Here is a 144,179-nt window from a genome sequence, read left to right as displayed (position 1 = left end):
GTAGGGTTTTCAAAATAATTTACGTATATACAAGTTTGTAGACATAACATTTAAATATAAAGAACTATGTCCTCAGAACTAGATAAAAGAGATAAATTACTATCTATTATTATATGATTTTTTTTAATGAAAAGCGCATTGTTTAAAAGAATAAAATGACAAAATTCATGCATCATAAGGCAGTAAAAATTTAGTGTTTGGCCATTCATTCGAGAATATGTTCTGTATTGATAACAGTGATCAAGTTTATAAAACGTTGTTGACTGCATTTCCCCTATTTTTGAAATGTTTACCTATTATGTCAGTTTTATGAAAAAATTGTGTGTGAGGTTTTTTGTGAGATGCTTATTGTGGGTTTTTGTAAATGTTTGTTTGTTTAGAGATTGTAACACAGTGATGACTGCTGTAACAATATTTTGAATATTTTACCGATTATGCCTGTTTTGTTCAAGCATCGTTGTAAAAATAACGGAATTTGATGCGACTGTCATACGAGTGAGAGGTTTAGCGCTATAAAACCAGGTTTAATCCACCTTTTTCTACATTTGAAAATGCCTGTACCAAGTCAAGGTTATCACAGTTGTTGTTCATTCGTTTGATGTGTTTTATCATTTGATTTTGACATTTGATTAGGACTTTCCGCTTAGAATTTTCCTTGGAGTTCAGTATTTTTGTGATTTTACTTTTTAGTTAGCTATAAAGCTATCTACAATGCAGGTACCAAGTCAGAAATATTTCAGTTTTAATTCATTCGTTTGCTGTATTTAAGCTTTAGAATTTGCAATTTGGTTAGGGACTTTCCGTTTGAAATTCCCCCGGGGTTCTGTATTTTTGTAATTTTACTTTTGAACAAATGAAAACGTATCGCCCTATCAGTTGTCCGACCACGTACATAAACACAACAAGGATCGTATTGATATTGTTTTTAAGTGTAATACCACCAAAATATAGTACGTCACATCTGGTTCATGCTTAAAAAAGAGAGGTGAAATTTACCAGAGCAAACAAAAAGAAGATAAACGACGACAAAATAAACAAAAGTAAACAAGACGCAACAAAATAATAAAAGACTGAGCAACACGAGCCCCATCAAAACCCATGAGTGTTCCCGAAAAAGAAGACCCTGCTCAACAGGTAATACCCGCCATGTTGTTCATGTAAGTACAAATATAAAATATTCGTACAGTGTAGGAAAGTATAAAATATATTTAACGAACTTTAGAAACCGAGAAAAAAAATCGAGGATTTTGTGAAATTGCCGGGGAAGTCAACATCTGTTATTAAAATACCACAGGTTTTATAGGTATTGGCTTTACATCACAAAATGGGACAGTGTTGTTAAGATAGTCAACATCGCTGCAACCAAGTATTTTAATCAGTCGCTTTTTGACTATAGTATAAGCCAAAAAATAAGAACAACATGAAACGAATTATTCTAAACCTTCCAATTTATATAATACATTAAAAGGGCACTAGCTACAAGATAGATAAAAAAAATTTATAACAGGATGTTTTTTCTTCAATCATTAATAAAAGTGAAATAGTGAAATAATAATCAGCTTTTAGCATATATTTATATCTATATTTATGTTTATAACGTTTATATAATCATCGGAGGTCTTCGGATGTCAACTCGATAGTTAATTAGATGGCGTCGAGACTAAAATACAAACGAAACAAAGCTACATATTATCTTTGCCCTGTAAATTGTTTATTTTAGACTTTTTCATAATTTGGTTAAATGTTTTACATGGTTATAAATCAAATATGAGAATTTGAGTAAAATCTGTGAACATGAAATTGACAGCTAGTGCTCCTTTAACTATAAGGTATAACAGATAAGATTGGATGAAATTTAAAAAAATTGTTAGTGATAAAAGTAATAAATGTTATGTTTGGTATTCCAATCTCTAACGTAAACATGCGTATAATACTCTTATTAAACGTTACTATAGTATCTACCAAACATTTGCATTTATGACTGTCGGCAGTTTAATAGGTCTATCAAGAAATTTTAAAATATATGTTTTCACATCTCTTGTTCGATTGCAGATATCAAAAGTCATTCCGAGTCTATGCAATGCTTTTGTTTGTAATTTGTTGAAAATATTCTGATTATCGTGATCAAAATCAATGATCATCATGTCTTTCAAATATCCGGAGGTAAAATAACTCCAAGCATAACTATATTCAACGCGCCTATTCTTTTGTTCAATGGCTTCTAAATCACCACCCTTATTGCTAATTGATTTCAATTTACTTTTTTCAAAACCATACACCGACTTTGAATGTACCATCAACACTGTTTTACTTATTTTCATATTATTTATTATATTTTTTTCCTCTGGATCTCCACCAATCGAATCTCGACAAGGCACATACATCCGATAATTATGCGTACTCTCAAGGAACGGGATTAGCTCAAGAATAACAAACTTGCGTATACATTCGTTTTGTACATCGAAAGAAATATATGTATCATACTTCCATTCTTTTTGTGCATTTTTGCGAACTCCTTTTATTCTTCTATGAAGAATCATCAGCTCGTATCTGAAATATGAGAGTATTAACGGTAATGATATCAAAACAGCGACACCTATAACAGTGTAAATTATGAAATAATGGTTAAAGGCATTTTCCTCACCACAATCTTTGATGACGTAAAAAATGTCTTCGAACGTTTTGTTGACGTAATTGCTACAATAGAGTTTCCAATTATCGGATGCATTTTTATAAATTCTCCATTCACTAATCCATAGGTTATCACAATGGCAAGGAATCCCATTTTTTCCAAATCTAAAAATATTTGGATCAAGTAGTTGTATTGTTTTCGGTAAATGTTTTAAGGAGTGGTCCTGTATTGTCATTTCTTTCAGATTTCCCATTTGATTGAAATTGTCTTCTAAAACTGATATTGGATTAAAGTTTAAGTCCAGGACTGACATTCTACGGAAATAATCTTTAAAATCCATAGTCGTTATATTGTTTCTTGATAAATTTAAAACCAAATCGTAGTTGTATCTGAAATCTGGAACAACATCGGGAAAACGTGTACAGCTTTGATTTGAACAATCTACAATGATCCGTTTTTGACTTGATTGTATCGTACATTGACAATGACAGCTCCTTGTTTTGGTACAGTTATCTATAACATCACATGTCATCATATTCCGTAAAGACTCGTTTACCCATACTTCCTCGATACCCATGTTTAACAAAGGCTCCGGTGAATTACAGATATTTTCATTATTTCCTTTTTTGTATATACGTTTAATAACATCCAGACTAGAATCCAATAAGTGACCGAAATGACAGTCACAGTCGTAGGATGAGCCTTGGAACAAATATTGTCCACATGGCAAATATCTTCCTATTTCGTTCATTTCAATATGTTTTGTAATCAATAAAACAGGATAGCCAGACAGTGTCGAATTATTCATGAAAACACTTCCACACATCATTGTAGAACTGTTACTTAGTTGAAAATCCCCTTCGTTGGTTATTTCAATGTGATCGTTGTTTTGAGTTGAATATTTGTTATCACAAAATACTTTGTTTGGTATAAAAATATTTGTAACGTCAAGCTTCCGAAGACTATTGCTCTCAAAATCAATGTCGAGTACGTGAATACCACCGAACACATTGTTTTCTATTAACGTAATTACGTTTTCTGAGAGATCAACGACTCGAAGATTTTTAAGGCCGACGAAAGTAGCATTTGATACAAAATGTATTTTGTTTCTTTTCAAAATAAGAGTGTCTAACTTCTGAAGACAAGATATATTGCCAATTTCAAAAAATCTGTTGCCAGTGAAGTCTACAGAGACCATTCTAAAGTCACATATATTTTTTGGCATTTTTTTTAGAAGTCCATTTTGATGATTAACCCCAAAGTAGATGTAACCTTGGGGCAGAGTTTTTTGCGTAACAAGATTTGAATGTTTTCCTTGTACATCATCTATCTCTATATCCAACGATATATACGATATATTGGAAAATGTATCTGTTTTCTGCCATTGTGGAAAAGAGTGACAAGCGCAACATTCGTCTCTTTCCCCATCGTTGAAATCTTGCATGAAACATTTATTTGGACACCATAATTCTTTGATTGAATCTGGACTCCAAAATTTGTTAATCTCCTCCATTTTGTAAGCATCATGATTTATCAGTAAAATAAGAACATAATATAAAAAGGAATTTTTCATACTTCCATCCATTTCATCTATATCTAATTTTTTTAAAAGTTTTTAAATGCTGGTCTTTTATATTCATGACAAAATAGATAACCTTGGGTGACATACAATACAAGTTATTGTTTCTTCGATTACAGAAGTAAATAAACATCCATTTAATAAATTATTCTATCTACATAACGTTGCAGGGGATATAAATATATTAAAAATATCAAATCACAGAATGATTTGATTACTGATACTTTTATTCGTCAATATTTTTATGACGAAAATAATACACAAACCAGCGTCAGAAACACACCATCTCTTTGCAGAAATAGTTTTCTATCAGTTTAATGATTTTATCATCTTTGGAATTTTTTTTTTTATCTTTCTTGGGAATAATAAAAAATTGTTCGACAAAATCTTGATATCAAGTCATGTTATGGTCTGTAACGAGTTAAAAGTATCATTTGGAAAACTAGAGAAAAACTAAAAGGCAAGATTCGAAATGTTTTCAATGTTTCGAAAATTAGCTCTATTTTCCGAATATCGTATTATCTCATAAACGACATTATTGTATGAAATCAGAAACAAATTGTGCCATCAAGGATTGTCATATACATTTCCTATTGTTATAAGCCCTTATATCACGTTTCCACAATTTTATTAATACTGTGGATTCATTTATTTTCGTGGGTACCAATTTTCTTGGATTGAGGAAATTATCATACTCGTGAATATTTGATTTCGTGGTTTTTCCAAAGTCTGCATACATTTCTATATAACATTTGTATTTCGTTGTAGTTGAATTCCTGGTTCCCAAGTCACAGTGAAATCCACGAAAATTGGTATCCAACAAATAATAACGAATCCACAGTAATGGCTATTATATATTTTTTCTGTAAATTAGCTTGTAAGCTCTTTACCTTGTCTTTTCCTTTAGTGTTGCGTTTTTGTCTTTTTAGTTAACGCATCAATGTAAATATTACGGAATTTGATGAGACTGTCATCTAAGTGAGAGGGTTAGCGCTATAAAACCAGGTTTAATCAACCATTTTCTACATTTGAAAATGCCTGTACCAAGTCAGGAATATGACAGTTCTTGTCCATTCGTTTTTGATGCGTTTTGTTATTTGATTTTGCCATGTGATTATGGATTTTCCGAATTGATTTTCCTCTAAGTTCAGTATTTTTGTGATTTTACTTTTTACCTAATTGTGTAGTATGTTATGAAGTTTATCTTAAGGAAATATTTTTGACAAATTAAACTTATTTCTTTTTTAACGTATTCTCTTTTCTCATTGCTGAGAAATGTAACCCGCTTAAGTTAATGTGTATTTTTATCAATTTAAATAATTAAAAAAGATGAAATTAACTTGAGCACAAAAGCCATCCGATAGTTATCTTATTTTAAATTTGAGATAAACTTTACATGTCGAATCAAAGGTAAGTATCAAGCAGATAGTACGTGGCTTTTAAAAATGGGGAAACACACATACCTACATTTTATTTGGGGTAATGTGCTATTTAAAGGAGTCGCAAGTTCACAGTATAATAACATTTCAATAGTTTCTTATGGTTGTATATATGTTACAGGCATTTTTAGAATTTAGCAATTTTGTAAATTCCTAAACTTTAAACATATTGTAAAATGCCTCAATTTTCTGCATCTTTAAAATGCTTCCAAGATTCAGGTATTTTATATATTGTCTGAATTTTCAATCATATTACGAAATGCCTCAAATCAGTTTAAAGAATAATTAGTTATCAAAGGTACCAGGTTTATGATTTAGTACGCCAAACGCGCGTTTCGTCTACATACGACTCATCAGTGACGCTCATATCAAAATATTTATGAAGCTAAACAAGTACAATGATGAAGAGCATTGAGGATCCTAAATTCCAAAAAGTTGTGCCAATACGGCTAAGGTCATCTATGCCGGGTATAAGACAATCCTTAGTTTTTCCAAAAATTCAAAGTTTTGTTAGGAAATTTATGAAAATTACCACATTATTGATATTCATGTCAACACCGAATCGTTGACTACTGGGCTGGTGATACCGTCGAGGACGAAACGTCCACCAGCAGTGGCATCGACCCAGTGGTGTAAATAGTTATCAAAGGTACCAGGATTATAATTTAGTACGCCAGACGCGCGTTTCGTCTACAATAAAATGCTCACAGGAACCTATCCATCTATTCATTGTTGGTTGCTTTAACAGCCACTGATCAATAGAACAAAAGAGCAGCTTTACCTATGATATTTAGTGAATTTTAACGCTTGAATTTTTAGAGTTTCGATTATGAAAAATAAATTTTCTACTTAATTAGTTAAAATTCACACAAGCTTTTAACTCAATAATCGTTTTTAACTGGACACGTGTTTTTTTAATGGTGAAACCAATGCTATAGGTAGGAATCAGTTTGTCTCTGCATGATTTATAAGTTGCATTTTTGTTATGGATGGGGACATTACATCTGATGCTAAGTGTAAACAGAGTGTACAGCTCTGCACGTTAAGAACTCTTTGTTCTTTCAGCGATGACAAATGTAGACATAAGTAACTGTCAAACCAACATGGAATTTTATGGCATTTACGACAAAAGCATGTTTATGACCGAAAGACAGTATACTCATTTTAAACATTTTTAATTTCATTTCATTTGTCCGTATTTTACTAATAAATAGTATTCAATTACTTTGTCAAACATTCATAACTTTTTGAAACTTTTGCTGAAGCTTTTTTTCTAATATAGTTAAGGGATAATGACAGGAACAAACTTTTGAAAATTTATTTCAATTTTCTGAATTTTCTTATAGACAAAGACTGATTAAGCTTTTATACAGTTCACTTTTAGATTCAGTCTTAAGTTTGAGTTTTTTGGTCATAAATGACTGTGTCAAATTTCCTGGAATTTTATGAAATTTAGACGTCACCTTGTATATGACCTAAAAACAGTACAGAACAAGAAATTGAAAAATTGCCATATTTGACTGATAAAAGGACTTCAATTACATTGTCATACTGCATAGAATAGTATGAAACTTTTGGCAGAAGCTTTTTTTTTTTATTATTAAATAAGACATAATGTATGAGGTACCGTTTCAGCTTTTTTTACTGAAAGATTGCCTTTTATTTATACTATATAATGCCTTTTTCTAAGACATAATGGCTACATTTAAAAAATGTATGTACTTTAAATTTCTAGCCATTTCCTGCGTATAAATGTTAGCAGAAAATTATTTAGTGACCAGTAAATATAAAAAAAGAAGATATGGTATGATTGACAATGAGACAACTCTCAACAATAGACCAAAATGACACAGAAATTAACACATATAGGTCACCGTACGGCCTTCAACAATGAATGAAGCCCATACCGCATAGTCATCTATAAAAGGCCCCGAAATGACAATGTAAAACAATTCAAACGAGAAAACCAACGGCCTTATTTATGTGCAAAAAATGAAAGAAAAGCAAATATGTAACATAAACAAACGACACCCACTGATTTACAGGCTCCTGAAGTATAGTTTATCATCATTTTGAACAAAAGTATCTAATTTATCATTATTTTTAACAATATAATCTAATTTATTTTAATTAGCAAAGTTTCAAATTTCGTTATTTAAAAAAACCAGAAATACCAGTATCTCAGTTCAAACATCATTGCTTGTACGGCATCTACTCAAAATATAACGATCGCTCTTTGTCCTTTAATGACCTAATATCATTTTCAAATTATTCATTCAAGTCGGGTTGTTTAAACTTGCATCTCGAATTATCTATTGATATCTTTTCATTGTTGAATATGTGTTCATAATCGTAAAAATGTATAAAATATCTTGCACCATATCAGATGACATTCTAATAACCATTTGAAAGTTTTCAAAATATCGAAAGTTTTAGTTTTTCGATTCATCTCTTTGTCATTAGTTTCTCAAAATTAAGCTATAAGTAAAATCTTATGAAATAACAAAGAACAGCATTTTAAGCAGTTGGCTAACCAGTTTGATTTATTAACATCTTAACAAGCTGTTATGCCGTGAAATATGTATTAGCTGTCAATTCATATTTAAAATTTTTTGGTTTGATTTGAACCGTATATTCAAACTACAAAAAAAAAAACCCATTATCAATGCTAAACGCACAATAATGTAATACTATTTCGTGCGTAATAAGTACACACGACATCTACTCGCACATTAAGATGACCTCCGAAGACTGCAGACGGTCACCTTACCTGATATCAACGTTGAAATAAATATAAATAGACAGACAATCACGTACAATCGTATAATGCATTGATATGTTTGAGTTCATGTTATATATCAAAATATATCGTCGTTTTCCTGTTTGAAAATTATATTTTTGGGACAGATAAGTCAACGAAATGGTTAATACTGATGTATCTCTTAATTGGTTCATTGATCAATTTTGACATTCTTTTTTTTAATGAAAGAACACGTGGTAACCACATCTACAACAAGGTCATATCAAATATTTAATGAACACAGATTCCAATTAGAGTGAATAATTTACTTTAAATGAAGCCATGCAACAGCAATGTTTTTCTGTTAGCTTATTTGGACGAAATGTTACCAAACTGACCACTTATAGCGACACTGTATTTCTAAATTCCGCGTTTACAAATGTTTGACACTTAAAAATATAATATTCCAAATGATGCTTAATACGCTATCAGTATCTTTGCTGCAACCTCATTGGTCAGAGTAAAACAAAGACGGATTTGAATATTTTGTTTAAGCCCTTTTGGTTTCGACTGATAAAATAAATGAATGGTTTGCTCAACACTGTTCTCTAGAAAGGTTAATTTCAAATAAAAAATATCTCTGAAATAGAAAAGTATTTGCATTCAAATAAAAAAATGTTTGTTTCTTTGAAAGATGACAAATACTGCAAGAATATTTCAGTGGCAATTATCTGCTATCTTTCATGAAAGTTATAGAATGATCATATATTCAAGAATTGCTTTCATCTAAAAATGCCAATTTCAGTATGAAATATAAATGCTCAGTTAGACAGTTGAAACGAGAGGGTTCACAACAATAGAAATTTCCCTCCAAAAAGAAGATGTGACCAAAATCACTATCCATAAAGACATATAGCCTTAATTAAAATTCTAAACGCCGTGTGTAAATTAGGCATCGTGCAAGCATTCGTTATTTTTTAGGATTAATTTAGACTTTGAACCCCACATTGTAAATATATAACAACGACCGATTTAAATCATTCTCATAAACCCTTTCATAATCAGCAAAATCGAGTTTATTTAAAATACCAAGAATACATAATAATAATTATTGTATATAAGATACTTTAATTTAATTTAATGAGACAACTAGTGCATGTCCTTTTTTTAATATAATGTGTTTGTATAATATGGTAAAGTGTCTGATTACGCTGTCAACAATTTTCCTGGTATCGGACAAAGCTTTGGTACGTTTCTGTTTTTTTTAGACACGTTCTTTCAGCTCTTAAATGTGTAAAGCGCATTAAACGTCCTAACTCGTTGTACTGTAACTTGTTTAACTGCATGTATATTATAACTTTTTGAATAACAAGAAAGAAAATATTTAACAAAACTTTTTTTGAAACGTCATACTGCGGAATTATTCAGCTTGTGCATTTTTCATTATTGTTGGTACATTATAATTACTGGAGACTAATTTCTTTTGTTTTCTTACCCGGCGTTGACAACTGCTAACAAATATGCCAGAAGAACAGAAAAATCGAGCAAGAGAGAAAACGAGTCTTGGAATAGGACATGGCAGTAAAAAACGAAGCATGGCTGATCCACAGAAACACATGACAGAAAACAATAACAGATCTGGTGAGTCAGTTATTGATTTAAGGAATATTCAAGGACCTTTATCCGAAAGGTCGAACAAATTTGATATTCACAGAACCGTCATAGCCTTGAAAAAGTATTTTTAATCAGATTGGGTGTTATATAGCATGAAACGAAAGGAGAACATTTTGAAGTCTTTTAATTTTTTCTCAATCAGATGAACATTTCGACAATAAATGTCTCTTCAGTGAAACTCGGAGCAAAATATTTGATAATCCAAGCCTTATTCAAAATATAAAGAGCTTATAAACCAAAAATGACAAAAGAAAAATATCGAAATTTGTTATAGGAGACAAATGTATATTGCATTTTTACAATGTCGCATAATCTTAAGTATTCACACTTGGACAAGAGCTTTTATGAAATATATGAGTGTTTTGCTTAAAAAACAGGACCAGAGTTCCTTGAGCAGGCAATGTAAAAGCAAACGAGAGATAATAATTTCGGACACAACAAAAACAGAGACAAGGAACTGATGATGAGCTATTCGGACTGTGCATCGCACAAAGAGCTCAATCATCATAATAAACCAAGACTAGTGGTAGTTTACATAATAACAGTAATGCGATATCCAGGTTAAACTAATGAAGATAAAGCGTGTCTAAGAACCAAAAGTGACCGCTTCTTTCCTTTTTTTCATTTTTTAATTAGGCCAATCCAAACTTGACAAATCATCCAATTCAGTTTGGCTACAGCGGGGAATGGAGACGGTCATTTTAGGGTATTTCATTATTTATCTTATCCCGAAAATACATCCATAATTTTTTTAAATGGACTTAATCACGTCAGATAGTATTTTTAAAAGCACTTTCAGACAGTTCTTTTTAAGTTTTGGTATATATTTCAGGGATAGATTAACTCATAGGTAACAAAACGTGGTTTATAAATTATCATTTCATTTCCAGAAGTATTACCTGTGTTGGATACTTTTGATAACTATTGGTTATCTATTATCGTATAGGGGTCAAATTACATTCAAGAAGTTTTAATACTGGCAATTCAAGTAAAGGTTGCATGACCTGATTGTGAAATTAGTACACACTGTAATGTTACCTAGTTCTTCTTCATTCGACCTGAATATGGAAAAGTAAAATAACAACAATCTTAAAAGCCGATGAAATTCATCAACAGAAAGCTCAAACACATCAACCAAAAGAATAACAACTGTCATATTTCTGACTTGATACAGGATTTTTGTAATTTAGAAATGGCGGATTAAACAGCTAGCTAAACCTCTCATTTTTATGACAGTCACATACAATTAAGTTTTGGTATATATTTCAGGGATAGATTAACTCATAGGAAACAAAACGTGGTTTATAAATTATCATTTCATTTCCAGAAGTATTACCTGTGTTGGATACTTTTGATAACTATTGGTTATCTATTATCGTATAGGGGTCAAATTACATTCAAGAAGTTTTAATACTGGCAATTCAAGTAAAGGTTGCATGACCTGATTGTGAAATTAGTACACACTGTAATGTTACCTAGTTCTTCTTCATTCGACCTGAATATGGAAAAGTAAAATAACAACAATCTTAAAAGCCGATGAAATTCATCAACAGAAAGCTTAAACACATCAACCGAAAGAATAACAACTGTCATATTGCTGACTTGATACAGGATTTTTGTAATTTAGAAATGGCGGATTAAACAGCTAGCTAAACCTCTCATTTTTATGACAGTCACATACAATTCTATTAATATTGACAACGTTGTGTGAGCAAAACAAACAGACATAATAGGAATGAAGTATTTGCAATCGGACTTTCAACATATAAATCGATATATATATATATGTATTTCTTAATTCAAATCAAGGGGATAGACTATTTAAGTTCTTTTATTTTTTATATATCATTAAGAAATGACGATATATTTCTTGATCTATATTTGACTATTATACTTTTATTTGTGTTGATTGACATCTGATCATAATATATTTCTTATTTAAATTATCAGATTAAGGTTTTCGTAGAACTTCTTTTCGTGGTAGTTTCATGATAGCCAAATGATAGCTAATGTTATAGATAAAACTGTTTGAACAGTAAAATTATGTTATTTAAACTATACAATAGTTTGTATTGAATTTCTTTAAAGCCTAAGATATAGTGTGCACATATTTTTGATTTTTTACATACCATTGATCAGCTGTGTAAAAGGTGATATCTGAAATATGTACCATGTAGTGAAAACAAAAGTAGTTTCATAAAAAGGGAAATTTTAGAAGAGAAATTTATTGAAGGGATTAAGACAGATACGATGAGTGAAAAGGAAGGTATTCTTAATTTATTTAGAACAAAAAACGCCAATTATATATTACACTTCCTGGTTTTGGAATCAACATGATTTTTTGAAACACAAAATATATAACAAAGACTTTGATTTGAAGAAGTATTGATTTCTGTTTGTGATGATTGATTCCTCTAAACTCTTTGACAACTTATAGCTTACTTTGTTCATTCTTTGACACATGTAGGGTTACTTAATTGTAAAAGCATTTTTTGATAAAGTTTTGAGAAAGTGCTAATGAAAGCAAATGTTTCTCTCATTCTCATGTTTTATGTTGCTAATGCTCTCTGTCATTATTGTTGCATGTAAGCGTTTCTTTTATTTAAAGTAAACTAGACCAACATGTTACGGAATTTGTTGAACTGATCAGGTGTTTAAACTATTTTCAATAATATTGTGAAATTGAATTGAATCTTACAATTGCCTTAAGAGCATGAGAGCATAAACCATCACATGTACACTTAGGTTTACGTTGCTTATAATGTCTTGGATAGAGAACCGCTGCTTAAATGGAAGCTATCGAAGGAAGAGTTCCAAGCGTTTCAGTTGCAAAGTTAAGTTGGAATCATCTCTTCGCAAGTTTATAGGACGCCAGCATGATTGTAATGTAATATCATTTCTCTAATTTTTGTTCTATTTTCACATTTCCTGACGGGTGTGAGAAAAATATTTCTCTTCACTAGTGAAAAATCTGTTCTCGGCAAATGATTGGTTGAAATTTAATTGTGACGTTGAATTTTTTGTTTTCTTCTGAATTTTCCTATTGTGACGTCATGAAAAAAGGCGACCATGCCTGATGACGATACATCAAAAGTACACAATGTCCCTCAAATCTTTGAAAAGGAAGGATAAAAATCATAAGAGAAACAGATTCCATCACTGTAACTCGTGTATTACGATATGTCTCCTCTATCAACAGTTAAATTTTAATATTTATAAAGCTCGGCAAGCCTCGCGCTTTAAATATTAAAATTTAACTGTCTCGAGTGGAGAAATACCGTAATACACTTTTTGCAGTTGGGGAATCTATATATAACCATGGATATATTCCGTATTATCCATTGTCCTCAATTGTAATTTTGGGTTTAGACTTATGACCAATGACATGATGATTAAATATTTTGTAAGCAAATGTTTTCTTTTTGTCTTTTTTCTAGGGTTTTGTCTGTAATTATTTGACTGATATATTATGGTTCTCCTTTCTGCATCTTTCTCCTTTTTCAGATGTAGTAGTAAAGAAGAAAAATCAGTTTGAACCGATAGATGTTACTTGTCCATCATGCAGTTCAAAAATAACAACAGAAGTGACCTATGAACCTGGATTATCATCATGGATGGCTTGTTTAGTTTGTTCTTATTTGGGGTATGTTGCATGATACTTAAATTTAAGAACAAGAAAATTGAAAACAACACTTTAAAAATTCATGTGCCAGAGGCGCTTTTCTAGATTTATCTTCATTCGGAGTTTGAAAGCCGAATATTTGAAAGCCAAGGCTCTATAAGATTGACATAGTCGAAGAGGAATATGGCAAAACAAGGACCTGAATAACTAGCCAAATCCATGTATTGTAAACCTAACATGAGAAGTTTTAAAATAATCTATAAATCCATATACGGACAATTCACGAAAGGTTTGTTATAACCCATATCAGTATTATCCATCACTGATAGTCCCCAAGTAGCGGTATCGACCCAGCGCTGTTACTGTAAATAACGCTATCATCAAGGACATGGATAAGCTACACAAAAATAATTCAAACAATGTTTTTGCAGCAGTTACAAATATAAACATACAAATGCTGTTGTTTTAGGGGAGTGTGGGAATCTTTGAGTATGACATTTATAAACAAACACATGTAACAAAAGAAGCAGAAATCGCATGCGTTTTATGTGTAATGTCATTAACACTATTGTTAGTACACTATTCAATTTGTCTTCAAACATTGATTGTGATAAATTAGGATTATAAACACCCAAACAGAATACAGGCGTAATACATTTTTTGACATGAACAAGATTATTGTACCATTTCTTTTTTTATCAAAATATCTTTTTTCTTTGACTGCATAACTAGTTAAAATTGTACATGTTTTATGGAACAGCGTTCTTATTTGTACGTACTTTTTTTTAATTTTGTTTTACTATGCTTTCATACAACATCGCAAACAACTTTATTTCCACTCCATTTGAAAAAGACTTTATAATGTTTATAAAATGAAATAATAAATACATTGCAATATTAAAAAAATATAATTTCAGGTTGGTTCTTGGATGTTGCCTGATTCCGTTTCTACACAAACGATTTAAAGATTGTGTACATACATGCCCAAACTGTAAACAAATAGTCAAGAGATGTAGCAGGCTAAAGAGCAAGAAATAGTGTGAAGAAGTAAAAAAATACATTGATTTCAAAGTGCTGGAAATAATGTTTCTATTATACATTTTGGTAAAATAATTGTTTTAATGTATTGAATTATTTAAATTACATACCTTATATGAATAGTAAATGTTGAATAAACGTTTTTATTAAGAACCATAACGGCACTTTCTTGAAAATGTGAAAAAAAAACAAAAAAAATAAAAGACAAATTTTAAACAAGAACACAAAATCATTCCAAAAACCTCTCCAGTATCGTTGTAGCAATACTTAGTATGATATCATTTATTGTTTACAATTACTCTCCATATATCATTCATTTTCTTTCTGAAATATGTTAGAATATAAAACTGTGGAAACTTGGTATAGGTTTATCATAAACGTTATCTCGTAGTTTCAACTGGAAAAGATAAATAACACACGTTTTTTTCAATGATAAAATGATTAATATATAAAGGCAGCAGTAGTTACCGGTTTTCAAAAATGACAACAATTATTGAGAAAAAAACCCGAAATCAGGGTTACAAACCAAAACCGAAGTAAACACATCAATTATAGAACTAACAATGAAACAACAGGTACAAGAGGAAAATCGAAGTGCAACAAAAACAAACGCCACCACACATAGAAATGAACTATTTGATAACAACTACAATATTCCTGATTGGTAAAGGACATTTAATGACAAAAATGGTGGGATCGATAAACCTGGTTTTATGACATGTCAAACCTCCCGCTTTATGACAATGTTAAAACACTATAACAACATATAGAAAAAAACATATTTTGACTGAAAATTAAGATAAAATTTGATGGTTCCGTTTAATAAACTTTGTTATTTTTGTTTCAGCAGAAAAGGAAAACAGGGTTGTATAAACTGCTGTATATTAAAATTAAATATAATTTTCTAAATTAAAAGGTGATATTGGTCATAAAAGAAGGGGTTCAATGCAAAATTTACATAGAAATAAACCCTTTTCATTTTAAAATTTAAGAATTGTTAATAAGACTATAATGATCCAAAATTGTGACAGTTATGCGTCATTTGATACCTTAATTATAATTAATCAACCATATACTTACGCGTAGTTTTCATTGTATTTTATTAAAGTTAAGATCAGAAGTCGAAATACATTTGAGGTCTGCTCTGTAATAATGACATTATTCTTGAAAAAACTTCGAGTTACCTTTCTTTGATCAGGATATTTTGGCTTTTGAAATGATGTTATACTTCCATGACAGCAGTTATAATTCCGTTGACTTTAAATGACAAATTCAATAAGTTTGCTTTTATGTTCCAACTTACTGAATTTCAAATTCCACAAAGATAGCTGTTTAACATTTGAATCTTAACTATCAGATTAGACTTTATGATTTTATAAAATTAAGTTAGTGCATGGTGATTTTATACATTTTAAGATCATTTGGTCTAATATTTCCGAGTGAGTTTTTGTCGTCATTCTCATCCTCCGTTACCCGTTGACTTTAACAAAGTTGTCCTCTGAAACAAATAGGTAAATTGGAACCAAACGTGGTATCAATTATTTTTGGGGTACATTGTATCTTGTTTACGAAATGGATAATATGGTCCCCTCTGTCAACCAACATGGCAGCAAAGTGAACATACAAGTATTTTCAATTACCTTCAAACCTGTTAAACACAAATATAGACAATCTGACGGAAGCAAGTAAACATGTCAAACTGTCTGTTTAAAAAACTTGCTAGACGACTCCCAAATCGGACCCTTTGCCTTAAATGACGTTATTTTTCCATTTTTGTTAATTTTGTTCTAATACCATAATATAAAATATAGATACTGAGCGAATTGCAAAAATTATCTACAAGAAAAGATCGGCAAACCAGTTAACATTTGGGATATTTTCGGTCGATTCCTTATGAGAGTTATGGCTCCTTAATGACGATTGCTAACATATTTAGAATTTTTGGCGAAAACTATAGCAGATAAAATAAAAATGGTACCAGCTGAAATGATAAGCATAACAAAATCAAGAAAAACAAAATTTAAGTTATTAATTATATTGTAGTCAATAATGTTGGAGAGTCCATTGCTGAAGATATACATATATTCAGGTGAACATTGTACACTGTTTTTGTTAGATGTATTTCTACTTGTATCCATTTGATGAGTTACGCCTTTTCCCACTGACTGTTATAGTTCCTTCTTTTGTTGAACTGTTACATTAATGTCCCAGGTTAGGGGAGAGTTTGGATCCTGCTAACATGTTTAACCCCGCCGCATTCTGTGTTTATGTGACTTTCCCAAGTCAGGAGCCTGCAATTTAGGGGTTGTCGTTTGTTGCTTTGTTACGTTCATTGTTTCTCGTTTATTTTTTGTACATAAATTAGGCCTTGAGATTTCCCGCTTTAATTGTTTTACATTTGTCGTTTCGAGGCCTTTTATAGTTGACAATGCGGTATGGGCTTTTGTCATTGTTGAAGGCCGTACGGTGCCCTATAGTTGTTAATTTTTATGTGATTCGGTCTCTTGTGAAGAGTTGTTCTATTGGCAATCATATAACATCTTCTTTCTGTTTAATATAAGTCATGATCTTTATAGCCGCCAGTTCTGTTGGTCTAGACTAGATAATGTTTTATCTGTCAGTTTAGTTATTCATGTCTTCCAAAGTATTTTTAATTGTTTACTTAATCCCTTTTTGATAAACGATTTTTAGACTTAATAAGCAACGATCAAATAATAAAGAGGCAGGATATTCCTTGGAAATTAAACTCAATGCAAGGCAATCCACAGACAATATCATGCACTCTCTATACATTAACAATGAATAACTTATTTTAACCCGTTTAGTTTTGTATATTTCCTTATTGTCGTCAAAATATGTTCTTGGAAAGAATGCATAAAAAGGTATGATTGACAGAATTTCATTAAAATTTCAATAATGCCACCCCCATGCTAACGCTTTGGTATATGCAAATAAGAATACTAGTAGGTCCGATATGACTGTTTGTTATAGAAAACCGTTTTAGCCCTTCTGTAGTAATTCACTAACAAAGATCATGAATATAACTATGTATCATTTTTCTTTCATTGTACTTATTTACATTTATTCTATTTAAGGTCATGTTGACTTAATTATTGATACTAATTTTATCGAATTCCTATTTGAGCTACTTAACACTGTAACACTGTAATACTAGTCATACAATTGGAATAGCAAGACTGTTGCTATATATACAGAGGGAATTAGTGCCAATGCCTTAGATATCATTCCATTTGGAGTCCATTATTTGTGCTCTCTACTGTTGTGTTTAGTGCTGTATGGACATTGGATAAATCATTATGAATTGCATTGCTATACTTTATGAATAAATAATTTAAAAAAAAATTGATTCACTTAATTATGACTTTTCAAGATACCAGGTTTTTTTCTCTGTTTGATTTGTGAAGTTGAATATTTATAGTATCGTGTTTTTGCTACTACTATTTACTTTCGTCTCTTATTGGTTGGCATGCATTCATATGTCCTCTGATTTACAAGTCTTCTGTCAATGAAATCTTATTGCCCTCTTTGAACTTTTTTATTTTTTAAACATGAATATATTTGAAAATGTAACAAGCAAAAGTCTTCGACGTTGTAGGTAGCATAATAAATACTGATAATGGATGATAACCTACAATTATCCCGATCATCTCACCGATTATAGGATTCTCTGACCCTTATAATGTTTACAAAAAACTATATCTGTTTCTATATTCTTTTTCTTATTAGGATGGCTCATCTTACGTGTCATTGCTTTATCATGGGTCAGTCAAGTACACATAAAACTTAATAATTCTACCTTTAAAATTCTAGTCAGCTAAATAATAGGATATCTCAATTATTTTTAGATAATTCATCGTTTCTGTTCTACAACAGAAATGGTCGAGAAAGGCATATGCACTCATTATTGTGCAATCCCACCAGTTTCCTTTTATGCCTATATAACTATTTGTACTCATTATTTCAAAAATAATTTTGTTATGATTGTAGTGAGAAAACTATCAGCTAGCCAGTGAAGGCACAAATTATGAATTACTAACAATATGTATATGTATCTTTTTAGTTTTATAGAATTTACCAACGGAACTCTCATCTATACAACACCATAAAAAACTAACTTTTCACTATTCGTGTACTAGCTTAACAATAAAACATCATTTTTGTTTTTAGACTTGAAGAAATAAGTTTGGAATAATAAATTCAAATAACAAAATAAAAATCCATCCAATAATTCTAATATTTTGTGGCATATCACATTCAAACATTTTTAGTTGACTTTATTTGATCACAATTTTGGAATAAAAATAACGTAAGGTCAATACAAGCAAAGATATACATTCAAGTTAAAATTTAGCTTGACTCAACCTGTTAATCTACATGGCCAAAAATCCATCGTACCAAACCATGTGTAGTTTCATATTTTGTGTCTTTTATTGTATATATATAAAGGAAGATGTGGAATTATTTCCAATGAGACAACTCATCACAAGAGACCAAAATGGCACAGAAATTAACATCAACAGGTCACAGTACGGCCTTCAACAATGAGCAAAGCCCATACCAAATTCTTAGATAAAGATTTTTATGCATCAGGGCGAGTTTATATGTTGGTGGTTGTGTAGCGATTTTAGTTGTTTCTATATGATTTTAGGTAGTTTCAAAATATGGAACACTTATTGGATCTTTATGAGTTGTAAAATAATTTAAATATAGAAAACCGAGAGCCAAAACTGAATGGTAGGAAAGTTTTATGTCGGTGTTAGGCTAAACAAATCTTTCGTAAAAAAATACAAATAAATGTACAAATGCCAAATTAACAATCATTACCAGTACAGAAATCACTGTAACATGACTGATAGTAATAGATATAGGAAGATGTGATATGAGTGCCAATGAGACAACTCTACATCAAATAACAATTTATAAAAGTAAACCATTATAGGTCATTATATGGCTCACACCGAACAGCAAGATATAAAGGGCCACAAACATTACTCGTGTTAAACCATTCAAACGGGAAAATCAACGGTATAATCTATATAAAAAAGAGAAACACGTACGAACTACATAAACAGGCGACAACTACTGTACATCAGATTCCTGACTAAGGACAGGTGCAAATATTTGCAGCGGGATTGAACTTTGAAAGGTTCAAAACCTTCTCCCTTTTCTGAAACAACTGTATAACATCACAACATAGAAAAACACAGTAGTAGCTGTCTACCAAAATATTAATAAGAGAGGATATATCTTATAAATCATTCTTATTTTATTTATAGAAACCACACTTATATATTTATTTAGTTACAAACATCATAAGCATGTGGAAGATATACAAAAGATACTATAGGAATCATAATCAAACTCACAAATTAAAAAACGTACTGAACATTCATTTACCTTATTTAATAAGAGCAAAAATAAATGAAAAAAACAAAATGTAGTCGAACATCATGAAAATGTCCAGTCATCAGCGGTCAAGCTGTTACCATTTGTTTTTTGTGGAGTTGTGCTCAGTCTTTAGTTTTCTATGCTGTGTCTTGTGTACTATTATTTGTCTGTTTGTCTTTTCCATTTTTAGCCATGGCGTTGTAAGTTTATTTTCGATTTATGAGTTTGACTGTTCCTCTGATATCTTTCGCCCCTCTTTTGTTGAAAACTTAATAGATATCATTTTTTTACAAGTTGCAGCTATTGATCAAATAAGTAAAAATATATCTAATTTAATTGTATAATATTTAAGATAAAAATTCAGAAAGTTGGTGAATCTTATTATTGCCAATTCATTTTATAAAGAACTAGGAAATTATATTGCGCGTATATCAGTTTAATTATATAAACAGTTCTCTTTCGATTGTGTACTGGTATCTATCCCCTGACCGTTGAACCATTTAATAAAATTTGAAGGTGTTTGAAAAATGTTTCATCCTTCCTAAATAAAAAGTATGATAAGAAAAATACCAAACTGCAAGGTAAATTCCTTATCAATAGCAAATCTTAAGCTAAACACATCAAACGAATGAAAAAGAAATGTCATTTTCCTCAATTGGTACAGACATTTCCGTAGGTAGAAAATGGTGGATTAAACTTGGTTTTACAGCTAGCTAAGTTTTACACTTGTATGAAAGTCGCATACAATTCCAAAGTATTACAAGTTTTTTTATTCGATTGTCACTGATAAGTCTTATGTAGACGACAAGATCGTCCTGCATATTAGATTTAAGCTTATTATTTTTTAGGAGTACTAGAACACACCCGTATTAATGCGGGTCCGTGACGACTGAATTAAAGTATATAACTATGCGTAAGCCTTATTTTAGTATTGATATTGTCATCTGATAAAGTCATGCCGATTAAAAGATACACAGTTTTCTCTGCTTTCAAATCTTTCTGTTTGAACCGCTCGACCTGGAACTTATCAATTATTGGTACTATTAATTATTTGGAAAACAAAAGGTCCTGGAATGGAGTATTTTTAACCAACAGCAATGTCCTATATTAGTTATAAATAAAGTGAATTCTTTGATTCGCTGTTTTACGTCATGCCCGCTAACAAAGTGAAAACTGTACCTATACGCCTTACTTATAGTCCAGATTTTTAGTATTCGTATTGTTACCTAAGATAGTCTTACTGATTAGAATACTACAATAGGGAACAATTTGACCATGATTTAATTTAGTAGTGACAACCCTGTGATTATGACCCGTGTATATAGCAAAATCCTAATTACACCGGTGGCCTGTCAGATGTGGAACGTACAGATAAGGTAATAGGTAACAAGTGAATATACTATGGGTATCGGTATCAGATTCGACCCGGAACTTGTTAATTGTTGGCAATATTAATTATGTGGAAAACAAAAGGGTCTGGAGTGGTGTAATTTTTAATCTACACCATTGTCCTATATTAGCTATATATAAAGTTGAATTCTTTGAATTTTCGTTTTTACCACATAACGGCTGACAAATTGGACCTCGTTATTTTAGTATTATAGATTGTTATTTAAACGATGGCACAAACATAACATGTTATAAAACTTCAACTAAAATAAAGAAAACAGAAAAATATATTCGTTAGAAGTAGTTTTCTCAATTTCTTTATCAGGAATGCTCAAAGCCAAGAATGTATTAGAAACAAAACTAATAGTTTTAGAACCGGACAGCACGTATTTAATTATCATGTTTTGAAAAATTATTTTGATTTTAGTTATTTGTTTAAATATTTTAACATCCTGTAACATATTTAGTTTCCATATCTAATTGAATGAAATATTTTATTAAAACTATGACGTCATCACAATAACCAATAAAACATCACGGCTTTTTAGTCAAATAAACGACATGCTATATAACCATATTAAATATTAACACAAATTCTCTTTCCTTTCCTCTTAACATCAATCAAAGACGTTACTTTCCTACAACGTTTGTATTTGGACAGATATATCATATGCCTAGCGTATCATCTAATTTCCAGACAACAAATTATTCCCATTAAAAGAGAAATAAACCGATTCCGCATCGTCAAGCGTCACAAATCTAATTCCGAGCTAGTACAAATGAAACTAATAATCTTGGTATTTTGGATATTGTTTTTCTATTAATAAGACATTATTTTTGATATAATATCTAATCATTTGAATTCCGATAGATTTAGCTACGAACACAAATAATATAGATAAATAAGTGGTACAACAGTTAAGTTTGTATATTTGCTTTTTAGGAAACAATTTTGAATAACGTGCATCAAGCAAATTAATTAATAACATACGGAAACAGTAGTTTACCGCGGTTCGAATCTAAAAGTGCGACACGTGTTTCTATAATAACCGTCACCAAAACAAATTCGTGAACCAAACGTCTGTGGAGTCAGTAACTGAAAACTTTGCTGGGCTATAGAATAAAAGATACCTATACATAACTTCCAACAACGGTGTTGACATGAATATCAATTATATGGTCATTTTTTATAAATTTCCTGTTGCAAAACTTTGAATTATGACAAGAACACAAAAGTGTATTAAAGCACAATAACACAACACAATGATGGGATGTATAAGTAAAGAGCCACGTCATATGCCATAAAAACTAGGTGCAACAAACCATTTTTCTTAAAATGTCCTGTACCAAGTCAGGAAAATGGCTGTTGTTCTCTTATAGTTCGTTTCTGAGTGTGTTACATTGTAGTTAAGTTTTTTGTTGCACTTAAATAGTGTTTCTGTTGTTTTCCCTCGGTTTTAGTTTGTAGCCCGGATTTGTTTTCTCTCAATCGGTTAATGACTTTCGAACAGCGGTATACTACTGTTGCCTTTATTTATATGTATCAAAGAAACGAAAATAAGTCAAAGACAAAGCACAATAGCATTTATGAAAGACAGGAAAACAACAATTATCGTAGAATTTAGATTTCACACAATTTCATAATCAATACTTAATTTTGGCAACGATAAAAAATTGATTCATGTTGATATCCAAACACAGTTAACGTTGAAGAAAGTACTTTCTGGTAATTGATGTCAACATGTAACATTATCAAAATAGTGGTTATGACAGTAAACTATAATTTCATTGCGGAAATACTTTCAGCATTCATGCTCGAAAACAGACGTATTAGAAACCAAGTACATACACGTATGTGAGTATGTCTCGGAGTATGTAGGAAAAATATAACAATCAAACAGCATGTAAAGCAGCATATACAAACGTCTACTTAGAAAAATATACTGATTATATTTTTTTTGTTTAATACTTTTGTTTTCGAGCATGAATGCTTAAAGTTATAACTGAAATTTTTTTTAGTAGTAACACATACTCATGTAATGAAGCACTATGTTGTCTAATCAATCAGAGAAAATGAAAGAAAGATAAACGAAAAAAACAGATATAGCAAAAATTAAACACATTAATTCATTTTAAGAATTATAGGAGTATAAACGAAAAGAAAATTAATGAAAGAAAATGTAATAACAAAATATAAATAATATTTGTGATTATAGAAATATTAAAAGATTAAAAAGATAATAAGAAATAATAATAAATTATATAAAACAAATAAACAAAGTTTATATAGATAAATGAAATTAAATACTTTATATGAATAGGTTATAAGGAGTAGGATCATTTTTCAGTTATTCAAGTACACACAGAAAAGGAAATAATTTACTTTACTATACATTTTGTTGGAAAATACAATAAGAGGGCCGAATTTAAGATAATTGAATAGCATTCCATTACAATGAAAACTTAAATTGAATTATTGTAAATAAAATTAAAAATGAGATAAAAATAGTAAAAGGTATTCTTGTTAAAAAGACAGAAAAGAAAAAAGAAATAATGAAGAATAATTCTCATATTTGTGTTTTTCAGTTACTTGCATCAGATTTTCTGTAATTTATTTATTGTAACAAATGTTTAATAGGAAGAAATACAATTTAGGCGTAAGGACATAAACACTGAATAGTTGATTAAGTAAGTTGATGAAAGGTGAGAAAATTTGACAAATCATCCCTTACCTTGTTATTATCATTAAATACAGCTGTGGACATTTTTGGGACATTGAAATATTACCATTTAATCTGGTAGCTTTGCTATTTTGTCAAATAACAATTTTTCTAGTTTTATTATCTCACAAATATGTCAGTGAAAACGTCAAAAAGTCAAGGCAAAATACATCTGTACAGTGTTGGCGACCGTTTTTCTATTATATATTCCTTTCCAAGTCAAATGAATTAATGTAATATGACATAAACTTTGACACCTAAGAAGATGTTTTAATCATGAATTACACAAAATGCTTTCTCTTTGACAACTGCTGTGACCTTAGCCAGGACAGAAACAGACCTTTTAGCGTAGATAGGATACACAAATGTCCTTCATCAAAGTCCACGATCGGGCACCCAATATATTTTATTGTTTTATTTTTGTTCTTGTTTCATAATAAGCTTAGCAACCTAAACTAGAAAGGAAATTACACAACGTATAGTGTAAACAGTTATTTTCCAAAAATCAATGTTTTCATGTTTATGCGGTCATTTTCAATATAATATCAGGTCTCATTTATTTTCTTAAGAACTCGAAACTAACCCTGCAGTGGCGGATCCAGCCATTTTAAAAAGGGGGGTTCCCAACCCAGAGTAAAAAGGGGGGGGTTCCAACTATATGCTCCCATTCAAATGCATTGATCGGCCAAAAAAAAGGGGGTTCCAAGCCCCGGAACCCCCCCTTTGATCCGCCACTGCCCTGTGTAGATGGTCTTTGCTATATTTGGCACAATTCTTGGGAAGTGTTTAGTCTTCAGTGCTATCAAACTCTTTTTTTTATTCTTACATATAACAGTTAAAGCGAGTCCAGTTATTAGCGCCTGAAAAGGATTGTTTGGTGGTATGTTTGAAATCTTTTTACAACCACTAAATCCGTTCCAATGTGATTGAATGTTTCATTTTGTTATAGTTGATGACTGATTTAACCTTTATGTGTTAACTGTAATTTTGGTAAATCATTATGCTATATGTCTGATCATGTTACTTAAATAGTTTGCCCGAATGTGGCTAAAATCTGCATATGAACGATTGTGGCAATTGTTCCAGTATTTCGCAAAAACTTGACAAAAGTATACTCTAGCCAAAGCAAAAATTCCATCGTAAATAAAGATATGTATTTTCTTTCAACTACAAATGTAATTACGTGTTGATGGATATCTTTGTATGAAAAGTCAGAAGACCATGTCATAGTAGAAGAATTATAACAAAATTGGAAATGGATAAAAACTACTAAGCAAATCTGTAAAGTAAAGCATGTTTGTCTTTTGGAATTATCAACTATTGTTTTTATGATTTTTCTTTTTTTAAACCAAACCTATTCGTAACCTTTTGGGTTAAGACGGAAAACAAATTCCGGCTAAAATTGGTTCTACCTGTTTTGTTCTATGACTACTCTTTAGGTGTTTTTTCCTTACGTGAACATTGATGTGTTTTGGTTTATTTAAGATAAGTTTGCCGGCTTTGTAACAACATGAGCAACACGACGGGTGCTACATGTGGAGCAGGATCTGCTTCCCATTGTGGAGCACGTGAAATCACAACTATTTTTGGTGGGGTCTGTGTTGTTTTTGTACCCCTATTTGTATCATTTTGTTCACACGTCAATATAATGGAAATTGATATAACGGTCGTTCGCGTGAGAGGTGTAGCCCTATAAAACCAGGTTAGATCCACCATTTTCTACATTTGAAAATGCCAGTACCAAGTCAGGAATATGACAGTTGATGATCATTCGTTTGATGTGTTTTATCATTTGATTTTGCCATTTGATTAGGGACTTTCCGTTTTAATCTTTCTTGGAGTTCAGTATTTTTGTGATTTTACTATTGAGTATTACTGACGTGAAATATAGAATTTCAAAATAGGCATGTTGTGCATAATTGATCATCGATCTCTAGTATTGAATATCTCTAGTCAAATAGTTCATTGCACTTAATATTTTATTCTAAGCTCAAAAGAAATCATCCAACGTCATCGTGAAGTATTTGGGTATGTCCATAGCACAGTCCTTCATCACAATTTTTGCATGATTTATCTCCCTTTACCTGTTACTTTATAAACTAAATCATTCATTTGTATTCCCTTGCTTGATGCTCTTGTTTGAAGTGCTTGCCATAACGTATATCAGGTATTAGGAAAACATGATTTTTTACAAATTTTAGAATATCAAGAATAAGAAATCATGTATATATATATATATATATATATATATATATATATATATATATATATATATAAGGCATTAAATAAATATGCAAACAAAGACATCCGATTGTTCGTTGTTAATATACTTGGACAATAATGTTAAGTCAAATTTAAAAGGGACAGTCCATAAATAGAGACAAAATCAAAATCCATCGAACAACATGAACAAGTTAAACAAGTGAAAAATAACTGTTATATTCCTCACCTTATTCGTGCATTAATGTCGGTGACTATAACCGGTTTTTAAAGCTAGCTAACCCTCAAACTTGTATGATAGCTGTTTATACTTCCGTTGAATTGACAAAATTGGGAAATCAATCCAAACACTCATAAATAGGTTTAAGTGACATGCAACACAACTGACTAAAAAAATGTTGAACATAATAATTTATCTTAATTAGACGCCAACAAAAAAGTTGTAGTTTAATAATAATTACTCATTATAGAGGCTACGATCAAAATTGTGTGCATCAGTCGCACGTCTCGTCTACATCAGTGACAAAAATACGCTAATGACGTAACAACAAAAACCCAGAAAAATTATGTCGTTAATAGTATACACAGTATATTACAGAGGAGCGAAAGATACCAGAGGGACAGTCAAATTCACTTTCTCGATAAATTACAAATTAAATAAATAGAAATGCAAGGGCAAATAAATACAAACAATACTGTAAAAACTCTTCGTGTTTGAATCACACCTCAGAACCGACCGAGAAATGCCCAAAGTTGTTACATTTCAAATGTTTGTCCTTGGTGTGCTATTGTTCTTACTGAATACCTTCAAACTTGAGTTAAAAAAGTTGACAGTAAGTTTCACAGTTTATTGGGATGCACTAATGAATATTCTGTAAACAAAACAGGTGTCTGGCTGGCTAGATGATGATATCAGTAACGATACCAATTGGTCTGCACCAGATGCACATTTCATCAACAAATATCTCTTCTATGAATTTCGATGAAAATACTTGAACATCTGTTTTAACAACCACTGATTAGATGTCTCTGATTATTGACGTTTCGTTCTAAAGGTAATCACAAGCTGAGTAGTGAGCACTTTTTTAGCACTAGGTCGATACCTCTGCTGGTAGGCTATAATTCCCAAGGTATCATAAGCTCTTAAGTGATGGCCGGACACGTGTTTCGTTTACAGAATATTTTGTCATGATTATTAGCAAAATTGTCGGTTTCATTTTTTTTTTAATGATAAAGAAACTAAATTTCTTAATGCAAAATTTGCCTAAAATGGATTTAGCTTTTTTAATACTCTTTTTGGTTACATAGCTCTTGAATTGTTTCCGTTCTTACAAATCCTTGACTTTCAAATGTTTGACTGTGTGCGTTCCTGATGAGGATACATCTAAAAAGCGCTTCGTACGCATGAAACTTATATGATGTGTTGCTCTGATTTTTTCCATAGATATAAAAAAAAAAAACATTCAAAATACAACGAATCGTCTAACCAGAGAATTGGATAACCGTCTAATATCCAACATTTTGGATATTAGTTTTCAAAGCTCTTCAAATTCGTAATTGGTTTAGTTTATAATCTGATTAGCGTGTCATATATGTGTTTGATGTAGACTAAAGTTTGTCGTACTTTATTGTCAGTCTTGTTTTTATGGTCAGTTTTTGAAATAGTCAAGATGAGATATAGAGCTTCTGTTCCACTCCGGATTTCTTTACAAAAGAGTTGCCATGGATATAAAACTCTGTATTCAATAGTCTTCATAATAAATTTGAAGTAATAGTTTCGAATGTGACCTTTGGTGATTTTTAACCGAGGCACACATAACTAAAATGTCTGTTTTTGTTGGTTCCTTTTTCATTCTTGTTCATGTCTAACCAATGTACTTGTCTTGTCAATAACAACACTGGTAGAAGATAAATATATACTAAAATGGTTGGGGTTTGCAGAACAAAATTATTAATAGTATAATTATTATGTAATACAGTAGTCAACATAAAAGGAATTATTTATTTATTTTTTATAAACACTTGTAGTTAAGACTAGGTGTTAATCTTTTAAACTTCTTAAATCGCATTGTAATTAATTCTGCTTCCTGTGTTAAGTTTAAATATTAAAGAGAAGTTGATTGAAAAGCAAACATATTAATCTTCAGATATATTTTGCGGTGTCATACATGCATATTATTAATTTTAATGCATGTGCTATTTAAATGGGTGTAATGATCTTACAAATCAGAGATGCACAAAATGAGAAGGAGGGGGAAATCCAAAAATGGAGGCGGAAGGGGATTCCCTGAATGGTTGAATGGTGGTCTGAGGACGCAATGCACTTGAATAATTGAAGGTTTTCTGTTTCACTAAAAAGTAAAATCATAAAAATACTGATCTCCGAGGAAAATTCAAAACGGAAAGTACCTAATCAAATTGCAAAATAAAATGATATAGCACATCAAACGAATAGCAAATACTATCATATTCCTGACTTGGTACAGGGATTTAACAATGTGGAAAATGGTGGATTGAACCTGGTTGAACTTGTATGCCATTCGCATCAAATGATACATTGTATTGAGTTAGTAAAATGCAAGAGTAGTTAAACATGTTGTAAAATTACATAAAATTATGACAGAAGAACAAGACATGCAATGCAAATCCCGAAATAGCCAAAATCATACAAAGGCATAAGAAAAAAAAAATCGGTTTATTTGTTTAATCTTAAAACAAAGTCGAAAGATACCAAAGGAATATTCAAACTAACATATTTCGAAAAATTTACAACATCAAGGCAACACAATCCAACAAAGTCAACAAAATCGGAGGGGATCTCAGGTCCCATAAAGATAAAATTAATAAGGGTGTGCTTTGTCTATCTACCATCGTAGAATAAATTACTTCATAGAATGGAAAACTTTTTATAGCGAATAAAGAATAGCACACTGAGAAAAGGTAAAACCAATAGCTCATAAATGCCATAAACGTTAGATTGCAATTAATCCACAGTCTAAAAAAATAGAACGTGACTTTGTAAAAAGTAAATGCACAAATTGTCAATATCAGACACCATTTTATAAGACAACATGCCCGTGAATAATCACGTTAATTAGTTCGAACCTTTTTTTCTTGTAGAGACACGACAAGTCATTATGGGATAATCAACAGTACATGTGTTGCACAATGGTCTACGTAAGATCATTATTGCTCGACATTGTTTAACTGTATGTGTAATTTTTGACAATCGTCTGTTTTTATGAAATTTGTGTTAAAATATTCGACTTAAGTTTTACTACAGCAAGTTTTACATTGCATTACATTATTAAGTATCTCGATCAAAGTAAACCGAAATATATCTGATTTTACAATACCAAAGTGCTATACCAGTATCGACGTACATTAGTCGTGCTATTGCACGTGTTGTTTTACATTTGTTTGATGTGTTCGAGCTTTTTGTTAAGCCATTTGAGGAAGACATTCAACATCGATACATTAACATGATTTATAAGCTGAAAAGTAAACTGTATCATGAAATAACGAGGTACAGAATACTGTCTGGAAGGATGGTTTGCCTCAGGGAATGTCTCTCCACCAGAAGTGGTAATTAATCACGAAAGAATGGTGCCAAAAGTTTGGAAGTTTGGAATTAATACTTTTCGTTGAACCCTGATGGTTGATATCTCTTGCAGCCGTTCGCTACACGAAATTTATCAATTGTTATATTCGTTTAGTCTCATGCAGACACCGACTGTTCCTTTGGGTTTCAAAGGTTCTTCACTTGGTTAATTATCTTGCAACATGTTACCAAGTTACTATCCATTGTCTGTCTATAATAATTTGGTTGGTTAAAGAGTTTTATTTGATATTTTGTTCCAGTATATCGTCAGCGTTGAAATGCTTAATGCTTCAGACCAATATTTACTATACTTTACTTAATCAATTTTTTCACAGACAAAAGTTGTGATTTCCCATTTTTTTTTCAAACAAAACAGCTTATCCAGACAACTGATCTGTTGACTTTTACTGTGGGTTTTTTTATGGAATCTTTTTTCTTTAAACCGCGAAAATGATTAAATATGATACTTCTCTGTATTTTATTTCCTTTTTCTTTGCTTCTCTGAAAAATGGAAACACATTTCGTGCTTCCAAAGCCTTGACTTCATCAGGAACGCTCAAAGCCGAATATTTGACAGCCAAGGATGCATAAGGATCGATTTTCTACATAAGAAAATGCCCGTATCAAGCCAGGAATATGACAGTTGTTATTCCTTCGTTTGATGTGTTTGAGCTTTTGGTTTAGCCATCTGATTACGAACTTTCCGTTTTGAATGTTCATCAAAGTTTGGTATTTTTTTTTCTGTACTCATGACACCATTATCGTGATGATATAATTATCTAAACGTTTCGAACATTGCTCCCAATGTTAATAGGAAAAGAACCAACATACTTCATTCCTATCAATAACCAAATGATAGCCATAGAATGATTTTTTTTCAAATAGATACGCAATTGCAATAATTTCAACATCATTGTCAGAATATATCACAAAATGTACTAAGAATTTTTTTAAAGGGCCAAAATTTTTATAAGCCAAGTCTAAAGAAGAATTCAAATCAAATACCTTGTTTTTGGTAAATCTTTTGCTGTATATTATATCAATTATTTTATCTTATGCTGGCAAATTTCCACAGCTCCAGTTTAAATGTGTTTGTTTGAATTATTTAATTTACTTATGTTGTATACCTATGATGCATGTTTAAACAGTTTTTGTTGTTGGATCTCAATTATTGTCACGTTAACCAATTATGTTTACATGATTTTGTAACAAAAAAACGGAACTATATATATACATCTCGGAGGCTTAGTTAGCTATAAATCAATTTTTCACTCACCTTTTTGTTCTTAAAATGCCTGTACGAAAAAGGGAATATAAAAGTCTTTTTTTTATGCATTTTTTCCGTCAGTTGATATAGCGGTTGTTTTTTTTTGTAGTCGTAGTTTGTTGATATAGCGTTTGGTTTTGTCAGTTTTCATGGACCACCTTTTAAATTTAGAATGGAGATCGTTTGTTTTGTTATTGTAATTCAGGAGTATAGCATTTGTTATCAAATAGTTGGTTTTTATGTATACGTTTTTTGTTTTGTCCACTTCAGTGTTCCTGTTGTTGCTATTACAGTTGATATGGTGCCCTCAGTTTTAGTGTGTTAGGGACGACATAAAAAAATCAATGAAGGATAAAAAACTTAATTCAAATAGTTTGGGGGTGGGGGGTCAAATTCCTGCAAGTTTTGTATAAATTGACATTGATTTTACATATATCTTTATTGGTCAATCAATCTTTCCCAAATTAGGTTAAGAGGGGGGTAGGGGTCAGTAAAAAAACTATATGAATTAAGTTTTTTTTATCCTTCATTGAACTTTTGTTGTCGTACCTTACCTTGATTTGTTTTCTCTCAATCGATTCAAAGTTTATGACTTTTGAACACCTGTTATACTACTGTTGCGTTTATTAAAGTAACAATTTACACAATAATTCAGAGGCATTTTGAAAAGATTCGAAAAAGTATGTTGATACTAGTAAGTAACAAAGGCAGTAAAGTTAGCTAGGTAGGCCATGGAATACCCGATGGACCACAATTATCCTACATTCTATTGGGCTTCTATCGCATTGAGTTCTATGTAGTAATCAGAGATATTTCATACTTTGCGTAATAGGAAATGTTGTGAAATAAGGATTTAAACTTACGCTGATTGGGTAAATTGTACACTGCGTAAATATAACACAGATAAAGATCAAACTCTTTAAATATACTGATGTGTATAGGAAAAAAATAATTCTACCGCACAAAAGGGACAATCCCGATCAATTAATCAAAACTATGACTGTCATGTGGAAAATATTATGATTATTTTCAAAAGGAATTTAACTTAAAAAACATAGCAATTTTTAGGATAGTACAAGAACATAAAAACATATGCTCGAATTGACATGATATCTGATTTTGTTGTTTTTCTTCAATGATATTTGATCTCTTTTTTTCAATTTTCATAGCACGTACATGTAATATTTTAAACAACTTTGAAAGCTTTATGCTGAAGTTCTCCAGTTTCTAAAGTGGTGTTGTTTCGGGAAATATCAATATATAAATTAAATGTAATGAGTTTCGGAAAGATTGATTTGAAAATAAACATACTGAGAGTATTTTATAATCTGATTTCGACACGGAATCTCCAAGATTGAGGTATACTTTCTACTCTATATATAAGTAATAAGTTTCCATAAATATGGTCTTACATGATATACTAAACATATATTGCGACTGTTTTCGGTTCATTTACATGTGTCCTAACTTGTCCCCTTATGTTGCTATCTTTTGTAATGTTAAATTCAGTTTGTAAATATTAAGATTAACATGAATCTGTTATTGAAGGCCGTATGGTGACCCGTAGTTGTTAATATCTGTGAAATTTGGTCTTTTGTGAAGAGTTGTCTCTTTGACAATCATACCGCATCTTCTTTCTTTTTCCGTTTCGTTGTTGGGATGTATAAGTACACGTTCGGTCTGTTTTGTTAGATGTATTTCTGTATCCACCAGCTGACAAGCTAAGCCTTTATCACCGGATCTATATAGGTTTTTCTTATGTTTTACTGTTACCACTGTCACGGGTTCTAGGATGGTTGGCGCCTTCAAACTACTTTAACCAACCATATTCTGTATTTGTCTGTCCTAGGTCCGCAGTCTGTAATTCAGTGGTTGTCTTTTGTTGCTGTACATCATATGTGTTGTTCGTTCATTATTTGTACATAAATGAGGCTGTTAGTTTTCCGTTTGAACTGTTTTACATTTGGCATTTCGGGACCTTTTATAGATGACATTGCGGTATGGGGTTTGCGCATAGTTGAATGCCGTGTCATTTGGCCGGTCTCTTGTGGATAGTTGTCGCCGTTTCTTGCGGAGAGTTGTCTCATTGGAAATTATACCACATTTTCTTATTTTTGTATATACTAGTTCACATTCGATTTGAACTTTTCCAACTATTTATTTCTATCTTTTGTAACGCAATCAACATAAAACTTCTTAAGACATTTAGAATTTTATGTTAATTTTATTGGAAGTTTTCGTTTTCTAATATTTGTGTAACTTCATCATATCAATATAAAATGTAATATTTCCGTGTATGAAATCACCCGTGTATGCTTTTACCTGAAATAAATTAAAACTTTACGGTTGACTGATTAGATAAACTTTGCAATCAAATATTAAATGCAAAATGCTAAATGTAATAAACTATATTGCAAATATCGAACAATTTCTCTTGAAATAAAGAGAATGTTATATGGGGGAAAGGTTGGTTTAATGAAATAACTATATTTCTTTAGGGAGAAAATTTAAGGTTTTGACAATGGGAACTACTGAATCGTAAATGTACAATTACGTTTAATACCGAATTAATAATGCTACTTGGAGTTAATATTTGTAAACGTGAAAATGATAATTGGAACATAAAAATAAATTTTGTTAAGAATTCAAAAATGATGTGAATAGAGAAAATGGTATTTTTATCATAAAGAAAGATGAATAATCGACACAAATATATATGCTGATTGAAAATGACATGTTAATATTTCTCTGATGCCTTTGTAAATAAACTGTGGGAAAGTTACCCCGTTCGGAATATACGATTATCATAAAATTGGTCAAAGATGCTATCAGAAACATTAAACATCGTAAACCAAAGGTTGAAAGAAACATCAATCACTTGTGAAATTTCAAAAGAACAAATAATAAAAGGAAATGCAGGCCACAAATTTGATTATTCATCTTGAAAGATCTTGGATAAATGGAGACCAAAATTACCTGACTCCATACGTATCTCCAGAATCTCGGTCCAGACTAGTCCTTTGATATTTGATTAGCTCCTCTTAATTGAAATGATATGAAAATACAACATCAAAAAGCTAGAAATAAAGCACATGCATACACAAACACACTTGCTTTGGTAAAATAAGGCCTAATTTTTTAGCTGTAATTCTAAATATAAAACTAAGTTGCAGAAAAGAAATTTGTTTGATCAAATTAATAACTCTAAATCAATGTTAATATCAAATCTCAAATTTAAAATGACTTTTATTCATAGGTAAATTTGTTATGAACATGCTTGTTTGTTTAATTTCGTGTGTACTTTAAGTAGATGGTCGAAACCATGTAAGTTCAGAAGGAAATTCATAAATATGAATTATACTTATTGTAATTAAAATTTACAGTATAACATTTTACAGTTACTAGTAATTCCAAATACAACTTTGTTGTTGTTGCCTAAAACAATCTTTTTCGATAGGAAAATCTTAATGTGTTTAAAAACACATACTAAAAATACTTTTAAGATGTTTGCATATTAGACCTGAGTCCCTATAACAATAACATACTAAAAATATTTGTTAATATCAACATTGTAAATCATGTCAGTGCTTTGCAGATGGCCCGAGAACACAGTTATTTCGTAGTGCATTACTTTTAGACAACAAATTCAAATTAAAAAATCGCACCTGCTCTTTCTCAAAAAGATTTTTACAGTGTAGTATACTACCAGTGAGACATACAATATCAAAATTATAGAAACTTCTACCAGCTTAAACTCTAAATATTGACAATTCTGTGTTAAGGGGGTGTAAAATTCAGTTTGACAGCTTCAGACGTGATAAAATTTGACCTTTTTGAACTGGACCAAATCACAACTTTACATAAAGATTCAGCACCCAAATTTTTTTAACATGTAATTACATCCCCCTACTTAATATTTCATGCATTTAATATCAAAAAATAAATTGGGAAAGTGTATCAAATAAAACATGCAAGTTATACACTGTTTACACTAGGGACTATATTCGTAGACAATTTTCTTGCACCAGATGCGCATTTCGACAATACATGTCTCTTCAGTGATGCTCGTGGCCAAAATATTTGAAATCCAAAGCTTATATAAAAGACCTGTGTCCTTGGACCAGATCGCATAACTTTTAGGCAATGTAAAGAATTACTATATCGTCTACCGAAAACCAAAGGACGATAACTGTGTCCTTGGACCAGATCGCATAACTTTTATTCAATATAAAGAATTTCTATATCGTCTACATGCAGACTAAATGGAACCAATCGAAATTTAGAAAGTTATTTATACTAAATTTTAAACAAAGTCAGTAATATGGCAGTCAGGAATATTGAAGTTGTTATCTAATTGTTCGATTCTATGTATGTTGCATTGTCGTTTTGTTTCTTTTGTTTCCCTCAGTTTAAGTGTAACCCGGATTTGTTTTATTTCAATCGATTTTTGACTTTTGAACAGCGGTATAATACTGTTACCTTTATTTGCGGTCACTCTTAGTCAGATCAATGTGTATTGTCAGGGTTTGCATGGTATGTGAAATCTCCAATTGCACAATACTGCTGACGATTCTCTCTATTGTTTGGTATTTCAAAAAAGTATGAATTTGATTTTATATTTCAGTGATTTTTCCTGAAATACAAACCTGTAATGCTTATTATATCAATACTGAATATTATGAGCGGTCTTTGCTTGTTGAATTTGAACACACATAGAATATGTTATTTCAACAAATCAGTTAAATGTCGCCAAAATATCAGCTCCCAAATATGTTTCATAAAAATGCAGAAAAATCGCATTATAAAGATACAAATTCATTTTACTTTACTTAATTATATATGCTGGTTTGCTTTACACAGCCGATGAATCCGAATAGAAGATGGTTTTTGAATTAACAAAAATGAATATTTCTTTCAATATGAATATTGACACGAATTCGATTTGCAAATTTACTGCATCCCTGAATAAATACAAAATTAACAGGACCGTGGAAGGAATTCGTTATTAGTTGCTGCTGAGGAACAACAAAACACGGGGAAATTATTTTTAATAAGAAACACTTTTCTTTCGACCTTTGAATTAAAAATATGTCAGTTGTCAAAGCATCAGCAGTAGATATATTGAAAGGTATAGAATAAAGAGATGACAGTTATAAAAAATGGTTGTATCTTCTACATGCAGACAAGACGGAACCTATTGAAATTTATAAAACTGTTCAAACTAAATTTTAAACAAAGCAGATTTTTTTTTGTCTATTATACTTTTTGGAATGTATTTATTGGAATTTGAAGTATCTACATACAAGATGAAAACAATAAAAAAGATACATTAGGGATAAATACTAAGATTACATATGCATTTTTTTTTACGTTCCGTGACGTAACGTCAAATTACTATCACTCGTGCATATTCATGATATATGTAAATAAGGCCGACATTATATTTAGCGTGTCCCAAAATTGGAACATTAACGAGTAACGATCCAGACAGAAAATGTCGACATTAATAATATTTATAATTTTAAGTAGAATCAAATGGAATGACTATCCATCGTATTTTACAATTGTCTATATAACAGTGTTTTACATTTTTTATGATTCATTTTTAAGTGTTCATTTTTGCCTTTAGTCTTTCTTAAAACTTATATTACCTTAACAAGTTTATCACACAATCTGGTTTTGAGAACACTTACTATAATAACTCTAATGTCTCTTTCCTGACACCAATCGACCAACACCCCTGTTGATAAGAAACACATTAAGCAAAAATGAAAACGTATGGCCGCGGTCGTGTCTCAGGTTTGGTGTTTTTTTTAAACATGATCAACACATTATTTCTCCTTCTACTTGTAGTCCAATTAAAGTATGTTTCTCGCCAAGCTTCCAATCGAAATGAACAAGTATCACACGATATATGTACTGTTTTAAAGAATACATTTAAGAATCCCTTTGACAACTCGTGTAACGGTTAACAGGAGACATTTCTAACAAACAGCCTCACCCATACACACACATATATATATATAGAGAGAGAATCATGATAATCATTTTCCAACTATTTATCCCCGTTGAACTACTAGCAGAAACTACTTTAATTCTAAAGTATAATACACCCCCATTTTTCTACAAATATGTTATGCAAGAAAATTTACCATTATGTCTGTTTGTTTTGTTCACACTTCGTTGTCAATATAACGGAATTGTATGCGACTGTCATACAAGTGAGAGGTTTAGCTATCTATTCAATTAGGTTTTAAACACCAATTTCTACATAAGAAAATGCCTGAAACAATTCAGGAATATGACAATTGTTATCCGTTTGTTTCGTGTGTTTAAGCTTTTGATTTTGCCATTTGTTTACGGAATTTCCTTTTTAATTTACATCAGACTTCGGTATTTTTGTTATTTTACTTTTCGCAACTGTTGCTAAATTAATCAGTTTTGGAATATAACAATTACATGTACCGCAGCTTTAAGTCTTGTTACATAAATACATATTACCATATGAGAAAAGCAGTTGTGTTGTTTATTATTTCAATCGATTGTGTGAAGATACCCTCACATTTTTATAAAATAAAGTCGCAGGAACTATCATAATACATATCATTTAGTTGTCTCTAGTTTGTAAACGCGAAATGGCCTTAACCGGCCACCATAAGTTACGCATTTTTTTTATGCCCCACCTACGATAGTAGAGGGGCATTATGTTTTCTGGTCTGTGCCTCCGTTCGTCCGTCCGTCCGTTCGTCCGTCCGCTTCAGGTTAAAGTTTTTGGTCAAGGTAGTTTTTGAAGAAGTTGAAGTCCAATCAACTTGAAACTTAGTACACATGTTCCCCATGATATTATCTTTCTAATTTTACTGCCAAATTATAGTTTGATCCCAATTGCATGGTCCACTTAATATAGAAAATGATAGTGCGAAGTTCAGGTTAAAGTTTTTGGTCAAGGTAGTTTTTGATGAAGTTAAAGTTACATCAACTTGAAACTTGGTACACATGTTCCCTATGATATGATCTTTCTAATTTTAATTCCAAATTAAAGTTTTGACCCCAATTTCACGGTCCACTGAACATAGAAAATGATAGTGCGAGTGGGGCATTCGTGTACTATGGACACATTCTTGTTTTAGATTACATTGTCTCTCAATCGTTTCTTCTGTGTGATAAAAACACAATGCTGTATCTAAATTCTCAAACCCTGTATTTATTAAAAATAAATATTGCAAAGGGTGAAATATGATTTTTTTTTCATTTCAGGAAATGCAATTGTTGGTTTATTTGTGAGATCAGACATCGCTGTCGGTAGAGAACCCGACCTAACTTATGTCGTCGTCTAAAGCCAAAGACAATCGACTTAAACTTCGATTCAACGAAACGGTATCGAGGGACACTACTCGGCTACTGTGATGTCATTTTTCGAAGACGATTCTACTTGACTGGTCTGTTGCCATTGTGCGAAAATCGGCGATACGACCCAACTTTACTACTGCCATAAATCTAAAATAACACGACCCGACGATAAACTATACTGTTGTATAAGGAGGCTACTGTTATAACATGTATGATGAATAAGACAACCCAACTATACATGTAACAGTCGGTATTACTCCGCGGCAGTTAGGACATTTGATATTAAATACTTAAGTAATTCCTGAATTTTAGCTACATTGGAGAAATCGAAAGTAAGCAAAGAGAATTATGTAATATCAAAGATAAAAATGATACATCAAAGTAAAAAAAAGTGCACACTATTTAGTGAAAAAAGTATCAAGTCTTTATAATAAATTGTTAAGTTGTACTTTAGCTTATAAAAGTGACAATCGTTATGTAAAGTAACTAGATTTCAAACATCTGTTTTAAATTAGTTTGATTTTTTTTTTTACGAAAATGATGTAATTTTGTTATTCTATATCTGTTTACTCTTTACAACAAATAAATTTGTAAAAGCTATAGTGTTGCATTGATATTGAATCAGATTGCAATTTTACTCCAGGCATTATAAACTGCAAAATTAAATTCATGGATTTTTAATTGTCAGTTCGTTTGAGATATATGAGGGACATATGATACGGAGAATTTTTACAATTGTGCACGTGGTTGCATTGTTATTAATTTTTTTTTTATTTTAATGTTCATTTCCTTTAGGTGGCACGGTAGTATTTGCATTCCAGAATTTAGGTTGCTCTTTTGTGTACCCTACTTAGGTAAATGTATCTAAACAGTGTGATTGGACACAAATACAGTATCAACTGAACATACTTTCCCAAACTGAGGTATGAATCAGGTGTAGAAAAATATGAAATAATTTTACATACAGATGAAAATGAATTTTTGAGAATTTTTTTAAATTTTGTATTCACTGCACCATAAAAGACCTAAAATTACTAGTGGCCTTAGGTTTCTAAAAATAGCAAAAAAAGTAAACGGTCATGATACATATTCAAATTCATTTCTGAATAGTAAAATGAAAGTACTTCAGTTAAGTGTGAATGTAGATTTTTTTGCAGTGTTAGAAAGTGGTGAAAATTCTAAAAAGGCTATCATTATCCCTATGGGCCAGGAAATACTACCGTGCCACCTTTAAAATTCAGTTTGTTTACTATTATTCACTATCCTCATTCCGTACAAAAAAATGAAAATAACACATTATAAATTGTATTCGTGTCCGAAGCACTTTTCGGAATTTATCATCACCAGAAAAAAGTAAAATCACAAAAATACTGAACTCAGAGGAAAATCTATTCGGAAAGTCCATAATCACATGGCAAAATCAAATAACAAAACGCATCAAAAACGAATGGACAAGAACTTTAAAAACTTTAAAAGAAACGCTTTAAAAAACTGTTAAAAAGCTAAGAATTCATAAGACTGAATATGTAAGAACCGCAACACATAAAGACCTTTATAACTAGGTACCTGGCAATAATTGCCAAATACATGTGGTTTTTCAATTACCAGTTTCGCAAGCCACGGTCACATTTACAGAATATTGAAAACCATGTTCTTACAACTTTCAGATATATATATTTAATCGTAACTCAAAAAGAAATTTAAAGGTAACATTCCCAAACTGGAAAACAGCTTTAGGCATTATATTTTGTTTAGTATCTAAATACTGAAAGCGTTAAAATGTTTGCCAATTTTGTTGTCATGCAAAACTGTACAGATTTCTCATTTGCAAATAGTTTCAATTGATGCGCCAATTTAGCCATCAAACAAAAAAGCGTATTTGTTAATATCGCTAAAATATCTACATTATTTTACAGTGTGCGTAAAAATATTTCAAAAAGAGTTTTATTTTAGGAGTTTTGTAGATTTCATGAAATCTGAGACGGTTTTGATAAATTCTGATGAGAGCCTGAGGTTAGGTGCAGAATCAGTTAAGTATATGCCATGAAAAGAAATGAAATAGGGATGCATTATTACTAAAACAACTGAAAAAGATTGCGAATACAATTAAGAGTGAACAGAAAGAACGAACACGCTAACTGACATGCTCCCAATCGCTATATATACCACCTGCTTCTAAAACGGATGAGGATGGTTGTAGGGGTGGAGGGTATACTAATAATTTTTACGAACTTTTTATGTAATATACTACGTGTAACCAGTACTGAAACACAGATCGCTTAACTATATGAGACGTTCGTCTAACAAAATGGTTTAGATGCATTGTATTTCGTAGGCCTATTAGAATTGGCAAATCCATATATTTTTGCATTGTTTTTATCCAGTAAGTAATTCATAAGATGACAGATGTTTTAAATGGAAAGTTTCTTTGTAGCGTGTGTTCTTTATATTTTGTTGTTATAGTATACCATTAGTGTGACGTCCATTTTCGCCGATTTAGTACCCACTTTTGTCTAGGGACAAACTGGAGCCCGCCTTCGGGTGCGAGATTTTCTCGCTGTGTTGAAGATCCATTGGTAGCAATTGGCTATTTTCTTAAATTGAGTCGGGTTGTTGTCGTTGTAACACCTTCCTCGATTCCATTTTCAAGTTTAATAATTTATTTCAATGTTGGTCAAACATTTAAATCATTACAAATAGATTCATCCAATTAAATTTTCTGTTTTCGTTTAAATAGGATGGAGTAAACAAACAAGATTAACAAATTATAAGAAGGTCTTAGATGTAAGCAGACATGATACTTGAGAATAAAGTCTGAAATCAATAAAAACCCCTAATAAATATTACAACCTTACTTTAAAATGTTTTTCTATCAATCTGAAATCAAAACGTCTTGTTCACCTATTGTCATAAAATAACGATTGATTTGATAATTACAAATTAAACTATATCTAAATTCCAATCGTACAATTCATAGATAGAAACATATCTGTAGGGCATTTATAGATCTTTACAATCAATATTACTTCACTTCAGATCGGACACGATTAAATCATTGTTTAAAGTTGTACTAGATGTAGATCACAAAGTGACTGAGGAACTGTTAATTCACCTCTCCATGTTCAAATAACCGCTCCCTAAGTCAAAGAATAATCTCCAAAACATAAAGAAGGTTGTAATGAACTAAGACAAGCGGAGACACTACACAAACAATGCTGAATCATTCAAATTTGAAAAATGTATATTATACTAACTTAAAATTTTAATTAATCATAGATATAAGCTTGAAAACAGAATATTGACTGGTGTGGTACCAGGATAAGACATTTTTAGATCAATATAAGTCAGTAAATGGTATATTTAGAACTTTATGAATCAGCTATTTCGAAACAGTAAGATCCAACTTTGCCTTAGATGGATCATATGGCTATTTTTATGTCCATTTTTTGTCATTAGCTCCTTACAAGGTTCTGTTGATTAGAAATTAATCTTAAAAATACTTTTATTATGTATCAAATTAAAATTCGATGGGTAGTCATATTGTCCTGTCAGTACTCGTGTAAAGATGAATTTTCTATTGAAGAGTTCAAGTTAAGTCCGGAAAAATATCGGTATCCGGAATTTGACTTGGGTTTTACTATAATTGTGCATTTCCTGTGTGGGAAAAATAAACAGCATGATACCACTGCAACGTGTACCCCTCTAGACTTCAAATGCAGCCCTTGTCACTACAAAGTAATTATAATTTATTAGTCAAATGCCAGTATATATTTCCGTAGACAATATAAAACATGCAATTTATACTTGTAACTGATATAAAACTCTGTATGGAGTCCCCCTCTAGAAGTACTTGTATGTTGTCATTTATTGCTTTATTATTACCTTTTTTACGATGCTACTTTTAAGTTTCTATCTTTATTTATTTGTGTTTCTTCTGTGATGTCACTTAATGGCAAAAAAAGTTGACATAATAAATTGGAGTTGGAATATATATGTACCCTTGATAATATGACATAAGATTTTATATATCTTTTTAGGAATTATAGTTAACCCGTACCAATGTAAACTCGTACCAATGTCAACTCGTACCACTAAAAAATAACTCGTACCAATGTAAACTCGTACCACTGCTAACTCGTACCAACTTATTTAAATGCATTTGATTGGTGTTTAATTATGAATATATACTGTTATTTTTCTCATTCTTTTCTCAAAAAATGTATATAATTTGAAAGTAAAATGACCAATCTGTAGCTAATGTTCCATGTGTATTAGACATGTTAGATATAGACAATACCTTGGCAGATTTGATTTGTTGTCTCCCTTGAATCAATCTTTTTAAACTTATACTGATAACCATTGGATTTAATTTTGAATCATTCCAAATCAGTTACATCTGAGACTACTATAACACATGTGTTATAGTAGTCTCAGGTTACATTGAATAGATTTGGGTACTTTTCTTTTGTTTCTTGAAGGAATTTAATTCACTGAAAGAATTAATTTAGTGTGTTTTAAAGGTTGTAAATTGTTTATGAACAACATGTTAAAAGTATTAAATTTTTTATATATAATATTTTGCACAAGGTATGATGATTACCGACCGAGCAAGGGTTGCATAGCCAGTGAAGGTTGTTTTTTTAGTTGTAATGATAAACGAACGAGGTAAGGGCAAAATAGCCAGTCACGATCGTTAAGTACTTCTATGTATTGTTATCAAAATATGACAACTTCTTTTAAGATTTTAAGTAATGTCATGTTCATTTAATGTGTGAGATATGCATTGCTTTGAAAAAGACTAGTGACACCTTCACAGGAAAGTAAATGAGACAGGAAAGTAAATGAGACCTGAAATCTGAAAACCTGTAAACAAGTTGATTAGTTAATAATCAACCAATAATCACACAATCAAAGGAATATCATATATTAATTAGCAGGGTATTAAGGTAATTAAGACAATTTATATTAGTATCTTAATTAAAAAAAAACGTATTTTTGTCCAAGTTTTCATTCTACATCTACATCTACATCAGACGACGATCCATCAGCACATTGATGACTATACAATCATTAAAATCCAGTATAAAATTACAGTAATTCAATTTTTTTTTTATTAATTTTAGAAAGAAAAAACACCACAAAACATTCGTATTTTTTAAAATATTTTTAATGGTACGACTTCCCAGTGGTATGACTTTAAGTTGGTACGAGTTAACTTTTTTGGTACGAGTTAACATGGTACGAGTTTCCGTTGGTACGAGTTAACTACTTGCTTCCCTTTTTAGCATTATGCATTGTGTGTTGTGGTGATACTAATTGCTTGAAATTTGAATTTGCATGGAATATAACAAATATTGCATGTCTCTTTAAGCATTTGAGTAACAGTAATGGTCAGTTACAAAACATTCCAGACACTTAATATACAGGATACCTTATTTTTTCTGTTAAGTCTTAGGAGTAGCATTAAAATATACATCACATGTACATGTAGGATGCTAATTAAGTTAATTAAATACATATTTTTAAGACTGTCAGACCCTGGTCTATTTTAAAAAATAAATTCTGATGATTGATAAAACCTTTTGACCATAATCTGATAATGTTATGAATGTAATGAGCGATTTTATATTTGTGCAACTAAATGTACATGTTATGATGTACTTTCACTGTTACAAAATTTTTCAAGTCAAATGTATTCACATTTTGCCTTCCAGATTATAGATTTTAGAAAATTAAGCAAGGCACTGAAAATGTATGCTATTCTGTATCTCTCAGTTTCATTTTAATCTATGGGACACGTTTATATGCATATTAACTTTTTATTGTACAATGAAAAATTTACTATACAAGGCTGACTGTTTTTGCCACTCTACCTACTTATTTTAAAAGTAAAATCAAGCTTACAATTGGTGCAATTTTGGGGGAAATTTTACTTTTTTTGGAGGATATTGTTATTGATCATGTTTATAGAAAACACAAAACAGTTATTTTTTCCCCCAAAATGAAAACAGTATACATTGTACAAATGTTGTAAGCATGATGATTGATTTTACTTAAGTAAATTGTTTACTTGACCGAATACCAGAATATCCTACCAGAGAGTGGTAAACATGTCAAAAAAATATAAATTTTAACTTATAAGTTAAAAGGTATAAACCTCTGCAAAGTCAAAAGTCTTTATAAAATTAAAACAGTCTTATTATCATTTGACAGTCATAACAATTGGATGTTAGTAATTCTACCTGTCATGCCTGTATTGCAATTTTCATCACAGATTCTCTTTTGAGGAAAAATGTGGCCACCTTATAGAAAATAATTTTATTCTAATTTGGCACTTATTCAGTCCTGTCAGATTTTTTTTTATGTTTTGACAGGATTTTACTTCAAGAAAAAATATGGACCAAGCAAAGTATATATGTAAGTTATCTTGAGGGATCAATAACATCTACACAAATAAAAGCTATAGCGAGTGTTTTCTTGTGTATTATTTTTCTCTCTTCATGCTGTTGCTGGCGTGCATTTTAGCTTTTTTAGATCATATCTGTACGAGTGCATGAATAATGTCTACTGCTTAGATCTGCTGAGCAGAGGCAAAGCTGTCTACATATAAACATCAATTATTTTAACATGTAAAAAAATTACATGGCCTCTAAAACTTAAATTAAGTATAACAGACACTGTTTTTTTTAAGAATGAAAACATGAGAATTTAAATAAAAGTAAACATTACATGATACATGTAGCATATTCCCGATTGGGAGTCAACAATGATCTAAAAAAGCAAGCAATGAAAAGAAAAAAATACTGATCCTCCTTTGGGCCTCTGGTTTGATTAGCTTGTTATATGATGGAATTAGCAGCATACATTATAGCAGCTGTATGGTGTGTGTGTGTGTGTGTATATATTGCAGTTTTTTACTATCTCATTGATGTATACCCTAAATGCTTTTGGATGGTGTTGTTATCTCTTGTAAATGTATCAATATTATTTGTATGTGACAAAAAGATTGGTAGCATATTATTTTCCCCCTGTCCTAGAGCTTTTAATTTACTCAGGGGCGGATCCAGCCATCTTGAAAATGGACAAAAGGAGGGGGTTCCAACCACATGTCCCCATTCAAATGCATTGATTGTCCTAAAAAAAAGGGGAATTCCAATTCCTGGACACCCCCTGGATCCGGCACTGTTACTGGTATGTAGAAGGTTTGTACATAAACTTATGGTGACAGTCTGTGCATATCATTTGAATTTTTAATATTTTAAATTATCAAAAAAATTACAGGATATTGAACTTTTTCAGTTTTGGTGAAATTATTTATTTATGGAATATGGTATGTCAGACTTTGCTGTGCTTCCTCTTTCAGTGTTTTCAAGCGAGAACTTTAATATAATCATGATTATGCAGTTTAAAGTGCATATTATTTCCAGTTCTTGATTTTCTTAAATTTTCCACTAAAATTTACAGAATGTTGAACTTTGTCAGTTTGTAATTCTTTATACAATTTATGCAAACAATAAAGTGCTGAGGTTGTCTGGGTTTCTCATACAGTTTCAACCTAAATTTTACGCAGCTTATTTGTTCATATATATACTAAAGGTGTGCATATATTAGGGATTAAGAGTTTCTTCCAATTGTCCACACTTGAGACATGTAGGATGTTTAACATTGTGTTATGTCACTGGGATGAAAAATCATTACATGATGAAGTGAAAATGTGTTTATATGATGTCTTTTCATGCAGTAAATGGAATTTCAAATTAATGCTAGTGCGGTTGCACTTATACCCAGACCATCTGATAACTTAATATTACATATAATCCATAACAGAATAATTAAGACGATTTGGTATGCTTGCCAATGAGACAACTAAACACTTGTGACCAAATGATGTTTAAGAAATAATAGGTCATCCTACACCATGTACACAGCCTTCAACAATGGGAAACAGGGTTTGTAAGCTATAAAAGGCCTCTAAATGACAAACGTAAAACAATGGAAATTAGAAAGACAAACTTAATTTAAATCTGATTAAATAATACACAAAAACAAAAAAGCAACAAACCCCAACCACTTATTTAAATACAAACTCAAAGCACTTTTTTCGCAAATATTTTTTACAAGTTTTTGAAACTATACAAAAATTAAAGTTTTTTAAAAATAGCCATTACATTTATGGCACAAATGGAGCAAAATCTGCTTACTTTTCCAGAGCAACTTAAATAACCTTTGCCTTTTGGTAAGGTTGGTTTAGGTTTGCATTATAAAGATGTATATATGTCACTATGTAATATTTTGTAGACTGTTGTTTGCCATGTCATTTTTTGTTGTTGTTGCCTTGCTTGTGTCGATCCCTCTTTGTTTTATGAATTTGCTTAGACTCCCTTTGATATCGGCCCCCTCTATAAATGCAGAAATTCTTGTGACTTTTTCCTTAAAAAAGTTGAAAATTGCAGTGAAAATGCAACTCTATTTTAAATTCTATTAGCATTATGTACATGATGTATGCAGCATTTACTGAAATTGCAAATATATTCCAAAATCCAAGAATAAATGCACACTAGAATTCCTGGATTAACATGCAGTAATGCAACCTTTCTTGACCTAAATTTTATGCTTGAGTGAACTTGAATTTCTAATTTAGGCTACTGAAAATACCTGTCAGGCCTGTTGTCTTACCTGTCCCCACATTGTACAGTATATATATTGAATAAATTGAAATACCATTGGTTTATTTATAGTTATGCAAATGTATATGCATTATTTCCATAATAAGATTGATGTTTTAATGCAGTTATAACTTTGAAGTGTGATCTCCATATAACAAATGTTTACTCTATAACCACTCAGACGGGGATATTTAACTTTTATTGCCAAGAATGTTTTATTTTTACATTATAAAATGATATTTACTTTTGTTTATCTGAATTACTGTGGTTAAACTCTTTATTTGTATTATTAGTGTGTTCTTGATATATATCAAAGAATACAATCAAGAATTGTTTTATTTATAAACTTTTAAGGACTCTCGGTGTATAAATTTCAAAATCAAACTTTTGAGAGTATAAATAAATTTTGAACATATTTAAGGTAATATTTTACTTCTTATATTAGTTGCCTGTTGGTTGCCCATTCTTTTTTTCATTTAAGGTGGTACCAAACACCTGGACTAAAATTTAATTTGGCTTGTTAAATTTTCATAAAATTTTGACAAAATAATTACTTTGACCATTTATTTGACAAAGATATAAAAAAAAATTCATTGAATATATAGCAGTTTGACAAACACTTATTTTTATCATTGAGCAGCTTAATTTTTCCAATAAAACTTGATTAAAATGTTCAGCTGACTATTTCAGAGTTATCTCCCTGTAGTGGTATGTACCATTTTAACAACTCCTTCTTCCTGGTATTTTGTAGCATCATTATGATGGTGGTGTTGCATTACTTATATTTTGAAGATGCTTTATATGGAGATTAAAAATGAGATATTATTTTTCAAGAAGAACCTAGGATTTCCAACCTTGACCTTGCTGGAGAGTTTTACTTAAATGAGAAATCAGATTGACCAATCAAAGTGACCAGTAATTTTTCAGTAATTGAAATACCTGAACAGTTTACTGTTAATTTTTTAATGTATTTCATAATATAATTAGTATTAAACCAATGCTATACTATGATACTAGTATTTGTGTTTTGCTTTTGAAATGGATTTTGTCCAACTTTGGACCAAAACTATGTCAGTCCCATAACAAATATGAAAATCTGCAAAGATCTGTTTCACCTGAAAATTTTTTTTTTCATATTATTTTTTTTTTCAAGATATTTTTGACTGTATAATTGATTGATTGATTGATTGTTGGTTGCTTAACGTCCAGAGGCAAATATTACATGCATGTTCAGGACAATTGACTGAATGAAACCAATCTGTAATTGTTGAATAAGGACAATAAATTTTTTTTCATCGAATATTCAATCTATAAAGAGATTTAACTGTATTTAAAAGTATGCAGCCCCATATAATATCCAAGTTTTGTACTAGAAGACCTTAAAGATTCCAGTCGATCTACAAATGAGGAGTGTTTAAACCATGATGGGAAAAAAATCATGCAATATATATGCATTTTAAAAAATATCTTTTATTTCTGAATAGCCTATGAATTGAATGTTGATTAAAACATGATTAAAAATGATGCAAATATACATTAAAAAACAAAATATCTTTTATTATTGAATGTATATAGCAGTGGAGTATATTAAAAATGTATGTTTATTTCTCAGTGCTTTTGATGCTTTTTTACCAGTTGTAATAATTACAAGTTGTGATACAGTTTGAACTGATACATATTTATAGTTATTGGTCCCTGGATACAGTCACAATTTTACTTTATTTTTGGCTGACATTTGTACTTATTTTAATAGATTTGTGATAAAGTTGAGGTGAAACAAAACAAAACATATAATAAAAAGATAAAAAAAGGTAATTGAGGAACCATGCTGTAAGAGGGCCTGGATGGGAGTCCTTTCTTTCTTTAAAAGTCATTTTTCTCTATACTATTTTTTATATATTTTAGCATCCCATTATACTCTTTTTTTATATTTTTTGTCCTTTTTTTCTCTTAACTATTTAGATTTTTTGTCCATTATTCTCTTTTATATAAACTCCTACAAAAGGCCTTCATGTAACAATATATTTAAGCATAATAATGAATCTATCGTTTAGCTTGATTTTTTATCCACAAATATGGAATATAGACAATTACCAACTAGATAAAATAGCAATATCTAGAGAACAATATCAGTTTAAATGAACAAATCTATTTCAGAATTGTAAACTAGTACATATTTTAAATTGGGAGCCTTTAATTTCCTGGCATATATTATATTCCAGAAATATGCACTTTTGAATGTACAAATAAAATTGAAGTTTCCCCTTCTTTTTGGCCTTATAATCTCCATGATGATATTTGAAAGGCCTTCTAGTTGAAACGTTTCAAATATTTGTTTAGCATTTTAATCATTTTAAACCAAAACCCATATTATTTTGTAATACTCCATTTTATAAGCTTATTAATTCTGTAACACACCTACTCCCTTTTTAATACAGCTTTTTAAAGGTTTTGCAACTGTTATTTTTGTTCTGAACTTTTGCATTCCATATTTTATTATATAACTTTTCAATAGATTATTTATATTGTTTGCAATGTCAGTAGACTTTGTGCATCATTTTGTTTTCATAATTTTACTTCTCTGACTAATAAACTGCTGTACATTCAGAAATTATTTAGTGATTTTATTATTGCAATTTTGGAATAATTGACAAAACTCTTGATATAGCAGGACAAGCAGACAAATAATTGATTCAAACTAAATGTATTAGAATTGGCAGAATTCAGAATACATGATAATATGACAGAATTCAGATAACATAATAACATGACAGGATTCAAAATACTTAATAAAATGACATTATTTAGAATACCTGATAACATGACAAAATTCAGAATACCTGATAACATGACAAAATTCAGAATACCTGATAACATGACAAAATTCAGAATACTTAACAACATGACAGAATTCAGAATACCCAATATTTGATCAGTATTTTGGTTATGATGATGATGTGATAAGTTCCAATAAATGCCCTAAAACTGTTTTCGTTTCCATTGATTACCAAATTCATCTTTCTTTTCTATATACAAAGACGGGTTAATCAGAGAAAAAACAATTTTTTGGAGGGGGAATTAGGGGGTCATGGACATAATTGAATATCATTCAAAAAGAAATTACTATCATTGCCCTCCAAAATGTGAAATGTTTTACAGCATTTTGATTTTTTTTACATTGCAAGTACTTTAAAATCTGATTTAACAAATATGGTTCTGTTTGCAGCACTAAGCTCTAATGTTAATGAAAAGATTTGTTTTGAGCCAACAAATTGCCTCATTTTCATTTTTATGATAAATAACTCAAAATTTACAAAATTGAACAAAATTATAAGTTTGGGCACATATTAATATAAAAGTGTTTCAACATTTTCTGTGTAAAATAAATACACATGGAATTGATCCTTCATATTTTATCCTTCAATGAATCACCGTTCCTACAAATTTACTTCTCCATCACTAAATACATATCTGATTCTCGATATATAAAGAAGGCATTGGAGCCTCTTGTTATGTTCACTACCGAGATTTTCTTCCATGCAGTTAATATATTTTCAGAATTGTTCTTTATTGTATCAGTGAGGTATTGATTCTAAATCCTTGTAAGACAAGAAAATCATGATGATTCAACTTATAATTTATTGAGAAAAAAAATAATGGTCGATTTTGCATCATTAATAATGCTTGATTTACTTAGAGAATGAAACATACAGCATGGCTTAATTTCTGTATTAGTTTTCTTAATATGTTTGAGAATGGATTGGCATGGGTTTAGTCAGATTGTTTGAGTACATGCAATCCCGTTTGTACAATATATTGAATTTACAACAAATTTACTTGTCCAACTGTATTTATTGTCTTTTGAAGTCAAAATGTGATTTTTTTTTACAAATAAGAAGCTAGTGAATCATATGCAGTTGTTACGCATGACATGTTTGGATATTCCTTTTAGAGTCGATAGAAATGTCTGATATGTGACATAGATATTTAACAAAATGAGTTACAAAGGATAGACTACCGTATACTGTAAAAACATGATTGCTCGATGGTGTTAGTTATTTCTGAAACACCGTGCATTTTGTTGTTGGTAAAGTAATCTATATAGTGATGAACTGTGTCAACACACAGGATTTCTACCAGTCGTCTCTCGTCTTCGCATTTATGTATTCGTTATTTAGACTTCAAATTTCACTAGATTTAATCAACCTATTAACCTTCGTGTTTTGCCAAATGACTGAGACAGATAAAACGTACATCGGTCGCATCTCTTAGCATTTCATTCCCTTTGGGCCAACTGATTTTGAAGTGAATGGAGAGTAACAATAGTGTCAACCGTGTTCCTCTCCCATACCCATGCTAAAAAGGATGCTCAACGGCTTGACTGTGCGGGATGTATAAATACGCAGCCACGTCCGGTAGGATTGGGAATGTTTAAAATTTACATGACTTTTGTTGGAAGAGTGTCATACTCTCTGCATGTTCCAAAATCGTTGCAAAAAGATATCGAGGGTCTGCATCATGTGCATGTACTAGGATTGTTGTAATGTTTTAGTCCTATCAATTGGTATCCCCATTGCTCATTTTCCGGCGATAGTCGAGTTCCATCCGATGACACTTTATTTCAAAGCTGTTTATAGATTTACATTTTTTGTTTTCCTGCAGAAATGAAATATTCGCCACTATATGTTACGCAAGCAACAATAAATTACATCATATTATTCCAGCATTAAATGTGACTTGGCTCTGTATAACCAAATACATTGATTGATCGATGTTTTGCGTCCAGCGGGTAATCATTTAACCATATCCAAGATTGATTGATTAGTTGTTGGTTGTTTAACGTTCAGTAGCAAATATTTTATTCCATATCCAAGACGTGAACAAGGTATTTGTGATGTTCATGTGTATTCTTCATGTAGAACACGAATATTAACCCTGCGTTAAACTAATAATGATTCAGATTGTGTAAACATGCTATTTCACAAGGTAGCTGTCTGTATTAAGACGTTATTCCTACTTGAACTCATTGCTCCAATCTTACTCTCCTGCCGAAAATAGTTGTGTCCAGTCTTTTTGGTTGATCGGAAGAGGATCGAACCAAAGATTTCATTAAATTTTTGGAAGTCTGAGAGTTAAAATTACTTTTTGACGCTAAGTGAAAACCACAACTCGCGCTTATAGTATTTTCCTATCTTTACATGTGTTTCGGTCTAAAGTAAAGACCTAGATCTCAGGTTAAACGGAATTACATTATTTGCCTGACCTTGCAAGGTCGTGTGACTGTCCAAAGTCAGGATATTCGCCAGAAGTTGTCTGTATTATATATTTATGTTTTTGGTTTTTAGGGAAGTATATCTAGTGTCATATTTTATAGTGAATTAAAATTTCCAGGCTCATTGAGATTTTCAGCTTGACGTTTTGTATAGAAATTTTTAAAACTACATTTATCCATGAGTGTCTCTAGTTTTTTGTGTCGTTGGTTTGCTGTCTCATTGACGAACACCAAACATCTCGTTTTATTTGTATTAATTCATAAATTGCATTTATATTACGAAGCCATGCGAATAGAAAGTTCTGAATATGGTATATACAAACTTGCATATTCGTCTACCGTCAAAAGGCTAGCGAAAGATATTCCGTCCCGCATCCGTCGTCGTTCATATGTTATTCTTTTTTCAAATCTTCTCTGAAGCACAATGAAAATCGGAACCAATTTTGACCACACGAATTCTTCGATTGTCCTGCAAAAGGATGGCATTGTAATTTGTTATATAAACTTGATAACTGACTGGACTTTTCCCGCCGGCAGTAATGTCCATGATGAAAAAGGGGCCAAGTGTTTTGCAATGCAGAATACATATTGATAAATGAAATCTTTCTTGAGATTCAGTTGTAAAACTAAACTTGTATTATCTACGGAACGCCTATCCTTTGCCAAGGAACGCTAAAACTTGAAACCTTATTTTAAAAACATTAGAGCTCATGATAGTTATTACTATATTACAGGGGGTATTTAACGACCTTGAATGCCCATGAAGGTCTCGCACGGAACTAGCTATTATACACACCATATTGCCGATTATATGTACAGCAATACAAAAGGATCAAGTTCCCGATTGCAATTAAAAAAAAACAATTCACAGTTTTGTTATCGTGTACAACAGCTTTTGTCTTGAGTTTCCTATTACCATTAAAATACAACGGATTTTGCAATCATGTACGGCATATTTTAACAGTGTTACCTATTGCATCTGCAGTATCGATAGCCAGTTATATAGGTTGTTTTAATTAAGGAAAAACATACATGTGTAATATTTTTTCTGCCGTCTATGAAGAAATACAATAAAAATGTGTTGCACACTGATGATAACCGGCGTAGTGTGCCTCACATTTTTGTCAAGTCTTAAACTTTAGTCGAAAAAGCGAGACATAGCGATCCTGCATTCCGTTGTCGTCGTCGGCAGCGGCGTCCACAAATATTGAATTTCACTCTGTGATTAAAGTTTTTGAAATTTTTAAAATAACTTTCTTAAACTATCATGGATCTCTACGAAACTTGGACAGACGCTTGTTTAGGATCATTAGATAGTATCTAAGTAAATTTTGTAAAAATAAAATTCCATTTTTCCTTATTTTACTTATTACTGGATTTAGTTTTTCTGTTGGGAAACATTACATTCACTCTGTGGTTAAAGTTTTTGAAATTTTAATAACTTTCTTAAACTAACCTGGATTTCTACAAAAGTTGGACAGAAGCATGTTTATGATCATAAGCTAGTATCTAGAAGGAAATTTTGTTAAAATTTTGTTAAAATTTTGTACCTGTTTATCTGTATTTCACTTGTATATATGGACTTGGTTTTTTTCCTTCAGTTAACAATGACATACAGTCTGCTGTTAAAGTTTTTAAACTGTTTATTAGATTCATAAACGTTCCTGGATTTTTTGCAAAAATGGACAGAAGCTTCTTTCAATCAAAATATAATATTAAGAGGAATATTTTTTATTTTTTTTTCTTCATTTTTGTTGAGTCTGCGATTAACAGCAAAAGTAGGGGAGACACTGGGTTCCGCGGAACCCTTACACATTTTTTTTATGTCATTTCGAATAGACAGGAAAATATTATAGTCATTCTTAATGATTTAATTCTAATTTGCATTTTAAGAGTAAATCATGATAAATAAAAATGTCGATAACGTCACTGTCGCATGGCAATATATCTATGAGCGGGTGTCAGCCAACCAGAAAACTCGTTAGATCCACAATTTAAATTATTTACATAATTTCTTAATGAACGACGGCTTGGTGTTGACTGCCAAAACCCAATTTAGTTAAATGTTTTTCTGTATAAACCTAGGCACTGTCTACCGATCAAAATCGTATGCAAAGGATCTAGTCACACAATTGTTTGGTACGCAAAACCACATTGCTACATATAATGAAAAAGGCTATTCAGACAAGACTCTGTAATGAAGACTGCGCTTTGACTTACAATGATGGTTTACGTTTATAAATTGTGACTTAGATGGAGAGTTGTCTCATTGGCACTCATACCACATCTTCTTATATCCATGTGAAATGAAAAGATATTCATTATACCAGAGATATATGATACAATCGCTTCCGATACCCACGTGATTTCATTTATCGTTACTTAGATTCTACTAGAATTGCGAATCTCTTGTATTATATGTCTCTGATTATACTATTTAATTTTCTGTCGTTTTAAGGTGTACAAAAAGAGGCGTAAGATACCATAGGGAAAATAAAAAAAAAAAAACACATTTCTCAGAGTATTTATATTTTCCTTTAAAAAGTTTTCTGTTTACTGTGGAGACTTCGTTTACCCCCTCCCCAACCCACAAAAAAAAAAAAAAAACAAAAAAAAAAACAAAGAAAAAACAACATTCAAAATATTATTTTTTTTAGTTTCATTTAATCTTTAGTTTACGGTTAAGAAATATGGTAATGATTTTAAGGAATAATGTAAAAAAGGGAAGATTTAAAAAAAATCGTGACAGGAATTTTTTCACAGATTTGTGAAGTTTACCTCAATTTAAATATACATCAGTACATATGTCTCTGAGTATAACTATACCGTTCTGACATAATATTTTTATATGTATTTTTATAATTTATTTTCTTTAATTGAAATTTTTAATTGAAAAATAAGGGATTTGTTCAAATTTCATTACAATTTCAATTACCGTTAATCCTTTGATTATATGGAAATTAAATTGACATATGAATAGAGATTTAATTTTGGTAGTCTTTTGTTGTTCGTCAAGTTTGCCATAGGGGTGTTTAAATAGACGCATTACAACTTGTTTCAATCCGGGTACTTTTCTACCTTGGGTGTCAAGCGCATTGAATACTAGGATTTGACTGGGGTTGAGTGAGTTTGAAAGCAGTTTGTATATTGGCTTTGGTCGTCATCGATGACTGCCTGACACGCATCAGTACCAAGGTTTGTCAACTTTATACTATTTCATATTGATTACTCTGCTTTCACACTTGATCGAGTGCTCTTAAGACCATTGCTTTATGCACTTTGTTTTGTTTTTTAAACGAACGGACAGTTGAAGTCGAAGTAAGGGCGTAGAGATCGGAGTCTCCGCTCGGTACTTGCTAGACATTAATTCGTTTTTGATGTTTATTACCATCTTTTTTCTTTCTCAACGATTCGTTATAGTGTTAAATTACCCATGGTGTAATAAAAAAGGGTATTTTAAAATTTAAATTATTTTTAAGAGTTTTCCGCAGTATAATTTGTATACAAATGTACTGATGATTTTTTTTTTTGCAAAGCCAATAATGATATTTTGTAAATATTTCTTACATGTGTTTTTTTTTTTATATTGTTATAAACTGTGAATATGGTCTTCGATTTTCTGTAAAGTACGCGAAAAACTTTCCAATTTTAATCTGTTGTCACAGAAGGGTTGTACTTAAAGTACTCGTACAAAAAAAAAAATCGATAGAAAAAGTTGTAATGTATTCAATCTCTTGAAATGTATTGGTATCACTCTCTCTTCTTTTAGATATGATTATTTCACGTAATGACAATGATACCACAACTCATTAATTCTATATGAAAGATGTTTACAGTTTTAATATTCGATAGACTATCATTAATAGTGTCATTTGTGGTTTTACAGTTTTTTCTTGTTATATTATCTTGTTTGGTTTCTGTCTTTATGACGTATACTACACATTTTGTTAAAGTCATTTAAACGAATTAAAAGTATCTTTTAGATTTTTTTGGGTCTGAAATAGAAGAAACGGAACTGTTGTATTTTCAAGCACAATCATTGAGAAACGTCATGTACTTATCCTTGCCGCTACCCCCAATTAACCAGGACGATTTTCAATAATTAAGCTTTATTATTGTGTACAACAATACTATTAAACCGTAGTTATTCAATACAAATAACTTGAGTATAACCTATACCCGTAGGAGTTCTTTAAAAAACAGAGCCGTCAATGAAAGCAGTTATTGTCTACTCCAGCTTAAGTCGATTTTTCTATAGGTGTGTTAATACAAGAAGAAATAAAACTTCTTTTGTACCTGTGTACCTATAGTTTGTTATAAGAATTTTTAAACTGTGTACAGCTTAACTACCCTCAACTATTTTCAATGGAAAAACGACTCCAGTAATAAAATAAGAGACGATTAGAGAAATTCTTAAAAAACTTTATTTCACAATTTTCCTGACCCTTTTTATGAAATATATATGTTAGTGGTTATCCTATTAAAAGTTTTAATTTGTAAGGAAACACGATTTTTTATGGAAATTTTGCCCATTTGTTTACTTGTCGAACGACATTATTTCTTTAACAGTCAATTTAAAAATATTTAAACCTAATATGGATTCTAAAGTTAGTCAACAAATACAGCGATCTTAATGTTCAACTGTGAGGACCTGTTGAAGGGTATTCTTTTCTTAACTTAGAAAAAGACTTGTACCCGAATATTTTTTCCCCAGCAGCATAACGGTGCATGACGTGGAATTTTTTTTTGGGGGGGGGGGGGGGGGAACAGAAATACTTTGTTGCATGTTCTGTTCAATCTTTGGTACAAGTATTGTTTTTTGGACTTGTTTGTATTTTTGTTTTTTCTTGCCATGGCCCCGGTTGTTCGTCTCTCTTAGACTTATGAGAGTTGAATGTCTCATTAATATATTCAGTCTCGTTTTTAATGATTAAAATGTTACCGAAGTGCAAATACAAAATTAAATATAAAAGATTTATTTTTAACTTAGATTTTTTTTTAAATAACCAGAGGGTTTCTTCCTGAGTTCTTGGTGCCCTTATTTATAGTTCTACGATCACAAGAAGTGTTTATATTTTTGGATACAATCGAGGATTGAGTGCCAATGTTCCGCAATCGTTGGTATCATAGGAAGCTAATGTTTTTTTTTATAGAATTGTTCTAATTTTTAATATATTCGTATATACCTGTAAGTCCCAGAATTTGTCGATCTACGATTTAAAACTATATCGTAAAATTCGAATGAAAAGTAATTTTTACTGTACTTTCATTTGAGAAAAGATACTTCTGCCGTTAACAGTCATTTTCTTTTATTGTTATACATTTTGCTTTATAAACAATGACCTGCTTTTAATCTTACTAAGTAACTTTAACTAGTCACAAAGTAATGTAAGAGAATCAGAAATTGGGTTATTATATCCGGGCCCGTTTTGGATATGATGCCCCAAAATGGGATAGCATTTTCTGTTCAAAACAAAGCTTTTATCGATTCAACAGAAACTATTGCAATGTGCAAACGATAACATAACAAGCGACAACTTTTGGTTTATAGAAAATTTCCTAATACGGATTGATTGTTTATAAGTATGATTCATTGGAAGATGCTGTTCTTCAGTGGGATCAAGCTATCAACTTGTTGATTTTCTGGAAAAGTTGCTATTCAAAACTGCAACTGTTGTTCTTAACTAATACACTTATCAACATTTTTGCTAAATTCAAAAATTAAAGATTTTTTTTGGACTGAAAATGATATATCCCTTTTGAGCTATCATACACCGAATGGTTATTATGACATAACCTGTAAAAGACCATTTTAAATATTTTAACTGTCAACACACAGCTTATTATTTTTTTTATATAAAAGAAAAGTGAATAAAAAGTAGTGCTTAGCATTTTAGATATTCTCCAAACCTTGTTGAACAGTTTGCTTAGTTTAAAAGATTTAAAGGAAGTATAATGAGATTAATTTTACAGTTTTATTCTCCACAAGTAGAAAAATTATACTATTATTCAATGTTAATCTATTCAAAGATGACCGTACTTATTACTTTGATTTTTTATGTTAAGATATTTTTTGCTGGAATTATAATTATTTATCGGTAATGAAACAACAATAAAAACATTTAATATTTACAATGACTTGAAACAAAGTAACATTTTCATGTTTCACTTTTCTTCATTTGGAAAGAAAGAAAACAACGCTTCAAATAAGTGTCAAGTTATTTTTTTTCAACCTTAAAACAAATATTTGAATTTGGGATCAGCTTGCAGACAATTGGATCGATAGTATATGTTAATTTACATATGTTTATTTGTGTAAAATGTCAACATTTTTGTGAATGAAATGTTCTATAATATTTAGAAAGATGACATTTTGTTACGTCATTAGTTTTGTTACATGTACACGTAGTTTTATGTACTTGTTTGGTGTTTTCCCCCCGAAGGAAGAACACACTATTTGACATATCTTTATTTGTTAATACAAGGTCCAAGTTACTTACAAGTGAAACAGTGATGTAAGTTGTGTATATTTACATTTACAACTAGGGAGAAAATGAACCATGCATGTAGACCAGGGAAATTTAAAACCATGCTAGAAACTTGCAACTCGTATATTTTAATTTCTGATTATCTGCTTTACATAAAAGTCTTGGAAATATTTATTTTACCATTCCTTTTTGAAAAAGAGAAGTTTTTAAAATAAATAAAAGGCACACTGATAGTCCTATTTGTAATGTAGTTTGCAGCTGACCGATAAAGCAAACGGGTGCGACATAGAAATGAAATTGAATCCGGGATCATAACGGCAGCCGGAAAGACTGTTAAAAAACTGCTTCATCACGATGTGGTAACTAATACAGTCTTCGCCATTAGACTTTCCTGCGTAACACTCAAGTTACAAGTAAAATATGTCCCGTAATTTTCTAAAGCAACCAATTTGTTTGCATACGTAAGCTTTGATTATCATATTAAAACACAAAACCACTATATTCCATTTAAAATATTGATCAACAAAATTGAAAAATACAATATTTCAGAATTTTCCTCAATACACAATTTGTTATTCATCTCTCAGGTATACAAGTATACCTGCATACAAAGTGTTTTCTCACGTAAATAAGGAATGTCACCTTCGGGCTGTGACGATAGCTTTTTAATGGCGGGAAAGCCATGGTCGACCAATCAGCACTCTTTCCGAACTTTAAATATGTATGATGGAAATTAGACACAATAAGTAGAATAGAAAGCGCTTCTTTTCGTCGTCCATAACTTTTGTGTATCCATTTCAATCAAACTGAAATATTTTTGTGCTTGTATTCCTCCGCGTTGTAGTTGCACACCTGGTTCGCAGGTAGACATTCATTTGTGGGCCTTGTCCTATCTACGGACGACTGGCTGGTATTGACAGGTAAGTTTTATACAGGTCTTCACGGTGCAATGCTCTCATTTACGTTTCACAGACCTCCATACCTGGATGGGCACTGTCAACATTTTACCATGTGTATATTCGGAAGTTTCGCATGAGACAATACTTATTTTTTTGTGAATGAAAATGTGGTTTATTGATTCCAAAGGTTTATTGTATAGAAACTATTTACAGATCAACCGTAGTAATTAAGAAGAGAGGATCTGAAGGGGTTTTAGCGGTTGGTCAGTCTTCCATACAGTTCAAAACAAGTGATACCGTATCGAAAAACAGCTGAAGCAAGTCCCAATGGAAGTGGAAACCAATCGGGAGCCCTCTCCAGAGAGCGTAACAGAAGAAGAACAACAGACCGTTACAGTGACAACAGAAATACATAATGTCAATGTAAACGAACAAGAAATTTTACATCCAACAGAGGCAGAAATTATACAAGTGGCAACAACAGATATCTTACAACAGGCAGCAACAACCATCTTATCCCAAGTCAACAACAATTATATTACGGTTCCTATCAGCATCAGCAACAACAACAATAACGAGGAACACGACAAAATCAAATCAGTGAAAGGTAAGCGGCCATGTGTCTATGTCAATTGAACCAGCACGATGTAAATAACACACTTGTTTTTAAAAAATTCACTGTATATTACACTAACCATATTTATTTAACTGTTAAAAAACCATTTATTGATGGTTTGTATTACTTTTATTTTGTATAATAATGGTTTTCTGAGCGGGAAATAAAATGCTACTTTTTTGCCGTCTCCCTGCATTACCCCATCGACAATATAATACCACGCAATTTGTCAAAATAAGATGACATTATATGTGTCCTCGTCATTTTATTATAACCACGAAAATGACTTAGAAATGACGATCACATCAAGTTGTTGGTCTGCACACCTTAAAGGCTTGTAGTACAAAAAAACACTCCATAAATTAACATTTTTTATTTAAAAGTATTAATTATATTTTTTTAAGAAAATAACCCGTGATCGATATCCGCCTCAAGTTATTTTTCTAATTGTCAATAAAAATAATTGTTGTCGAAGATAAACTATGGTTTTGTTCAAATTTTAACAAAAGAATTCTATGAGAAAATTGTTTGGATGCTATTTCCTTTATAAGCTCAAGGAAATTAAATCAAACCACTAAAATGAATAAGTACACGGCCTGTTTTTCTTTTACCAGTGTTGTGTTATTTCACGTGTTTTTAATCCTTCGTGTAAAGATTTTGGAACATTATATGGCCAAATAATAGGTTTAATAAAAACCGTAGAGGGACATAAAAGGATCCATGTTAACAATCCCTGTATTTATAAAAAGATGTTCAGTTAATTATATGACACAGGTGTTGTTACTGTCACAACTATAACACCTTACATGAGGGGTGAGGACAAGTAGGTCAAAGTGGTAACTTTAAAATCAGTATCTTCTCTGAAGCTCAAACCTTAAGTGGTAACGTTAAAATCAGTATCTTCTCTGAATCTTAATTCTTAGCTATAAAGAGTAGTAGGCCGAGATGGTACATTAACATCAATATCATCTCTGAATCTCTATTCTTAGTTGTGACTTCATGTAGTTGTTTGGGGTGGTAACTGTTTAAAAGGGAATCTTTTCTGCAGATCAATTCTAAATGTTATACTGGTATCTTGATTTAAGTAGTCATAATTTCTAATTTTAAACTCAATAAAACATTGTATTCATGGTAGTCAAACTGAGTTGATGGTAAGAGTATTTCTTCTTTATAGTGTCAATCAATGGAAGCTTTCTACTCTATTTGGCTTTGTTCTCTAGGTTTTCTTATATCTTGATGTACAACCCATCTCTTTTCTCTCTTCTAGTTGTTGATTGAACTTACCCATGATTAATTAAATGCATCACAACATGCAACATCACAACCAAAACCATCATCAACATCATTATCAACACCTATATGGTCAAGCTGACCGTAATTATGTATTTAGGAGTAAAAAAAAAGATGTTAAGTTAATCATATGACACATGTGTTTATATCTGTCACAACTGTAACACCTTACACAAGGATTAAGAATAGTAGGTCAAAGTGGTAACTCTAAATCAGTATCTTCTCTTGAACAGAGGGCTTTATAAAGAATATTAGGTCGAGATGGTAATTTAAAATTAGTATCTTCTCTGAGACTCAATCCTTAGTTAAGACTTGGCATGCTTGTAGGTCAAAATGGTAACTTAAAAATCAGTATCTTCTATGAAGCTTAATACTGAGTTAAGACTAGAAGGTTGAGATGGATACTCAAAAATCAGTATCTTCTCTGAAACTCAATACTGTGAACATAAAGACTAGTAAATTGAGATTGTCTATCAAAAATATTATCTTCTCTGAAGCTCAATCCTTAGTTGAGACAAGTAGATTGTTTTTGTTCTATTTGAGTTTGTTGTCTCGGTTATCTTATATCTTGATGTTCTTGATGACACCTCTTTTCTCTTCTGAGTTGTATAATTGAATTTCCCTTGTATGATACGATGCATCATCATCACAATTAACTACCACCATCAACAAACTAAGATTATCAACACAACCTTTATTGTTATGGTGACTTTAATCCATGTTAATTATGTATTTATTATGAGTATAAAAATATGTTCAGCTAAACATATGACACATGTGTTCTTACTGTCACAACTGTAACATTTTCCTTGAGTGTTAAGACAAGTAGGTCAAAATGGTAACTTTAAAATCTCAATTTTCTCTGAAGCTCAATCATTAGTTAAGACTAGTAGTCCAAAGTAGTAACTGTTTAAAAGAGAATCTTCATTGAAACTCAATCCTTACTTTAATACTGGTGTTTGATTAAAGTAGTCAACATTACTACTTAATAATGGCAATATAACTGTTTTCATGGTCAGTGTTTTTCTCTTTATGAAGTCATAAATGGAAACTGTTCGTTCTTATTAGGCTTTGTCCTCTCGATGTACTTTAAATATATTGATGTACAATTCATATCTTATCTCTGAAACTTGTTGGTTGGCCATTTTGAAATTCAGCATGAGCTCATTCATCATCATAACCACCACCATCATCATCACCTATGGTTAATGTTACTTTAATTATGTATTTAGGAGTTAACCGAACTCAAGACAGCAGGGTGATATATGTATGTGTACTCACTTTACTCATAAATTCCTTTTTTACATAATTTACATAATACTATATTGTAAGTGACATATTTGTTGCCATCCGTATACAATCATAGGGTATCAGATTTCACTTTGTCATTGTTAGGATGGAATTTACATGTGTTGCTTCAATTCTATGGGAAGAAAACGAACATTAAACAACTAGAACCTGATATGAGTCTTTTTTTGTACGGATTTTTTATGAATTTGTTTATGATGGTTTGTTTGTAAACCCATCTTCCCTAATTTTGCAAGGTAATTGTGTTTTATTCAGGGTCCTGTCTTAGTAAATTTGGCGTGCGTGTTCTTCGCTTAAAGTTACGGATTTAATTGTTTGAAATCTAGATTGTTTAGAATTTCAGTCTTGTGCAGGTATTTGGGATGGTTTGTTTGCATAGTCTTATCCTTTTGTTGAGTGTATGACCACATCTTGGTTAATATTGCGGTTATTCGCTAGTTTATTTTGCATGCATGCCTGTCTTGACCAGGGTGCATATGCACAATTTGTTTATTTACCTCAACTTCGTTTGTCTGGTCTTGAGCTGGACTTCAGAATGATGTACACATTTTCATATTGATGACTACACATTGATTGTAAAAAACGGAGCTAGTTTTAATTGTTATATTTTAATATACCCTGGCTATTGAAACTAGATAGACTTGAATTGGTTCTTAGATGAGAAAATAAATCTAGAAACTGCATTGTCATTTTTGCTAAACTAAATGACGCTATGACACACAGTGGTCATACACATCTTACCAGTAATTATTTTAAAAATATGATCACACTGATATGGCGCCTGTGTATAACGGAAAAACACAAACATCCCTCAAGGTAAAGTTTTTAAAAAGTTTATCTATTGTATCTGGACAGTATATGGCCATATGTCTTTACTTGGGGCATTATGAATCTTCACTTCTATAAGTGGTATATACTTTATCTTTTATCTCAAGATCTGAGTTGTACCCACAAAGAATGTCATCGCCTGACCTTTTATATAAAGTCATTTGAAGGTTTGATTTTTGATTACTTTCAGTTTTCAATTATCTTATAAGTATTATCTAATTTCTATATGGCAGTAAACATGTACAATGTGATGACTTCCAAGGTTGCAGATATATAACTGTACAAGGATTACCAATATTAAAGTTTGAATGCTTATGTAATGTTTTGAATTTGTCACTTTAAAACCACTAAATAAATAAAACTAATAATCCACAACACTTGGAAACCTCAAATTTATAAGAATGGTTAAAATAGTAATTGCACAATCAACTGAATAGGAATTTCTTTGGTTAACAGTAATGGTTTTCGTTTATATTTTGTGATAGTTCCAGGAGTTTCATTATTTCACCCATTTGTACTTATTTCGAGACCTAAAGAATGACATCTATATCTTAAATGCTGTAATTAGTATCCTTGTGGGTTTTTTGCCACTATTTTAAATGATTTCTACATGGTTATCTAAGGATACACACAGTGGTAATATCCAACCTGCTAACTATGCCACCAATTGCAATATGAATGCAATACCCGTTGCTAGCCTTTTAATGAGTGGGGTGGGGTATCAGATTCATTTCATTGTCATCTGGAACAACAATTTCTGCAAGTTTTTCTAAGCGTTTAAGTTAACATTAAAAAGCCAGCTCCTGGGAACAGTAAAAAGGTGGAATATATTTGTTCCTGTTAGCTCTAAGAGGAAAACACGTTTGTGTCAAACACATACAGCAGTTTTATAACTGCATTTTATGGCACAATCAATTTACTTCCATTTAGTTCTTGTTAGAAAAATAACACAATTAGTTTCTTTCTTGGTAGCTTATTGTATTCTGTCCTGAACTTAAATGTCCAGTACGATAATCTTTTTTTTATCGATATTCAATAATCCAGAACTTCCTGACCTGTCTTGGCTTCCTTTAAATTGATATGAGTTATTAAAATTCTATAAAGATCTCAGCTCACAAGTCTTACTGCGTCATTTTGCGAGTAGTAGTTCATTGCATTGTTGTGAAGTCGCACTCGTTAATGAATGGAGGGTTTTACTTTATTACAATTAAAATTGTTATGTCAATTTTCGCTTATTTTATAGAATAACAAAGTCCATTTGTTAATAGCACCACTGATTGCTTAAATTCCATTCCTAATATTTTTGTTGTCGGAGAAGTGGGAAGAATAGTATTGGTCAAAGTACCGATTTGTAAGAATGTGTATATACAAGTTGATTTACGCTGACACTATCAGGATGGTTTTTCTATGCCAATGAATGGTATAAAGCTTGATGATTATTTTGCAGAGAACCAAACAAGCATTCATTTATTTAGGCAGCTTCAATTTGACTTTTATCTTCGCAGTCAAAGAATGAAGTGACTTGTTTGTCCAATTCCCTGGTCATATGTCTCTGAGTACATACAGTCATTGTAAAATACTGGTTATTCAATGCATGTCATCTAACATCAGAAATAATAATTATCAACAGGGTCATTCATATGGATTTAATATATTAAAGGTTTTGTAGGCATCATTTGTTTTTGCGACCACCTCTATCTACACCTCTAATTTTGTCTAGTTCCTTATCAATAAATTGTATAGTGGCCAATGGTTGTTTTATATTGCAAAAGATATATTCACTTCATGTTGCCTTAAAATCAGAAATGAATAGTAGTACTTTTTTTCACTCTTTTGCATTTGAACATATATTTCATGCCACCATTGATACATCACTGATAACTAAAGTCACTAGCATTCACAAAGACAAGAGTAGAACCCATGCAACAACTACTTTGGGTTGCCTAGCAAGACAGATTTTACTGCCAGTATCAGTTTAATTTATTCACTTCAAGTTGCCTTTTTAGAAAAGAATACGATCCTATATAAAATATGTACACATTTTGCTTAGGCGTTCGTTGTTAGTTTGTCACCGAATTCTGCATTTGAATGTCCATTTGATATCGTTTGCTTACATACTTTGTAATTCGACATGCTTTGTCCCTGTGTTATTGTATGCTAGTGACTCTAATGTTGAGTCATATGTCTATATAGTGGCATGTTAACGTTATGTTATGTTACTTTTTCTGGTGTCGGTTTTCGTTTACAATTAGTTTATGAAAGTCTAGCCGGTATAGTTTTGAATTAGGTCATTTTGATATGACGAGATTTCATTTTTGTATTCATTTGGTAGTTAAAATGTTTGGTAAGGAATTTCAGTTCTGACCCAATAAGCCATTATTCTATTTTATATTATCCGTTAAACCCACAACCCAAAGTTTTTTTTAAACATTTTTAATAGCCGGTTTACCAATTGCTTATATAGCTGATATGGCTTTCTTGACAATACCTTGCAGTTATACATCTATAAACAAACAAAGATTTAGCTACTGACTCAATCAATAAGAACAAATTCAAGCTGACATGTCAATATAAAAAACCATGCAGCAGTCTTATTTCATAATCGCCATTCACTTCTACAAAGTTTGTTAACGTTGATGAATAGTTCAATATTTGATTACAGTATTTGCTTACTAGTTGTCAGATGAAACAAAGACAATATTTGGTCTGAGTAAACATATTCTTCGCATGCTTACATTGAAATAGATATTCAAATATAGGAGGACGGGGGAAGTGAAACTAAAACACAATCGTTAATAGAACTTGGCATGCAAACATTATCAGACTTGTCGGAATAGTAAAGTGTAGATATCTCCAAGGAATAAAATAGACGATTAAAGTAGAAAACATAATTACAGTGATGATCATCTTCAGGTATTGTCTTATCAATAATGTATACCTGTGCCGTGATTACCTGTCCGCTATATTCAACACTTTCTCCAAAAGGACAAAAAAACATGTTTGAATATGTTTTGTTGGTAAAAGAACGTCGTTTGTTTTGCTTGATATGACGGAAGGATATAGTTTAGCAACGAAAGTTTATAATGAATTTGGAAGTCTTCATGTGGACAGCTTCTATATATGCATTGACATTGCATAAGTGTAGTATTATGTAGTCTCATTTTAACAGACTCTTTTTACCAAAATGTTTAAATTTATAATTACATCATTATATGTATGCTTTGTCATTTTATCCAGTAAAAAGTGCATAGTCTTCCGAATGATTTTCAAAGAAGCAATATCACATCTTTAGCTGGAAAGTCTTGAATGCTGTTGAGAGTTCAGATTCAGAATAATTTTGAATTCATTTACATATATCCCATAGTCACCAGTCTACTTTTACTAAAGACATTGTTACCTACACGACTTATACACACACATATATATTACATGATAGTCTATGCATATATCTTATATAAAGCTACATAATGCGGGCTTAGTCCATTGTCCCCATCCCCTTAAATCATTTGAAAAAATATATATCCAAAATTACTGCAATACAAAATATATCTTCACAGTTTTCTCTTCTCTACTCAGATTAGCTTTTTAAGCAAGCATCGACCATTTAAAAAAAAAATAATCATCCTAGCTATTTCTACATCTGTTCATTTATGCATTCAACAACTTGATTACTGCAATTATTCCAATAATTGGAAAGTAAGACCAAAAAGAGAATTACAAAAGCAAAACACAATCAGTATATTTGTTTTCTTGAAAATATCTACACATTTTTGTAACCAAGAAACAATGCGTACTGTTTTGATATAATGTTTCATTCCTATTGCATTGTGGTTTCCGTTTAGATATATAGAAAACTGTTAATTTTCATGGATAGCATCAACCTTTTAAGGGTTGGTGACAATTCATTATTAAGATATAGTCAACATTGGTTTTAAATGATGCTCCACATGGTATATGCTTAGTAGATACATGCCAATCATTACTTACGCTTACAGCTCATTACAATACCAGGATTAAAGTGAAGTATGCCACTCGTGCAGTTCAAAGACTCATTAGTGGTGTTAAAATCTGATCAGTTGAAATTCCAAAATAGAAACAAAGTTGAAGAACACTGAAAGGCTAAAAATAAAACTGAGCCAAATATGACGTAGGCCCTTTATGCCTGGAGTAATGAAGAAGATTTTCTTTAGCAATATAAGGCTGGTGGTATCTTCTGGGACTATATATTACCAGTAACCTGCAGTATTATCAACCCAATGGCTGGAAGAGGTAATCGCATAAGCTATTAGGCTTACATTTAAAACGGCATGCAGATGCCCTTTTCGTCTACATAACTTACACAGGACAATTGGTAACAGGGGCTTCTCACTATACTACTGATGGTTACACAACACCTGTAAGCAATGCAATGTTTACAGTCATAAGCCATAATCATACTGAATCGGTTGTTATATTGAGAATCATAATACATAGTTCATTACTCGACACAGAGTTAGTTTTAACTCTCTGTGTATCCTTACTTCATATAGAATCAATGATATGGCATTATTTTAAATATTCAACGTAGACATTACCAATAATCCTCAAAAGAGTCCATGTTACAGACTGTCATTATCCCATACAAAGTCACTGATTTCAGACATAACTCTTTATCCCATCGGAGGTCCGTGATTATACAGACATTATCATGCTCTCGCAGAGAGTCATTGATATCATCCATAAGCATGTCGATGGATTAAATATAATTCCTTACCCCATACGAATTATATGCTTTTAAGCTTCATTAGGAGCCAATGACTACACACTCTTTACCAAATTAAGAGTCGATAATTGCAGACATAATTCGTGTTCTTATATATTAAAGTTATTCGTTTCCCATTAGGCCTAAACGAAATAATACGTGCTTCAAATAATTGTACAATAAGTGAGAAACTCCAGTACAAAAAAGACCAACAGTATAGATACAAACTGATAGTAAATATGATGCATGTTGACTATATTTGGCTATACTTTTGGTCCATTTTGGTTTGATCAGCTCTTCAAAGTTTGTTTCGGGTTTTGGATTTTCCGATATTTAGGTCTCGAACATCATTGAAAACATTAATTGTCAAAATGCGCATATGCATGGTTGAGTAAAATTGGTATTTTATTGTTATTTGCCAGCAGAAGACTAGTTGCTACAGACTGAAGTCAGTGACACTATTTGTATGAGTAATTAATGGTAATGTTAGTCTTTTTTTGGCTTATTTTCAGAAGGGCTATGTCTGTATAATCACGGACCTCTGATGGGATAAAGAGTTTTGTTTAAAAAAAAATCATAAGCAACATTAGCCCAAAAATATGAAAATAATGCAAAAGAAAAAAATCGTTGGGGATATGAAAAGTTTTAGGTCGAAACTTATATTATACACTTGTATTGAAACAGGGCCAGTCTAGTGGAATCTCCAGATTAAAAGAAATCCTTTGAACTGTTAAACTTAAAAGTTATATTACATGTATTATTTTAGCTGTAATTGGCAAAACCTTTCGGATTCTATGGTCATTAATAAACAACCTTTTTTGTTTTGTTCTTTTAAACTGCTTTGATTCGAGAGTCACTGGTAAGTCTTTTGAAAACAAATGCGCGACTGGCGTTCACGGTTTGAAAAATCTGGTATCTATATAATCAGTTTATATTTAACATCATAACAGTTCAGTGACATGCATAACGCCTGCCATTTTGAGACTGTTTCCCTAGCGTTCAGGAAATAAAACAGTATCAAATCAAATGCATGTATATGATTCAATCCGAATAGGTGTATGTATGTATACACATATATATGATACAATTAAAAATGTATGATTGGTAATAAGGCTTACATAGAGAGAGATGGCAATTTAATTTGATCCTGCTTAGTCATTGGAGATATTTTTATTGGCAAAGGTCTTTACAAATTTTACTTGCAACTAATTATCCCCATACACCACACGGAGGGCAATAAAAAGACTTATTTACATAATTCAAAAATAACACACCTTTACTCCAAATAGACCTTTAGAAACTGGTAGACTTTTAATTTTATTTTATGAATATGATGTTTTAAATCGAGAGAACACATTTAAATCTAATGGCATATGTGAATTAAAGAAATCGAAATTATAACACGAATTTTCTTTTGTGGACAATTTTGGTACATGTTGATGCTTTTAATATTAACTGTAAATTATACAACCCATTTGCCATATTTTAGGTTTTTATTGAGCATTTGTATTTTATTACTTTTGTAACACTTTGCCAGTGATATATACGTTATTATGTAGGCTATATCTGGGTTAGAGATGATAGAATCGTGTTTTTTAATATAATATTCAAAATTCAGTTTTATGAAGCTTGATTGATAACTTTGCCTATGATTTGGTCTCGTTTCAACAGGATGGTAAACTGTAAATTAGGTTTTTGAATTCTTGTAATGAGATACTTAAAAATGTCCTGTTGTTGGACATTTTTCCTCGCAAAACTTTTATTATTTAGATTTTAGCTCAAATGGTATGCATTTTTGATGATTTTTTGGTTTGTTTGTTAAACAGACTCCTTAATTTTAAAATTATTCAAAAGGTTCGGATTTCATTAATTTAACGATTTTCACAAGCGTATATAGAACACATAAAAACGAAATATATTTTATTTATGCCCTAGTTATTCATTTATGTTGGGTTTTTCAGTCTTTACAACACCTTGTCAAAGTATACAATTACTAGGTTTTAGTTGGTATATTTACTGAGTTGTAGGGATTTCATAAAGCTTTCAATGTGAGGATGAAGAATGGAAAGAGTTTCAGGTTACAGATATTATCAAGATATTTACTATAAAATGATAAAGAAAGCTCTAAATGACACAATGGAGCATTCCTTAAATAGTCAATGTTTAGAAGTAGAATTAATTGCCCTGAAAGGAAGTTGACCATTTTGCAAAGAGGGGCGTACCAGGGGAAAACCAATGTTTGTTTCCATAATTTGCAAACTTTTTGTACTATTTAAGAAATAGTTCTTGACATCCTTGTTTTTCCTCGACTAAATTGCATAGCCGATCCAAATCGGTGCTATGGTAGTGGTAGTTGTGAGGTCAACATTTTTTTTCCTTTGTTAGGTTAATGTCAGTGAAACCACAAATGACGTTTGGTTTGCATGCAATTGTATTAGCCATGGCACAAGAAAATTATTTGGTCCTGCGCCTTCATTTATGTTCTATGGCCTTTGATACCTTTGTATAGTTTTAGATTATGTCAGTTTAAGGGGAACCACTCATCATAAGTCAAGACTATTTGGTATGCAGTTGTCGATTTTAATTTCAATATTTGGTTTACACTATTGGAATTTTATACAGGCGAGACATACATGTTTCTCTGTGTCAACAGTGTATGTTTATTAATAGGTTTATATTTATGTTATATTGAATATTCGTTGAATAATTATACTTAAAACCTAGAAGTTGTTTTACAGTTATCATTAGCATGTCAACACTGAGGTTGCAAGTTCGAACCCTGTTCATGGCAGGTGCCTTTGACTATGATTGCATATATCCTTTCGACGGTCTGTTGTTCTCTTCTTGTACTCTGCCTTCTCCTGTCAATAAAAAAAATGGCCACGCTGGAATTAGCGTTAAACACCTATCATTCAATCATTTTTCGGACCTCTACATCGACAAATTTAGAAAAGTCTGGTTAGCATGTTTAGTACACGTGGACTTAGGACTGGTAAAAGTATTAAAAAAACGAAGCAATCAAGAAAATCCAACAAATTATAGAACCATACCACCTAATGGAATTTGCATAATTGTTTTTAAGTGAAGTGGATATGTTTGATTTTGTTTTGCTTTGAGATTATTTGTACAACAGAAAAAAGACAGCAATAGTAATTTGAAAAAAAATGCTGTAAGTTTTTAAGAATTCCAGGTTTGGTGTGACAGTTAGCGTCCCGATTCTGCTTTATTTAGTTGAAAAGGATAATTGCAATTTGTCGACAATTTAACATCTTATGTCCTGGTAAATCTTAAAAAAACGTGTTATTGATTATGTGGGATGTTTATGATTAAAATGCATGACTTGTTACGAGAATTTTATCTCATGGGGCTTTCATCCCGAAATAGCTACTAAATATTAATGTGTTAAACTTTTTTCATCAAAGTTTTAACGTTTATTAGTAGTTATTTATTTAGAAATATATATTTTACGATATACTTTATAAAGAATTTAAAATAACCATTAAGGTAAAAACGTAGGTATCGCAAACTTTGATCAAGAGCGTGACGCACACATACCTTCGCAAATATAGATACATATCTTCAAAGTCCAGACCATTAGGGAATCCAAGTTTTATACCTTTCAATTGAAGATGTGTCATACTAGGTTTAATGGACGAAATTCGATTTTTCTCCTTTTAAAATATTAGTTATGTTTTTAATTTGTTTTCTCGTTCAAAGAATACCTGTTCCATGTGCGATTGTGGCGATTGTGAAAAGTGTTTCGAGCCTTTGTCTAAATTATACATATCTGATATAAAATAAAACGTTAAAACACTTTTCCATTGACAATAACTAGATGTATTTATTTTTAGATCGATAGATGTCTCAGTACGTTTGATGGTCACTTTGAAGATAAAAAAAAAGCAAACTATCTTATCTTTCAAATTAATTGAACGCTTTGTTATTTTTATAATATATGTATGGAACATTACTAAAAAATACGAATATCTTGAATGATCTTCAACGAATACATTCGGTCACAATCTGTTTTAACCAACATGGCCAAAAAGCAAAGAAACTATTGCTGTTGTTGTTTTAGAATGGGGTATCACCGCCAACACGTTGAATTTACCGGCTTTTGGTGCTTGAACTTTAGTAACCTGTATATAACTTGCGAGCATTAAACTTTACATACACCATAGTCATCATAGTTGATCAATTTCATCATATTTTATGAAAACTTATTCGTGTCTCTGCAATATTATATATGTTTAATACAGGTTTCCTTTAAATATATGAAAGTCATAAAGTTTCTCAAATTTACCTTCTCTTTGCCTTTCAGATTTCTTGTAGGGTTTTAGTAATGTACAAGGTGTAGCATTAGAAATGATAAGATCAAAATTAAAATAAACAATCTGATAAGAGAGGCATTCATGAAGGAGTTTTCAACGGAGACAAAAAAAAAATAAAAAACGAATGTCTCCTCTCGATTTAAATGTTGAAGAGTCTCGTTTTGTTTTCGCTTGCATCGATTTTTATACCATAGCTCTACATGTTTCTTTTTACACTTCGTTGGAAATTATAGCTGCCATATTCACCAATTTTTTCGTGCATGTTATTCTTTTTTGTTCGTATTCATTGTTTCGGCAAAGCAATCCCCTCAATATAAAACATCTTGCATTTTAGCTTATTCAAAGGTCTTCAAGCTTCTACAGTCATGCTGAGATTATTAAATACAAAAACATACTACTATTCCTGATCAAAATGAAATATGAACTAAAGATCTTATTATTCATTTTGATTATTTTTGTTTTGTTTATGTTTTAGTTTTTGTTATGTTTTTGAATTTCAATTTTAAAGGTAGACAATGGCGGAAATATTGACATCAATATTTTATTCAAATTATTATCATTGATTTAGTTTTATTTGTAATTTTTACAGAGGCATAATGTTACATTGAACCGTATTTCGTGTATCAATTTACCTGTTTTGAATGTTTTAATGTTCATATTCTGTACCATACATATTAATGTCCTCTATATCGATCTTACATCAGTTAAATTCAAATACATCAAAAATATTGAATACAACTTTTCAAATATTAAATACGAAGAACTAACAAACTCAGTGCAGGTACTGTTGTCGTAATTGAACATTTGTATACCTTTCGGTGTTCTTTCATAACCTTCTTAAGCCTAAAACTTGAATAAAGAATATCACACATACAGCACAAAAGATCTCAGATTCGATAGCGCTTTGGTCGATAATTTGATTTTTTTTTCAAAGTCGATACTTCCTATGACCCACATTATTTACTGAATTATTTACATTTAACTGGCTTCCATTTTGTTACTCATTGTTTGTTTTCCTCACTCTTGTCTTCTGTTTTTGTGCAAGGGAACATGTTGACCTGTACTTTTATACCTTTTTATTTTTCAATAACGAAGTTATACAACGTCTTGTTGTTCTATTTGTATAGTGTTTGTGTTGTTGGTTTTTCTCCTCTCTTTCAAACGATCGATTTGATATTAAAATCCTACAAGTGCTGGTCTCTATATTTTTCTCTTTTATATATTGTTGAATACTTTCAGTCAACAAAGCAAATTCTAAGTTTAAACAGTGAGTGACTTGTCTCTTTTCCATTAGAGTAGTTTTGTAGTATTTCGAGGCGTTCAGGTATAACATGTGCTATTTTTGCATATCTCAACTCATGGCTACAGACGCTCATGACTAGCAGACCGACAAACGGCAATTTTCTTGAATGAAAATATTTATACATTGATCATTGTGATTGGTATATTAACCTTGACATAGGACAAGGTCTGTAGCGGATTAGATATGTACTTATTTAAAACCACAGTGCAGCTTAAACTCCGGAATTTATTTGGACCGTGGTTAACTTTGATTGTTTTTCGTTCGTTCACATTTTTTTTCAAAATTCTTTTTTGGCTTTCTTTCTTTCGAATTTCATTTGAAATATAACAGGGATTACAGTTTGATTAATTTTTTCCATTTAAGGTTTGATACGAGTATTTCAGTTTCTTTACAGAAACAAAATGGAACCAAATCGGAATCCATTTTTAGTTGCGTTTCACCTTTCCCGTCAGGATAATCCTGTTCGTTTTCTATCGCTGTGATAAGCAGATTTTCTACCCTGCTTTCAAAAAGAAAATCCACCTTTAAAACTCTTTCAACTGACTGAAAAGGAAGTATTTTTCCTATAAAATTGACTAACCCACCATTACGCTTCTAGATTGAAATTACAAATTTTAATTACTGGAGCAGAAAAGCAAAGTCGATAACTCGACGTGGTCTTATTCATCCAAGCTGACAAGAATAAATGTATGTGTGCGAAAATCACTTTCAAACTGTTTGTATTCATTAGTTTGTTTCACAACGAATTTACCTGCCATGTTGCCATGGCAACAGGTATTAGCCTTTTTACCACCTGAGGTGACACTGTCAATTTTTCTTTTGGTATAGATCAGTTTCATTTAGTGCATGCCTTCAAAACGTAAAAGTGAACAGGATAGCTATTTAAAAACTCCGCCGATATTTTTGTATAGAAAACTGCAAATTTTGTTGTGATATTTTAACAACTGAGTAGCTTAATTATTTTTATTGAATATAGCACGCACTTTTGATTAAGTTTCTTTTAATTTGTCTTTGTTGTCTGACGTAGTTCATCGTTTAACTTTCAGCTATTATAAGTAAATAGGTGAATTCGTGATGTATCGAAACACACCTTAGTTTTCAAGCTCAGTTCTGTCTAGTTATTGTTCTTATTTTTAGATGGATCGCTATTATCTTGGCAAGTGTGATTGATACTGACGGGTCACTTTTTTGTATCTATATAATATATGTTAGGGGAAAAAAATGTAGATAAAACAATGAATTACTAAAATTAACACGGAGAAAATTGCAATGATTTGTTCCTTAGGTAAGATTTTTTTTAATTCATATTTCTTTCCACATTTATCTCTATGATCCCATCTAAGAATAGCGCAGAGGTTTGAATGTTGATTAAATATGTGACTGAAGTATAGATACTATGAATTAAAAGGGAGATGTTTATTCAAGAGAATTAGAAAGTGTTTTAAATATCAAGATATGCTTCACCGTGAATTTTTTTTCTATACAAAGAAAACTATTTGGATAAATTGTACAAAAAGCTTTCATCACATCCCAAAATTGGGGGAAAATATACCTACGAGGATTACAGGGGTTGTGGGAAAAAGGTCAATGTAAAAGGTCAATGTAAAGTAGCTACCCAAAAATACAAGTTGGTCAAAATATGTATGAATTGTTATGCATTTCATGGTGTAACCTTTCTGATGAGGAATTATATTTAAATTTTAACAATGTTCCTACTAAGTAGAGGATTTGTGCCAATTACCCATTATTATATACCCCTGTTTATTTTATAAAGTTTTAATACCTGTCATTCGTCCTTGAGAGTTTGAACAAACAGTTCCATTATTATATTTCTGAATTTAAAACCGATATTTGATACCATGTTTTAACTGAACAATAAAGTCACGAATATTTTTAAATATGTTTTTATAACTAACAGGTAAAAATCTATCGTAATGTGATCTGTATTTTCAGTAAACAATATAAAGTGTATACAGTTCAGGGGTAGTATTTGGTGGCAAGGGGTTTTTCTGTGTGTGTGTGTGTGTGTGTGTGTGTGTGTGTGTGTGTGTGTGTGTGTGTGTGTTTTTTTTTATAACAAAACTCTGTCGTTTCAAGAAAAGAATGGGATCAGTAAATAATGTTTAGGTCTTTGGAATTTTATACCCCTTATGTACCTCTGTATTGACTTAAACTTCAAATATAAAAGTACAGTTTTTGCTCACAGTTGGTCTATGACACGTGGGTTTTAGCAGTTTCTTGGATATTTTTTAGATTGTATACTTTTTTCTCCCGGTTTTGGTTGGGTTCATGTTGCTCAGTATTTTGTTTTCTATGTTGTGGATTTGTGGTGTTGTTTGTCTTTTGGTATTTTCCCTTCTTTTGCCAAGGCGTTGTTAGTTTGTATTCGACTCAGTTTGAATGTCCCTTTGGTATCTTTTGCCTATCTTTAAGAAATTAAAGATTATGTATACGAACTCTTTTTTAATAAATTATGTATTTTGTATCTTACTTCCATACCTTTGGGAATTTTGGATTTTGGAATACTTGAAATGGTGATATGGTTCTTTACTGAATGAAAATGTAAATCAAATTATATTTTACATTACAATGACGTGTTCATTAACATAATTTCAAACAACATTCGATTTTACAAACATCTGAACTTATATACACATATGCATGTCCTACTTGTTAAAACCACCTGTAGAAGAACATATATTTGTACAATATATATGTTTACATTGTTCAAGTTATTGAACTCTTCGTCAAAGAATCTGAGTCAGCCAGCGGTACAAGGAAACGCAGAGTTTGTTATGGTTTGCGCACTGCTAAGCGTAAAAGGTCTAGATATTATACAAATAACTGTATGTTGAAGGCCATGTTCACTCATTGCTTCGCTTGTTCGACAGGTTACTCAAGGCCATGTTAACTTGTTGCATGAGTAGTCGGTGGTTATTTACAAATGATTCGCGGATTATACAGACATTTCACACTCCACCACAATCCTATTGTAAACAAATATTGGTACTCGTTGCACAATTGATTTAAATAGCTTGTATTTCCAATAGTTAAATCTGTATATTGGTTTTCAAGAGTTAATGCCCTTTGACTAGTAGTAGCTGAGATCATTTTGATTTTTTTAGTATATCGTACTTGCTATTTGTGTATAGTTAAAATAAGATGATTTTAATGGTCTCCTGAAATTGAAATAAAAAATCAATGGTTTTATACTTCTATTGACTTGAAAGATATTGACTTGAAAGATAATGCTTATCCATAGTTGCTATCAAATATTGAAGAAATAGTGTTTGTGACAATCATACCATGCACATCTTATTTTTATGTTATATAGCCTTTTCAATAACTCTTTCGATACGAAAAGAGGAAGGATATACAAGCAAAAGCCATATATCGTAAAATTGACAATAACATAGTCACAAAGTTAACGAAAAAAGAAACAGTTCCAAAAATTTTTTTGGCTGTGTCTCTGACAAGTGGACATAATCAAATATTCCGATAATGGTCAAGTTTATACGACTGAGAAAAACTTGTGAAAAAGAATGGAGATAAGCAGAAGTATTTCTCGTTTAATATCTTATACATGCTTTGTCTAAAATATTCAGAGAGTCCCAATAGCTCAATATCTAAAGAAAATGTTATAAGCTGACATACCTTTTGAATTCATTGAAAAGCTTTCTAAGATATTGTACTTTAAAATGTCATTATAATTTGATTCTCCATAAAGAAATACTAGTAAGGAGATGTGGTACGATTTCCAATGAGACGACTTACCACAAGAGTTCAAATAAGAAGATATCAGCCATTACAATTGGTTCTCCAGTCCTGGTATTGTTAAGCATGCACTTTAACATACATTTGGTATATTTCTGTTACCATATGGTGTGTTTCATTGAAGTAGAAGTAAACGCGATGACGTATTTGACGTTCAATTCTCTTTACCGGATATTTTTTTTGAAAAGAGTATTAAAAAACAAAGCCTCTGTCAGAGGGAATCGTGAGAAAATGACAAAGAGAAGAAAATTAATCAACACGTTAGATTGTATGATATCTTTCAACAATCAAATCTGTTTGAGAGAGATGTTGTTTTTCAGAAAAACAGCACCGGATTTGAAACTTTGTGTATGAAATAATCGAAAAGTTAGAAATCTACTTAGTAAATTATTAAATACTGCTTGACAAAACTAAAACTGTATTATACTTTAGAAAATGGATCGATATGAGTTATCAATAGTACCCCAGTAGTTTTAATTAAGGTATCACTAGGTGTTAAAACGTAAGCGGATTAGACACTATATAATTCCGTTTTATGTGAAGGGTGGTGTTTTGGTGCATTATAATATATACATGGATAATAAAGATCTCCTACCCATGTTACATAATTGAACGATGATTGGTGTCTAAACTTGAATTATATGGATTTTGCTCATTCTTGAAGGCCATAGGGTGACCTATAGCTGTTTGAACTTCTACGTCATTTTGGTCTCTGGTGGCGAGTTGTCTCACTGGTAATCATACCACATCCTCTTATTTTTATTTGAAGAAGGCCAACGTCCTGTATTTGTATACCCGATTCTTCGTCTAATAGAACACATTTTCTTACAACTAGACGTTTGATAATTGAATTTGTAAAACACTTGATAGGTCAATTGTATCTTCTAAAAAAGTTGCCCAACAACAATAATGTATGCCTTACCATTCAACATGTTTTACATTGTAACTGACTTTGCACGACTAGAACTTGCATGTCTTTCTATCATTGGCAAAGTACCGGTCAGTTACGTGCCGATTTGACGTCCATGTGACATAACCAATAATCTGGGTATATTTTTGTCTTCATCTTTAAAAGATCTAAAATGATTACGTTTGTCCTTTTTCTGCTGTATATTACTAGTTTTCTTATATCAATAGCTACGCCAGTGCATCCTTTGTTTGTTCTCTACTATTCAGTTGTGGCGGTACACACTTTTATTGTATAGATCTTTGGGCGGAATCCAATTCTGTCGGATGATTTACTTATATTTTATAGTTTCAATCAAATATTTCTGCTTTGAACTAGTTTTCAGAACACCTTGGAGCATTTCTATACGGAGATTCAAAAGCTTATTATCTTGTCCTTGTATGACAAGCTGATTCCCCGTTAGAAGACAACGTGTACACATGTACTTAAACCTGCCCCAGCTCTCTCATGAAAGGGTCGTAGTTAGCCATACAAGGGATCAGTTTAAAGAAACAGGAAGTGGTATAAGATGGGCTCAAATGTGAAAACTTTGAAATTTTGAGTTTTGTTTTAAAAGTGAACATTTTCTATACGTGTTATATTATATCAGTAACTAATATTAAAGATTATTATGGCAGTTTTTAATGAATGTAATACACAACTATAAATAACATGTAATGATAAATATAAGTATATGGATTGAGGTTATATTGTTGCCCGGGGGGTCTGTCAGATGTCCTGTACATCTATCACTTCGTCACTCATTTTGATGAATAATTAAGTTCTTAAACCTTTGTACAAGGTAATCGGCTCCAAAATTATTCACCTTGCATTATACTTACATGTTGTGTATGAAGTTGTTTGTCTTTCTCTTTGTTTATTCAATTGAAATATTATTTGCACATGGCTCTTGATACACATCTCGTATATCAATTTTCTCTGTTAACTTGTATTTTACAGGGGAAAAGATCTTAGTACGTGCATTCTTTTGTCGCGCAGTCTTATATCCTTAGTTTTACCAGAGAAAAGAAATACATTTTCAATCTATGGCAAATGTGTAATGATTTTGAATCATTGTGATAGTTATTTGGTCTTTCTAGTCTTTTTTTCTGGGTGTATTAAACCGTCCAAAGAAGGACAACTCCCTGAGCAGTTGTTTAGCTGTTAAATTATGTGAGAACATGTTATGAATATTTAATTATATCATTGAAAATAAAATCTTTCACATGCGGGTTTTTGTAAATTTTGTAAAGTGCTATAAAATGTAAAATCCCACCACAAAAGGCGTTAACAGCATTTTAATCAACTCTGATTATCAATTTTGACTGCATTAAAAAAGATTTTATATTTCGATAAAGACCATATTTATATCATAAAGCGAGATTTTCTTTTGGCAGAAACATACACAGCATGATCCTGTCAAATTTTAATGGAATACGACTGTCTTTGTTACAGATATTTTCATCAGATTCTAATGTGTCGCCTCGAGCTTTTATGTATCCAAAATATAAACATAAAAATCTTCTGAAAAACGATACATCATGACTTTAATTTTGACCACATAGAGTGAAGTTGAAGAAATATAAACCTCCGATAAACCTCTACGTGTATGGGTGGGCAGTAAAATGATAGAAGAACTCAAAAATACAAATTCTCATGAATTAAATAGGCAGACGCAGATTTATTTGAAAATCTGTTTTTTAATCTTTCTATTTACAAGAAATGTACATGATTATGATAAAAGTGACATATCATGCTATACCTCATTCTTTTTTATGATTTTAACTTGTGAAAAACGCAGTGTAAATATATTGTGTCTGTCAGTTGAATTTTAAGCATGTGCAAGAAATATTTCATACGGTATATATTTTGTATATTTTCAAATTGTTAAAGGTGTACTAGATTCAATAAAATTCCCTCTTTGTCAAATCTCTTCCTCGCATTATGATACTGCTTGTACGAGTTTTTGTGTAAACCCCCCCCCCCTTTCTCTCTCTTTTTCCAATTGTAAATGTGAATCCTTTTCGTACAAAATAAAGGTCAAATTTATAAGCTCGCAAATTTCTCTTTGTTACATATAGGACTATGAATATTTTTGAAATGTATGTGCCCCACCCCAAATGTTTTTCATTAAAAGAAGGGCAGGTGGAAATTTGTTCACTTTGAAATCATTGGCATGTGTTATCGAAAGAAAAAGGTTGGTGATGCAGCTTATATTCCATTTTTCCGAGTTTTAAATCTGATAATTTTTGTGGTTGCTTCAAATACATCTTCGCATTTAAAATATTAAGATCTATTGCGGGTGGCACTGAAATTTTATTTTAGATAAATAGACATTTTGACTTATTTCACAATGACTAATATTGTTTTTAAAAAGATTATTTATTAATTTCAGAATAACATTATTGATCAAATCTTATTATTTGAAACTATTTGAATGAAACAATATGACCATTTTGCATTTATTGACATACCACTAGAAAATTGACCCAGGGTTAGATCCGGTATACACTAAATGACTGCGATATCGCGTGACTGTGTCCTATCCTGTGGTTTCGGATTCCAAATCTCAATTACTTCGTATTTTCGGATTTGTTAAAGAATAGTCAATGAAAATAATTTAATACGAGTTTTCATATTTTGTTGTTTTGTTGTAGCTTATTTTTAATTTCCAAATATTTAATTATTTTCTTATGTTTTTTGGTTCTCATATTCTATTTTGTTTATTTTTACCGCCTCGATCTTTGTTACTTTATTTTTTAAACTATCAAGTAAATAATGAATGTATGATATTTTTTTATATATCACAAATGAGATGTTTCATTTTTATTGAGTGCCCACAATCTGTCATGAATATGTGATATATAAACCTTTGACTTTGTTTTCGACCAATTATCGTATTCATACTCAATATACAGTTAACTCCGCCTTTGTCATATGTGGGCGGATACAGAGGCGGAGTCTTTAAGCCGTCAGTTGATAACCAATTTGTTTGTGTTTATGTTATGTTAATCATGTCTAAAAGGTTGCAACCCACTTTTATTGCAAATATTTCATGCGAGAACAGCAAAAAATATATATTTGATGTAATAAATTTGTCCATTGTGAAATTTAAACATGTAAAAAGAAACAACTTTCCCTGTCATACAGATTTATGTTACAATTTTATGTGTATTTAATATTCATCATTTAAATGATGCATGATTTTTAATTTGAAAATTTTCATTTTAGAATTCGGTGAAGATAGCGTTTTTGGTATGTGAAATTTGTTTATTATTATTTAATACTTTAACGATTTGTTTACCCCCTCCTTTACGCACACACCTAGCAATACATGTACAGTGCATGCCATATGTGAAACACACCATTCCTATCTAAAAAAAAAAATAATGCATTTCTTTGCTACAAACTTTATTTACAAATAATGTTCTTCAGATTTAAAATTGCTTCATTTTTAAGAGTTTTTTAATTGAAAACTGTTTCTTAAAACATCTTGCAATGCTAGTTAGTGAAGCAGAAATGTTGATATTAAAAGTCATTTTAAAATACTTAAAATTATCAAGTATGCCATTAACTACAAATTGCCTCAGATCAATACATGTGTTTTAATTAAAATACTACCAGATGATAAACGACTTCAATAAATACATACCCGAAAAACAATTTTATTGAAAAAGTAGTTCTTTTATGAATTTAGAAATAAAAACAAACATCAAATATTCGAAATTTAAACCATTGAGATCATTAAGTCACTAAAACGTTAGTTCGTTAAAAACATTAAAATATGAGAAATATTATGCAGATTTTAAAGAATCAAATTGCTGCATTAGATCGTTAAGTCCACAACATTAGTAAAATTTTCAGATAATTTTTCAAACATTAATCAAGTACTTGCAAAGCAGAAAATAATGTAATTACTGCAATCGGCGGTGCGGTTCGTTGCACTTATCAAATCTGTCGCGCGAGGTGAGAATTTAATGGGAGCAAAAGCAAAATTTTCGCCTTAATGCCCAGATATTTTACAACAAACCTAATAATCTGTAATGGACACCTCATTACAAATGTAACGGTTTGAAATAAAACCAAACTTTGATTAAAACATGCCCCTATATTTAGATTTGTTGTTAACACATGGCAAAATAACAGAATTCTTGTTGGACTTTAAATTTAATCAGTCTTCCTTTTACTTTTATTTATTTAACCATTCTTCAAATTGCTGGTAAACTGAATCATTTAACTAAGAAACTAGTTTAATTAAGGTTCGAATAACATTAAATTTAGGGGATTCAGTACAAGACGTTATATAATGCATAAATGTTTTTAAAAAGAATTTAAAAAAAAAAATAGAATTGTATGTACCCACCACCCAACAACTGAAGTGTTTAATGGCTCCATTTATGCACTGAACTTTGGTGATTTTATGCAATCCTTGCATGACGAATTGGGTGATTTTTTTACAAAACATTTGTTACATTAACTTGCATGTATTCAGAAAAATAATAGTTTTATCTTTCTGGTATTTTTTATTTAACTTTTTGCGTTCTGGTAGAGGAATTTTCTAACACTTGTTTATATGTCATTGTGTGTAAAATATTAAAATATGCACCATCCCTGCATAAATTGGTTATACGATAATGAAGTCTTGGCAATTAACAGAGAGATAATGAAACGTTTATATTAATTAAAACTCATCTTATCTCTAACGTTATACATCTTAAAGAAAACTACGTCTGGATCTTCGCTAGATAAAGACAAGCAATTGGTCTTTGATTGTCTCATTAAGATTAATAAGAGAATAACGATTATGAAGAAAGACCCACGGGTAAGGTAAAAAATGCTTTCATCTGATCTAAAGTCATGCTGAGGAATAAATTTACATTTAGATATTCAATTCGCTTTCCCACGCAGGTATCTGGACAAGATTAGGAAAAGTAATCATTTTTCCAAATTATTCCTTTTCTATATATTTAAGATATTTCTTAAAAAACAAATTGAGGTTCCATCTTTGTGTTTTCCTGGATTAGTCAATATCATCTCCCAATAATATTAATAGCAAGAGCAATTCAAAATATTGTCTATTATAATACACGGATCGGATGCTGGAACGAGTGAAGAGAAACCCGATTAGAAAAAAAAATTATTTGTGTGTGATGCTATTACGATTTTGTTGATGAAATCAGTTTTAATGCGATTCACAGGCGTTACTCCGTAACCATCAGAGTGAACAGTTTAACGGTAAAAGGTTACTATGAGGCGCGTGTCTGACCATTTTTTGACAAGATCACAAAAAATTATTAGCAGTAAAACAAGTGTCTTGTAAAAATTGTTCTCGCCCACTTTGTTAACAATCGTGTTTATTTGAACGCATCACAGATAGTGAATGTCATTTTGCCGATTTGCATGCGATCCCTTTATCTTTGTGTGTGAGGACGGAATCTTCTTAGGAGGAGAGCTTGTGCATTCGTTACGGATAACGTTTTGAATATGAATGAGCCCGATTAGGCGAAAGGATGCGAATGGAACTTATTTATTAAACGATCTGACACCGGGATGTATTGATGTTACATTTCTATTCACTTCATTGCTGCTCTTACAACTTTCGTTTCTGGAAGAAAATTCCTTTACTTTTTAACTAATTAACATCGGTTAGCGATATTAATATACTTCACAGTGTTTTGAACTCATTTGTGTTAATAAGAACAAAGCGGAAAATGATATACTTAGGTGATTCTATGCCGTACCCGTACCAGCCCACTTATAAACAAGGGCCTTATTGTGACTTCAGCAACCCCTGTTCTTACCAAGGGGTAGGCCCAGTGGTGTCAAATTCGGCCTGCAGATTTAGTTCCGTTTCGCCAAATTATGGACATTACGCTTTTCAACACGGCGGATGTAATGCATTTTTCAACAGAAAACCAACTCGAATAAAAGGTAACATTTATGTCTTTAAACAGTAAATTTTATTGTTAGTAGTAATTTAAATATTTACTGTAGTGTTATTAAAAAAAAATAAATTTCCTGTTCTATTTTCATCTGGAAAAGATAAAAATCATTCCTTTTAAAAACCAACAATTTAAATTCTGTAAATTAACGAAATTCCCTACATAATTGAGCTAGGAATTTAACTTTTTTTTATAATTGTAAAAAATTAAATAAAACACTTAAAAAATCTCAGAGAGAAAAAAATATTTAAGTTTTGTCATTCTTTTTTTTGAAAAATGAAAAGTGCAATTTAAAAAAATAATAATATTAAAACTTTCTGTAACACCTTCGATAAAGATAATTTTGCTTGGAAGATTTATTTTGTTTCTCTGTGGTAGTTTGCAATCTAAACAGGAAGAAATAACAAGTCTGCATTATACATTTAGATCATATCAGAAATATCAACCGCTGGATCAAGGGATGTTGCTGTGTATTGTAGAAATTACCATAAATTTATGTCTACTTTGCAGTGCAATGAGAAAAACATATCTTACGTATCAAAAGACAAGTAAAAGATTTTTCTGTGACAAATTTCTTGAGATGATTGATAAAAACAATGTTTCATTGCAAATATGTGTCATACATCTTAATTTTGGTTTGAAATCTAGGAAATAAAGGAAACATTTGTGTCTGGCGGTTATTTACGATACGAAATATATTGCCCTGAAATTTATTACAATTTTTTTTTAACATGATGGAAAAATTCTTTGTAGGGAAAGGAAAACGTTTTTTTCTTGATAGATCTCGCTCATCGTTCATTGATTATCATCAACGCCAGAGGGCTTGAGAAGTAAAATCACTTTTTTTCTCCTTTGAACTTTGAAAAAGCCGACAAAAAGTTTTAATGTATAGTGTTATCTGCCCCACATCAAACAATTTATATTTTTATATAAAATACAAATAAATGTACGTGGCACAGAAACACTTTTATTAGCAATACAAATTTGTACCATTAACACAAACATTTAATTATTTAAATACGGGACGAATTCGTGTCCCTAACGATATAAATTTTGATAGTACTTTTTAATAATCCCACATAAAATAACAATTCATTACTCCAGATTACTGTTATTGAAATCAGAAAAAAATTGTTTTAATAGGAAGTTTACGTGTTCATAAAATTATCACTAGAAATCATAAATTCCAATTGTCTTTTATCTCTAGATACTCAGTAAACAAGGGACAGAAATATTAATAAATGTTGCCATATATAAGTATGATAATATTAATAAATGTTACAATAAAACGAACGACAATGATTTACAAGTTGTTAAACCATTTACAAATGTTTTCATTGTCTGACCTCTGTTTTTACTTCATTCATCAAAATTTTCACAAAAAGAATAAAAGACTGATAAATGACGGATATGTCCATCTCGGAAGTCCATCCCAAAAGTAGACATAGCTTAATGACGTTTCGGAATATTTTCATATTATCAAGCATCAAAATATCTAGCAACTTACCACAATAAGACTTATTAATTGATTAACTTATGGAGGTTTTTTGAATAAATTAATTTAATTTTTTAATGTTTAAAAAACAAAAAAATGGCTTCCGAGTCAGTAGTTGACATATGACAACTTGTACCATTGACACAAACATTTAACAAATAACAGTTTAACACTTGTAGGTATTAAAACATATATTTACATAAAAATTCTTTGCACCCTTATGTTTTTATCGTCTCTTTATGCAAATTTGAGATGTAGTGAAAAGGAAAACGACAGTTTAAAAGCAGATTAAATGATAAGAGTTATCTGATCTGGGTCAATTAAGGTCTTTGAGGGATGAGTAAAAGAAGGAGTGAAAATTGGCGTGACGATGTTTAATAGGACAAGATATTAGGAACAAGTGCACGTCCAATTTTGTGCTACTATTATCACTTGCCGTGACATTTTTGTAACCTGAAGACTTTTATCTCCATGTAATATTTTCCCTCAAGAAAGAAGATGACAGACTAGCGCAAATGATCTGTTTCATTGGGAATAACAAATTAACGTGTTAATTATTCCCCAGTTTGAATTAATAAATTAATGGCAAAACAAATAAGGTGGAAGGGGGGAGGGGGGGGGGTGAATATATCTTTACTGTTACAATTTGGGAAATGATCTTTGGTAAAGTGGCTAACAGGTGAAGGCGAAATATGTTGATGTAGACAATTTTGAATTTTATATTTCTACAATTACGTGTGTGTTTTTGTTGGGAATGTAATAGGAATAAGCATTGCATCAAATGAGAAATGTGAAATAAACTAAAGTAATACATGAAATAAAAATATAAATTTTTAATTATAATAGTTAAACTGATAATGAAACATGAATTAAGAAAAAAAAAAAAACATAAAACGACAACAATATAAAATAACATAAACAACATCAATAATAATAAGTCTTAGGTATTATAATTATATTATAATAATCATAAAAATAGCAGAAAACGTGTAAATATTCAACAAGGAGTTAACTACTTTTTTAAATCTATATTTATTCAATGTTTGATAAATTTAAGGGTAAACAAAAAACTGCAACATTTAACAACGTTTCCTTATTTTTGCGAAGAGGGAAATCCATTGTTTCTAATCATATTGGAATCGAAGAATCATAAAAGATAAAGTCTGTTTCGAAGTGCCGGACATACATATAAACAAATATTCTGATAGAAAAGTTAGGCGACAGATACCAAAGTGACATTCAAAGTTATCTCGTAAACAAGATGACAACACCATGACAAATAACCGAAAAGGACGAAAAGACAACCAACGGTACATATACAAACCCCAACATAGATAACTGGCGATTAAGAAACGCGAACCCCATCATAAGTAACACAGCCATTGAATTAACATAATTTGAAATAGGTTGCGTTCAAACATTTAACCACGGAATAATCAAATATAACATAAGACACAAACGCAAATCAATGATACACATAGATGTGCAACAATATTATTGTGATGACTCCATGCTTGATCCCTTGGACCTACAGACTACTGTAGCCCATGCATTTATAGACTACTAAATCTCATGGACTACAAAACCATAAAGACATTGGATGGCCTCCAGCCTAATACTTTGGATGGCCTCCAGCCTAATACTTGACCAATTTGACTCACAGACTTAATAGAACACTTGGGTGTACTGACTGCTACTCTCCTTTGCCCATGCACGTATTTGTCACCTTGGACGTCCCGACTTGCTGACTATGAGTCTCTTGATAAAAAAAACCTACTAGACCTCTTTGATTTGCAAATATTTGGGTCTTTTAAACTCTGAGATTAATGAACATAAAACAAGCTGACAATGGAACTATTGAGCTAACAGACAGTCACACCTTTTGGATGTACACAGTGACACCTTTTGCTTCCAGCCTACTAATTCATTTGACGAAATATCAGGTTGGCTCACAAAGTACTGACCCTTCGTCTAAAGAGTTTTTGAAATAACACATTTAAAAAATCGTTGCTTTTGAATTTACTAATTTTCTAAGCACAAGACCCTCTCCCGAAATGATTAGACTTTAATGGAACTTCTAGAGATAAAAAATTTAAGTGATTAAAGTGCAAAATTTTACAAATAGACGAGATAGAATAAAAAAAAAAATGCATATATTTATCTTCTTTAGATATCAGTGAACATGTTTACCAGATATTATTAAAACATATACACTTCGATACATATTACTCTTAAGATGCCGCGTATTTTTTAATTCCGTAAAAATATGGAACTACAAAAAGACGAAGTTTGCCGATGGAATGGCGAAAAAAAATATAATTTCATCCAAACTGAGAACTGACAGCGTGTATGCCATTGCCCGCCTGTTTCATCGTCCGACCCTGTCTTGCGATAAGTTATTTGTAATATATTTGAAATTTTCTAAGTTTTTACATTGCGTTTTGCTTTATGAATGCATGCTCCCTTTTGATTAAGACGATTTTAGATTTATGACTCCCGTTTCGTTAAGGATAACTAAAGAAAATGGGGAATCCAATTTCCAAACTTGCAACAGTTTTAATTACATTGGCATAGGAGATATAATGGCTATAATAACTTAAAAAGATGAATTTTTTAGTGGTAAAGTTAGCTGTTAAAATGATGATATAACGAAGGGGTTATGTATACTAGTACGCCATATACGGACTGACATTCGTGAATAATATGCCATATACTGGCAACCTTAAAAAGATTTTTGGACGGTCCGTTTAGACTATCACATGTATAGCATTAAAGATGTAATAAATTGGCTTTTCTTTTTAAGTCTATGGCTGAGCAGGTCTTGATAGGTATAAATAACTGCACTAATTATATGAGGTGAACAGCTCGACCAGTCAAGAATATTTTAGCTTCATAAAATTGTTGTACTAGCTAGCTATGTTACACTGTATATACAACTGTCGTGTGTTGTACTAGCTAGCTATGTTACACTGTATATACAACTGTCGTGTGTTGTATTAGCTAGCTATGTTACACTGTATATACAACTGTCGTGTGTTGTACTAGCTAGCTATGTTACACTGTATATACAACTGTCGTGTGTTGCTATTTTATGTTCTGCGTATTTGTTTTACGTTTATTATATATTTTGAACATAAATAAGGGCGTTGTTTTTTTCTCTCGTTTGAATTGTTTTACATTGACATTTCGGGGCCTTTTATAGCCGAGTATGTGGTATAGGTTTTGCTCATTGTTGAAGGCCGTACGGTGACCTGGAGTTGTTAATTTCCGTGTCATTTTGGTCTCTTGTAGAGATTTGTCACATTGGCAACCATACAACATTTATTTTTTTTTATATCAATTGAATAATGAAATGTGACCTCACTTTCTAAGCATTAAGGGACTCAGTAGTCAATTCCATTTATTCATTTCATTTCGTTTTGTTTTAAATAAGATTGAACAAGGCAATATGTCTTAAATTGCCAAACAACTTGTGTTGTTACTGTAAAAATAAGGTCAAACATGAAGATGAAGTAGATTGTCAATGAAACAACTTTATCAATCAAAGACCAAAGGACGAGAATATGTACAACGGTAGGGCACTGTATTTACATTCAACAAGGAGCAATACTCTTACTATATAGTAAACTGTAAAAGACCCCAGCATGACGAAATGTGAAACAATTCAAAACACAAAACCAACATCCTGATGTTTGTTTAAATTTAAAAAAAAAAACGCAAACGAAAAAAAAAGGATATATAAACTAAGTTAATATAAACATATAAACTTAACTAAGTACAAATAAACTAGTTCATATGTTATTAAAAAACTGCACATAATCGAAGCTTTGAAACCTTTAAAAAATACTGTAAAATGAAACCTCATGATATCATAAAGAATTTTGTCATATCTGTAAGGATTTTGGTATATGGAGAATTTTACCTAGATACCAGATCTTTGTTTTAGACTTGGGAACATAAAGAGCTTACCCTGTTATATAGAGACACATGTTTATTGTTGATGTCGATTCAATGATTTTGTCGTTCAGTTGCTGTCATTGAGGAAAACCACATGTTTCTTTTCATCGCATTACTATACATTTTTAGGCAAACACTCAGATAAGACAAAATCTTATAACTAAGGCTAAAATATATCAGAATGAAAGAGTGTACAGAAAATGTGAGAAATAATTGCCTTGTATGGAGTACCAACTTCGTATTTTATTTTAAGAAACCCGCACTTTCTCGTGATTACTTTGCTGCCTTGTAGCAGACGAAATTCCAGTAGTCTGATAAAAAAATGGCGAGAGTAACACATGTGGTCGATGCAAATTTTAATTTTGATTTTCTGGAATTCGTAGTCTTAGTCTGTCTGATTGATATGTTAAATAGTGTTTAATATTTATGATTAATTTCAATGAAATTTTGATAGTAAAATAAAAGTTGAAGTAGATTAATAATCTGTTCCCATCGATTTGAAGAACACGTGTTACATGTCTTTTTGTCCATGTTAACCACATGTCGAGAACCTAATATGATATGGATTGTCCAGGGTGTTGTATGCTTTAAAATTGTGTTTTGTGTTTAATTATCTGTATTTATCGCTCAATTTTTTGTTCAAAGAAATTCACTTTTAGCCTCGTTTTCCATGTTATCACAGGTGGTAAATTCAGGATTTCTTGCATGGAATTTGATTGGTTGTCTCACGGATGGACAGACACTTTTGTTTAATTCCTTCTTATGGACTACATCTTTTAAGTGGAATAATAATAATTTTCTAAAAAGAAAAACTATTTGTCTCAGTGACTTGCACACAAATTGTGTCTTCAATTATTCACAATTTCTATTAACGACCATATCATCAAAGGAAAACTTGAAATAGACTCATTACTAGATTAGGAAGTCGTACAGGTTTATTTTATTGTTTGAAAAATTAATGGCGACAAATTACCTATGTGTTACGCTTTCCTTTAGTTCCAACTTATCGTTATAAGATCGATATATCATAAAAAAATCAACATGGTAAACGACCTCAGACGTCATGGTCTTCCTTAATATGTACTAATTATACATTCCGGTACCAATACAATATTTATGCATTGTTTCTGCTTTGGAAAAAAGCAAGCATCCCTGATACAGCTTCCGAATATCTTTGAAAATTGAAATTATGACCTTAGAATTGTTGTCAATTAAAGAACATAAATCAAAGGCGTTCCAACTCTAAATTTCCGAGACTTTTTATTTTTGAATTAAAAGTAATGTTCATAAGGTTGGCATTTTCAAATAGCATCATTTATGAATTAACAAAATATATGGAATTACTAATGGTTTTTATGACTTTTTTTTCAAATTTTCTGAATGATGATTGTCTTTTTATAGCCTTAATGTCAATAAGTTCACTGTATTATTGAACTCAATTATACTTTTTTATGTTTGCTTTGGGAAATATTTTTCAAAGCATAGCTTTTGTATATAAAATCAATGAAGATCTAAGTACTAATAAACCATATATAGTTTGCATAGCTCTCTATATATTAAACCTTTCTGTTTGCTGTCAAAATTCTTCTTTGCATTTTTTGTGTGGATTTTGTTTTTACTTACTTTAGCTGTTTTCTAATCTAATCCAATACAAAAACATAAGTATTCACCTATATTTTTATTTTTAAAACTACACAAGACAGTGATATATTTTGTTTTTACCTAATCACAAATTTGATGCTTGTTTTTGTAATTTTATTGGGGTGTATAAGCACTGACCAAATCACATCTTGTATGGGGGCGCAGAATCTTCAATATGTTTCAAGACAGGTGCCCGCGATTTCAGTTTAGTCGTATATCTTGGACTAGTCTGCATATGGCATTTGCATGGTATTAACACCAAGGTAAATTCCCGTAGATAGATGAATAAAATAAATACTTCTCTGGTGTTACTTCCTTTAGTACTTGTATTAAGGAAATTATTCTTTTGCAAGCCTTGTGGTCTTTGGTTCTTGGAATATCCACTTATTGCATGATTACTTCCTTCAGAACAAATATTTCGAATGATTAGATCTTGTAAGTTTTATTATGGTTATCATATGCTAATTTCAATATAGATAAGAAATGATGTAGTTTTTTGGGGGTGATGGCTGGGTGACCTAGAAGGAGGTGGCACGATTAAATTCCATTAAAACTTTTAGTTTAATAAAAACTTTGCACGTTCGACGCACAAAATTCCATGCGGTTTTTTTTTGTTTGTTATAGAAACTGTTGCTATATTTATCTTTCCTCTAAGATATAATGTTAAAAGCATTACTATATATTTTTTCGTACGCCCTTTGTTTTTTTTCTCGAAGAAATTAATATCCTGACATTGAGCCTGAGCGGCGTCCAATGGTTGCAATTTTTCAGGGGATGAGTGTATTTTTTTCTATCAAAAAAAACCTGGTATTTCCAGTGTCAGTATCTTCGTAATTTATGCTCGCCAAACAAAGCAGTAAAATATCTGTTTGATCTGAACTTGCTGTATTTTAAATGATAAACTCTGACATACATACATCTAATAACACCAAATTCGTGTATTTATTAAATATAGAATTGATGCTAACTATGACCAAGTTGTTGCAAATTATTGAACGCCTCCACCCATGTAATTGCAAAATGGTTGTTTTTTTTTTGAAAAATAATTTTTACGGGATGACTTAAAAATAATAATTAAAAGAAAAGTTTGTCATCCATCGAAGAGTTATATGAGGTATATTTTGGCTCAGGTGTGAAATTACTGTTTGGTTTGGGAAGTTTTATAGGAGGTCTCGTGGTTACAACCCTTAAACTGAATCTGTTAGAAGATACACCTGTTCGATGCAACACAACTTTACATTCGTCAATATTAGCATTATTTTTCAATAAATGATTAGTACTAAAATTAATGTCGCATTTCATTTACCTTTAGATAAATAAAATGTTTGTATTTCAGAAGGTAATTTGAGGTTATTTTGTCCGTTCTTTTGTTCCATTATGGGACTCTCACCTGATTTTTTCAGTCAGGATTCAATACACAGATGACAAAACTGACAAATGACTGAGTGTTCCGGTTGACTTACGATGTTACAGGTGGGCTGGTCCCAAGGTTGAGAGGGCTGGACAATCTTTGATCGATGAACCGCGTCAAATAGAATCTTTAGATACATCGCTTATGAGGCTTGAATTATGTTGTAAACTACGAATGAAGTTTGATATTTTATGATACATTATTTTTGACGATGACTCTTGTCATAAAATAACACTCGTTAAAAACTTAGTTTAAAAAGTTCCAATAAATTGTTTAAATTAAAGGAAACGTTTTTACAAAAGAGACAGAGTTGGAACAAGTCATCCCTTGACAGCCACAGTCTCAATATTAACTAACCTGTTGAAATTCGTGCGGTTTTCTGACCATCCGGATCAGTGACGTTCACCGACCCGAGGTGCCACTCTTTAATTATTATGATGGATTTATCCACGGCTTACCGATATCATAATCCAAATATAAATATGATGGACTTTTATCATTCTTGTAAGAGTAAGTTAGAAGTTACACTTTAATGGGTTAATTGTTTAATTTATGTATTCTTTATTATACCTAAACATCAAGAAAATACCCTAATATTTACAAATAGCGATTCTTATAAACATTGATTCTGAATCAAAAATTTTAAAATTGTAAATTGATAAATAAACAATTATATTTATTTTTTTTAAATTGAAATAATAACTTTGGCTTGTAATAATATTATAATCAAGAAAAAATGGGGGTATTTATTGGTTAAAAATATTGACGAAAGTAACAGGTTTAAAGAGCATAAACATTATGTACTTTTATATGTATATTAGTGAAATTGATGATTGATGCATCATGGTCTTTTAACTTCATGCATATTTGACGAAAGGTCCCGAGCAGCAACTGAACCTTAATACTTATCTCTACCTGGATTAACGATTGTTTTACCTCGAGGTGTAAAATTAACTTTTCCGGACTATCGCGCACAAAATTAGTTTGATATCGACATGAAAATGTACACACGACTTGTATACAGTTGGTAATAGTGCGGAACCTCTCTACCATCTTCCCTTACATCATGACATCCGAGCGGCGTGCAGTGGCCGGATCAAAGCACATGAACTAATATTATTGTAATCATTGAAATACATAAGAACAAGCATAATAAAAGTTTACACGCCATGATGCTCTGTCGATTAAAATACGAATTACTGCCAGACTCAAAACATAACTAAATAATTTAAGCCTCGGACAGTCTGTTAAAATATATCCCTGTATTTTTATCCAAATTGTAAACTGAAAAAGTGATAATTTATTCATTTGACATTTAGTGGATGGTCAGAAATCTTCAAAGGAATATTTAAATCTATAAACCTATTGGCATACCCTACTGGACATAACATTATATCTCTGTGGGCGCCAAACATTAGCGGTCTGTAACAGGAGAGTTTTTGTAAGTAGCCAAAATAGGTTTCAAATAACTAAAAAAGGAGTTTTTATTTTTCAAATAAGAATTGATATGTTTGTATGTTGAAGTCGTGAAATTATCACACTCCTTGACAACTGTTGCCTATAAAAATTATATCTAACAACGATATGTTTTCATCTTTATAGGTTCATCGAGTAGAATAATAAATAATATTATCATCATTTTTTTTAATTATTCAATGTGACAGTATATGAAGAAATGAGGACAAAGCCTGTTAAACACAGGGAATCGATTAACACATATTTTATTGGGTGTTTGATGATGTTTTTAATCGTGAAATTAATAAAACTTCCTAATTTGGTAGATGTTGCGTCAGATGAATGAACAAGGGCATTGACAAGAAGAGGGTGGCATTCTTGAACCTGTTTGATTCATTCAAATCCTGAATAACATACATATGAATAAGGACTATGTGCAAGTTTAAACAGTATATAAAAGTGAAGAAAGGTTAAATGTTCAAATTACAAATTCAGATTGTTAATAATGATGTCAAATTGAGATATATATTTTTTACCGTCTCTTTGATAACAAGGATGATTATCTTCTGATCATAGCCATCTGAATGTTGGTGTATAAAATAAAATTGACAAAATAACAATTAGAATTATCTTTGACATTTCGTCCGGAACGTGTGAGACAAAAATATATATAAGTGGAATTTATACTTGAAACAATCAGTTATTTGAGAACAATCTAATTATCTCATATTTAAAGTTTTGAATTGTTTTATGGACTTCAAATTCAATTTAAGTTGGAAATGACTTTGCCTGATCACAACAGTGATCGGTGCGCTTGACTGGTCTCCGTTTCTAATGAATCTATAGACCGCATGGATTGCTCACTGAACCCTCACTTCAAAATAAACCTATTGCGTTGAAGGGTCGCTACAATAATAACAATAGTAGTGTTAAACAGGTACCCGGGTTTGGGTTCACACACATATCCCATAACAGAAGAGATATCGCAACCCTGACTATCGGACGGTTTATTAATTAGCGAACCATGCAAAACACGTGGCCGGGGGCATATGGACCACCCTCCCATCTAACCTACCAGCTTCCCCCTCGCCACACTTATGATGTATTCGCTGGTAATTACGATGCTTTTGCAGGTAAAATATTACGAAACATTTTATTGACATTTTTTTCAGCTTTCATATATCAATCTTGTTTTTCAGATGAGTGTTTGGAAAAAATACTTTTAATTTTCAAATAATTTTTCATATTTTTGATACACCTGGAATCAAACTAAACATTTGTACCATTTCCATTCAGGCCAGTTTTGACTTGTGTTTTGTTTTCAAAATTTAACTAAAACATCCGCGAACTTCATAATTTATCCATGCCATATTTTAACTATAAATAACAATTAACTTAATATTATAGGTCATGGTGGAGTAAACCAACTCGGAGGAGTATTTGTCAATGGAAGGCCACTACCTGATGTTGTGCGACAACGAATTGTTGAACTTGCTCACCAAGGAGTACGGCCCTGTGATATATCGCGGCAACTCAGGGTTTCTCATGGATGTGTCAGTAAAATTCTTGGCAGGTCAGTAGTCCTTTTTATAACATATTTTTTACAGGGTATAAGTTCCATAGCGTAGACCGAGTGATTTGGGAAAATAGTAAAATTCAAATGATGGCAAGTGCCCTATTTGAAGCTTCACCTTTTTGTGGTTTGAATATCTTAATCAGATATTTATTACCATTCTTTTTATAATTTTTAAAAACATAGATATGAGTAACATCATAAATCTAAATTAAAAAAAAATCGGCTTCATCATGTTACACAAATGTGTTTAAATCCATTACGATTAAAAACATTTTTTTTAATACTTATTGCTTAAAAAAAGAACATTTTATGTTTTTACTCAAAGATACTCATTTTTATAAGTCTTCTACAATTCATTACATTAGTAAATTTTATAGTTAAGATGTTCTTTTAAGATACATATATTTTAAATACATTAATATAATTCACAGCGGATGTTGACAGTTTTATTAATACAATAAATAAAATGCCATAATTGTAAATTTAATATTTTTAAGAATATTTTAGACATGATGATAACACCAAATAATATTTTAGACATGATGATAAAACAAAATAATATTTCTTTCTGTTAATTGTATTTATTAGTACCAGTCGCATATACAACAAACCAAGCTATTTATAGCTTTGCATTGCGTACATCTAAATACCGTCTGAAATCAAAAACGAAACGTTACAGCTAGTGAGACTTGACAATTATTTTTTTAAATTATACATTATATCACATTTTTAAACGAAAACTACATTTTGATTAAGAAAATATCAGCAAAGAAAACTTGCACTTTACACTAAATAATAACTGTAGAAAACCGCAAACAGTTGTCTTTAATGAAAACTAAAATCGGATAATCTGTATTAATAGAGATAATGTCTTTCCCAAACAACTGGTTTTTTTTTATACAGTCAGAAGTGGGATTTCATATTCTCTATGTTTACGTGTAAATCATGTTTCCATCATTGCTACAAAATAAAAGATCTAATTAATGGTTTTCTTTTTTCCCCTTCTTTAATGGTATCAAATATTAACAGTTAAAAATACAGTGTTATTGTTCAATATAATTTTGATTATATTTTTGTTCATTTAAGCAAATACAATAATATCAATACGTGACACTATTAAAATAACAGTAAATATTTAGTCTATTCATATCAAAGAGTCTATTATTATACGATGCTGTGCAACCGCCTAACGATATTTTTTTTTCTATCCATCAATAGTGTTTCTGATTGTTTTGATTTAACATGTAAATTGGGTCCAAGTGTTCGGTATAAAGTCGATAGCTGCATGGAAATATTTGTGTTATTGAACGGATCAGTGAGACATTCAAATGTACTAAATGGCCACTTTTGATATTGAAATTTTTCTCGAACTTATGAATATAATTACAGCATTACTGTTTGCTAGCTATTTTAAATGTTTGATGTATTTTTATCAAAAGCAGCAATTCCGGAAAGGTGGATAATAATTTTCTGATGGCACAATTTTCCAATCATTTGAATCAGAATAAAAGTTAAAGGATGTTAATTTTTTTTCCATTTATAAATACCATCCTAGCAGTTATGGTATTTATTTCTTTTACTTCCGATATTTTGATTTTCAAAACCGAAGTCCTAAATTAGAGGTGAATTATGAGCAGCCCAGTAACAAATTAAGCGGACAAAGGGATAATTACTGGATAGAGAGGGACATAGGCCCCATTCATAGAGAGACAGGTTTATGACCGATGTACTAAGGATTAACATGCGTTTAAATTGTTAGAGGAAAATAAAACATACTGATCACGGATAAGGACGCACTTTGTACCCCTTGCCCCAGTACCCTCTACCTCATAAGATAAGTTTTAATTTATCTTCACCAATTATTTGAATTAACCGACCAATGCGTTATTCTTGATCGACGAAATGCAGTGTTGTTTTACAAATTCGACTGTTCAGCCCTAATCTCAAATCGCTATCTTCTTTCATTGATACATACACTGAATTAAGTTTGAATAAGACAAGAAAAGAGCGTTTTTCATGGCCATTGAAGAGCATCGAACTAGCTTCCTGAACTTAACACGTGCTTAATTATGCGCAACAATAGGAACATAAAGCACTACTGTTAAATGAATATTTTGGAAACATTTTACCTGAATAGACCTTGATAGCTAGAGGGGTATATTATATGGTCATCCTCATCTTCAGCAACTCGTGATGTATCCTCGTCCATCGTGCAGGTAAATAAAGGGAGGGACCAATATTTTCTTAAATGGTCAAAATCAATTAAAACAATAGATCAAATTCAAGGATTGTTATTCCATTGTAATTTACCTTTTATGATTTTTACAAAATAATTGGAAATCTATTGATTGATTTTTACCGATTAACATAATTACAATATGTTGTGAATTACTTATATGACTCATTTTTAAATAGTAATAAATAAAATGGACGATGAGTTAAATAACACGAAGTAGATATTACATATTTTACATATTATAGACAAAGGCTCTTTACATAGATTTTGAAAACGAAAATTAAGGAAGTAAAATGACTGTTTATTTGATACTTTCTTGGTAACTTATGTAATTCTTTTTTAGACTGATATGTTTTTATTTCAGATATTATGAAACAGGTTCTATTAAACCTGGTGTGATAGGAGGTTCAAAACCAAAAGTAGCTACACCCAAAGTAGTGGATGCCATAACACGTTATAAACATGAAAACCCTACCATGTTTGCTTGGGAAATCAGGGACCGGCTACTGTCTGAAGGAGTCTGTACATCAGAAAATGTCCCAAGTGTTAGCTCAATCAATAGGTATGTATCTATAGACCATACTTTGAATTTATTTTCATTTTGTTTGTGTGAACTGTCAGTGGGGTTTACAGGTATGGACACAACCTAAAATGTTATTCCTAACTTGTAATGCCTATTAGGGAATAGCTTTCAGTTTTTATGGAGGTTTTGCTGTACTTTTTGATTTAAGGCAATGTATTACTTAACAAGTTAGTTGTACAATCCATCTGTTGTCAATGCACTTTCCACACTTACTGTTTTGTGTCTTCACACCTTGATTAACTCCTGAAATCATGTTTATGTGCTTTTAGATTGTTTGAAGATACATTCCTTTGATGTGCAACGAATGATACATGAATTTGGAAACTTATTGTGTAAAATATATTTACCCCCTCCCCCATTCGTTTCTCTAAAACTTGTATGTTACTGGTATCAATAAATAGTTAAAAGTGTCATGATATCACTTATCGTGTAAAACCTGAGCAATGATCAACCACATTTCAAAGTGGTCCAGCTTGTTTTTTTTTTTATTTTTGCGGAATATATGTACACATTCTAATTAGGTGTAACACAGATACCGAATCCAAAGTAAATTCAAAAAGAGGAAATTCCATAAGTTTGTGATTTTAAAGTTAAAAATAAGCGAACCTAGTTGATATGTGATATGTTAGATTTGCAGTTTGGTGTTCTATCTGTCCACTCAACTTATCCTGCAATATTCCAACTAGAAAGTTTTTCCGAGTATGAAGTATTTCTTTTTTTGCTAAATTTCCTCTTTTCAGCGTGTTCATGGTAGAAACAATCTCATCTTGTTTTTATAAGGATTAGATTATGTGCGCATTGTCAGTATGATTTTGGTTGCTCAATTATGATACTGTACCTGAATTTGGTCCAGAATAATGACTTTTTCTGTAAAGACATAAAGGCATCAAATATTCAAAGCTTGTTGACATTTTATTTTCAGAAATGATCTACAGAATCATTTATTCATGTTCTGGCTTGAAAGAATGCTTTTAATAAAATATTGAATTACTTCTTAAAGCAGTGGCAATTAAGCAATTTGAAACCGTTTAAGAAAATATTACTTTTTCATTCAACTTTTTGTTATTATTTAGTCTATGAGTGTCAGAAAAAAATCAACTATCTATATTGTGTCTGGTCAGAAGGTATTTAATGTATATTAAACGTTTGTCTCCATTTTCATTCTGGGGGAAAAAGACCAATTTGTTTTACGAATACTGAAGTCTCTTGAATAATTTCAATTTGATTAAGTCAGATTTTCTATATGAATAAGAACTCGTCAATGAAAAATATCATCAACGATTAAAAACTCATCAAAGATAACATTATTGAAATTAATATTGCCATTTTTTAAACGTGTTAAAAAGAAAAAAATTGAAGCATCATGACAAAATTCGGATAATAAAATCTGTCATAAAACGGTTTCATTGACATTTTTCATGGGAAACAATTTAACACATTCTGTTAATTGTAAAACCAGTTAAAAAGTGTACTTATTATTTTATATCTGAGCATATACACTACCATCGTTTCTGATGATACCAAGATGACAATCTGCTGAATATTAAAATGTCGGCTGCTAATTTTAGCAATATGTATGACCTATATGAGCTCTAATTTTGAAATATTCTACAAATTGTCTTATTTACATTTCTTGCACAAGAAAAAAATTAACAAGTTATTCCAGCCTTATAGGTGTAGCCTGTTGTGTCAAGTTGATAGTCTTTAGATGTTTGCATACAAATTTACTATTGCAATGAAGCAGAACTTGTATTGAGAAGTTGCACCAGTTATACCGATCGTCTAGGGAATCTCGCGGAGACATTGCCTTTGAAATCAAAACTTCGGTCTGGAAATTATGTAGTTGATATTTGTAAAACACACGCGCTAGGTCGCGGGCATTTATTGTGTCATGAAGATTGCCTAACCTAACCGTTAACGAATAAAACAAACTCATTTTGTAAACATTCTAATTAGTAGTACACATTTAACGTAACAACAATCCATACATCAAAGCAATCACAAATCGCTTAAGACCACCATGGTTAAAAAATTAGGAAGATGAAATAGAAAGTATATATCATAATATATATCCCACACTATGCTGTACTCAAGTAGTGTTCAGGTTCATATGTATCTATACCGCCTATATATTGATACAAAAAATACTTCGGTGAGTCGATCAGTAGATTCGTGTTTGGAAAACTAATAAAGTTTCTTTGAAATATAGACGTTGATAAAATATTGACAAAAAGTCATCAATGATCACTCTCTGAAATTTTGTTAACAGGATGATTATTAATAACAATAAATAAACTAAGAAAATGTTTTCATTAATATTTTTTTTATCTGTTATATTGACGCTTCATTTTCATTCGTTCTGTTGGTTGATAGCATTTGATTTTTTCAGTTTTTGTGGTTCCTTATTTTTAATTAACCTTGGAATTTTGTATTTTTTTTTCTATGTTTTTCTATAAATGTGAATAAATGTAGAAAATACAATTTACCAAGCACATACTTTGTCTACTTTGAAGCTTAACGTAAAGCTTAAATGTCTTTTGATTTCCTTTCTGTACTTTTGAAGATATTGTGATTGATTGAGATATGATATGTTCTATACTTCTTTTCAGAATTTTTATAAACTCATTCATATTTTCAATAATCTGTCAACCATCTGGCCCTAAATGCACTCACATCTTACACTCATCCTCTGTTGTAATGAAAGGTGGAGGATAAAAGAAAGATTCTTAATTTCAGTTTTGTTAACGTTGATTTCTCCCCCATCATTCGCTGACAGTTTAATTTGCCAGTAATGGAACGATATCAACAAACCATGGAGCGAGGCCATTACGCCACTTGTCGTCATTATAGCTAAGGCAAATTTTCATTACAGTTTTATTATTTCAACTCGCTATTATGAGAGAATTTGTCAATTTTGCTGCTTCGTTTATCACATATTAAAGCTATACACAGAGCAAATGGCAAAGGACTGTGCCACAATTATAAGTCAGCCAGGCGGAAGTGTACCACATAAATGCATTTTACTGACTGATTTTGACGTTGACCTTACAGCTGTCATCAATTCAGCCTCTGTCTTCTTAGTTTGGCCAGAGTTACATTAAATGAGATTTAGATGAAATCTTAAGTTGATACTCATTTTTCTTATCAATTAATAATATCTTTTATAAAACAAATATTTAAAATTTTAATATGAATCTTTATAGTACTCGTCTAGTTTTATTTTGCATACTTGGAACGTCAGGTTTTCCAAACATTTTGTGTATTTCTAAAATTCTTCCAGTACACTTAAAAATGTCAAAGAATGAATAATACTTAATTTTCGTTTACCTAATATTATATAAATCCTAATTTTGTACTTCAATATATTTTCTGTGTCATTCATAAAAAAATAAAAATAAAAATTTAAGCACCAGCTGGTGAAAAAAAATGTATTGTTCTGTTGCAATAGTTATTTAAGGCAAAATATGGCTGTTCGTACATGGAAACTTATAATGAACATAGATAATACCGATGTTACATAAGAACAAGAAACACGGTATACTCTTTTAGAGTTAAAAGTTTCCGCAACCGGTGATGATGATCAAATAGACACGAAAATTAAGTATTTTGCTTATTTTATAAGTTAATAAGTCTAAGTATCAATAAAGCACGTGTATAACATTGCCTTCATTAAATTTGAATGCAGATTTACCCCCATTAATGCCTGGTCATGTTGCTGTCTCCCATGGGGAAACATTCTGTAAGAGATATATAATTAATAATGCAGCAAAATTGTTTCAATATAATGTTAGTACAAATTTTGTTTTGTTTCATTGACAGCAGTATAAAATTTTAATCGAAGTTATTAATTATAATAGTGAAAAATTGTGTTATGAGTAAGCAGATTGCAATAAAAAACATTTTTTCGAGCGACAATACGCATAATTTTGTATGATGTTATAAAGCTTGATAAGGTTTCGAAAAAAAATATAATTTCGGGTTGACATTTCAGTTGATTTTGCATTATAGCTTAAAACCAAATTATAAGAAAATGTGTTTCTTATACACTCTGAAAAATGTTAGTTCGCCTTTTACATTGAAGTTCTTGCATTGTACAAAATTTATAACTATATGATTATTCATTATTGAAATATATAATTATCAAGTCAGCCTCCATAGAAAATAACTTCAAAATTGGTGTACCTATTGTATGGCAATGAATAGCAGTGCAATAGACACTGTAACTGACATCTTGCCCTCGAATTGGGATGTGATTATTGTGTTATCAGTATAGAAGGGAAATAAAATGGTATAATTGCTTGTAAATTTGAAACTGTTTCGAGGTTGCTTGCGTGCCTAATCACCATTACGACTGCAAAATGAAAATACAGTATAGGTTACACTTAGTATTGAATTTTTATGAAGAATCATTGGGTACATCGATTAGAAAAAAAAAACCGGGTGTGTTGTGATTTGAGCTGGGGGGTGAAACGGGTGCATTAAGTTGTTTGGTACTGATGGTGTGCATCCAAGTGGATGAGATCATATGACAAACCACACACTATTATACCAATACAAATTATACAGTTGAATTGGTCTATATCATCGTTCTTACAACTTTATTTCAGCATATCCTCTTCAGTTCAAGTATATTTCGTGCTTACTCGAATTTGTTTGAATAGGTCGATTCGGTTGCGTATATAAAACAATGCAAGATAGTCTTTAGAATAGAATTACTCTTTCGTTTAATATCTGCGTTGTTAGCAGTCCTATACCTTTTTACGTAAGAGTAACAAGAAAACATTTTTCCTCTTCAATATTTTTACATATTTTCATCCCAAACAGTACATTAGAAATTATTTCGATAGTTTGTATGAAGGTTTTCTGTAAACTAGAAACAAAGGATTATAAAACTTGGCAAGCAATTTTAATTAGTAGTTTTAGAACAATAAGCCTCATGTTAAAACAAAAGAAGGACATAGTTTAATACCACATGGGAACTTTTCATTGTGCCTTTCCTTAAGATCATATGTCTTCGTTGGAGAGTGTCAGTAAATTTACAAAAGAGATTCGATTGTCATAGGTCAACTGTCGTTTTGTACTATTGTCAAAAGAAAACCATTTAGTTTTTAAAGTATAGATAAGATTAATTTATCGTTTTCTTCTTAAATGTTTTGACAAAATACAAAACCTTCTTAGTTTTTCACCTTGGTGTAAAAAACAAAAGTGTTGGTTTTTGAAACCGAATCTTTGACTCAGCATAACTTGCACGTATTTTGCATTTTTTTCTTTGAACCTTTAAAATTGTGTGATTTAGAGTTGATTAAATCGATTATGATAAAAATCAAGTTTGTTAAATACTTAAACAGTAAAAACCATTATGTGAAACTAACACTTCCAATTTCTTATAATTTTAAACTGCCACACATTCAAACTATTGTTAAAGTAAATTATAAGATTAACAATAAAATATAAGTAGATTTTATCATTTTTAAACATGGTATAATTCATTGGGTTCGAAAACCACATTTAGCTTTAAATTATAAACAATAATATAATTTTATGTATTTATCAATTAAGTGTTTGTGGGTTTTGATTCAATTTCATAACTTGTAATTAATTTCTACACATGTCAAAATGAATTTGTAATTTCTATTTTTTTGAAAAAAATAGCGATAATAGTTATTTTTCTGAGTAGGCCATGATTTTATAGTAATTGAAACATTGACTGGTTTTGAATCATGAATGGTTTCTTCATTTGTGGTATCGTCGCTTGTTTTACACTGGGGAGAATTTCCGTTCTGCATCATTTTAAACACGTAAAAGAGACGTATTCTGATTTATTACCCACGGATTTGAACAAAAACTCATATTTTATCGAATAATAGGAATATAACGTAATGTTATCACTGTTTTAAGATATGCCCGTCTTTCATCCTCTTTCACCAATCTGAAAGAAAAGATAAGAATGTTACGACATACTGAAGGGCACCAGACAGTGTTCTGTATGCGTCAATCTCTTGTGAATACAACATGGTGGTTCTTTAATATTGAATCCATTCATACCAACGTTATTGACTTGAAAGTCTAAAAGAAAATACAATTTTGATAATTGTAATAAATCTTTTTTGATATATTTAGTTAATTTAAAAATTAACATAGTCCTTCACATAGAAAATTCTAACTGGGATGACAGTTGTTGCAAATAGATACATACATATCTTAGACGTATTAACAGTTGTTGTCCATTCGTTTGATGTGTTTTATCATTTGTTTTGACATTTGATTCGGGACTTTCCGTTTTGAATTTTCCTCAGAGTTCAGTATTTTAGTGATTTTACTTTTTAGTCATTGGCCCCAGCAATGTATAAACAGCATTGGTATGGGATCAACTATACTGTACAATTTGTTTTAAAGTTTATCTTATTTGTTTGTTATATTGAAATTCAGTTTTGTCCTTTCTATCTGTCATTAGCCATCTAATTAAAAAACAAATTTTGAAAAGATTTTTTAAATCATGTATAATTAACAAACTTTTCATTTTTTCTAGGATTGTTCGAAATCGTGCTGCCGATAGTAATCGATCTATAGACCAAAAGAGTCCACCGTTACCAAATGAAGCACATAGCCCATCCATGCCACATTCAAATTCTCCTAATGGAGATGCAATGCAAAGAGGAGGAACCTACTCAATAACAGGAATACTTGGAATCCCACACCAACCACCTCAGAACATGACAGATCCAAATGCCATCAAAAGGAAAAGGGAAGAACAGCAAGGTAAGTTAAGATATGATAGTTGCTTACCATTCGTTTAATATTGTTATAGTTGATGTGTTTCCCTCGATTTTAGTTTGCAATCCGGATTTGTTTTCTCTAAATCGATTTATGACTTTTTAATAGCGGTAAACTACTGTTGCCTTCATTTGAGCTTTTGATTTTGCCATTTGACAAAAGACCTTTTTGTAGTTTAGATTTTCTTTGGAGTTCAGTATTTTTGCCATGAATCCTTATGATGTAATTGAACTTTATATAGATAAAGAAGGTATATTTTTCGGCTTTTATTTTCTGTTATATACAAAACTTATAATGCGTTTCGAAGTATTTAGTTTTCTGGTAATTCATTTTAATGTTTATGGGGAAATAAATTCCTATGGGTATGACTAGTTTGTGAATAATGTCTGGGCAAGCAAAATCGTGTGAGAACGAAAACAAAACAAAAAATAACAGAAAAAGAACAGGTTATCAGTTCAGTTTTTTTTCCTAAGACAAGATGGGAATCAGTTTCTATATAACAACATGTCCAGATGAAAGAGATAGGAAATTGCAAGAAAAGAAACGCCTCCCTCAGAGATATCAGATAGTTTGTCCAAAACAATACCTGCAATCAATTGAATAAAGACCATACCATAGTTTTGTTGATTTGTTTGCCATCACGCTACAGTTATCAGACGATCTCCGAGGACAAATCTTACGCTTAGTCGCAGGGCATTGTTTCTATTAGAACATCATTGTGAATTTAAACTCGTATGTCACTGCTATAAAATAAATTAATCATCAAAAGGTTTTGCTTGTAACAAAGGCATGCCGGGTAGCTATGGTCCCAGATAGGTTGATGAAGTCAGATGCTATCTTTCCTGGATACCTGAAAATCATCTATTGAAGAATTAATTGATTTTTAAATAATTCATAAACAGTTTGCAAGTTGTTTGTGACAAATAATATTAACAAAGATAGCAAAAAAAATGTTGATGCTTAATTTACAATTTGTGATGACAAGGTATATTAGTTATCCGTTCATTCCAATATGATACGAATATGAAGCCTCTTTTCAATGATAAAATCAGCAATTAAGGAAATGTATTTTATTTTTAATCCGAACAAAACAAAACTGAATTCAAAAATATTCCTTAAAGATTTGAAATGTTTCCATTAACTTTCAATGCTTAAAAGTACTTTTGATTGTAAAAAAAAAAACAAAAAAAAAAAAAAAACAATTATACACCTGTGTGTTAGATTTGCTACCTGGATTATAAAAATGAAATGACTGATTTGAATAAATTTTAATGAGTTTTAACTATATTTTCATCTTACAAATAACAAAACCCCAAAGTTCAATGAAATAGAAATAGAATATAGTGTAATATTTTAAAACAAATGATTTATTTATCCTATAGTTAACATATCATGTTATTAGATATAATACATTGTATTTATTATCCAGTAATTTTGGCATTGAATGCCATTTATTTTTGATTGAAATCGGAAGACATCAACCCAAACTGTTAATTCAATGTTTTGAAAGCATAGCCATCCTTTAATGAATCAATCGATCAAGCTGAACAACTTATGCATTCTTGTGTAATGGACCCACATTTATACGTCTCTTTCACCGTTTTTTCATCACTTTCTTTATAAAGTAACCAGCCATTCATCTGTAAGACTCTTTTGTCAAATAGAATGCAAGTCATTTGGCTGATAATGTATAAAATTTTACAGCTACGTTGTGTTAACAAGCAAATAAATATACAAATCAATGATGTGAAAATCTACAACTCATCTTATTTTATTGACTTCATTAGAAGGCGTAAACTTCTTTAGTAAACTATAACAAATTTGTGCAACATTTGGAAAAAAATAAATGTGAAAAGGATCAAGGCTCGTTAGGTTTTAGAGTTGTATTTGCAAATGAGAAAAATTAAAGCCCACACATAAATAGAAAGATGCTTCATATTAGAATATAGTTGGTTATTTTTCATTAATAATGTAAAGTAAATACTAGTACAACCTTTCTTTATCGTGAAGAAAACCAATTCGGTTCTTGAGGACGTCTTGATATATTTAAATTGTGTCTATCGGTAGCTGCCTCATGGGTGTTGACTGGCATCTACTTTTATAAATATTTTTTTGCATTAAGTAAATGTTATTCAAGAAAAACGGGAACAGATATGATATGATACAAATTGTCTTGATAAAAATTAGAGAAAAAATATATATGCTAAGACATGTCCCTGCACATAAACATTTTAATATGATAACAATTAAACAGATTTAAAACAAGATACATTAAAAACTATCATAGTTAGACATCAATGAGAATTAAAATAACGAATGAAAAAAGTCTTCTAAACATGTATTTGTACTTTTTTTGGGTAAATTTTCATTTAAATGATAAATCATTTTACCAAGGAATGCAGTTTATTTATTTGTAAAAACAATATTGAATGCCTGCTTTGGAATTTTCTCTTTTGCAAAGACATTGTCTGTCAGTGCAAGATATATGCTGACAAAAATACGAAATGACAAGTATGAATAATTGTGTAAACCTTACAAAGAACATAACAATAAATTAAGACGGCTTGTGTAGCATGTAAAGAAGCAGTCACTCAGTGGTAATTCAATCATTATAATGTAGTTACTATTATAAATTATCATGGAAGCAACTAATTCTCCAAATCAGATTGCTTTGAACATATACACTTCCAGACTGGCTTCATTAAGACCTTTATATGTTGTTTTATTAACTTCTTTCCATTGCAGTAACAAGATTTGTCTCTTTTGCTTGTCGTTAAAAAGGAACAACTCTTGATTGTGTCAGTGACTTAATGCGAATCACTTCCGGTAATCTGGTGTTCATTTCGTGTGTTAGCGATTGCAGGATGTTTTTGGCAATTTTCTATTATGATGCATCGATAATCCTCCGGTCTTATTATTGGAAACACGAATTGAAGAGGAAATTAGAAGCAATTGAAAAAATCAAAAACAACTTAATAAGGCAATCAAATGGTTATTCTAATAACTATATTTTAGGATTGGAATGTCATTTGTAATCCTAAATCTCTGTGCACTAAGAATTTGTCATGTTTGACGTTTTGCAAAGTTAAAAGAAACAAAAAGATATATTTTTGATTGATATGTCCTGAAGTAAGCCCATTGATCTTTGGAACGTTGGTCCATTTTTGATTTTCTGTGTAAGCTGATATTGCGCTGGCATTCTTTTTCCTCTCTGAAACATGTATTAAGTCTTTTCTCTTTATATTTGTATTAGCACCATAGCATAGACAAATTCAAGTTATTGTTCATTTCTTCTAACTTGGGTTGTTTACGCAATAGGTCTAGCTCGCTCCATGATTTTTAGTTCAGGCAATTCCTTTATTTTTTTAACTTGAGTTTTATGTTAAGAATTTGTTAATGAGTAGTGAACATTAGCGTATTACTGTTGACTCTTATTTATACTATCCATTCATAACCATCACTAGGTGTGTATAAAGCTATTCATAACCATAACTAGGTAATCAAGTCGTTAATTAAAATAATGCACATCAGGAATAAGTTATGTCTGTTTATTGTGTTTACTCATTTAAATTTGGGGATCATAAATCAATGTTAACTATTTGATAATTTATCTTGTAGTCAATGGACAACACGAAATAAAAACAGAACCACCAACTGATAATAACCTTGATGTAAGTAGAATATTCGAATATTTATATCTTATTTTGATGAATTCTATATATATTTTGCTTGATTGAACGTATTTTTCTTCCCCCCCCCCCTTCCTTTTATTTATTAAATAAATAAGCAATCTTTCATCGTATTTTATTTATCCTCGCCTGAAAAGAAATCTATAAAATACCACAGATTTATTTATGAATGTATTTTCTATGGAATGATAATTTATTAACTAAGTTAATATTTTGTTTTATATTAGTATTATGTTTTATTTCCTCAGATGTGGTATGCAACAGCCCGTCCTCCATTAAAAATTGCCAGACCCGAAAATGGCAACTTGGATGCACCTCAAATTCTGATGAATGCAGCAAATGCACAATTATTTAACACAGCCGTCACAATTCACCCTCCTTCATACAACGTCAACGCTCAATTCATTACTACGACCACTGCTGGTGGAGAGATGAAATTATCAGAATATAGCATGCCTTCACCTGCCACAGCAAACGTTACACAATCGGAGTCACAAGTTCAAGGTCAACCTGCTAACTACGTTACATCATTAGGTATGCTTACTAAAAATAAATGGTCAAGGTTCCGTGTATTGTTATTTACTAATACTAAAGATATTATGTGGGAATGTATATGTAGTTAACAGCAAAACGTTTCAATTTATTTTCTTTTTTTAAATATTATATTCTTTTTATTACCTTAATGAAATGTGGGAATGCTTTTACTTTGAATTTTTACTTGAAATATATTTTTTTATTTTCTAATATTTTTTTGAAAGATGTTTAGGGCTTTTTTTATTGCATGGAATTTAGAATAGAATTTTGTTTCCTTTTCGAGGGCCAACCATGTCCGAAAGTTCATCACTTGAGATGAAACCCATAGTTGTCACTGTTAGGTCAGATGGCATTCTGCAGACGGTTCAAACAACATCGGTTGAATACGAAGGTACATCTGCTTTCTAAATTCACTTTTTGAAAAGGTGTTCCTTTCTTCCTTTTAATGTTTGTATGTCTCTAGTAGCAGTGCTATTTTCTTTCTTGTAGTTCTTTTAATGTACCGTTCTTAATGAAAACGAGAATATTATTTGTAATTAACAAAGTCCTATCATTTGATAAAAATTGAGTGATTTTGTATGAGCCAGCTTATCTTGTCTTGTACGCGTAATTTTTCACAGATAAAAGCAGAGTTTTCCGGTATCTTGAGATAAGGATGAAAATTGATTGAACAATGCTCCAGTGAATTTCACAAAGTTCTTTTGATATCTGACATATTCGTTGTTTGCCTCAGCATAAGCTTTCTTGATAGCAGTTGATAATGATTTGTCAAACACTAGTAGGAAAACAATTTAATTATGGATTCTCTTCAATTTAATTGTTTATGGCTTATGAGAAAAACACTTTTTCATTAATTAATCAATAGACTTTCTTTTGATTGCTGAATGTATGAAGAATTACATTTTAATTATAGTTTGAAAGACAAATGAAATATTTAGCTACAAATATGTGTAAGAGTCTGAAATAACATTTTTGCGGGAATTGATATTTAAATGTAGATAGATATATTGACCTTTTGCATTTTGTTCTGTCCTGCTTAATCTAATTTGTTGCCAGCTGTTGTATATTGTTTGTTTTCCTCTGCATGTTGTCGTTTTCCCATTTTCAGCGAACAACAATAACAATAGTAACAACACTACACCTCCCCCTAAGCCTGGTACACCTTCAAGCAATGAGGGAAACAACCTGACTGAACTCAAACCCGTTCAACCCACACCCCAGTCTTATACGCCGTTGCCATCGTTTACCGGACAGTTTTCAAGTAAGCATGACTTTTTATTTATTTGTTAATATTTTTATCTTTATATTTATACATACTTCATTGTAGTTTCGTGTACAATATAGAATTTTAGATAAGTTTAGATGATATCGTCGGTTTTAATTTTTAGATTTAGATTATTCTAGCTTTTGCTTATTTGATCAGTATACTTCCGACTTAAACTATGTGACACTCTTATTGCTTTCAAATGTTATTTTTTTTATCTGTTCTCCTACCTCTGAATATCATATTTTGTAAACATAGACATATATATCAATCAAGAGTAAAGAAAGTAATTTGTATTTAATTCTGAATTGCTGTCTTTGTAAATTGGTAATAATGATTAAAATATTTCCTCCCATTGATTAATGCTTAAAACGTTTAAATTTCATCTATTGCATTAACATTTGCTATATAAAGATATGAATTAAACAACAACAAAACCATTGATTAATACCAATCGTCAATAAGAAGTATATCCTTTTTGTTATTGTTTATTCAATTTTCCATAATCATGATAAGTTAAAGAAACATAGAAATATGTTATGTTGTCCTAATCACTGTAAAAGTACCTTAAGTTGCATGTATTTTGTACCCAATTGTATTTTGCTTTTCTAACAAGAGAAAAAATTTAAATCATTTACCTATATCACTAAATTTAAAATAAACCATTATATGACTTGTTTTCCTGAAACTTCAAAGACAGAGTCTTCCCAATATCTAACTTGTTATAATGTCGATTTCCTCATACAGTCTTTGATGCTTGATTGTGATTTCTTGTGCTAATTTCCGGTTGTTGTGTCCACTTCCGCTATCTTGATACCATGCACGCTAACAGCATGCTTTTTATATGCAAACCTAACAATAATGCTTTTCATGTTTTCATTTCCCGATCATCATAACATGCTTGCTTGTTACTTCATTTCAAATCACCCAAAAACAACTCAAAGTTTGATTGATAATCATATTGTAATATCAAATTTTGATGCGAGATGACAAATATAGAAACAGAAAAAAAAATCTAACATCTACATCTTACGATTTACATCATCCAGGACCAGATTGGCAAGTCTCGCAAGTTAATTTTAAGTTCCCCTTTAATACCCTTATAACATGTATCTTTATCCCATATATCTGTAATTCAGGTCAGGCCAGCAGTATAGGTAGTAACCCTCCATCTTATCCCGGTTTGCCCATCCTTGGAACAGTTGCATCACAAGTCGTTTTACAAGGACATAACCAATCAGCTATTAACGTGCCGTGTAAGTTTATATGCACACTTTTTAGTAATGTTGACATGATTTAATACTTTAGTAAAACTCGACGTCTGAAATACCAAGGGAAGATTTCCACCTAATGTTCTGAATCAAGGTGAATAAAAAGGGTACGATCATTTCCTTGTGTTTCTTTGATTTGTGTAGTAATAATGTCTGTAAATTGAATTTAGAACTTTCTTTCGTCTTGATATAGCAGATGATTTTCAACTTTCAGCTTCATAAAAGTACTTTCTATAAATTATCAGTTTGACACCTTGACAAATTGAATCATTGTAAACATATGTTAGAGGTTGTGAAACTGGCAACTTTCTGTTGATTTTTTCGATATAAAAATAAATAATAGCAGACATGTGCAATCAAGATAAAATAAGATTTTATTTACCGAAACCATTGTCAAGAAACGTTCCAACCTGTCAGTTTTACAGAGTTCTATTCATCAAGCACAAGACGGAAACAACATGTATAAATTTTCTATCTGTTCAAACTTTGAAGTTTATTAAAAGATATTTCATTTTGGCATCATATGTTTGACCTGCTGCTAGTCTTAGAATGTGCTGAATTTTAGTTATTTTAATTTCATTTCATTCTATATTAGTCATTGTAGTCAGTAGAATAATTTTGCTAAAATTCTATTTTCCAAACCAGCGAGTGTATGACATGTTCAACGGGCTTGTAATTTGCAATTTCTTGTTTGAATTTTGTTGATATATGACCGTTCGCGGATACTCATTTATCATAGCGCTGTTCTGGAACCTGCATGGTCCATAGTCTCTGAGCATTCATTAATTGTCTCATTAACGTTTGAATTGACTAATTCCAGCATTAAATCTTGACACCATAATTAAAACATCTTCTATAACCGACTGCTTAGAGTTTTTCTTTTCTAATAATACTTAGTTTTATTTCTACTTTTAAAATTTTATTTTCAAAGCTGACTGTATTTTCTGTTATCCGTGATTAGAAAATAGAATATGCTAATATACTCGATATTAATTTGTGTTGTAATGAGACATTTTATTTCCTTTCCGAGAATAAGTCTTTAAAACAGCACTTAGTCAAAACCGAAATGAAATCGTCATGGTAATTATCAGGTTGTGTCATCAAAATTGAATGAAAACTGTCAGTCTGTAGGCAGGACAAGAATTTGATGCTATTTACATCAATTGCTACTCATCTTTAGTAATTGGCAATAACAAGCAGGAACGACTTCAGCACGCAAACTTGTTACCATTAAGATCGTTCTGTAGTAATTTATCTAGCAAATTACCTGGATATTAACAACAAAATAAAATGACAACACTGATTGATACATGAAAGCAACGATCGACGTTTTTCCGTTGCAATACTCTTAATAGACTTGAGAACTAACATATTCTGCTAATGGTCTCTGGAGTACATTTGTCAGTGATAGAGATGGGTTAATAAAATTATCGGGTAGAAGTGAGACCTTCGCACAATGTTATCACCGTAGTTGAGATTGCGTCTCAGAGGAACGTTTGATTTATATTTCAAAGCCATTCGACATGACAGGATACAAAGTTCAAACAGAATAATTTTCAATTCTCATCACTTTTATTCAATATCTGTCTTGTTGAATTGAGAAGTTATATTTTGATGTTTTATGCAAATGTAATGTTGTCCCATACATTTAAATTTTTTTAAGAAACGCTTTATGACGTTAAAAGTATGCATATTTAGTAAAATGAAAACTGCTATTTGATTCTATAGATAAATTTGCTTTTGCTTGAAATATTTATATTATTACCTTAAGCAATTAATTAGAAAGTGCAATTTTATATGAAAGTATTTTAATTGATCACATCTTAGTTTATATCTAATTTATTCTGACAGTAGTTTGGAAAAGTTTTTTTCGCATATCAATCTGAAACGATACCACCATATGAAAAATAAAACGCAAATTAAAAGGAGCCTAATGTTAAAAACTGTTTTCAGATAAAATCGTTATTTTATAAGGTAAATGAAGGAAATGTGAAGCTCTGGGTGATATTTTTTGTGATAATAATTGTCAGTCCTAAATCAATAATTTCCCGACATATAAAAACCATGAATGTAATATTCTGTCATCATCTAGATAGAGTCGTATTGGTATTGCGCGTCTCATAGGGATCGGATAGCGCTCAATCAAGACTCGATTAAGCCTATAACAGCAAGCCCTGTATTTATATCGAAATCAGATCGCTTATTTTTGCAATCAATTTAATCTATGTAGTCTGAAAGACCCCTAAATAATTGGCCTCTGAGGATTTCTAATAGAGTAACGGATCACGTTTTTTTTTCAATCTCGGCGATCGGTCGTTTGTCGCTTAATTGCGAACAACAATAATTTGTATAGTAGGGAATTTAGATGGAACAACTAATCAAACTCAGAACAAAATATTTCCTCTTCCATTTCAATAATCACGAATAACTTGGGAGATATAATTATTAATTTTATATATTGTATGTAACTTGTAACGTATACACAAAATGATACGTCGTGACCTAAACAGAGAGAAGTTGAATGAGAATATTTCATTCATATTTTATTCACTCAGATGCAACTATACGGAACTGTACCCCAGACGTGCAGACAGATAGTTGATAGATATTTTTTTCAGGATAAAAATAACTAGTTTATTTTATTTTACAAACTGGATTTTTTTTTAAAGTTGCTTAGTTTTTTTTGTAATGTTTAAAACTAATGAAGCAGTAAAATAAAACCTGTCCTTTGTAAACAAAAGAAGTAATTGGAGAATTTTCAGCCTTTTGACTTTCTATGCTGAGGTTCTTGTTAATACATAAAAACAGGTATAATTGAACACCTTTTATGTTATCTAAAGATCTTGAATAAATTCTTATGGCTTTGTTCCAGAAGTATATCCCTAATATCGGCTGTTCTTTGGAATCCGTCATCTGATATGCCCCATGGCTTATCGTGGTAAATTTTAAACAAAAGACCTTACAATTAAGTTCCCTCTGTCACGAGAGATCTCTTCCGTCGTTTAAAAAAGACAAACAATACATGATTTAAACGATAAATCAACCGTCTGATAAATCGTCTTTATAACATAAACTACATTTTTGCGAATGGAAAACAAAAGGAGTACTTTATATGTGAACTGTGAATTCTTTGTCAAATATAAAACATTTCCGTTGTCTTTGTGGACCAAAACAATATATCTAGTAATCAGTTAAAAATTCAAAACTTATTAAACTTTAGTATTAAAAGGCATTTAAATTGAATAACAATTCTAAAAATATTTTATATTTGTAAATAATGTACAAAGCTAATCCTGACAAGATTTTATCAGATGGTGTGTATGTTTTTTCCAACTTCCATCTCTGACTGTTTTCTTTACCGCTATTGTCTGTATTGTCTACAGAGATTAGTTAAAGTCAGATAATCTACTTATGATTTATACGTTAATACATATCATATCATCTTGTGTTTCAAATTTCTAATGTTCATATATGCTTAAAAATATATTGAATTGATCATGCTTGGAACTGGACTAAAATGATAGCCACTTATTAACTTATTATTATACAGCATGACAATAATGCGATTATATTATATTGCACGTTGAATAAGTGCATTATCAAATAAAAACCCAAAACGAAACTTTTTAATGTATATATGTAAAGCCTGAGTTGTTGTAATTTCTAATTTGACTATGAAATACACATTTGTCTTTACTTTATTTTTATGTTTCTATATATTTTAGCTGGGAACCCAGAATATTATAATACAGTAGCTTACTCCCAGTACAATCCAACACCTTACACAGATCCTCAGTGGAGAGCCTATCCCACAGGTATCATCAGTAAGTGTTTAAACACCAAGCACAAAGTACAGTCAAAATCATTCTATTTTATTTTATTTTTTTAGGAATGTGTAAACATGTTAACTTGCTCCATACAAAAAATATATAATAAACCTTAAAAGCCGACTTTGACTGTACATTGATATAGAATGCACACGCCATACACCTGATTGTTTATATTATGCTTTTGGTGTTGTGATTTTTCTACATAGAAGTTCCTAAAGGGAGTTAAACGTTTTCGGTACATATATTGTGAATTTGAAACAAAATATATACATCACATTATTTTATTGGCAAGTATATATTCACGGGAAAACACCACTTTATTATTTGATTAAGTGGCATTTCACTTTTTTATCTTATTACATGATCGGGCAACACAAACAAACTTGTTTTATGACAATAAATTTAGTTTATTAAAGAATAATTTTTCATGTTGTTTAAGGTAGTAGATAGGAATCAATTCTAAGTATTCGTTTATCTAACTGAAATCAATGCAACAACAACAAAAATAATATTCTGTAACTTTCAACAGAAGTTAAATTGTAAAGAACTGCTATAAATCTCTTACAGATAAGTGTATACACCATAGGGCAGTTGTTACAAATGAATTTAAACTAAAAATCTAAGTAGAGAATTCCGAATAATTTTTGTTTTAGAATTTCTTACCAGATGAAATCATGATTCAATACTATTTTTTAATAACCCTGTTTTTTTTAAACAGACGCATCATACTATTACCCACCTGCAGGAGGAGTTCCAGCAAGAACTGAAAACAATAATACAGCTGCAGCAAGCCCTTCAAAGTCATAAAATTTGTGGAATCTAGTTTTTGACATTAGAATTTCATGATCTGCATGTACTGCTGTACACCAATCGACAGCAATAGGATTGATATATTCGTTAAAGTGTTGACTCAGTGTACAATTGTCATCAGTAAGCGATTGATAAATAGTGTTACCAATTGATTTAACGAATTCGAAGGAATTTTACCAGTACATAACAAAGTGGATAACTTACCTCATTATAAGGAAGCCTGCTGAGTTGGACAGATTTTTTGTGAATCTCAGAACAATACAAAAACATGACAATTTGCAATTTTATGTATTTATTATGTTTTTAAAAGACAATGACTTTATATGGTCCGAGTGTTGAATTACATGGAAAGATTACACCATACAGATTTACAAACACATTTACAAAAACGTTGGAGTATACAGTGTACAGATAGCTGATATCTGTTTTTCAAAATCTATATGTAACTGAATTTATTGTTTTAATATATCACAGATCAATTCTTTTTAATTCAAATTATTTAATTTGGAGAAATTATTAATTGGAAATTTTGAACGGATTAGTAGGATGAGAGGGATTATTTGACTCTTGAAAATTAAAATATAGTAAGATTCTTCAACCTTTTCAAAATGATAATAATTTTGTACATTAATGTATAGGGTAAATTAGACTTAACATTTTATTACAGAACCTCTAAAGGATACTATTTGATAGTAAATTTTTGGAATGATTACTTTTGGTTTTACATTGTCTGTAAACTCTTATTTGACTACTTCCAAGTTTAAAGTTGATGCAAAATGTAAATTAGGACTGAGCTCAATGATGCAGTATTAGATGTTCAACACAAGGTAGCCATAGGTACTCTAAGCATAATATGTATTGTATACTCATTTCTACATTTGCAATTTTGTTGTTTTTTTATAAATTTGTTTTGAATATAAATGCAATTTGTTTAATGTAGAACAACACAATGATAGTTTTAAAACATTTTTTTCATACTCATCAGGGGGAGGGGAAGGGGGTTTTCCATTATATGTGGAAGGACTTCTAACACAAATGATCTTCAAACATAAACATGTAGTAATAATTGAACCCCGTACCTCAATGTACATAAGCAGGGTATAAAATGCGTGAAAGTGATTGAAAGAGTGCATACATTGTACTGAAATCAAAACCTGTGTGCAATAAGAATCATTTTTTTATGCATTACCATAAACATATCAGTTTGTATTTACTAAAATGAATTATTTTAGCCAGGATATTTTATGAATTATGGACCGATATCTATTTTAAAATATTTTTACTCTAGTTTTTAAAAAAATGTCTATGAAAAAAATCAAATTACTCGATTTTGCAATGAAAATAGATTTGTATAAAGTAATATTTAAAATTGTTTGGATATGCAGTTTGTTTGAGGGTGAATGGTCTCATAATCATAAGAATTTCATTTGTGTCTTGCCAGTATATTTCATTACCATTGAGAATCTCATTTATTTCATCACAATGATTTTGTGGGTTAATTGCACAGTAATAGAAATGCACAACTTTTAAACAATCTTTCAAATATTTTATTTAACTTGGATTTTTATATTTTCTTGAATGACTGAATAATGCAAAGAAAATAAAACATGAATAGTTTCATGGTTTTCCTCTAATTACCGTGGAAACCAAAGAAAAAGAGCGAAAAAATATCGAAAAATTAATAAATTATTGTTATTGAATTTTATATTCAATTCCAGAGGTGTCTTCATCTAGATACTAGTTTTCTTTCAGTTTCAAGGTTGTACCAAGAAAACTTTTTTTTAAATAAATGTGCTATTTGTATGTGAATAACTACTAGAAATCCTATTTTTGCACTTGTACAATATATATATGCAGAAGTGCTAGAACTTTTTTAAATGTATATATTTTGGTCAGGGTAAAGTAAGACCTTTACCTTATCAGATATTATATTATAAGAATTTATTGGTTCTCGAATTCGCCTATTATATTTACATGAAGAAGATATATATATGTGAACAACCAATGGCGTAAAAGTTTACCAATAAAGTTTGTTACATTGACTTCTTATATTTTTCTTATTCCATTAAATAAAACAAATTATCAGTATATTTGTATATATAAAAAAAGATGTGGTTTGATTGCCAAAGAGACCAATCTATACTATAGGTTACAAATCTGTCTTCAACATTGAGAAAAGCCTACACCGCATGATCAGCAACAAAGGCCCCGAAATGACAAATGTAAAACAATTCAAACGAAACCTAACGGACTAATTTATGTACAAAATAATAAACGAAAACATAATATGTAACGAAGCAATAAACGACAACCAACGAATTGCAGGTTCCTGACTTGAAACATGCACATACGTGGCTGTGTATATCCCCAAAACAAAAATACACTAAGTACAAATCTGAGAGTACTCTGAGTTACTGACAGCTAGTTCAAAGCCAAAAACAACTGATAAAAAGCATGTATCTAAGACTAAATTATCAATCACTACACAACCAACATCCAATGAATTACATTAATAGTAAAGGATTTGTTTCATCTATATGGGATTTCGATAATCCTGAAAAAATCAGGCCTTCCATATATTTCAGTTACTAAAATTGCAGCCTAGTCAATGATATTGACATACTCGGGAAGAACATTAAAATTTCTTTTTCAAGTCGTTCAGTGTGTACTCGAAGGCATCCAAACCTTTTGAAAAGATTATAACAGATGCACTAAACGAAAAGGTATGTCAATGCATATATAAGTGACTTTCATGAATAAAAGACATTTACGTTTATGAATTCTAGATTGATTCAAACCTTAACTAATTTTAACAAATTTCTTCTTAACAAAAATGGATTTATTAAAGTGCAAAACTACTGAACAAAATATTAAAATATGATTTGTTGAACTTTTAGGTTCATAAAAAGTGTGTTCATTTTACTAGGTCTGAACAAATCACAATAAATAATATATAATTTGATTTATAAAGTTTCAAATATATGAGTGCGACTGACAGAACAGTTTTCTACAGATTGAAGTTAAAACAAACGAATGCCAAATGTACAACTGTTCATGAACATAGCTAGATTGCTTCCTTTTGTAATTTTAAAAGGATGTAAAAGCGTTGAAAATGCCCAGATTCAGTATGAAGAGCTTCCGTGCTTCATACAAATTGTGCTTTTGTCAACTGTTTCACAATCCCATACAATTACAAAAAAAAAACATTCAATTTTTAATTCAGATCACAGTCATCACGTTGTACCAGTGAACAGAGTACAATTTTTAACTCTCATACCAGTCCTGAAGGATGGGTTTATTCTCCCTTAATATTGCGAATGAATAGAATATGTAATGCTGTTCTAGAGTGAACATAATGATATGAGCAAAGAACGACTTGGTTGAGTACGAATATATCCATGAAAACATCCTAAAATTGTTCGATCTGCAAATGTTTTAGAAAATGTTGACTTTCGCTCTACTAGCTTTGAACCCCTCCTACTGTTTCTCGTGGCTCCTGTGATGGGATTGTATTCAGTGTTTACTTGTTTGTGTGTTTACCTTGGTTTGTCTCTTCTCTGTCCTGCACCCTCGATTTCTTTGACAACTGTGTTCCCTCAGTATGTTTATCTTAACTTGTGTCTTATGTTTTACGTCGCCGAAGATTGACAATTTTTACCTTTTATGTCTTGTTTGTTTTACTCATAAAACTGGCATACACGTGAGAGGGTTAGCTAGTTATAAAACAGGTCTATCCACCATTATCTACGTGAGGAAATGCCTGAACCAATTCATGAATAGGACAGTTGTTTGCCATTCATGTGATATGTTTAAGCTTTTGATTTAACCAGTTGATAAAGAACTTGCCGGTTAGAATTTTCCTTGATGTTTGGTATTTTTAGTATTTTACTTTTTTCAGTGTTTTACCTTGATTAGTATAGTATGTGTCCAGTGGCTAATACACCTTTACAACAAATATTAGTAGTACTCGGTTTTGATTTTCTTAGTTTGTATCTTTTGTGTCCAGCACCCTGGACCACTTTGGCAAATATGTTCTTACCTTAATTTTAATCTTCTGTTTCCAGTGCCTCCAACCATTTGGACAACTTTGTTCAAAATTATTTTACCTTGATTAGTGTTCGTCTGATGGGATGTAAGAGATTTGAACATCGGTAAACTATTGCTGAAATAAATTCATATATTATATATATTATATGAATTAAGAACAATAAAGTCAGAGGATACAAATTAAGGAGTTTTTAAACATCAAACTCCCCTACATGAGCTACATGAGTGAATGACAATGGATAAAGAATGTCAGTCGCACAGTTGTCCCATACAAGACGTATAAAATAAAATAAAAAAAAAACATATTGACATGACTGCATGGTTAAAACTTATCTTTTCCTTTAAGGCCACTATACATCATGTAGTACTGTGTCACAACCAAAGATAGCAAAAGGAAAGGATGGCATCACTTGTCTGTCGAAAGCTTATACGAATTATGAGTTAATAAAAACGTAGAACGTTTTAAATGCTTGGTGTTTTGCTTATACTCTGTAATGTTTGTAGATGACTGTTGTTGCTGTCTTTCCGTCTTCTTTTGTAATTCCGCCAGTCTTTTTTTTAATTATGCTTCATACAGTATCTTCTAATATATTTACAATCTGCAGATATCTATATCAATGGTCACTGCATTTTTGGACCTTTAAATAAAACAAAATAAATATGATTTGATTAAGTTAATATGTATTCATGCTATAAATGTACGTAGAAAGAGTGAGAAGATACCAGATTCAAGGGGGCAATCAAAATCATAAGTCGAACAAAAACAGGAAATCTAATGACTTATAAAATTAAAACGAACATGCCACTTCACAGAAACTAAAGCTTGAACAACATGAACTTTCCCAGTGAAACGTCATGACAAAACATAAAACGACGACGAAAAAGCCAATCCACAAAAACAAAGTCTTGAACAATAAGAACCTTCTCAATGAAACGTCATGACAAAAAATAAAACGACGACGAAAAAGCCATTTCACAGACACAAGGTCTTGAACAATAAGAACCTTCCCGATAAAATCGCGGATAAAAACTGGTAATCCCGATGGATATAAAGTTCCTGTTCTACTAGCCAAAAAAATATGTTTTTCTGGCTCATATACGTATTTCATTATTAATATAACCTTTTGTCAGCAAGGTTGTTTTTTTTCCGTACTGATAGTTCAATGGATTGCATATATTTTCTATATGAAAATAACTAAGGATGTAAGAGGTACTCTCCTACTTTGTGTTTCATATTTCTATATTCATTGAAAAAGCAATTCAACTCTCACCTCGGTTCAGACACGTCAATCATTGCAAAGCGTCTGGTGGTCTTGTGGTTCATCGTGATTGACTCCAATGCAAGATGGCATGGGTTCGTCCCAATGCTGGATCAAATCAAAGACTTTTAATATTTTCTGCTTCATGTTAACCACATGGCATTTTAGAGTAAGTACAAAGACTGTTTGGCCCGGAGTCAAACTACTGTTTTGTGTAGGGTAACATGTCATGCTGTGAGCTTCTCCTTTTTGTATTAGCACGGTAAAAATGCGACTCAATTTGTCTGTTTCTTACAAAACAATGTGCATATTCAGATCAGATCAACATGATCTCGTACTGAATATGCTTTTAAAATGCAACTGAACGGAAAAAAGTTATTCATCATCATCATTAAACATTGCAACAATTCAAAAACTAAACATTTGTATGACAATAAGGAAATTGATTTTCGAATCAAGATGTTTTTTCGTTTAAATCAAATATTAAAAACAAGTCAACACAAAACCTTTACGCATAATATAAGTTTTTTGGTTTATGTTTTTCAATTTTAGAAAACAAAATACGGGTTTAACTGTTTGTCCAACTTTATATTTTTATCTGATAATTTAAGAAAAAGAGATGGTCGTAAAAAATAAGTTAAAATGATGAAATTAATGTTGCACAATATCTTTATTGCTGATCAGAGGAAGCAGAAAACACAAATGTTTGCAAAAGTCATATAAACTAGAATTTAAAAAAATCAAATGTGCGATTTTTTTCTATTGTGTATCATAATTGATTGTCAATTCAACAGAAAATTTGTGGAATATTATTTTTGAATGTTTTCCTGATAATACAACATTAATATTGATTTTCAATTAGAAGGAACATATTACAAAATTCATTGGATTTTATAAACAGTTTTTTTGCTTTGAAGATAAAAATAAAAGTTTAAACAAAAACATTAAAATGAGAACTTGTTCTGTTTCCGTTCTTTCTTAGATGAGTTTCTGATTTTGCTTTTGAGAAAAAATGTTAAAGAAAATGACAAATCTATCTTATCGTTTAGAACTGTATATCAAAGTTCAAATTAGGTACGGTTATATCCTATGAATTTAAGTCAAAGTTGCGAAGCAACAAGTAATCTTAAAAAAAATGAAGCTTTTCCAGAAGGTATCCCGGATTTATAAATTTGAAAATATAAAGGGTTCAAAGGGTTCTGTTTGTCACATTGATTGCAAACTTTAAAATTAGGCAAACATAATAGCCTGCAACTAAATAAGATGCAAACCAAACTCTTAACTTTATAGATCATCACTATTATATTTTGAATATGTAGTCTGTTTTCTGAAGAGAAAATAAATTATCTGGTTTGGTTCATTTTATTCCATTCTGATATTCTCATCTGTAGCTATGGTTAGATAAAAATTGTTATTTTTGCTGACGCTTGTCATTTGGACATCGACTGTGGAGAGTCATTGTGAAGCAGTTAGATGGTGTATTATTGTAGTTTCCCTATTTTAACAATTTTACCTATTATGCCTGTATTGTTCACGCATCGTTGTCAATATAATGGAATTTTGCCATTTGATTATGGACTTTCCGTTTTCAATTTTCCTCGGAGTTCATTATTTTTGCGCTTTTAGTTTTTAAAGATCTATCATTACTTTAAAAAAATAATATTGTTGTGTATTCCGGTTTCGTTTCGTAATTTTGATGTGGTGTTCTCTATTAAATACTGCCTAATTTTCACCTCTTCTTGTAGAAATATCTTTAAATTGTAATAACTAACTTCGCACTAAGCCAATGATATAACGATTTAATAATCCGAGATCTCGTTTTAATAAATCGAGATAACGATATAATAATCCGAGATCTCGATATAACAGTTTCGTTTTATCGAGATAACGATATAATAAATCGAGATAACAATATAATAATCCGAGATCTCGATATAATAAATCGAGATAACGATATAATAATCCGAGATCTCGATATAACAATTTCGTTTTATCGAGATAACGATATATTTTTTTATCGAGATCTCGGTAAAACGGTAATGTTTTATCGTGATCTCGAATTAAAAAAAATATTTTCTAATTTTTTTTGTGTCCCCTTACTACGGAAGCCGTAAGGGGACACACAAAACATTAGCAAATCTCGATATAACAGTTTCGTTTTCTCGAGATAACGATATATTAAACCGAGATAACAATATAATAATCCGAGATCTCGATTTGATAAATCGAGATAACGATTTAATAATCCGAGATAATGATTTAATAATACGAAATCTCGATATAATAATCCGAGATCTCGATGTAATAATCCGAGATCTCGATATAATAAATCGAGATAACGATTTATTAATCCGAGATCTCGATATAACAATTTCGTTTTATCGAGATAAACGGTAAAACGGTAATGTTTTATCGTGATCTCGAATTAAAAAAAATATTTTCTAATGTTTTGTGTGTCCCCTTACGGCTTCCGTATATAACCAACAACAAAACAAAAAAAAAAACAAAAAAAAAAAACAAAAATACCGCAAAGACGAAAAAAGCCGAGATGTTATTTTTATCTCCATGACACAAGTTGATTAATATTTATGTTACACGCCTGGTATAAATCCTATCTATCCTTTTATCCCCTTTTCTTTGATCTTTGATCTTTTAAAATGCAACGTTTTTTTTATGTATTAATTTCTTGTAATATTCTTCAACAATATATGTTTTATTATGAATGTTAAAAGTGATGAGGATGTTGAAGTAAATTAATCATAAGTAAAAGTTATCGACCATATTAGGATGAGATTAAAGACTTTAACAATGCTATTAGCTGCTCCTCCAGCAAGCATACACCACTTAGAAGCAAGAGTAAACGACTCATCTGTTTGGAAATTCAATATGTTGTAAGTATGGTGGCCGGTTAAGGCCATTTCGCGTTTTCGACTTCGCGTTTCCGCGTTATCGACTTTTTCTTTTCGCCTTTTCGACTTCGCGATTTCGCGTTTTCGCGTTTTCGCCCTATAGAATATGAAAAGGCGAAAAGGCGAAAACGCGAAATGGCCTTAACTGTCCACCATATGTAAGCGTTACACTGTTAACAAGCAGGAATAAATCTGACTCAGCATAAACAGGATACCTTCTAATAGTACAGTTTTCTACTATTGTCATGAAAATGCATGCTATGATTAGTGCACTTGATTGACATTATTTATCAATCAATCCATATTTTGGGTTTTTTTCTGTTTCTTTTTGTTGATTGGCTATTGTTCGCTCAATTCCAGTGGCAAATACTCATGCTTAATCAGGAAAAAAGCACAAGTAATAAGTTCTGACCAGAACGAACGGCAACGGATTTCAACTGTCACTGAAAATTGAGGGTTTATTGGAACAAAGCAGACTTTTAGTCTTGCAACAAGCCATTTTTGGACCTAAAAGAGTTGTGGCAAAATATTTTTTCAACGTCCAGAGAGTGTTGTACTCGCCCTTCATGTGATTTAACGTTCCCATTCTAACCGGACGTGGCTGCGTATTTAAACAACCAGCCAAACGCCAACAGTCAATCTACTATGCAGCCGGCCGAGAGAGTTCCAGGTTTTATCAAATATAACTTGTACATGTATTTATACAAAAGACATTCCTTTGATGTTGTTTATTTTAATTTCTGTTTCGTATACGTATAAAGATACAGGTTTGCAAAGAAAAACAACAAAATGTTATTTGTTGAAGTGTAAAAAGGTAAATAAATGCATGACAAGTTTTTTTTTGGGTTGTTAGTATTCATTTTCCAATAAGAAGGGTTTTTCTGTGAAACAATATTTGATTTTTATCATTATGTCTCAACTACAAGGAGATGACCATTTAATATTCTTTGGGAGTATACTAGACCAGGCTATTCATTTGCAAATTCCTCCTTCCGCATTTCAACCAGCATCCTTATACCCTTATATGTCAACCACAAAACCTTTGAAGGTCTTCATATTGAAATAAAACAAAGATGTAATGATACAAAAGATGAGCTTTATTCACAGAAATTATTTTGAAAAATATAACAAATCTGTTCGACATTTTTATTCTGTTCTTCATTTTTTCGTCGTTATGTTGCCATCTGTTTTTCTCCTTTTTCGACTTTTTTTTAATTGTACCACTTTTTATTTTCTTTCTCTTGTTACTAAGTATTGTTCCATACTGTAAGCACCTACACCCACGTAAAAAATGTCAATCAATTCTAAAGAAAATGTCTTGAAAAGTCTTTTACTAAGTGAACTGACATAGATCTAAATAATTTATGAACTTAAATTTTATTTCGATCAAGTATATAATTCAAATCCTGCTTTTAGCGAAGTAATAAATCGGGAAACGCTAGATTTTGCAGGATCTTTATATAAATAAATAAGAAGATGTGACAGGATGTCAATGAGTCAACTCTCCACCAGAGACCAAATGACATAGAAAAAGAAAATAATGAACTCCAAGAAGAATTCAAATTAGAAAGTGCCTTATTGAAAGGCAAAATCAAAAGCTCAAACACATCTGACGAATGGAAAATAACTGTCATAGAAGTTGACAACTGTACATATTTAGTTTTTGGTCGAATAACTCAATTCAGTCAGATATTTGGAATACAGATTAAAGGATCTTAAACTAAGATTTAATGTTTATCCTATTTGCCTATGAATTTCCTTCTGTGCTTTCTTCCATATTATTTAAATCACTTTAAATTATAGGGCAATTAAATGGAAATGCAAAGGCTATGTTATGGTCATAAATAAACCAGCTGGACAGTAGTTCTGTTTAACAAAAGTGATATATAAGTTTCACTAAAATGTTCTTATAGTTTTGTCATGCTGATGTGTTTTGTCTACAAAGTTAACTAATTACTGGACAATGTAATGACGTAAGCATTTTTGTACACTGCTAATGCATAGTATACAAACTTTTAAAAAAATCTCCAAAGATTCTAGAGAACACCTTTGAAACCATAACAATATCAGCAAAACTCAGACATTAGAAATAGTCTTAAAAAGTATGATCTTTTGCCTAACAATATCAAAAAAGTATATTACTGATATAATTCGAGTTATATTCAAATAATTTGATTTTGAATACGCGGGGTATTCAGTGTGCACCACATATCTTATGTTATTTCTTCATAGACACAGAAAAAATATTACAGTCATCCCTTAATGAATATATTTTTTCATGCCAAAACTGTATATCACTGCGCACATTGAAATGTTATATTCTCTGATTCAGTTCATAGGCATTACAATGTCGCTTGCCTATTTATGAAATTAAAACTCAATATATAAATGTAAAATTGGCAAATCTCGGATACTAGTAATCATTCAAATGCACTTGATTTTCCTTATAGGTTGCATCTCAGTTTAATTAAAATCATAGTTATATATCATATTTGCAATATTTATAGTTCTTCAAAGTCAAGAAGTAGCTGTGCCATTTTTATTTTTATTTTTAATTTTGATCTTTTTGTATTTTACTGATTAATGTTGTTTTACTAATCATTTAAATACATTTTAAGATTAAAGGTGTTTAATGCTTAAACACCTTTTGAAAACCTTCATGGAATTATAAAAAAAATGCATATGCTACTTCATAATCATGCTACGTGTGGACGTATCATTCTGGGCCCAGTTTCACGAAGCTGTCTTAGGACTAAGACATGTCTTAGGATGGTCTTACGACATATCTTAGTCCTAAGTGGGTTTCACAAAGCGGTCCTAAATTAGGACATCTCTTAAAGTTGGTCATAAAGTTAGGACAACGCGAGAGGTGTCTTATGATGGTCTTAGGATAGTTGTACGTTTATTTATATAAATTACACTCATTTTTTATATTAATTTTGAAAAAAAATATCTTATTATTATCTAATTATCTATTCTCCTGTTCCTGCTTAAAACATATATACATTGACGGATTATCAGGATTTGTCAACAATGAAAATTCGATGTATTGATATAAAAATTGCACGATTTTATCTCTTAACCTTTTATAACCAATAAAGTCGAAATTGAATTCAACTCACTTGTACCAAAACAATGTCATAATTTTATATTCTTTTTTCTTAATTTTGCATTGAAAATTTCATATTTATATTGATGTATTGTTTAAAGATAAATTACTTTTATTTTTTTATATTTATTTTGCAAATTATGTCATTATATTAATCAATACGTTTAGAATAATTTATGGTAAGACATACTACATTTACATGATTTTTTTCCGTAGATCATATTTTTATTTGAAAATTTAAAGAACTTGCGACAGGTTTAGGATGTCTTAGCTAAGATGATCCTAAGACAGCTTCGAGACGAGGTCTGAGATATGTCCTAGGATAGTCATAAGAGGATCATAAGACATGTCCTAAGATATGTCTTATGACATGTCTTAGGATAGCTTCGTGAAACCGGCCCCTGTATTGTAGAAAAAAGTAATTTAAGATTGTAAAGTTTTCATAACTTTGTCAAAACTTGATGGAATTTTCCAAAACGTTTACCAATGCTTCTATGTTTATTCTAAGACAGCACGTGAGATAAATTTTGCTGTTTTTATTATTTATATTTCTGCAATCTACTAATAATTGGATTTTTTTGGCAGACAACATTACACTTTCACATCGACAACAGCAGACGACAGAGTCGACACATTATTACGCATACCTCTTAACTAGATTTAAGTGAGATGTAACAAATTCATACATGTCACTTCTTTACTATTGATATCCGAACTCTATACAAAAAAAAAAAAAAATGAAATTCGTGTTTAGTACACGAAATACACTTCAGTTTCATGTACTGATCTATTGAACACTAGTACATGATGTATGTTTGACATAAGAGATTTCCTTATTCAAAATTTATTATCCGGTTGGATTCAGTTTATAAGTTATACATTTAATCTTGTCTGCCTTGCCTTATTGACGAATCCTCGTATAGGTTCTTTACATAATTGATAACAATAATTTCAATGCTAGCACAAAAATTGTTTTTGTATGAAAATATTTAACATGCTGTTTTATGCAATTATTTGATTATTGTCACATAAGGGGTTCGGTGCTTCATGAATAAAATAAAATTACATTTAAGTCTATTATACTAAGACCTCCATCTCCTCGCTGCTATATGCGTTATACTTGTGTGGCATTATCATGTTTTTAGAGCTGATAACCTCGTTACAGGACACAGACACCCGTAAAAACAAAGTCCACAAAACACTTAATTAATTAAGGAGGGGCGAAAGATACCAGAGGACAGTCAGATTTATAGATGGAAAATAAACTGAAAACTCCATGGGTAATAAAAAACAAAAGACAAATAATAGCACACATAGAAAACTAAAGACTAAGCAACACGAACCCCACCAAAATCTAGGGGTGATCGTAGATGCTCCGGAACGGTAAGCAGATCCTGCTCCACGTGTGGCATCCGTGGTGTTGTCATGTTATTACAAACCCGCTTATAAAGACTACTATCTCAATTCTGTTTTTAATTTTTGCGTGGTTGTTTTCTAGTATACTGTAATTTCATAGTTTTTGATGTGTTTCTGTATTAGTTGGTTCTCCTTCATGTAACGCTTTGCTAGTTTACAGATCAAGATTAAAAGGGAGAGTTTTAGATCCTAAACCATTTATGCATGTTCCTGTCACTTTCCTTTCTTTGTCAGCAACCTCGTCAGTGTATGGTTATCTTATGTCACAGTTTGGAGAATTTGACTTTATGGTATAAAAGTTTCTGTTCACAAATTCATAGTTTTGATTTAGAGCTTGGCATTTGTTTCTTATTGTTATATATTGCCCTTTTATGTTTAATTGTTCACCAGAGCAGGAAAATCTCTTAACTCTGTAACAACGGTGTGATATACATGTGTAACAAAAGTACAAGAACAGTGACACTTAACAAAAATGCGTCGAAAGAACGCTGCAAGTCCTTAAAATACTCAAAAACTTGAATCTCTGTAATTCAGTTGTTTTAGTTTGCAGCCGTCTGTTTAAATCTAGCATTTGGTATATTTCGGTTAAATTGTTCAACATTTTGTCATGGCGCGGCCTTTCATGTATAACCGATTTAACGGTGTGTGTTTTGCTTATTGTTGAAGGCAGATATACGGTGACCAATAAATAGTTAAATCCATCTTATTTTGACACAATTGTATATATAGAGGATTTATTGACAATCTTGGTACATTTTCTGATTCCACATTAACATGATGATACGCTGTCATACACTCTTGTATCCGTAACTACAAAATGTATACTTCAAAGTAGATTAAGAATAGCGACATCATATATAGGAAAACACGATCTCGTGCAATGTTTTGGAAAATCCTGGATAGAATCTGAATTCTGAAAACTGAGGGGAAAATTATGTCTTCGAGTAAGTTTTATTTCTTCCTCTTGAGGCTTTTTCTGTCACATATCAACTATTATAGATTAATATGTTGTTTTCATTTTGCAATCCTAAAAGAAAGGTTGACATAATAATTTGACTTATTTTTTGTCAAATAAATAAATAATTTATTCTGTCTGCGTCTTCAATTTTGCACTGTCACTGCTCGTTTTAAATTTTCATCTTAATCAAATCTTAATAGACTTACATAATCTTTATAAAAAAGATTTAAATGATCAAAATTTAACAACTTTAGCAAACAATATATTATAACAGTTTCAATTTTTACGACGGATAAATTTTGTGCATTTGAGTCAATACAAATAGTTATCAGATTTTTTAAGACTTGATGTCGTTTTTAATATTTATTAAACAGCAAGGATATTGGAATAATAACTTCGTTAGGATTAAAAGATAACATCTAATGAAAAAAGCCAAACAACAAAAGAATTATCACTTATTAATTTTCCTTAGGTTACCAAATTACTGGACATAATTGTATATATTGAAGCTTTGGTTGATATAATAGTTCTAACAATTTTGAATATTGTCATCCAGTTTGCAAAAGTGGATAAAACAAATGATAACACTCTAAACCAAATCACGGAACATATAGTTACTTCTAAATCATGATAACCCCTCTGTTTAAACTGTTTAACGGAAAATCTGTTTTAAACTTATTAATTTCAGATGCATAGAATATATATTTGTGAACAATTGAGTATACAAGCAAATCTAGTTCGGAAGATGAAACAAATTTCCATACCAAAAATACTTAATTTTCACACAATCCACAATGCCTGTGCCAAGTCTGGAATATGACAGTTCTTGTCCATTCGTTTTTGATGCGTTTTGTTATTTGATTTTGCCATGTGATTATGGACTTTCCGAATTGATTTTCCTCTTGAGTTCAGTATTTTTGTGATTTTACTTTTTGCTGATACACAGGTTTTGGCATTCCAGTCATAATATATAAAGAGTACGATGTTTTGGATTGGAAAGGATTTCTCAACATGTATTCCAGTAATTTGTATCAACGATCGAAACTGAAAAAAAACCTGAACTCTATTAACATCTTAAAAAAAGCATCGAAGTAAATCCGGATAACACTTACGGACTATTTAACAATTTAATCATTCCAGTATAAAATATTCTACCCGTACCAGCTGCTGAAGTTCTACTACATTTAGTTATCAGCAATTTATCATTTACATGTCTTATTCTTACTTTTAAAAATAAAGAACATTTTTTATGTGCCTGTCTTAAGTCATGATCTTGTGTTTCGGTGGTTGTTGTTTGTTGCTGTATATCATATTTGTTTTTCGTTTTTTTTTCCAACCGTAAGTTTGAATTGTTTTACATATGTCATTTCGCGGAGTATTATAATTAGGTTTGCGTTTTTATCATTGTTAAAGGTCGTAAGGTGACCTGTTGCTAACTTCTACGTCCTTTAGTTTCTATTCTTTTCTCATGGTCAAATATACCACATCTTATGTTTTTATATGATAAAAAAACTACGTAAAGTATACATTTAATCTAAAAGAAATACCTATTGATGATTTTTACCATTTTCGTACCACTACGAGCAATCTGGACAAAGCATTGTGGTTTTAAAATTTTAATGAATGGTATACAAACTTTAATTTAAATCGGTAGCAAGTAAACTAATCATATAGATGATGTTGGTTTTCAAATGGCAATGATTTATACATCAAAAAGCTATTTTTGTATAAAAAAAAATAATATATATTTTTGATCTAGTGATTTGATGAAAAGAGATATGTAACGTCAAATTTGGCTTTGTTTTTATTACTTCTAAAATGCTGGCTCCAAATATAATTTGATTTCTTTGAAGCGACACCTTTGATATTTTTTGTAATGGATCAAAAACGAATTAAATATGACCTATCGTATTCATATATAATATAAATCAAATATGTAGCTGAGTCATATTTGAATTTCAGTTCATTTGTAAAATGTTACTTAAGAGAAAATGTATAATTGACCATTAAAAAGTAATAATTCTACCACCTGAAAGTTTATTTTAATACTCCAAATACAACCAGTATTATAAAAAAAAACTTGATGCACAAGATAGAGAAAATAAAAATAATCTAAATCATATCAAATGTGGGAGATACAAAATATGTGGTTTTATCGCAAATGAAACATTTTCAAAGATTTAATTTATTATTTTAGTTTTCCATTAGCCTTCTCCTGATTTAAAAGTTGATTTATTTTCAATATTACCATATAAAACTCTTTTGCAATAAAGATGTTGCGCAGACAAAATTATGACAGAAAAGGTTTGTTAACAAGTCAGACATTTTTCTTTGATATTTCTCACGGCAATCCTCATTTAGTCTAATGTATGGTTTTCTGACACAAGTTAATTCTCATCATGTAATTTGTTACTCAAATTGATATTATTAATTATTTGGAATTTTTTAAGGAAAAATCTTTCTCATGTGCATACTATCACGTGTTATTTGAGTGTTCTGCACGTAACAAGAGCAAATACACTTTCAACTGTTGTTCTTTAAATAAACTTAGTATTCTTGCTATCAACTAAATTATACCATTTCCGTTCGCAAACATCTGTTTCCAGGAAAATAAGTTCATTTGGTACAATAGAGATAAACAAAACGTTTGGGAACATACGATAACGGCCTGAACAGAGAAGTCAGCCCTGTATTAAAATTGGTATGATGTGTTCGCGTCTCCATTCCAATATTAGAATGAAATTCAAAACAGTGTGGCTGTGGCCATTGATTGACACATTAAATTCATCCATTGACTGGGACAATTTACGTGAACGTTCGTCTGTAACGACCACTGTTCACGACGTACCTACGATAGACATTTAAACTGTGGGGTCACCAAAGGTTTCTTAACGCCTTTAATTATAAAATAATTCGAAAAATTAATCAGGAATAACCTTAATGTGTTGATTGATATAATTGATATAAATCAAAACATCGTGTTTTTTTCTGATTAATTTTTCGAATTACTTTATTAAGGTGTTGAGAACCTTTGGTGACCCCATAGTTTAAGTGTCTTTAAAAAGTACATAGTGAGCAGTGGTCGTTACATACAAACGTTCACCTAAATTGTCCCAGTCAATGGATGAATTTAATGTGTCAATCAATGGCCACAACCACACTGTTTTGAATTTCATTCTATAAAAATCTTTACACACACAATAAAATCAAATACATGTATGAGTGGCAGGATTGCTTTCTTCGCTGAAGAACCTGTTATTATATTTTGGAAGTATAGATAATTTCATATTAGTACAATCAAAAATCTGAACTTCAAATTCAATGTCATGATTAAATACGTATGTTAACAAATACTTGAACACGAATGTCACGTCCCTTCCTCGGTACCTTCTCCTTATATGATCTTATATAACATAGTAAATATGGTAGTTTAATGAAGGTGTTTTGGTTTTTCCAAGACCTACTGGATAATGATACCATATATGAGAATTTTTGGATAATATTTGTTCCTGCGAAATATGGTAGTTTAATGAAGATGTTTTGGTTTTTCCAAGACCTACTGGATAATGATACCATGTATGAGAATTTTTGGATATTGAATTATTGAATCATTTTGTTTCTTCTTTGCAAAATGCCTTTACCAAGTGAGGAACATGACAGCTGTTTTCTACTTGTTCGGTTGCAGATATTGTTGATTTTATCAGTTTATATGGGCTTCCCCTTTTATGAGCTTCCCCTTTTATTGGCTTCCCCTTTTATGGGCTTCCCCTTTTATTGGCTTCCCCTTTTATGAGATTCCCCTTTTATTGGCTTCCCCTTTTATGGGCTTCCCCTTTTATTGGCTTCCCCTTTTATGGGATTCCCCTTTTTGAATTTGCCTTTGAGTTCAGTACTTCTGTTATACTTCTGCAACATAAACAGATATAGGCGGCTGTCGGTTAACACTCGTGTGAGTTCTGTTAGTTAGTTTTACATATATAGGCGAGTGACTTTTACCATAAAAATAATTTTTTAATGCACCCATCTAACACACGGCTAAGTAATATATAATTTGAAAGCTACACATTTGTACTATCTGTTTTTCCCGGTCGTAAAAAAATCGTACGGTGCAATTTCTGTAAAATCAAGATCAAAGGTCAAGGACAAATAAGTGCATATTTTCTAAGATTTCAGCTTGATTGCCTAATATGACTTTTTATATACGAAATTCACATATGCAAACAATTTAAACTTTTAGCAAAGAGATTAACAGTCATTAATTAAATGCATTTTTAAATAATTAAAGCGTACTTTTGATAGACAGCACATGTTTCCTGAAATTCGAGTAAAAGTTAATAAAATGTGTGAAAACCCAAATTTTTCATTCTGATGCAACTGCTAATCACTGAAAACCAAGTAAAACCCTGTTATAACTATTAAAGAAGTTTTTGACATCATAAATTTCCTAAAATTATGTTTACTTCTAATCAAACAGCAAATCATAACAACGCATACAGTTGCCCAAAATACCGCCATCTGCAAAAAACAGCTTTTAAGCATTTCTTCCTATTTAATCATTGTATGTGGTCAATATAAGATTTAAAAAAAAAACAATTCTTAAGAAATTGACAAATTCAAAGTAAAAAAATATGTGCGCGAATCATAATATTGCTTGAAAAAAGGGGGCGAAACTAATAGATTGCCATCTGCATTGCAACTACCAGACTGAAATAAACATCTTTCGACTTATCTAATTGTTTGATTTGCAGCTTTATTATGAATATTGATGAAGTGAAAAGACCTTTTATTTATCTATTGTGAACCATAAAAAGAAATTGAAAATTTTGACAAAAGATAAAAATAAAATGATGAAAATTGAAATTTTGAAGAATTAAAAAAAACAGTAAACACATCATAAAACTTGATTTCTTGTTTGCTTAAATTGCGATGTTTATTGTTTAAATGCATTAATTCATCAAATAAGAATAGGTTTTAAAAAAAATGCATTAATACGTAAGCATTCTAGTTACAACTAGACTACTTGAACAGCTTGGATGACTAGTTCATTTTTCATCGATTCCGAGGATGACATCATGCAAGAGCTTCTGATGACGACTGAAAAGAAAATACCACTATCTTGAAACTTCACTTTCCACTCTATAGATGATGTCATCTCACTAAATGTGCTAAATATGTGACAATGTTGGACTCGTTTTTTCCATTGAATTAAAAAAAAAAGCCTCAACAGATATAGTTTACTCTGTCAAGTATCTTGAAATCGACGATAAGGGTTTGTTGAGAACAACTTTTACGACAAAAGAGATGAGCATAAATAAACCCATAAAAACACTCCTTTATACTACCTAATTATAAACTAATCATTTCTATTAGATATGTAGCAACATTATAGCAACGCCTATATACATGTATATATACTACTGAAGGAGGAGACCGATTTCATTGAGCTTCAGCTTCTGTTAAACAATAACAAGTCGGAAATATTTATAATATGACTTATAAATGTAGGGTTGTGTGTTTTCTAAATTTGTCTTTGTATGCTCAGTCGACGTAATATCCGCGAAATTAAATGAAACTCTTTACCTAAACACTTTCTCAATTGTAACGCGATTTAACGGCATCTTCTTTTGAAGTATATATAGTTGATACAATATTCCAGAGGTTGCATTTTGCACAGTTGTCGTGATATTGCGTAACTGCTCACAATGAAGATATTAAATAAAGGCAACAATAGTATACATTGGCGGAACATGGGGGGTCCGTTTTTTTGGCCGATCAATGCATTTGAATGGGGACATATAGTTTTCCCCCCCCCCTTTGTCCTTGGTTGGGAACACCCCCTTTTTAAAATGGCTGGATCCGCCCCTGAGTAGACCGCTATTCACAACTCATCAATGAAGTTACTAGCATCTGAAACAAATCCGGGTCACGAACCAAAACCGAGGGAAACGCATCAACTATAAGAGGAACACAACGGAATAACAGAAACACAAACGCCAACATACATGGACGTCACTACGAGTTGGTTGACAATTATGAAATATCTGTTTCGCCAGATGACGACTGATAGGTTCCAATCGACGTAACCAAAATACCAACATCTCTGCCTTGAATGTCACCTACCAAATAAGGCTTGGCACCGTAGTACGAATTACACGAGCCACAAGACGGGTGTCACATGTGGAACATGATCTGCATACCCTTTTGGGGCCCCTGGGTTTGTGTTACTCAATCTTTAGTTTTATATGGTGTTGTCACTGTTGTGTGTATACTGTTGTTGTCTTGTTCGTTTTTTTTTTGCCCGGATTTGTCAGTTAGTTTTCAATTCAGAGTTTGAGGTCCCTTTGATATATTTCGTCACTCTTCAATTTGTTAAAGTTTTAAAAAGTTGCAAATCATTGTAGTTTAAGTATCACGATAACGATTAGATTCTATATATATATCACCGTGAGCAAATTAAGTTTTTTTCGTGGATATTTGTCCTATTGCGCTTATCTTCTTCACTTTACTTTGCGGCTATTTTTTGCCGATTTTCATTACTGCAAGTGAATGTCTTTAAAGTACAATAATACCAAAGGGAGAATTAACATCTCAAACCACGAGTCAAATAAACTTAGTTAAAACCATGACCAAAATAAAATTAGTCAAAGAGACAAACAACAGTCCACAATATGCAGAACAGCATGAATACGATCACTACCTAAAACAGCGAAAGATCTTGTGAGGTCAGGAAGGGTATTCAACTTTTTCAGTTTTTTATTTCACAACTGCTGTGCTTATAGCGTTTTACATACACAATGACCTGCAATCGTATTTTAAAAGCTTATGTTGAAAATACTCAAAGCATCTTTTATTCAAACAATTAAAGAGATTACACTTCTAAACACATTTGAAATGTCTAACACGATTTGAAACTAAGTAAGTAGCAGCAGCATTCTATTTAGTTCGTTTACATCCCGCTTTAGAAAACCAAGTGTTACTTATTTAAATGCTGCATACGATCTAGTTACAAGGTCATGTTTGCATTTATAATATAAATAGGTTTGACTTGGTAAAAAATATATTTTTACCTCAATTAGCTCGTATTTATTCTTTCGAACTTTAAATCCCTCTTCTTTTATTATGGAAAATCATTCTCCCCCCTGATATTGACAATAAGCGATGTGTTATCTTAGCATAGAATAACAAAATGATTTCTATTTGCAGATGGTAGATTTTTGGGCAACTGCAAACACATCAATAGAAGGCTGTTCTATGAACAATAATTAATAATTGCATCAAATTACAAAATAAATATTTCTTGACCTTAAAAATACACATTTATCTATTTTTTTTTTAGCATACACATATCAATCCCCAGAGATATATTTCGCTTTTGGAACAATTTTTCATTTTTTTAGGATTTGTGATGAATTTCAATTTTCGGGAAATATTGCGCATGTTAACACTTATTTTTTGTTTGATTTGGAAACAATGTATCATGTTATATAAAGTTCATATGATCTTTTTGAGAATTTTGCGGTATTAGAATTAGAAAGTGGCTTTTTGTTTGGTAATCGTAAAAGTTTTTTCATGACCTTTGACCTTGATTTTACAGAAAATGCACCGTACGATTTTTTTACGACCGGGCAAAACAGAAAGTACAGATTATAAGCTTTCGAATGATATATAATACAGGCGTGTGTTAGATGGGTGCATTAAAGTCGTTAACTAAGCGTCTTTTTTAAATGAGTCACTCGCCTAATATACTTCGTTTGGAAGTAAGTCTAAAAATGCTTGATCTGCATCCACTGCGCATGTACTGCATATGTCCAGCACCTCAGACCAATTAGCCAACTAGACTATATTGCACTAGGTCGCCTATCAGCGTTAACTGTTGGCCGTCTAACATACAATGTCTCTTTTCTTGGTAAGCATTTTTTTTTATGAAAAGTAATTTATTATAAAAAAAAAATCTAATTACTCTTAACTGTATCCATAGAATATTTATAGTGAAGGTATTGTACGTAAGTTATTGTAAATATTGTATGAAGTACATATCATCTGACAGCTTTTAAACGGACAAGCTTGTAAATCTGTTACTTTCTCCGTTCTTTTCTTACTTTAGAATACATGTCAATGTTTTGGTAAATGGAAATAAATTTTTAATAAGTGCCAGTTTGATTTAAACAAAGTCTGTTCATATACGTAATGTTATTTGGTGCGAATCGCACCGTGATATCGGATTCAGAAATAGTCTGCAAAATAGTTCATCTATGTTGTTACTTAAACTCTAATCCTTGCTATTCAATCTGTATTATTACTACATATTCTTACTAAAAACTAATTTTCTCTACAATGACAATTTTATTAATTAATAATTTTTTCTAGTCTTCGGCGCCGCATTTTTTCAGAACATTTTTGTGTTGAGGAAAAAATGGTCACGGTCGACTGGCACGTCTCATTGCTACCCGCTGACTATCATAAAACCACTTATCGAAACGATCTATAAGACACCCTCTCGTTTTCATTAGTACTGACTACTGACTAATTTATTTGACTTTCAATATAGCTAAAACCATTTACAGAAATAAAGAAAACAAAATTGTGAATCAGCAGAAACTGATAAGAGTTAAAATGCTTTTTTCTTTACTTTACGACTTTTACAAAAATAGAGATTGGGTCTACTTAAAAGTCAGAGAACTACCTTTTTAGTAGTTGAAGAAAAAGGCTAGATGAAAGAGCTTAATAAAAAGCTCAATATCAAACGAAAATGTCCTTTCACATCATTCAAATACATAAATAATAATAGTTAAAATTTAATCAAAAGAATAAACATTAAAAATTCACAATAAATTTTATATATTCCCTCTGGACGGTAATATATGCAAAATCCATATTTAGATAAACAATATTCATATGATTTGAAATCCAAAGAATAATGTCAAGCCTGTTTTGAACTGCGTCAACTGTGGTTTAAAAGCACTAATTCTACCAACTTGTTATCATCAAGGGGAATGTCCTTGATTTAAGAAAAAAAAAAAATAAAAAAATCCCACATTGATTTCATCTTTATGGTTTTTATTTTATTTTTTATTATATGAATAAAATATCTAAATGGAAAATGTACTGATATAATAAATAATACTCATAACGTATGCTATACAACGATTAACATTGGAACACAATTTTAAGCATATATTTTGTTAAGAAATACCACAAGCTTGATTTGAGATGCGACTCTTTTAACATTCGATGATTTTTTGATTGATTGATGGTATTTGACCCCACTTTCAGCACAATTTGGCTATATCCTGCAGTCAAGTTGTTTATTGGCGGAGGAAGCTGAAATGCCCAGAGAGAACCACTGACCTTAGAAAGGATAACTGGCAATCCTACTCAATTTAGTGTACTACATGAAGATCAGACTATTTGTGTACGTGACTAGGAGAACCGTCAGTACATTGTACATTGTACTTTTATCAATATCATTTATATCTATGCTAATGTAATTATATGGATGTTGTTCGACGATTGAAAAAATGGAGGTAAGATGGGGATGGGGGTTGGAACTAAACATGATTTGCAAATAAATGTATCATTTGAAACGACACTTCAATAAACTTTTTTTAAGTTATCTGGCGAGGGGGATACTTAATCACATTGTATTTTATATCTTACGTCGATCCTAGATTCTCTGAGTCTTGTACAAGGAATCAACTAACACATAATTGGCTGTATCACTTCTATTTCCGTGACGTATTTACTTAAAGTGTCCTGGCAAATTATTTAAAAGCATTTAACTTTCGTTTAAAATAAAAATGCTCACTTGGTTTCATCAAAAGTTTGTACCATGAGTTATATGACGGGTGCCAAAAGTGGATCAGGAATTTGTGTACACTCAGGAGCAAATGTATTTTGGCAGGATTAATGTTGCTTATTCTTCAGTTTTCTGGGTTCTGCTTGTTCTAACCTGGTTTTTCTTTTGGTCATGGCGTGTTGTCTGCTTTTCTGAGACGTAGGTAACCTTACAGAGGAATAACTGCTATGATAAAATAGTGCTTTTGGTCGATGCTTATATTTATCTTAAATATTACTAGTTTTTGATACAAGCTAGTTGTGGAAGAAAAGGGATACTTCGAAAGTGTACGTTTAGAGGCTCTTTTAATATAACAGTCGATTAGGGTTTAGTGCTCCAAAATAATAAAGCATGACCTTTCCGAGCACCCGAATCAACTTTCGATTTTTAACAAGTTCGTGTTACTAGATAATTAGTTTCTAAGTGGTATCTTTTTCGCTGTTGGTTTTCATTTCGTTGTTTTTCAACTGACCAAAGTGTTGTCTCTGCTTATTCCATCTCTGGTTTTTACTCTTTATTATTCCTTTTCTATCCAGTGCGGTTGTTTTCGAAAAGTCAGTCATTGGAAATTTGTTGTTAAAGTTTCTTTGCTTACAAATAATATTGATTATTGTACATTGATTTTTTATTGTGTTTATGGACAAAATATTAATGTGCAGTAAATAGTATTAGAAAGAATTATCACACAACACCGAGAGCACGTGTTTGCACTTAACATTTTAATCACACGAAAGCGACACTCAGTAATACTCGTATATGATGAATGAATTTTTTGTCAAAAAATAGTATTTCTCCAGTCATATATTACTTCAAATTTCAATACAACTTCTTGCATTGAGTAGAGGTGAGACTTGATGGTGAAAAATCTGTGCCATGCATTTCCGACAAGTAGTTCCGGTAAACAATAGAGATCTTCAAAATCAAGCCGTAATTAATGTTCGTGTACTTTGTCGTGATTGCTATCTTTGTTAAAGTTATACATTGGATATAAAAACAACTATAGATCAGTGTAATAGAATTTATACTTTCAACAAAATTCTAATACATCTGATAGTATCTGATTTCCGGATTCAAATAATTTGATATTGTTTTATACATCTTTCCATATGTTAAAATGTATGGAAAATTCATCAGTTTAAAATTATTTGCAATAATTTAAGAGAAAATATGTATGGATATCATTTCAAAGAAAAAATAACGTCCCCGGCGGTTGGTGCGTTTTTCAAACATGGTACAGCTTCAGTGAGTGGTATTACCATCATCGACGTACATCAAAGAAAAATACACACGTCGAACGCCGGCGTTGATGCGAGTGATGTAACAATAAATTTGATTTAAATATAAAAGTTCACGACCTCGTGCTTGGACTCAGCAGGTATGCAATAACTGTTGCGTCACGAAATTTTGAAATTCAACGGTCAAATGCAGCGAGTTTTATTTTATGTTTGAAAAACGCGAATATATTTGTCTCCATGGACGCTACTGGGAGTATTTTATAGATAAACACAACAAAAAAAGTTCACTGCCGAGGATAATTGCGATAGCATTTAATACTATTGGGTCTATTAAATCGACATTATAACGTGAATAAAATTTGAGAGTGATAAATAAATCATTATAACTACATATGATTTTTAATAACCTCTTCTGTTTTTGACATTTACCTCCTGTCCTGAAAAGCTGTTATGTTGAACATTTAAATTTACATACCTTGCTTACTTTTGTATATTATTAGTGGTAAAAGTTACATTGCAAAAATAAAGTAATAACAAAATTACCTAACTCCAATTGCAAGTTTAAATTCATTATGTGGGAAGTCCACACGTCCAGACAAAATCAAACGTATGAATATATGTTTACCAACATAACAAATAGAAAACAACTATCAAAGTCTTTAAGTTACCTTGGTACAGGAATTCACGAAGAAACGGGGGGTTTAAACCTAGTGTTATTGCTAGTTACAAAAGGTTTGCTCTACTTACAGGAACAAGAATATGAATCTTAGTTTCTATCTTCCTAAATGCAGGTTTTCATATTGCTAAAGTTCTAAGGTATTAATGTAGTACCACAATTAGAAATTTGTAACCATGCTCTAGCACCTCAGATCACCCCGGTTGTTTTTTTGTTGTTGTTTTATTATTATTTTTTTTTTCCGGGGGGGGGGGGGGGGGGTCCCTGTCGCTTAAGTCTTCATTTTCTATATTGTGTTTTGTACACTGTTGTTGGTCGTTTTTCTGGTTTTGCCATGGGATTGTCAGTTTGTTTTCGACATGAGTTTGATTATCTCTTTTGTATATTCCGCCTCTCCTTTATTTTTAAAACAACATAGATCTGTTTTTAAAAAAGTAAGAAGAAAACAAAACAAGGGAAAAAACCCTCCCTTGAAAAAAACATACTGAGAACACTGGTGTCATCAAAGTGTATACGTTTAAACATTGTTTTACCTAAGCTGAAAAAAATCGAATTCCACAACAAAAATATGTTTCATAAGCTCTACATGAAATTTAGATCTAACCACTAGTTGCACGAAAGATGCTCAATGCGCGACTTGTTTGGTGTAAATTAAAAGAGAGTATTTTATTGATGATGACCAAACAATACTTAGGTTGCAAACACTCTCATAATTGGAAACTCTATACAATAAAAAGCCATCTATAGAAACGCAAATTTAAAACTGCATAACTCTACTTTTGAGAAGAGTAGAAAAATTAAAATAATACTCTGAATTTTAATCCCCATCTTGTTTTATCTGTTTCCCAAAATTTTGAAAAGAATAACTTTCCAGCCTTTGAGATAACATCTCAAACACATAGACTTTAAATTGACATTTTACTGTCAGACAACACATTAAATTTAAGTTATACTTTTCACTTTTTTCCTTTTATAAAAGAAAAACAATTCTTCTCGCTTCTGATATGCCTTGTAACTTTCTAGTAACTAAATTTACATTTCCCTTGTAATGGACTTATAAAATCTGTCATTTACATGAATGTAAATTAAGAAACCTTTTTTACCACATATTGTATATCTCTATTT

At 31.0% G+C, this 144,179-nt stretch overlaps 1 protein-coding gene across 15 annotated transcripts; it reads left to right on the top strand.

Annotated features, from left to right (window-relative positions):
- Nucleotides 1-42,309: 42,309 nt before the first annotated feature.
- On the top strand, nt 42,310-119,653 carry LOC143045101 (paired box protein Pax-5-like). 15 transcript variants are annotated; one of them, XM_076217401.1, is made up of 13 exons: nt 42,310-42,415; nt 60,219-60,612; nt 82,374-82,397; nt 96,451-96,616; nt 99,220-99,417; nt 105,968-106,197; nt 109,831-109,883; nt 110,150-110,435; nt 110,719-110,826; nt 111,544-111,696; nt 112,839-112,955; nt 116,696-116,794; nt 117,519-119,653. In XM_076217401.1, exons 2-13 carry the CDS (start codon nt 60,333-60,335, stop codon nt 117,605-117,607), a joined length of 1,803 nt encoding a protein of 600 aa, XP_076073516.1. In that variant the 5' UTR covers nt 42,310-42,415; nt 60,219-60,332; the 3' UTR covers nt 117,608-119,653. The 15 variants fall into 15 exon arrangements, with proteins under 15 accessions (XP_076073516.1, XP_076073524.1, XP_076073518.1 ...); XM_076217403.1 differs by lacking the exon at nt 42,310-42,415 and adding an exon at nt 55,657-55,813 and having other exon boundaries at nt 116,696-116,785; XM_076217400.1 differs by lacking the exon at nt 42,310-42,415 and adding an exon at nt 55,657-55,813.
- Nucleotides 119,654-144,179: the final 24,526 nt, after the last annotated feature.

This window comes from Mytilus galloprovincialis, chromosome 9, assembly GCF_965363235.1.
Source record: "Mytilus galloprovincialis chromosome 9, xbMytGall1.hap1.1, whole genome shotgun sequence".
Taxonomy (NCBI): Eukaryota; Metazoa; Mollusca; class Bivalvia; order Mytilida; family Mytilidae; genus Mytilus; species Mytilus galloprovincialis.
Note: the sequence above shows the minus strand (reverse complement) of the source record. Positions and strands in the feature narration are given on the sequence as shown.

Excerpts from the sequence above, each read along its gene's own strand:
- LOC143045101 (XM_076217401.1), top strand. The coding sequence starts at position 60,333 with ATGGAAGTGGAAACCAATCGGGAGCCCTCTCCAGAGAGCGTAACAGAA. Across the intron at positions 60,613-82,373 it reads CAAAATCAAATCAGTGAAAG|AATTCGGTGAAGATAGCGTT; the intron begins GTAAGCGGCCAT and ends TTTTCATTTTAG. Across the intron at positions 96,617-99,219 it reads GTCAGTAAAATTCTTGGCAG|ATATTATGAAACAGGTTCTA; the intron begins GTCAGTAGTCCT and ends TTTTTATTTCAG.